This window comes from Podarcis raffonei, chromosome 18, assembly GCF_027172205.1.
Source record: "Podarcis raffonei isolate rPodRaf1 chromosome 18, rPodRaf1.pri, whole genome shotgun sequence".
Classification (NCBI taxonomy): Eukaryota; Metazoa; Chordata; class Lepidosauria; order Squamata; family Lacertidae; genus Podarcis; species Podarcis raffonei.
Window position 1 is genome coordinate 1,377,406 of NC_070619.1, and position 140,910 is coordinate 1,518,315.

The window sequence follows — 140,910 nt, forward strand, 5'->3', positions numbered from 1 at the left end:
TACCTATAATCTTTAATGTTTTGTAAGGTATCCTGGGAACCCACGGAAAGGTGGAGAGAGGCAGTGTGGTGTAGTGGTTAGAGTGCCAGGCTGGGGCCTGGGAGAGACCAGGGTTGGAATCCCCCACTCCGCCATGAAGCTCACTGGGTGACCCGGTCCTACCTCCCAGGGTTGTGTGGGGAATGTGGGGAGGGGAGAGACCCCTGTGTGTCACCTTGAGCTCTTGGAGCAAAAAAACTGGAATATAAGTGCAATAAATTAATAGTGACAAATCAAATTGTTATCAACCTATTATCTTGCAACCTTGGTTCTCCTTTCCATTTAAGATGCAGCTCTCTCCCCATAGCTGTCAACTTTCAGACTTGAAAATAAGGGATCAGCAGCCTCACCTGTCCCAGGGACAGGCTACAGGATATCTAACAATCCGGGAAACGGCGCTGGAATAACGGAATTTCCCACAAAAAAAGGGAAGGTGGACAGCTATGTCTCTCCCCCATCTTGTCCCCTTTTAAACATGTCAAGCAGCAGCAGAAATCCCAACTCAGGAATACAGAACTCTACACTCAACTTTAAGCGGCTAGAAAGGTAATAAACAGCTCTTACGACAAATGCGATTTCTCCTTCTTTTAATGAGGATTCCGCCACAAGAGAGTTGGCATTTAAATTAACACAGAAACAAACACAGGGCCTCAGATCCCTCTCTCACAGACAAACACCTTTCTGAAGCAAAGCCACAAGTCATAAAAGAGCAGGGGAGGAAGTGTGAACATGGGTGCAAGGGATGGATCCGGACCAGGCCTAGAAGTCTGGAATGAGCTTTGTCATAAGACTCTCCTTGCACCAAACAGGAACCTTGTGTGTGTGAAGACATAATCCACCTGGATGGGATTTGACCCCCCCAACTAACTTACTCAAGAGTAGACACATAGAAGGGAAAAGGCACAACTAATTTGGGCCCATTAACATCAATGGGCTGCATCCACTATCCAGCATTGAAGCTTATGAACACAACCACTAACACTAGGACCGCTAACTTCAATGAGTCTACTCTGAATAGGACTACCGCCAGGAGCAACCCATTGAAGTTAATGGGGTCCATTAGTCACATCCATTCATTTCAATGGGTCTACTCTGAGAATGATTCAGTTGGCTGCAACCTTGTTTTGCCCGGAAGCATCTCAGATCCGAAAGCATGCTAGTCCCTTTTACGGAAAGCCCAGTGGATTTGAAGCCTTGTTGGGTTCTCTGGTGATCCCTGTTTCACATCACGCTCGGTTGCGACCTTTCCCCACTTACTCAGAAGTCAGCTGCAATGTGTTGAACCAGCCTTTAGGATTGCAGCCTTAGAAGGGGAGATTTCTGCCCACTCACTGGAGATGGGGGCAAATTTAACTTGACAACACATCCTCACATTTTTTAAGCTAATTACACTCTTCCAGGATACCCATTGCAGATGAAGAATCTGGTGTGGTTCCTGAAGTCCTGAACATTTATTTTTTGAGAAAATACAGGCTTTGGGTTTTTTTAAGGGAAATATCTGGCAGGGTGCCACCTTCTTTCGTCCCAACATCTGGAGTTCCCCATCCCTGTTGCACCTGGGTGGCCACATGAGAACAGGGTGTTGAGCTCAATGGGCCCTTAGGAACCACATTTAGAGGTCCACAAATCCATCCCCGCCTTATTTTCCTTCCAAGGGAAGACTCACCAGAAGTCAACAGGCTGCTGTGGACAGGCATGCGCAACACTCAAGTGGCAAGGGATCCCCTCTCTCTCTTGGCCTTCTGTAGGACAGATTTGGTCAAGGAACAAGCCATGTCACCAGCGCGGTCCCACTACGGGACACAATTTATTTAAGGTATTCCTAAACTTTTGCTTAATGTTTAATATCTCTAAACAGTGTGCAAAACAAATTACAGTGCAGGAACACCAGGTGTGTGGGAGTGCAGCATATTGTTTGTGGCATCTGGCTTGCAGAGAACATCGGCTTTCACTAGAGAAACCAAGGTGCTAGCCCTCATGGATGCAGTGGTAGGCCTGAATCCTCAGAAACAGGAGCTGTGCACCAAATATGATTCCCAGGGATAGGGAGGAGTTCGATGCTCCACGCTTCTTCCCTAGGAACGAACCTCCAAACCAGGGTTTCCCAAACTTGGGTCTCTGGGTCTTTTGGGACTACAACTCCCATCATCCCGAGCTAGCAGGACCAGTGGTCAGGGATGATGGGAATTGTAGTCCCAAAACAGCCGGAGGCCCAAGTTTGGGAAACACTGCCAGGTGTGCGCAAAAAAATCAGAGAACTTGTTCAACTTTTCATCATTTATGCAAGTCAGGAAATCTAACTCTCCCCCCTCCCTGCAGCGGGGAATTCTACAGTTCTTGGTGCTTTCAATTTTTCCATGGAGGGGAAAGGGAGAGGCAGATTTTTTAAACCTGGCACACATATGCAGGCTGCTGTGACTGTGGCGTCATCCTGCAGCACCAAGCAGAAGGGGGCTGAGGGGGCAAATGGATGCAATGGCTTCCCAGATGTTTTAATTATCAAAAGAAGGGCTCGTTCACACAGACTCCAGCGTCCCGACTTGTGTTGAAAGTGTGTATGCTTGTTGGTTTGTTTAAATTGGCCAGACTGCATTTCTGTTGAACAGTACATGCGGATAAATGTCCACGTGTCCACAGACCGAAGTTCAAAGATTGTACACTTCTGGGATGTAGTGTGTGAACACCCTGAAAACGCGACTTCTGGATCCAGGGGTGCTTTTGGGTACAAATGTCCCCATCTGCATTTCAAATTCCTCTCCCTCCTGTGTCTTCTTCCACCTTAGCAAGCAATTATTTGCGTCCACATCTACTGTTGCTAACTCAGGGTGAGCAGAATACGAGGAGCACCAGGAGCTGCCCTATACAGCGTCAGGCCGTTGGGTAACACGAGATCAAGACTGTGTGCAGCTCTCCCAGGTTTCAGGCCTGGGGGTCTCTCCCAACCCAAACTGGCGACGCCGGGGACTGAACCCCCAGCCCTACTGAATGCAAAGCAAACGATCTACCGCTGAGCTGTGGTCATTCAGTTTACGGTCATTCTGGTCCTCAAGGAATATAGAGCTGGCTGAAATAGGAAGCCAATAAGCTGCCTTCTGTTGCATCAATGGGTCGGCGGAGTTCAGTAATGCCTGCACAAATTGGCAGCAGCTCTCCAGGCTTCCAGACCTGGGGTGCCCTTTCACGGAGATGCTGAACCGGGGACCCTCCACATGTGAGGCAGCTGCTCTAAGCTCAACCCTTTCCTGGGAGATCTCTTGGAGATGGGAAACTGTTTCCAGCTCTGGGGCAGCTGTTGGCAGAGCATAAGACTCTTAATCTGCGGTTCCTGCATTGCAGGGGGCTGGACTAGATGGCCATTGTGGTCCCAGCTCTGTGATTCCGTCCCCTGCCAGCCCTGCATTTGCCACTTGGGCTTTCTGCCCCCAAAGGATTCTTACCACCGTCCTCTGCTTTTCCCTGGGGTTAAGGGTTGGAGGGGGGTGTTAACAGCATGACATGGATGGGCGCTGCCCCAAAGCCAGCTCTGGGGCGCCCAACTGAGCCACAAACACCAATTGGTGCTGTATTGGGGCGCTGGGACTGGCAGAACCACATTCAAACCTCTGCTCACCTGCAACCCTTGTGGTGCCATGGGATCTTTGGAGGCCTGATAGGGTAAAGATAATAAATCTGCCACCAGAGCTTGCATTCTATATACCCAAACTTCATTGGAGGTCCATGCTGGTGCTGCTTCAAGGTATTCCCTCGCAGGAGGGAGAATGCAAAACGGGAGTCACCTCCATCCATCTGGATAGAAAGACAGACGCCAATAGTTTTGGGCTGTCTGAATGGCACCCAGGTGCCCTGGCAGGAAAAGAAGCTGCCCAGCTGCCTCTGCTCATTGGGTGCAGCACCTAGCTCACAGAGACTCCTTTTTCCTTGTGGGGCGCTGTGGTACAGTCCTTGCAGACAGACAGACAGACTCTGAAGGCAGAGGCTCCACGCAGCCCCTTCAGGCAGACACCGCCCCAGCCCCTCTGTCTCCCCACATTCCTGGCGCCCTGTTTTTTCATCACAAACATTTTAGATATAAAAACAGGCAGCCGATTTCACCATCATCTCCCCCACCCATCCTCTGCCATTACAAACAGAATGTTTTAAAAGTCTGTTTTCAGAAACTAATTTGGAAAATTACAGTAGTTTTGGATACTTCCTTTGCACACAACAGGAAAAAAGTACACACCCCCTGAGACAGGTCCAAAACCCTTTCCCCCTTCTGCTAACGATATCCCGTAAAATATATATTTTAAAAAGGCGGGGTGTGCGTGCTTGCAAGGCGAGGAATAAAGTGCCGCAGAGCATTGTGGGATAGCTGTCCCCAGGTGAACACCACCACCCCTCCTGTCTATCAATTCACATGTGCGATTCCCCGCCCCCTCAATCTGATTGGCCACTCGCTTCTCTTCACCAGTCAGGGCTCTGGAGAACGAGGAGGGTGGGGGAAGCTGTTGCATCCTCTCGGGGGCCACCCCAAAGAAGGCTGCACAGGGCAGAGCTGGTCTTTACAAGGGGGTGGTGGCGGAGGGGGGACTTTTGCCGCTCCCTTGGTGGGTCTCTCCGCTGGGCATGCCGCATCCACCCCAGGTCTGTGAAAAAGGCCCCCTTTCAATCCACTCCATGGGAGTCCTCACCGCCAGCGCCAACTCTGGCCAAATGCAAGAATTTTTTAAAAAAACAATGCAACCGCCAGTGAGTTTCCTGCAGACGCTTCCACCTCCCCACCCCACAGCTCTAGGCATCAAGACGGAAGGGTGGGGGGCGGGCTCTTCTCTGGGCTGCCAAACAAGCTGGGGGTCCTTGCCAGCAGAGGTCCAGCGGGTGCCGCCTACAACCGCTTGTCTTTCACGAGTCCGTTCTTCAAATGTTTCCTGTGGAAGAGAGAGCAAGAGAGCTGAACCCCCTGGAATTAATGGGCCCAAGTCAGCCCTGTCAAAAGAAGGGAAGACTAGCCTGCCGGATCAGGCCCCAGGGGGCCCCTCTGGTCCAGCATCCTCTTCTCACTGCAGCCAACCAGGCGCCTGTTGTGGGAAATGGGCAAGCAGGACTGGAACCCCAGAGCCTGGGATGCAGAAAGATTTCTCCCTCTGAGCATCACCCTATTGGCTAGTAGCCATTCCTCTGTGAGTTCATCCAATCCGCTTTTGAAGCCAGCCAGGTTGGTGGTCATGCTGCCTCCAGTGGCAGGGAGTTCCATAGTTTAACTAGGTGCTGAATCTCCCAGCTTTCAGCTTCATTAGATACTCCCAAGCTGTAGCGTTAGGAAAAAAGGTCTTTCTCCCTCTTGCCTATAAACTTTCTATGCCATGCATCATTTTTTAATATCAAGTTGCCTCTTATTCACCTTTTCTCAAATCAAAAAAGCCCTAAACGCCTCATAGGGGAGCCAGTCAACCCTCTTGAGGGAAAGGGCCCTTTTCTGCCCGTTCATTTCAATAGGACTACTCTGAGTAAGACTAATGTAAGGGCACACACCTATGCTTCCATATAGCAACCTTCCAGAGGCTTTATTACAGCTTTTGTGTGTTTTAAATTCATGTCACAACAATGAGCTTTATAATCCTGTGGCTGCAATTTACTCAGTGTGCTAAAATTACAAACCACTTTGCGAAGCTTACGCTCCAAAAACCCGACTGGGAATAGCTGAAACTATAAAAAACTATAAAAAATATGCATTTGTCAAACCCTTAATAGTGGGTTTCCATGCTCCCCTGGCTTGGCCCTGCCTCCCCCTGGGGAAAACACCCCACTCCTTTCAATGCCAAAGAGCTGAATGGAACATCCACATTTAGACACAGTCTACCTCAGAGTGGTTTACATGCTCCGTTTCTGGGCTTCAAACTAGCAGAATGATGCCCACGGCGAAGGGTTTCATCCAACAAGACGATTCTTGTGGAGGATAGTTGTATCAAAAGAACTCCACATTCAGGTGCAAACTATCCCTGAATGCTAGGGGGGGCAGCTAAACATCTGGGAGAGGGTGGGTGCTTTTGCACTCCACTTGCAGGGTTTCCAGAAGAGCATGGCTGTCCACTGATGGAAGCAGGGAAGCCAGGCGAAATGAATGTTGGTGAGAATTTGATTTTCTTCCTCCCTCCCTCCCTCCCTGGCACACTAACCCTTCCTTCCAGCAGCTGGGGACGTGAAACTCCCGGTCTCTCTTCTTGCAGGCTGCGTCAACATCATATTCCCGGACGTCGTTCACTTCCCGAACTTGCCCCAGCAAGACCTTCACTACGAAGATGATGATGTACTGCAAAGAGGAAGGGAGAGGGGGCAATCATAGAAATGTAGAGTTGGAAGGGAACCCCAAGGGTCATCTAGCCCATCCCCTTGCAATTCAGGAATCTTTTGCCCAACATGGGGCTCGAACTCATGACCCTGAAATTAAGAACCCTATTTTGCACTCCATTACTCAGCCCCCCACTTTCCTGAGAACCTGGTTCATCCCAGCCAGGGTGACGTGGGCTAAGATGGCCCGCACTCCCATGATAAAAACATAATAAAATAGCCATTATGATAGCAGTCCTCTTCCCCCCCACTTTCACAGGCAATAGATTATTGAATAGCCATAGGCCTGGGTAAAGAGGAATGTTTTTGCCTGGCGCCTAAAGACATGTAATGATGGCTCCAGGCGAACCTCTGGGGAGAGCACCCAACATTTACTATGTAAGTAAAGCCAACTTTTACTTTTTCACAAAGCAATGTGTGTGGGTGTTATTTCTAAGGGGGAGAAAAATGGCAATACCAGGCAAAATCCAGTCTGCCTTAAAGCATCCTGGATATTTTTTTTAAAAAATATTATTTATTAATTTTTCACATAAAATAAATCTTTACATATTTTAATATAATCCATAAATTACTTTATCTGTTGACTTCCTGTCCTCCATTTCCATGGTTTTCATATTTACCCTTAAATGCTGCATATTTTGCCTATACTATTCAATACACACAATTTTACGTATTTATCTTAATAATTTGTGCTGTCACTCATATTTAAAGTCCTGGTCATCTCATTATAGTAGTTCTTTAAATCCCTCCCAAAAAATTCAGTTCTCAAAGCATTTTTCATCATTTTGATCTCTAATCTTTGCTTTGCTGTTAATTTTGCCAGTTGCACGTATTCCATCATTTTCAAAAGCCAATCTTCATATGTTGAAGGATTGAGAAGACGAACAAAGCGTCCTGGATTATTGTTTCTAGAAGGTTAAATGAACCTTGCCTTAGCTTCCAAGTTTATCCTGCAAAGGACAGTCCTCTGTTGACTTCATTCACGTGAGCAAGGAAAGGTAATAAGTAAACAATATATCCTCTCCTAGTATCTAAATCCTTTCCTGCAGCACTGGGGCTCATGAGGTTCCCAACTCCTGCATTCCTGCAGGGCAAGGCGATGGTGAGGCTCGCTACTCACCAGGAACCAGTAGATGTTCATCAGAGTCAGGATGAAGAGCAAAGCATTGAAAAAGAAGTAGAAGGGGATGTCCGGGACAGTCTGGAGGCTGGTGTGGCAGGTGGTGTAGAGCACTTTGAGAGGGAACCAGTACAAGCGGAACCAGAACCTGCGGGGACAAGGGACCTGGTCTAGGAGGACTAGAATCTTCTTGTTCGTTCACTTAATAAAATCTCTGTATGGTTTGATTGTAAAAAACAAACAAAACCTCAAAGCAATTTACAATTTTGGAAAACATTTTGCACAAGAGCAGTCTATCTGAACAGCAAAATACTGGGATTGCAGCACCACAGCGATTTATTTTAGCCACAAGCAAACAACAATTTGTAACATGCCTTCCTCCTGGGTTTTCTTTTTGAGGGGGGTGGAGTTTGCAGAACCGCCCTCCCTCGAAATGGGCTGCTCATGTGCAGAGTTTGAGGGCAGCCAAACTTACCAGGTTACGCTGAAGGAGACGCAACCGGCGTTTGAGATCAAATCGTTCAGACGATGGTAGACCCCGCCCCGATATTTGAAGTAGACGTTGAGCTTTGTGAACTCCAGCTGAACGTCGCTGATGTCGTGAAGGAAGAGGACGAGGATTCCCACGTTGTGGTACCTGAAGGCAACATTGCCAGGAGGAGAGGATACAAGCACAGGTGAGCCCAGCACAACCCTTGACACACACCTGGGTTCGATTAACGGCATGTAGAGTTTAAGTGCATATACTGGACGGAGAATTTCTGCCCGAGACGCCTGCAAAAGCCACAGTGCTGCCCCAAACAAGAATCATAGAATCGTAGAGTTGAAATGTAACCAAGAATCATCTAGTCCAAAGATGGACTGTTTCAAGAGGTGGCAAAGAGATATCTCTAGATTTGTCTGGCAGGGCAAAAAGCCCAGAATAAAATTTAAGATACTTACGGATGCTAAAGACAGAGGGGGGTTTGCCCTGCCGGACCTTAGACTTTACTATGAATCAGCAGCTTTTTGCTGGTTGAAGGAATGGCTACTTCTTGAGAACACTAACATTCTAGATATTGAAGGCTACGATAATGTATTCGGGTGGCAAGCATATCTGTGGTATGACAAGGTTAAAGCGCATAAAGCATTTAAAAACCATATTGTCAGGAAAGCATTGTTTAATGTCCGGATAAGATATAAAGATTTTTTTGGAGAATAAAACTCCAAGGTGGTTATCACCTATGGAAGCGAAAGCTATGAAAAAACTTAATATGGAGGCTAAATGGCCAAAGTATTGTGAAATTTTGGAACAGGAAGGTGATAAGCTGAAATTGCAGAGTTATGAGAAGCTTAAAGGGAAGGTGCGAGACTGGTTACATTATTTTCAAATAAGAGAGGTTTATAATCAAGACAGAAAAATTGGTTTCCAGGTGGAAAAATCAAAGTTGGAAACAGAATTGCTAGAACCCAATGCTAAGATATTATCAAGAATGTATAATTTGCTGTTGAAATGGAGTACTGAGGAAGAAACGGTAAAATCTGCCATGATTAAATGGGCACAAGATATAGGACACAATATTATGTTTGCTGACTGGGAGCAGTTGTGGACCACTGGGATTAAATTTACAGCATGTAATGCCTTAAGAGAGAATATTATGAAAATGACGTACAGGTGGTACATGACCCCAGTCAAGCTTGCAAAAATTTACCATTTGCCCGATAATAAATGTTGGAAATGTAAAGAAATTGAAGGCACATTCTTTCACCTTTGGTGGTCGTGCCCGAGGATCAAGGCTTTCTGGGAGATGGTTTATAATGAATTGAAAAAGATATTCAAATACACTTTTGTGAAGAAACCAGAGGCCTTTCTCCTGGGCATAGTTGGCCAATTGGTGCCAAAGAAGGATAGAACTTTTTTTATGTACGCTACAGCAGCAGCAAGAATACTCATTGCAAAGCATTGGAAGACACAAGAATTACCCACCTTGGAAGAATGGCAGATGCAAGTAATCGACTATATGGAAATGGCTGAGATGACTGGCAGAATCCGAGACCAGGGAGAAGAGTTGGTGGAAGAAGATTGGAGGAAATTTAAAATTTATTTACAGAAGCAGTGTAAAATGTATGAATGCTGATGACATTGAAATGAAATGAAGGGGTTTTAGTGACGAGAGTGAAAGTTTGAAATTATAAATTTGGGAGGTAGGATACTTAAGGACAAAGTGGTAGGATATTGTCAGGGCTGCCCTAGGTCCCAGCTCACAAAGGACCAACGCTGCTTCGTTGTTAAGTATAAAAGTCTTTATTGAAGTTCAGTTTCACTTCCAGAGCCGCAGCGCGCAGCCCCACGTCTAAAGTGTCAGACCACTGATGCTCCGTCTGAGTCTCCTCCCCCCTGACACCAATTTAAGACCCTCGCCTTGCTCCACCTTCTCCGCTGCTCCTTCCTCCTCTGGGTCCGCCTGCCCGCCGGGGTTCCGCCCTTTCTAGCCTCTTCTCCCGCTGATTCCCCTGAGCCTTCTCCCTCCCTCCGGCGGGCTTTAGGAGCTGGTTCCCCATCCGGGTCTCCTGCTGTTCCGCGCGCCTGCACATTTGAACTTGGCGCGCGCGCCCAGCCAGCAGCTTTCCTCCTGACTGTTTCACTGCTGCTGCCACTGCTTCCCCCTTCGGGGGGGCTAGCTGCAACTGACCTCCCTTCCGTTCCCCCACTCTCCGATGGAGGCGTGGTCAGCCCTGACTCCCTCTCTGGAGGAGACGCTGGCCCTGACACATGTGACTCCTCCCCCCCACTATGCTCTGGTGGGGAAACTGGTCCCGATCCTCCACTGCTGCTTTGGGGTTCCCCTCTGGCTCCTTGTTTCTGGTGCGTCCCCCCTGGGACCCCCCTTGCCCTGACCATCGGCGCCCCCTTCTGGGAATCTTCTGATTCGCTGGAGAAGCTCATGGAATCTCTCGGGCCACTGTCATACTCCCCTACGCTGCCCTCAGATTCTTCCCCTTCGCTCTCCCAATCCTCTCTCCCCAGTGCTCCTGCTCCTGATTCCCTGACAGATATGAATTTGCTGAACCAACTGTCAAAAAGGGATACAAAAAAGGGAGACGTGAGGAAGTCAGGAAAATAAGTTAATTAATGTTGAATAATTAGAAAAGAGTGACTTGTGTTTTTTCTTATTTTACTTCTGTGTGTTGACTGGTTTTTCTTTTTCTTTTTTTCTTTCTTTTCTCTTTTTTCTTTTTTAGGTTAAATGTTTGTATTTTAGGTATTTTATGTATTGTGAAATCTTGGTTTTGTGCTTTTATTGTCCTTTGTTTGGTGATGTCTTTCCTTATTGTTAAATTTAATAAAATATTATTATTAAAAACAAAACAAAACAAGAATCATCTAGTCCAACTTCTGCAACCAGGGCACTGAACATCCTGCCATAAATTATGTGGTATGGCAGCATCTTCAGTCACTTGTTCATGGCCTCCTTAAATCTCCACAGTGCTTTGCTGCTGAAATATTACATCTCCAGTCAACACTGAAGCTGGCACCAGCTGATTTCCAAATAATCACCTGGAGACTCTCCAAGTAGCCGGCGGTGTCTAGAATGAACCCCACCTTTTTCTGGTGAGTAATCTGTGGAGGGAATCAGAACTTACAGGGTTAAGAAGTTCTGAGTGACGTCTCACATTCTGAGGCGTGGTTTAGAATACTGAGGGGAGTGTTTTCCTGTGTCTCTCTCAGTGTGTGTTTTGCTCCGTTGCGAGAAAGGAGCAAGATGTGTGCTTTGTCACCAGGAGAGTTATGATGTTTGTTTTGCTACGAGAATAAAGACTTAAAGTAAGATAAAGGAGACACCGTGCGTTAAGCCTGATTTATTACACACACACGGCAACTGTGGCTACTGTTTCTGTTTCCCGCTGTGTTTACACTCTGCTGAACCGTGAGAGGAGCCCCGGGAGCAGAATCGCACAGAGGAAGCGTGTGGACCCCCGGCGGGCTGGTAAAGCTACAAATAAATCATTCCATAGGTTATGGGGTTAGCAAACGCTTTGAAGCAGTTGCAAAGTTTGTGCCTGTGTGTGTGGCCAGCTGAAGAGACGCTGGGGAAACGCAGAAGACGCTAGTCTGCAGCTAAAGACAGCTGGAGCTGTGCCTACGTTTGAGGCAGGGAGCTCGCTGGGAAGATCTGGTCTGCCGAACCGGGTGCGAGACGAAGCTACTACTGTTCGTATGTAAGCTGGGCCCCGGGGGAGAAGATGGCAGACAGCCATGAATCGTACGCAGTCCCTTTTGAAAAGGTGGACGGAAGCAAGCCCTGGGTCGCGTGGCAGGCAGTGGGAGCCAGACCAGAGGGGGCTGGGAGCTGCTCAGAGGAAGCACCAAGCCCAGGAGGGGCTGAGGGATGCCCAGAAAGCCCAGAGGGGGCTGGGACTGTGTTGGGAGGCTGTTGCAATGCTACAACACGTCTGTCTGATGGGCTGTGTGCTGGAGAGCGGCTGAGAGAGGAAAAGAGAGAAGCAGTGGCAAGCTGTTCCTCTGAAAACTGTGCACCTAGGAGTGGGGGTGCAGGCCAGGCAGGCCATTCCCAGGGTCTTGAGAGTGCCCAGGCTGTTTGGCAGAAGCTGGAGAGGGTTTGCAGAGAAACCACAGCGGGAGCCAGAAGCCACGTCCCCAGAAGCAGTATGGCCTCAAGGAGCACTGCTGGCAAGGTTGGGGGGGCAGAGAAGACCAAAGACAAGTTTGCAAAGTTTTCCACTCGGCGTTGCTTTGTTTGCAATTCCCCTGAACATCTGCGTCGCTGCTGCCCACAGAGAGCAAGGGAGACAGGGCAGGATGTGTCCAAGGTCGCTTCCCATGGGAACCAGCCGGGTTTCCATGGCAACCAGGCCTGCAGAGGAGGCAAGCGTGGGAAGCCGCAGATAGTACGTGCTTCAGAGAGGGAAGAAGGCGCTTATCAGCTAACTGCTTCGATGGCAGTTTTGGAGAACACCTGCAAAAGCCCCAAGGACGGGGGCAGCGGGAAGTCTGTTGTTAAGGCAACAAAGAAGGACAGCTCCAGTGAGGAGAGAGTGCTGCGTTGGATTGTGGACTCTGCTGCTAATGCGCATCTAGTCACTGAGACACCTGGTGTCAAGATGAGGAACTGCAGAGCTGTTTCAGCTGGGAAAACAGTGTGTTTTGCTGATGGGTCACAGAGACGTGTTACTAATGTGGGAAACGTGTTTGTTTCTTTCTTGCAGGCGCAGCTGGAAGTCTACGTGTCGCCAGGGATAAAACATTGTCGTTTATCTGTACCATGTCTCTTACAGGAGGGGTATATGGTTTGTTTTGAGAAGAATGTCTGTACAATTTCCAGAGGGGGGAAGCAGCTAGTACGTGTTGAGAGAAATCAGAACAACCTCTTTGTTCTGGAAACACCTCTGGAGGGTGAGGGGAATGCTGGGAAGGCCACCAGTCACACTCATGTTTCATGTGCTTGCGTGTGGCACAAGAGAATGTCACATGGTTCCTGTGAAGACATTCAGATGTTATCAGAGTGCACCAAAGGGTGCAAGGTAAGAGAATGTGGTGAACTTCTGAATTGCAGGGCTTGCAGGAAAGCCAAGAACAAGGGATATAGTTATCCCAGGGTGGAGAGAGTAACCACAAAGCCTTTCGAGCTTGTACATGCAGACCTTTTTGGTCCCATGCCACAGCCAAGTCTGGGCAAGGCCAAGTTTCTGCTGACGCTGACAGATGATTTCACGCAGAACTCATGGGCGTTCACGCTGAGAACGAAGGAGGAGGCAACGCAACTGATCAAAGATTGGGTTGCAGAGGTGGAACTAAGGTTCTCCACCACGGTGCAGGGGTTCAAGTGTGACCGAGGGTCAGAGGCCACTGGGTCTGCTCTAAAGAGTTTCTTTCGCCAGAGAGGGATACGTCACAAGGTGACTTCTCCTCAGGAGAGTGGCGTGGCAGAGCTTAGGAGTAAAGCTCTGGTTCAAGTATCAGAGATTCTACTGTGTGACTCTGGTTTGCCTCAAAGTTTTTGGGGGGAGGCGGTAAAGACGGCCAATTTCACGATGAACAGGTGCTACAATTCAGTGGTAGGTGACACCCCGTATTTCTTGCTCAACGGAGAGAGGCCGCGGGTGCATTTCTTTCGTGCGTTCGGTAGCAGAGCCATGGTGCCTGTACCAAAGTTTCAGCAGCAAGAGGGTGGCCCAAGGTACCAGGAAATGATCTTCTGTGGGTATGAACCTGCGACAAAGGGGTGGAGATTTGCATATCCAGAAGGTGATCAGACCAAGCTTCTGGTCAGTAAACATGCTGAGTTCTGTGAGCAGGATGGTTGGGCAAGGCGCAAAGCGAGCCCTGACGTTCACTCAGATTATCTGTCTGAATCTGAGGAGGAGGGAGAGCCAGAGGCTGAACCTGCTGGTGGGGACCAGGTCCCTGAACAGAGTAGGGCGTCTCCACAGGTTGTTAAAAGAGTGTCCAAGAGTGAGCCCTCATCTCCTGTTAGCATAATGGAGAAAGCTCACAGACGTGTCAAGTCAGAGGGGGAGTCGTCTGATGAAGGAGACTCACATGCTGGCCCCAGTGGGTCAGAAGAGTCACCCCAGTTTGTGCCCAGGCGATCATCTCGGGCAACAAAGGGAATTCCACCTGAGAGGTTTCAGGTCACAAATGCGTGGGTTGGTTTTGCACAGTGCGAACCTGAGATTTGTGAGGAGGTTCAACAGGTGCCTGACAATGATGCCAGAAAGGAGCGAAAGGCAGTGGGGAAAGTGCTGAACACTCAGAGGTCTGTGCTTTGCTGCTGAAATATTACATCTCCAGTCAACACTGAAGCTGGCACCAGCTGATTTCCAAATAATCACCTGGAGACTCTCCAAGTAGCCGGCGGTGTCTAGAATGAACCCCACCTTTTTCTGGTGAGTAATCTACTTTTGAATTTGGAACATGGAAGAAGCTGGTGCCAAGCCCCTTGCTCTGCTTCCCTCGGGACCTCAACAATGTCGAAGCAACACGATGACCAGACAATCTTTATAGAATTCCTTCAAACCATAGCAAGTTCAAAATGAAATCTTTAGACTCAAAGTCTCTGAAAATCTTTAAAGACCCCCCCCCCCCGTCAGCGAGGCCAAGAGGGGGGTCTTGTTGTCTGGGCAGACCAGGACCTCCAGACACGCTGCCCAGTCACTTTGGAGCAGCAACTCAGACTGGTATCTGCAGCCACTGTGCGCGCTGTGATTCTCCTGCGGTTTCACTTCACCACCAGAGGTGCACTCCGTTGTCTCTCGAGATGGACGGGTGCCAACAATAATTTTTAAAAAAGCAAGCTGGTGGGAAAGGCCCTTCTCTGCCCAAGACCCCACAGAGCCTCTCCTAGGCTTTGTATAAGTAGTCTGTGCTAGTGCAATGCGGCACCCTATGCTCCTATTTCAGACGATGAGGACCAGTGTGGGAAACTCAGGTGTATAAGCCAGGGACCAAATGGCTCCTTCAACCAAGGTTACAGTCGCCAAAATGGAATGTCTAGTTGACATTGGGGAAAGTCTTATCTTACAAATGATGCGAATGATTCTCAGTTAAACATCCGCCTAGTTCAGAGGACAACCTTGAGCTAAGATAAGAGCCTTGAGAACTTAAAGAAGAAAAGTCCCTTGATCCAGGGACAGTTTGCATAACTTTTGGTCCATTCCAACCTCTTTTTGACTCCTCCTGCTCAGGCTGCACAAAGAATGCATTTTGGTTCCTGAGATTCTTTCTGATAAAGGTAAAGGTAAAGGGACCCCTGACCATTAGGTCCAGTCGTGGCCTCATCTCGCTTTATTGGCCAAGGGAGCTGGCATACAGCTTCCGGGTCATGTGGCCAGCATGACTAAGCTGCTTCTGGCGAACCAGAGCAGCACATGGAAACGCAGTTTACCTTCCCACTGGAGTGGTACCTATTTATCTACTTGCACTTTGACATGCTTTCGAACTGCTAGGTGGGCAGGAGCAGGGACCAACGGGAGCTCACCCAATGGCGGGGATTCGAACTGCCGACCTTCTGATCGGCAAGTCCTAGGCTCTGTGGTTTAACCCACAGCGCCACCTGCGTCCCCTCTTTCTGATAGCGCAGATAAAATATAGTGGATAGAATTATACCGAATGGGGTATTAGTGTGTGAAAACAGCCCAGATCCGAGCATCTCCAGGCATGCACCTCCCCATCCTTGCACCCAGGCATCTTCACTTGGTCGCAAAGGGTCAAAAGCCAGGTTCAAAATGTGCTTGGAGCATGGCTAATTTCAAACACTGAGGACTAGAATCTTACTTTATCCTGCGGGGAAGGACCAGAGTTTGGTGGCCTTAAACGTGCTCTAAGCACAGAGGACCCAAGGTTCAATCTCCAATAGCATCTCCAGGAAGGGCTGGGTGCCACCCCCAAGTCTGAAACACTGGAGAGCTGCTGCCACTCAGTGCCGGCAATGCTGAACTAGAGGGACCTTAGTCTGCTTTGGAACCCAGGACTTTGTGCATGCAGAGAGTGCGCTCTGCCACCAAGCAGAGGTGTAGCCAGGCAGGAAACAAGGGAGGGAGGGAGCATGTGCGGATGGGGACGCACCTGAACATGTAAGAGAAGGTGATGAGCATGAGGGCCACCACGTGGTGGACGAGCATGACGATCGAGTCCCTGCGCCAAGCGTCCATGTAGAACGTGGCGTAGATGGAGTGGCCGTAGAAGCTGCCTTGCATCAGGTAGGCGATGGCAATGCCTGGCGGGACCTCCATGCCCCTCTTCCAGCCTGGAAAGCCACAAAGGAGAAGGGAGAAAGCAAGGTCAGTGAATCATAGAAGGGACCCCCAAGGGTCATCTAGCCCAACCCCCCCCGCAGTGCAGGAATCAATTATTATTCTAGCTGCCATGGAGAATTTGATCTCACACTCTGGCTTTCCATCTACAGCCCCCTACCAACTGAGCCAAGGGCTGTGAGAAGCTTGCAAGCAGGGCCAGGGGGCAAGAATAATACAATCAAAGAATTGCAGAGTTGGGAGGGACCCCGAGGGTCATCCAGTCCACCCCCTGCAATGCAGGAAACTCAGCTAAAGCATCCTTGACAGATGGCCATCCAACCTCTGCTTAAAAACCTCCAAGGAAGTAGAGGCCACAGTCTCCTGAGGGAGATCGTTCCACTGTTGAACAGCTCTTACTGTCAGAAAGTTTTTCCTGTTTTTGCTGTCAGAATCTCCTTTCTTGTAACTTGAAGCCCTGGGTTCAAGTCCTACCCTCCAGAGCAGGAGAAAACAAGCTTGTTCCCTCTTCCACGGGACAGCCCTTCAGATATTAGAAGATGTCTCTCCTCTCTCCTCTCAGTCTCTTCTCAGTCTCCCAGGCTAAACATACCCAGTTGCTTCAACCATTCCTCATCAGGCTTGGTTTCCAGACCCCTGAACATCTCCTTCACCCTCCTCTGCACATACTCCGTCTTGTCAACATCCTTCTTAAATTGTGGCGCCCAGAGCTGGACACAGGACTCCAGGTGGGGTCTGACCAAGGCAGAAGAGAGCCTTTCCCTTGGCCAGCCTGCTGGGAGCCAAAGCAATTCAAGGGACAGAGTTGCCACACACCCCAGATCCACTCTCACCCCCCATCAGGAACCCCGGATGCCCCAGAATCCTGCAAAGTCATACCAACAAGGAAAGAACAAAGCCTGCTAGCTAGTGGGTGTCCTGAATGGACATTCTGGGCTGTCACCACAAGGGGGCATTGCTGCAAAAAAATGAATTAAAATTAATTCACTTTTGGGTCCCATCCTATCCCCAGAGGCACCTGTGATTTTGCAGCTGCAGAAATGCAGGCACCGCATTATCTATTTTGCAAAAAAGGGAAAACATCTAGTGAAAGTGAACTATTAGGTTTTCATACACGCAGAAGGAAGGAAGGGAAGTTTATTTTAGAAATAATAATTGTTGAACTATTGTGGATTGACAATTGGATGAACAGCCTCACTTGTAGATATTGGAAGTGTTAAAATATTGTACATGCAGGAATTGGCAAGTGGAGAGCTGATGGTTCAGGGGGAAAAGTTAAAAGCAACAAAAAAAATTTGTAATATAAGATTAATTATAGGGAATGGAAGGTGACTCAGAAATAACTAGGAAAATAATGCAGCAACAAGAAGAAATTATGGGCACATTAAAGACGGAATGTGGGAGGCCAGTTTTTGGGGAAATTGTATTAAATTTGCTTTTATTTGTTAAAATTTGGAAAATCAATAAAAATGATTTAGCAAAAAAAAAAAAAAAAAAAAAGAGGCCCTCTTTTATTTTCTTTCAAGGACCAGAGCTTTGTGTGCAGAAGGTTCCTGGTTTAAGCCTCAATGGTATCTCTGTGTGGGGGAAGGAAACCCAGAGAAGCTGCTGCTGCTGCTGCTGCCAGTGTAGACAGTCTTGGGCCGAAGGAAGGACGAGCAGCAGCTGTGAGGCAGCTTCCTTGTTCCCATGGCACCAGCTCTTCATTCATAACCTTGAGGACTAGCACCCTGTCTTGATTTTAGGGGAGGGGTGATAGCTTAGCGGCACAGTTCCTGCTGCCAAAAGCAGGCGGGGCAACAAATAAAACTTTTGTCAAGTTTCTTCCCACACGGAGCGAGAGACTCAGCAAGGTCCATCCTGCATCCAGGGAAGCAGAGAGGCATCATTGGAGTTGAAGGAGACATGCAGGTTCAACTGGCAGCTGCCCTATATAATACAGGATTGTCACGTATTTCAATATAAAATGCTATGTCCTGTATTGATACAGTTTTGCCCTGTATTCCAGGCCTTCTCTCTCTCTCTCTGCCAAATTAGGGATACTCTCCAAATGCGTCTTTGAAAGGCGAGTGAAAGGTCACGTTTTGAAGCTCTGGGTAGCCAAGCACAGACAGATTCACAAATGTCCGTGTCAAATTCTGGAGGGGCCATCCTGTTAGGCTGCAGTAGCAGACCCTCCCCATGTCCCTATTTTCCAGGGTCAGTCCCAGATTCACAGAAGCCACCCCAGTTTCTGATTTGATCCCGAAATGTCCCACTTTTCCTCAGGACGTCCCCATTTTCATCGGGAAAATGTTGGAGGGTCTGGATAATAGGATGTTCCTATTTTCATTGGAGAAAATTAATGTTGGCGGGTATGCAATAGATTGTAATGGATTGCTTTGAAGTCACTTCAGCACCAGATAAAAATAATATCGCCCCGCCAACCACCCCGCCCTGTGCTGTATTTTGCCAGGACAAAGGTGGCAACCCCAATCTCCGTAGAGGATAGCTGCATATTCCTGCACTGCAGGGGGTTGGACTAGATGATCCTCAGGGTCCCTTCCAACTCTCCAATACTATGATTCTACGTCCACCCAAGGGGGGGTGAGGTGAGGGGGTGGCCTGGCAAGAGTCTCAAGGGTTGGACAGAGAGGTTCGCAGGGCCCGAGCTACCCTGGGAAAAGGTTTTGCAAGAGGGAAGCCGCTGCCCAAGTCTTGACTTGACCTGCGCTGCTTACCGTACCATAAAAGACGGAAGGAGGGTCGTGGAAAAAGGGGTATCCAGCGAAGAAGAGCAGGTAGGCGCCGTATGACCAGGCGAGGGTGTAGAAGGCCAGCTTCCAGGCACTCTCGGGCATCTTGGCAGCATCCTTGGGGGGCAGCTGGCACCACTCAGCGAAGGGCTGGCAGAGAGAAGAAAGGATAGGCTGTTAATGGAGGGAGGTGGAATCCTGACAAGACAAAAGTGCTGCTTCTAGGGGACAGGGGGGGACGACTCCCTGGTCCTGAATGGGGTAACTGTGCCCCCGAAGGAGCAGGTGCACAGCCTGGGGGTCATTTTGGACTCACAGCTGTCCATGGAGGCACAGGTCAATCCTGCGTCCAGGGCTGCAGCCGACCCTTCTGCAGTGCAAGAATCTCAACCAAAACATCCACAAAAGATGGCCACTTCCCATTCCCTACTGAAACTAAAAGGTGGAGGAATGCTTCTGTTTAGAAAAGGCCTTCCCTCCTGAGAGATGGAAATGCCTCTTTTTTGCATCAGGGATGAGGCACTCTTATCGCTCCAGGTATCGGTAAAGGTAAAGAACCCCGGGCAGTTAAGTTCAGTCAAATTCAACTATGGGGTGCAGCGCTCATCTCCACGTTTAGACCGAGGGAGTCGGTGTTCATCCTCAGCTTTCCAGGGCATGTGACCAGCAGGACTAAACCGCTTCTGGCACAACGGGACACCGTGACGGAAACCAGAGTGCACAGAAATGCTGTTTACCTTCCCACTGCAGCGGTACCTATTTATCTACTTGCACTGGTGTGCTTTCAAACTGCTAGGTTGGCAGGAGCAGGGACAAAGCAATGGGAGCTCACCCCATTGCACGGATTTGAACTGCCAACCGCCACCTGCGTCCCTCTAGCTGCTAGCAAGATATCATTAGAGAGATGATCGGGAACCCGCAGTGCCGGATTTATGTATAAGCTAAAGGAAGCTACTGTATAGCTTAGGGCCCCACTATCTTGGGAGCCCCCAAAAAAATTAAAGGAAAAAAACCTGGGTGTACATTTCCACAATACAGTATAAGATAAAAACAAATAAAACCTACATACAGCAACAGTGCTTTGTGTTGTGTAGGCTCCTATGATGTAAGTCATGGGCCAGCCGGCTAGCCTGCTCCCTAAAATATTACTGGTTAGACACCTATTAGGTCCATAAATTACCATATAGCATATATTCAACACAAAAAATAGCGACAATTTGTTGTTGACAAAGGACAGCTGGACATATAAAGGGCCCCATTACCTTCAGGAGCTGAGGGCCTCATCAAACCTAAATCTGGCCCTGGGAACCCGCAATTTACAGAAGGCGTCCCAGTCTCTGATTTGATCCCAGAATGTTCTGCTTTTCCCCAGGACGTCCCTATTTTCATTGGAGAAAATTAATGTTGGAGGCTATGGAAGGAGGAAGGCCTCTCTTTCAAAGAGATAAGACCTTCCCTCCAGAGATAAGGGGAAGGCCTCTTCTCAGATCAGAGACGGGGGAACCTAAATCCTGCCAAATGTTGCTGAGGCTCCAAACGCAGCCAGCATGCCCAATGGACAGGGCAAATTGTAGTCCAGCAACATTTGGAGAGCCACAGGTCAGTTTGATTTATTTTTCGGGCGGCGGGGGGGGGGAAGCACATAAGCTTTTCCTCCGATCCCTGATTTTGCCACAGCAGGGCTTGTTCTGGCTCCGGCTGTGACCTGATCACCCGAGCAGCTGAGGTCTTAATATAGCATTCCCAAGCAGGGAGCCCGTCTCAAAAGCTGCTGAGGTTGTGGCCTCTGTTTCACGGTCAGGTTTTTTTTTCTTTCCAGTTTCCACCTCCTCGAATTTCCCTCTGCTTTTCCGGCTCCCTTGTGTTGCACCAGCCCCTGGCGGGGTTCCTGCTCTGCAAAGATGTCCAGGAAGGGCGGAAGAAGCAGGAGATGCGCTCGCAGGCACCCAATGGAGCCAAAGGCCAGAAGAGTGAGGACTAAAGCTGGGCGATATCTGGTTTTCAATATCACAATATATCACCAGTGAAACATCACAATATATTAATATATGACACTGTCTGAAATAAGTATGGAGCTATGTACAGGCCTGCATTGTGATTTTTGCATAGCACACACACACACATATCTTGATTCATGATATATTGCCAGGTCAAAAATTATGTACGGACTTCAAATCACTAATCCACAAAGACAACCCACCCCTCCCGCTATTTTTCATGCACAAAAGTCTGACTAGTAATAATAAACAAAGAACCCTCTCCCTTTTTTTTTATACTATTTTGTTGTAAATGATTAGCTTCCTTCTCCAGACTGTGGAGCCTTCCAGAAAGAAGAATAGAATTGCAGAGTTGGAAGGGATCCCAAGAAAAATCTAGCCGAAGCCCCAATGTTGATGGACTACTCATCATGAATCTGGCAAGTCTTTCAAGGGGCCACAAGACTCTCCATTATATCCATCCAGCTAGAAGTGGCAAGTTTTGCACAGGCTCCTCAGATGCAAAGGCCCCAAAGGAATCAATGGGGCTTCCTGCCAGGTTAGGGTCTCCTCAGAAGGTGGTGGCCTCTCCTTCCTTGGAGGTTTTCCAGCAGAGGTTGGGTGTCCATCTGTCAGGGATGCTTTAGCTGGGATTCCTGCTTTGCAGGGGGTTGGACTAGATGACCCTGGGGGGGTCCCTTCCAACTCTACAATTCTATGATTCTATGAAATTCCACTTAGAGAACAACCCACTGAAATGACTGGATCCAAGTTCAACACACCCGTTAATTTCATTTTTTTATATATATACATTTTTATTAGTTTTTTAACATATCATTTCTGATAACCATCTAATATAACTTCTTATCTTATACAATATTTTAGACTTCTGTCAACACCTCTAATGATTTTCCGTTCTTTATCACTTATTCTGCATTTCTTAATTTTTCTATTATTCTATTACTCTTAATTATCATTAACGAATAGCTCTCCTCCTTACAGAACTTCTTGCAGTCCTACTAGCGTCATCTTCTCATTACTATTACTTTTCAAATAGTTTGTATATTTACTAACTCTCTGGTCCCGCAGGTTTTGAATCCTTCCTGTTAATTTATCCAGTTCTGCATGGTCCATCAATTTCATCCGCCATTCTTCTTTCGTCGGTAATTCTTCTTGCTTCCATTTTTGTGCCATTAATATTCTTGCTGCCGACACACCCTTTAATTTCAATGGGCCTGCTCTGAGTAGGACTATCACTGGATGCAACCCAGTTAAACACATTTTGCCCTAAGGTTAAGCAAGTTTTGCTTTGGGGGAAGGCAGGACTTATTCCATCAAATTGTGCGAGAGAGAAATTAATTGACGTTATTCTCTCTCCCCACCCCTTATCTTTCTCTCCAAAAGCTAGATGTCCAGCCAGGCCCTTTAAAAAAAGAAAAACCACATGCTTTGGCTCATTTTGGATGTAGGTGAGCCGGAAGGCAGTCCAATGTCAGTAAGTGGGGCTGTGGTGGTGAACCCTCCCAGAGCAAGTTCTCTGCCTGACCTCCGTCTGCAAAGCCTGCCTTCTTACGCAAGAGACAGACACCACCATCAAAGGCATCCTCTTCCAAGTGCGGTCCCCGGTTGCCCCTAGCAACAGAGGTCTTCCTGTGCTGGTTGCTCTGGCAACAGCAGCTGGCTGGCAGCCAAGGGACCAGACTGCTGTCATTCATGTATCCTACCCTATACTTATTTAAAAAAATGAGAGCGAGGAGCAGGAGGAGGAGAAATTATTGATGCCCGAGGCTACAGCACAGCTCTCTCCCCGGGGGCAGGAGAAAGCCCAGTCTTGGGAGGTTATTTTTTGCAATTAAGGATGGGAATATATGAAACAAGTCTGAGGAAACAGCCATCTGCCTGTGTCAAATTCTGTTTTTCTCTCTCTCCTCCACCCTCAGTTTTCAGAGGTCTCCCACCCGTCTCTTTGAGCTTCTGTTTGGTGCCACCTAAGTTCTTGAGGTCTAGAAACGTCACCCTTTTATAATCAGTAGCAGCTTTGAGTGCATTTCTATATCTTACCTTTCCTCCCCAAGGGGCTCAAGGATGACACCCCCCAACATGCTCCTGTTTTAGTTTCACAACAACCCTGCGAGGGACGGGGGCCCCAGCCCAACCCAAGGTTTTTTCTTATAAAAGGCTTCATATGAACCCACCTGCCCAGATTTCTTGACACCCCCCCTTCATTTCACTTCACCCCTAAACATCTCCCGACCTCAACACAAACTCCCATAGACCTTGCCTCCTTAAATGACACCTTGTTCCCCCTTAATTACCTGAATAGCAGGGGGTTGGACTGGATGATCCTTGGGATCTCTTCCAACACAGCTGGGTGGCCAGCTGCATTTCACTCCCCTGTTCTCCTCACTCTCTAGACTGTTTTTTCCTTGGGGCAAAGACCAGGATTATGGAAATCTGTAAAAAGCACCTGGGTGCACCAACGGAGCCCTATAAAATAGGAAGGGGTGGGTTCCCGTCTCTGCAGGTGAGCTTGCTAGGCAGCCCTAGATCTGGAGGCAAGCCCACTTTGGGCCTCAGTCTTCCCCATCTGAAGTATGGGCATAAATCATACTCGTCCGTCTCACAGGGTTGCAGCAAAGATTACCTGAAGATGCTGATTTAATTTTAAAATGTATAGGGGAAAAGTGTGATTTATTTTTCAGTGTTCAATGCATTAAAATAATGAGGAATACATATACACACACACATGCACAGTGACTAACATAACAATAATGGAAATATATAGCGATGCCTGGCTAGCTCAGTTTGGTTACAGCTGATAATGCCAAGGTCGCCGATTCGATCCCCGTAAGGGACAGCTGCCTACTTCTGCATCGCAGGGAGTTGGACTAGATGACCCCCAGGGTCCCTTCCAACTCTACAGTTCTATGATTCTATATATAACACAATAAATTTTTGATTCAGTTTAAGAGGCAGCTGGAGAAGGCGGAAGCTAAAAATACATAACCTGCTGCAAGACAGCAATCTCCCTTGCTACCGTATGTTAGTCATGATAAGCAAATCTAGAATAGGTAATTAACCACATCTTTCTGCAAATCCACCACAATCTTGGCCAAAGTGCTGCTTTTATGCTTTAAAAATGGTTTCCCCCCCACAGATGCAGGAACACACACATTTACGTCTTTTTTGGTGTCAGGGAAAAGAAAAGCAGACAGACACTTGATTCTCACAAGCTATTGAAACCTGATTACTTTTAAACCTAATTTCTTTGTACTTTGCTGAATTAAACAGAACTGTTTTAAATATTGTTACCCTCCTCCTCCACAGACAAGGACTGTCACACTGGAAGAGTCAAGTGAAATACACGAATGCACGAAGGCATTTTCTGCTGTCTGGCTGGAGCAGAAGACATTTTAACCGGACTGGCTGTCTAAGCAGGGCAGATCGTAACACACAACACTGTGGTGTAAAATGCAACCCAGATTAACTTTACACTCCCTGGTCCTTATCACACCTTTGCCCGCCACAATGACACACCGATCAGGTTCTTTTTCCATTGCCTGCGACAGATCAGATCGCTGCAAGAACATAAGATAGCTGCATCGGTAGAGCATGAGACTCTTAATCTCGGGGTCGCGGGTTCGAGTTCTGTGTTGGGCAAAAATATTCCTGCACTGCGGGGGGTTGGACTAGATGACCCTCGTGGTCTCTTTCAACCAGTGTTTCAACCACTTGAGACCAAGTGAAGATGCTTGGGCTCCAGCATGGCGCCTGACATCTCCACCATCTGGGGGTGCTTGCCTGGAGATGCATGGATCTGGAATAATTTCACCCACTGATACCCCACCCTGTAGACTCTATTTTATCTGCACAATCAGAATGAATTTCAGGAACCAAAATGCATTTTCTGTGCAGCCTGAGCAGGAGCAGCAAAGAGCGTTATGGTTCATTGTTGTCTCTTGTCTTCACCCCCCCCCCCCGCTCAAAGTTGGGAAGGATATTCCTTTCTTGTCTAGAGTCCCACAGGAGCTCACCCGCCTGGGAAGGGAGCCCACCTAGGAGAAGGAAAACTGTGGTCCTCAACCTCCACTGACGTTTATATTTGGGAGAAGAAAAGGATCAGGATTCCACCTCCCTCCACAAATCTGGAGTGGAATCCCTAAGGCAGTCCTTCCGGAAACTCCTCCAGCCGCACAGGTGCCAATCATCTTGCTCTGCTTTCCTTTGGAGCCCGTCAGTGAAGCCGAAAAGGGCGTCTTGTCATCTGGGCAGCCCAGGACCTCCAGACACACGGCCCAGGCTTGCACCCAGGGCAGATCGCTTTGCTGCTGCTCACACGAGGTTCAGCTTCACCCCTGGAGGCACACTCCATTGTCTCTTGAGACAGACAGGTGCCAACAGTATGGGCCTTCCTGTAAAGTCATGCTAAGGTTCTAGTCCTCATGGACCTTTCAAATAGCTAATTTAAGCATAGGAAGCTGCCTCAGACTGCATCAGGGCATTGCTCCATCTCACTCAGTATTACCTACATGGACTGGCAGCGAATCTCCAGACATTCAGGGAAGGGGACATTCCTGGCCTGGCCTTCTTAAGACAACCTCAGCTTCTAAACCAGGGGCCAGCAAACTTTTTCAATAGGGGGCCGGTCCACTGTCCCTCAAACCTTGGGGGGGGGGCTGGACTGTATTTTGGAGGGGGGGAATTAACGAATTCCGATGCCCCACAAATAACCCAGAGATGCATTTTAAATAAAAGGACACATTCTACTCATGTAAAAACAAGCTGATTCCCAGACCATCCACCTGCTAGATTTAGAAGGCGATTGGGCCGCATCTGGCCCCCAGACCTTAGTTTGCCTACCCGTGTTTTAAACCCCACTGATCCACGAACCCTCCCAGGGGAAGCCACAGCAGATCAAAGACCCATTTGCTGAGACAGAGATCGGTCATGCCTGGGAGAAGCCACGACTTTTGCTGACAGTTTCTCTCCCCTTGCGGTTTCCTCTGCAGCCTACGCAGAGAGGCTGAAACTACCACGGTCTGATCTGATCCTGGCAACAACTAAAGCAGATGTGCAGTCGGGGAGGGTGGGGTGAGAGAGAGAGCAGCTTTCAGAAAGAGGCTGAGAGATGGGGAGAGAGTCCATTTCGCTTTGCTCTGTTCCCATCCTGCCTCCCTGGAGGAGAGGAGGAGCTGAAGCCAAGTTGCAGTGTCTGGAAGCGCTGTGTGGTCATCTCAGCGCAACTGCATGTACCATGCAGAGGTGACCTTCCCCAAAACTGATGAGTCCGGTGACACAAAACCCAGATGCAGCCTTGAAGATGGAAGGTTTCTCCCTCTCTTTCTCCGCAGGCCGCATAGAAAAGCAAAGAATCACAACTCTCTTTTTTATTGTGAAATTAGGAGGCAGTTTTTTTAAAAAATGGGAGGCAACTTTCTAGTCCTCAAGCACAGTGGGATTTGGGGAAGGTGATTAGAAACCGGAGGCAACAGAAGCCAGAGCTGCTGTATCTTTAGTAGATGCATCAAGGGAGTTTTTAAAGGTTGTGATTGTTACTCAGTTTAGACATCTCTATTCTGCAGTCCTCCCCAATTTATTTTATTCTTCTGAACTGCTTGATTGTAGCGAAACCACTAAGAAGAGGGAATTTTGGCAAGAAGAGATGAGGAAACTCATCAACCCAAAGCCCTCACTTGGTGTTCTTCAAATTCAGCCCTGCAATGACAGCTAGAAACTTGATTCCATTTTTAAAAGTGAGAAAGAGGGGCACATCTGGAAACCAGGGATGGGATTAAAACTGGCTTTTACTCAGAGTAGGGCTATTGAAATTAACAGACCTAACAGGCATATTCCTTAATTTCACTGTGTCTACTCTGAGAAGGCTGAGTGTTGAATTCCACCATGGAGATTAAAATCACCACTGGTAGAAATTGAATATTATGTCCCATCTCAACCACAGGCAGGTGAAAACCAAGACTTAAAACTACCTCTGTGCTAGGCAGAAATGGGCATTCAGAAAATGGCCAAATCATTTCACCTAATGCAGATTTGTCCCACGTAATGCTGTTTTCCTGACTTCCTCAAAGATGGTGAGGCAAGAAAGCCCGCCCCCTCCTCCCGCCCCCAGCAGGCAAGTTTCTATTCACAGCTTGGTGAATAAACTTAAAAGTGACAAGTCCACATCCCCACCTATACCTCTTTGCAGGTGCATTTGTAAAGCCAAAGGTGCAGGTGACACAATAGTATATGCTTCACAATCAGTGTGAAAACTTGTGCACACTTTGGTTTCCTGCACGCACGCACACGCGCCAGATTGTCTCCATCTCCTGCTCTTGCACCAGACTCTTCCGCAACCCATAGACAACCTTCACTCCTCTGCAGGCACAATGGCAGCCAGGGACTCATCCCACGCTTTCTGTGACATCACGGAAGTCTTAGCCAATGGCTGCCAGATGCTTCCTCCTCACCCCATACTGCCTTGGGCGTTCCTAACTTCTTCTTTTTTTAAGCATTTGCACCCAGCCTTTTCTCTCCCCGCCCTTTTCCTTCCACTGTTTTTAACAATAAAAAGAACAAAATGTTTCAACCCCGATCCTTGAAGCATGCAGGAGAACATTCCAGAGCCCCAAACAAAGGGTTGTTTCAAAATGTTTCCCCTTGACTGCAAGCTTGTCAGTTGTTGCTTCCCTCTTCCTTCTCCAAGGATCTCAGGGGGGTGTACATGGTTCCCCCCCCCCCATTTTATCCTCACAACACCCTTGGGATGCAGGCTAGGCCAAGAGGCAAGGACTGCTCTCCACAAAGGCACCCAATGAGCTTCACGGCTGATTGTGGGGTTGAACCCTGGTCTCCCAGGTCCTGGTCTGACACCCTAACCCAGCGTTTCCCAAACTTAGGTCTCCAGCTGTTTTTGGACTACAGTTCCCATCATCCCTGACCACAGGTCCTGCTAGCTAGGGGTGATGGGAGTTGTAGTCCAAAAATAGTTGGAGAGCCAGGTTTGGGAAACCCTGCTCTAACCACTACACACGGTCTCTGCTGGGAAGGGCCTGTTGCCACCATCCCTGACCACTGGGCATGCTGGCTGGTGGGGGCTGGCAGGAGCTGGGGTCCAGGAACATCCAGAGGGAGCAGCATTAGCCAACCCTAATCCAGCCAGCGACAGTTTTCCTCTTCCCCAACATCTGGCTCGCTCCATAGGTGGCTGAATTACAACTCCCAAAGACAGCCAAAGAGCTGTGCAGGATGAGACCCAGGGGCCCCATCAAAGTCCAGCCTCCTGTCCTCAGAGCGGCAGACCAGTGAGAGCAGCAGCCTCTTCCCATTCTAAGTTAGACTGCCTCTCTCCATGGAGTGTCCACTGAGGAATCATAAGGAACTAAAAAGAACCCTTTGTGTTTCATAGCAACTGGTATTAAGAGTCATCCTCCGTTGTCTGATCATTGTAACATTTTCTCCCTCTCTCAAAATGCCGGAACTCGTGGCCGTCCAATGAAGGTTCTGAAGAGGAAAGAAAGCCCTTTGCATGGTTTAAACTATGGAACTCCCTGCCACTGGAGGCACCGATGGCCACCAGATTGGATGGCTTTAAAAGAGAATTGAGCTAATTGATGAATAACAACAACAATAATCATTTTATTATTTGTACCCCGTCCAACTGACTGGGTTGCTCCAGCCACCCTCAGCAGCTTCCAGCATATAAAAAAGATTCCCTATACAGGGCTGGCTTCAGGCGTCTTCTATACGTCAGATAGTTATTTCCTTGACATCTGCTGGGAGGGCGTTCCATAGGGCGGGTGCCACCACTGAGAAGGCCCTCTGCCTGGTTCCCTGTAACCTCGCAGGGAGGGAACTGCCAGAAGGCCCTCGGAGCCTCAGTGGATGGACGATGGGGGTGGAGACACTCCTTCAGGTCTACTGGGCTGAGGCCGTTTAGGCCTTTAAAGGTCAGCACCAACACTTTGAATTGTGCTCGGAAACATACTGGGAGCCAGGGAAGATCCTTTAGGACCAGTTATATGGTCCCAGTCCCCAGTCTAGCTGCCTCATTCTGAGTTAGTTGCAGTTTCTGAGTCACCTTCCAAGGTAGCCCCACGGAGAGCGCATTGCAGTAGTCCAAGCAGGAGATAACCAGAGCATGCACAGGCTACAGCTGTGAAAAGTGAGGATACCAGTCTGGCAGCCGCGTTCTGGAATGGCTTTTGATGGCAGATCCCCATGAAGGATCTTCTCAACCTTTGTAGTTGGGAATAATAATGCCTTCTGAATTTTTACTGCACAGGATGGCTGAGCGCTGTGGAGCTCAGATTCTGCTTGCAGGTTTCCCACAGGTGTCTGATCGGCAGGATGCTGGACCGGATGGGTCACTGGCCTGATCCAGGAGGCTCTTCTGAACTTCTTATGAACCTAAGAATGGGTCCTGCAGCCGTTGGATCAGGTCAGGGATGGGGAATCTAGTCCAGTATTCTGTTCTCACAACTGTTAACTGGTAAGAGTAAGGAAGCTCTCTACATTCCTGTTTAAACTGGCCCTTTACGCTGAACCATGAGGACTAGATCCTTACCTCTCTTGGCATCTAAAGACAGTAACTCACAGGGAATGCTGCAGCTCAGAACTAGGACACCTGCTTTGCATGCAGAAGGTTCCAGGTTCCATCCCCATCATCTCCTCAACCCCAGAGTCAAAGATACTGAGCTAGAAGGCCTGACTCAGCATGAGGGATCGTAGAATCATAGGGAGTATCTTATCAATATATCCAGTACTTTTGAAAGCTTTCAACACGCAATCAAAGCCTTTTCAGATTACCTAAAGAAATACTATAGTATGATGAACTCATGAGCAGGATTTGAACTACGAGGAATGGAAGGAATTAGAAATTATTTTATTGTTGTTATAGTATAAGAGATAGAAGATAGGGCACAGCAGAGAAGGAGAAATAAAAACACAATTGAAATGGGGTGGGAAGTTGACAAAACTAAATAAAATATTATTACATATTGGAGTGTATATGTTAAACTTTTGAACATTTAATAAAATATCATTTGGATAAAAGAAGTATTTCAACAGGAGTCTTAGTGGAGCACCAGCTTAACATGAGTCCACAGTGAGATGCAGCAGCAAAAAAGGCTAATGCTATTCTAGGCTGCATCAACAGAAGTCTAGTGTCCAGGTCAAGGGAAGGAATAGTCCCACTCTATTCTGCCTTGGTCAGAATAATGTGTCCAATTCTGGGCACTACAATTTAAGAAGGATATTGAGATGCCTGAATATGTGCAGAGGAGGGCAGCCAAGATGGTCAAGGGTCTGGAAACCAAGCCTGATGAGGAGTGCTTGAAGGAGCTGGGTATGTTTAGCCTGGAAAAGAGGAGCTGGGAGAGCCATTTTCCTATATCTCAAGGGCTGTCACGTGGAAGAGGGAGCCGGCTTGTTTTCTCCTGCTCTGGAGGGTAGGACTCGAACCAGTGGCTTCAAGTTACAGGAAAGGAGATTCCAACTAAACATTCGGGAAAACTTTATGACAGTAAGAGCTGTTCAGCAGTGGAACAGACTCTCACGAGAGGGGGTGGACTCTCCTTCCTGGGAGGGTTTTAAGCAGAGGTGAGATGGCCATCTGTCCTGGATGCTTGAGCTGAGATTCCTGCATTGCAGGGGGTTGGACTAGATGGCCCCTGGGGTCCCTTCCAACTCGACCATTCTATGATTCTATTATTCTAACATGCAAAGCTTTAAAGAGAATAATAATAATAATAAGAAGAAGAAGAAGAAGAAGAAGAAGAAAATTCCTCTATGCCCCAGTTGTTGCCCCCCCCAAGAGATGCACACATTTATGAGGTATATATTTCGGAGCCCCCCCGCCAGTCCCACTGAGTTAGTCACATCCATCCACTTTGGTCAGTCTACTCTGAGGATGGATCTAACATCAGATACCATCTTCAAATCTGAACACACACTTCTAAAACTGGGTTTTTTAAGAAGCTAGCCAACCCACAACAAATAAGACTTCTCGTTCCCTGAAAATTTTGCATCCCTGCCTCCCCCCACCCAAATGGGTACCCAACAACAGGCTTCAGGCCCCATTCCAGCTCCACCTCACAGACAATGCCACGTTTTGCTGCAAAAAATGCCATGTCAAGGATGCAGATTTCGCACCCGGCAGGAAGATGTGACGACATGTTTTGACACAGAGAGAGAGAGAGAGAGCGCACAATTTTCAAGGCCACCCTGTTCCAAATGGAGTCACCCCAAGAATACAACACAATGACTGATTTTACTTCCTCCCCCCACCCTTGGCAATGCAAAAGACCAAACACTTTCACCTGCCCCTCATTGCACACCCCCCCCCATTACAATGGCACATTTCACTTGCCTCTCTGGATATAACGCAAAGGCCGTTTTATTCCACCACAGCAAAATAGATTTCTTGGTTGTGCCCCCCATCTCTCTGTCATACACGTACAAACCTAGTTCCGCTCCATGCAATGATCTGACCAATTTTACGCACTCCATCAATGCACAAACGAGATGCTGCCTTTTCTGGAGGCAATGCACTGACACATTTCCAGCATGGATTTCATTTCTCCCACCACCCGCACCAGATTCTTCCTCAAAGGTGATGGTTATTAACCCTCCCTGCAGTGCAAACCCATCTCACTCCCCACCGCTGCTCAAAAAGAGGGGGTTTTTAATGACCAATTTTGCGGCCCTGAAATGCAAAATCAGATTCTTCCGCCCTCACCAAAAGAAGACAGTGTGCACTAGCCAGTTTGACCCTTGCGGTACAAAGCCATATCACCCCCGCGCCAAAAAATGCAAGGAAAGGACCAGTGTAGCCCTGGCAATGCAAAACCAGCCCCCCCCCACGCCCCAATAAGCCAAGAGCCAATGTAACATTTGCAATGCAAAGTGAATTCCCCCACCCACACGGGAGAAACGAGGCAGGCACCGATTTCACTGCTGGAATGCACTGGAAAGCCGCCCCCAGCCCAAAATATGAGGCCAATTTAACCCCTTCAAAGCAAAGCTATATTCTCCCTCCCCCCCAAATCAAAGTCAAGGGTGGGTTTGACCCCTGCAGTGCCAAACCATGTTCTCCCCCTCCCCACATAAAAAGGCGAGTCAAGGATGGTGCCAAGCCGGCTTCTCCCCCCCCCCCCAAATCAAAGCCACGAACCCGAAAGAGGCGTCGGGTGGCGGCTCGGCGGGCGAGGGTCCAGCCCAGGGCGGCCAGCAGGCAGAGCAGCGCCTCGCTCCAGGCCAGCCGCGCGCTCTCGGCCCACGTCCGGCGGGCCAGCTCCCAGCCGCAGCCCGAGCAGCTCCGCAGCGCCCCGGCCAGGCTCGCGTAGCCGCGCCGCACCAGCGCCTCGTAGCCCGCCGCCGCCGCCGCCGCCATCCTCCTCCTCGAAGCGCTGCCGCAGCGCCCGCGCCCCCGCCAGATGTGCGCAGCTGGAGGGCCGGCCCGGCGCGCACACGCCCGCCCGCCCCCGCGCGCGCGCCCGCCTGCCTCGGGGAGGGAAAGAGGAGCGGCCGGCGGGCGGGGGGGGCGGGCTCCGCAGGTACCTGGGGAAAGGTTAATGATTTAAAAAAAAACTATAAAAAAGACCAAATTATCATCCAAACTATTTCTATTGGATTATGATTTGATATGTTAATTGGATGATTTAATAAAAACGATTTAACAAAAAAATATGTTAATGATAGCAAATCCCAGATATCGGTTTTGAAAATTATAGCCCCTCCCAGATACCTATTTTCTGCCTAATACAGGTAACTGACTTAATTTTTTTTTAAAAAAGATATTTATTAAAGTTTTCAATTTTTTATGCAAACAAAAAACAAACAAAAAACTAAAAAAACAACATATAGTTCATAATACCAACTTTTCAATAACATATTTCTCTGACCTCCTCATACCTCCCCTTCTTGTATTCCATTTCAAATTGTTTGTTCAGCAAATCCTTAACTTAAAGCATTACAGCTTATAATAACACCTTGTTTTCTATCCAATCCTTTTTTTTCCATATTCCTTTATATCATTACAGCTAGAAACCACTCAATTTCAATCCAGCATCATTCAACATTCCTTAATTTTACAATATTTCTGTAAGTAGTCCTTAAATTTTTTCCAATCTTCTTCTGCCGACTCTTCTCCCTGGTCACAGATTCTGCCAGTCATTTCTGCCAATCCCATACAGTTGATCATCTTCATCTGCCATTCTTCCAGGGTGGGTAAATCTTGCGTCTTCCAATACTTTGCGATGAGTATTCTTGCTGCTGTTGTAGCATACATGAAAAAAGTTCTGTCCTTCTTTGGCACCACTTGGCCGGCCATGCCCAAGAGAAAGGCCTCTGGTTTCTTCAAGAAGGTATATTTAAATACCTTTTTCAATTCATTATATATCATTTCCCAGAAAGCCTTAATCCTAGGGCACGTCCACCAAAGGTGAAAGATTGTACCTTCAGTTTCCTTACATTTCCAACATTTATTATTGGGCAAATGATAGATTTTTGCAAGCTTGACTGGGGTCATGTACCACCTGTATATCATTTTCATAATATTCTCTCTTAAGGCATTACATGCCGTAAATTTAATCCCGGTGGTCCACAACTGTTCCCAGTCAGCAAACATAATATTATGTCCAACGTCTTGTGCCCATTTAATCATTACAGATTTAACCGTCTCATCCTGAGTATTCCATTTCAGCAGCAAGTTATACATTTTTGACAAAGTCTTAGTTTTGGGTTCTAACAATTCTGTTTCCAATTTAGATTTTTCCACCTGGAAACCAACTTTCTTATCCGAATTGTAAACCTCCATTATCTGATAATAATGAAGCCAATCTCGCACTTTATCTTTTAATTTCTCAAAACTCTGCAATTTCAGTCTGCCCCCTTCTTGCTCCAAAATTGCCCAATATTTTGGCCATTTGGCCTCCATGTTTTCTCTGAGCCTTAGCCTCCATTGGTGACAACCACCTTGGAGTTTTATTTTCCAATAGATCCTTATATCTAATCCAAACATTAAACAGTGCTCTCCTGACAATATGGTTTTTGAAGGCTTTGTGTGCTTTAACCTTGTCGTACCACAAATATGCATGCCACCCAAATACATTGTTAAAACCTTCAAGATCCAAAATGTCTGTATTCTCAAGAAGCAGCCACTCTTTCAACCAGCAGAATGCTGCTGATTCATAATAAAGTTTGAAGTCTGGCAGGGCAAATCCACCTCTTTCCTTTACATCAGTTAATATCTTAAATTTTATTCTACGCTTCTTGCCCTGCCAGACAAATTTAGAAATGTCTTTCTGCCACTTCTTGAAACAGTCCATTTTGTCCAAAATTTGCAGTGTTTGAAACAAAAACAACATTCTAGGCAATACATTCATCTTTATAGCTGCAATTCGACCCAACAAGGAAAGCTTCAAGTTTGACCAAATTTCTAAATCTTTTTTCACTTCAGCCCAACATTTTTCATAATTATCTTTAAACTAATTCCCATTTTTAGCTGTCATATTAATCCCCAGGTAACTGAATTAACAAATGCCTGATATTAAAAATATTTTTCCTAGCAAATCCCAGGTATCTCTCTCTCTATAATTTGACCAGTTATAAAACAGCAAATCCCAGATGCCTATCTTCTGTCTGCCAGACAGAAGATAGGCATCTGGGATTTGCTGTCTTATAATTGGTCAAATATTTTGTAACTAAGGGCAGCTCCCAGGTATCAGTTTTGCAAACTATAGCCCCTCCCAGATACTACCTTCCATCTAATATTGTTGTCAGCCAATCCCAGATCTCTATCTCAACAATGTTTATTAAAAAATCATTTAAAAGACAGATGATAGGCATCTGGGAGTCGCTATGATTTATAAACTAGATGTCTGGGATTTATCAATAACAACATATTTTATAAAATATACTGTTGATATAGGTATCTGGGATTTGTTATGGTGGAAAATCCCAGATACTGCTTATAATTTGTAAGCTGTATTGTTAGATATTATTGTATTTAATGATATAAATAATATGGTTGCATTTTTCGATCCAAAAGTGGTACCACATTTATGCTCCAGATTTACTCCCAGGAGCTCAAGATGGCTTCTCCCCACCCCAATTTGTAGATCCACAATGACCATGTGAGGGGGGTCAAGCTGAGAAAACAGCCACTGCTCCAGAGGCAACCTGCACTGAACTGCATGGCTTAAGCTGGGGGTTTAGTTTGCCTTGTATTGAATCAGAGGTGTTGACTGAGGTCAGTGTTGTCCACACTGACTGGCAGCAGCTGTCCAGGGTTTCAAGCGGGGGTCTGGAGATGCAGTCAGGGAACGAACCTAGAACCTTCTGCATGCCACGCAGGTGCTTGGCCACTGAGCCATGCGCCTCTTGTTGAAAATAAACTAAGTTTGCAGTCCTCATGGTTCTAAATAAATGAAGAACACAGGAACTTGCCTTCTACTGAGTTTCACCTACTTCAGCGTTGTCCACACTGGGTGGCAGTCTCTCCCAGCCAACCTAGCGATGCTGCAGACCAGACATGGCACCTTCTGCATGCCAAGCAGGTGCGCTAACCCCTCTGTTATGGCCCTTCTGCATTCAAACCCTGGTCATCCAGATCCAAGTTTCACAGTCATAGGACCCACATTGCATTTGTCCATTATTTTATTATTATGTATAACTTTTTTATCATGCGGCTCTTCGGCACCCACCCCCAAAAGGGGCACCCAGAACAGTTTACAGATCACAGGAGCAACACTCTAAAAAGACACAGCACTAGAGGAAAAGTGATGGGGAGGGAGGAGGAGTTGGAAGCAGTGGTGCCAACTTGAATAAAATATGGGGGGGCCAGGTAAGCCCCACCCCACATAACCCATCACAAGACACAGTACAAACACACCATTTGAATGGCAATGCCCATCAACTGGCCCATTTTGGACGTGCCTTGGACTAGATGACCACTGGGGGTCCCTTCCAACTCTCTGATTCTACAACTGTTGTGTGAAGAGGCCTGCCAACCTCTTCCAGGCTTCAAAGCACGTCCAGAGAACCAGCTGGGGAGGAAAATAGCCCCCACTTCTTGCTGCCAAACCCCAAGAGTGATGCAGGGTGTGGGGAGAGGGAGAACTAGAAGAATGGAATGGGGTCGGTGGCCCTATCGCCTTTGTTCAGGCCGTCCAGAGTCCGGCCATTGTTTCCAACCACCATGCAGGGGTCCAGAGGCGCTGAGACACACAAACTCACACACACACAAGCCTGCCTTTCTTTAAAGAAAGCTCTCTCCCCTCCTACACAACCGCTAGACAAAGGAGACCTTCATTCGGCCCCCCTCCCCATCCACAGGGCTTCTGCCAGGGAACAGCTTTCCCCGGGAAGGACAAAGGGCCCCATTCAGAAATGTTGCATGTGCCGCACAGGACACCGCGGCCGGACAGCGGGGGGAGCTGAAAAAGCTCCCCACCACCTTACACAATGTAGCTCCCCCCCCCCCCCCCGCTGCAGTGGGGGCCACAGCATTAAGGCAAGCTCTAACCCCTGCACCTCAAACACAGCTTTGAAAGAGCACAAGGAAGGAGGGAGGAAGAGAGAAAGTCCCTTGCAACCTCAGCTAGTTTTGCAAAGATTCTCCAGGTGCCTATTTTCCAGGGACAGTCCTGGATTGACAGAAGCTGTTCCAGTTTCTGATTTGATCCTGGATTGTCCCGCTTTTCCTTAGGACTTCCCTATTTTCATCAGAGAAATGTGGGAGGGCCTGGAGTTATGCGACCCCCGAGCCGAGGAGTAACTATACAACCCTTAGAAGACATCTGAAGGCAGCCCTGTAAAGGGAAGTTTTTTTAATGTTTAAAATTTTATTATGTTTACATATATGCTGGAAGCTACCCAGACTGACCGCGGCAACTAGTAAAATTATTATTATTTTGCAATAGGACGCCCATATTTTCATCGGAGAAATGTTGGAGGGTATGGAAGGGCCTGGGCATATTCTTTCCACAAAGAGCAAGTCTACCTTGCGTGGGACAAGCAAGAGGTTTCAATTTCATGAAAGGCAGTGGAAGATTCTGGGTTCAAATCCTGAACCACCTCCAGTTCTGGTCTCTGTGTGGGAGGGCCCCCAAAGGGCTCACCCCACCAGGGCAAAGGGCCTGTTTTTATTTATTTTCATGGTATTGTACAGAAAATAAATTTTGAGAAAACAACTGTCACAACAGTAAACAACAAGTAACGTCCTTCTAAAACCTCGCTGCATTATGGGCTCCCTAACACTCACAAAATCAAACAAAATCTTGGAACATGCAGAGCTGGGAAGATTGATAGCACTGATAAGAGATACAAATTTTGAATATTTCAAAGGAGACTTTTCTGGTCTATATAAAAAGTTGTTTCTCGTAAGTGAAAGCCACAGCGGTGTTTGGAGAGTAGGAAAACAGCAGAACATATTAACATGTTAGGGTGAAATTAGATAAGACAGGACCGTAAAATGCCATTGTATGTAAACATCGATGTTGGGCGAGTGGGAAGTCACTAGTTCTGTTGAAATGGAATATAATTGTTGAGTAATAAATGCAACTTTCTATTTGGAAAAGGGATAAAATATTATTATTTTAAAAACCAAACAAAATCTCTAGGCAAAATCCCCAATCTTGAAAGGAGTGCCCCATTTTTGCCAGAGCTTCAAGATGGACCCCCCCCCCAACACACTTCATTTGGTATCTAGTAATAAATAAAAAGTAAAGGAAAACCCAAGGGTCAGGAAATGGTTCTTTTATTCCAGGGTGTGAGGAAACCTTTTCAGGGCGACATGATCTGAATTTCCACCTTGGGGGGGGGGGGTTGCATGCCAGTGTGTGTAAGGCGCCAGGCAAAAGCAGCAAAGGGCCCCATTGTATAGAGAGAGAGATTTGGGCTACACCAAAAGCCAGAGGTTTTGTTGGTTGTACATCCTCCCAAAGCAGGCTTCTCTCTGCCTGGGCAGGAAACAGGCCTCCCCTCTGCAATGGCCAGGTGGAAGTGCTCATGCAGGGGCTTGGAGTTGAGCCGAGGAGGGGAGCAGACCTGGGGGGAGTGGGCACCGTCCAGATGAAGTCCTTCTGGTCTGGGGGGGCCGCAAAACAAACCTCCTGTCAATATCACTGGGCTCCCACGAAGGTGAACTCCGGAGCAGGGAAATGATTTCAGCTTAGCGCAGCAGCTGTAAAGCCCCAAGTTCATCTCCACTTTGACGATCCTGGGCTGCCCTAGTCCAAAGTAGGAAAAACCACTGGGCCGGTAAGATACAATCTAAGTCAAATCCCTTATGAATACACAGTGGAAGTGACGAACAGGTTTAAGGATTTAGATTTGGTGGACAGAGTGCCTGAAGAACTATGGATGGAGGCTCGTAACATTGTACAGGAGGCAGCAACGAAAACCATCCCAATGAAAAGGAATGCAAGAAAGCAAAGTGGCTGTCCAACGAGGCCTTACAAATAGCGGAGGAGAGAAGGCAAACAAAATGCGAGGGAGATAGTGAAAGATACAGGAAATTGAATGCAGATTTCCAAAGAATAGCAAGGAGAGAAGGCCTTCTTAAACGAGCAATGCAAAGAAATAGAGGAAAACAACAGAATGGGAAGAACCAGAGATCTGTTCAAGAAAATTGGAGATATGAAAGGAACATTTCGTACAAAGATTACCATAATAAAGGACAAAAGTGGTAAGGACCTAACAGAAGCAGAAGACATCAAGAAGAGGTGGCAAGAATACACAGAGGAATTATACCAGAAAGATATGGATGTCTCGTACACCCCAGGTAGTGTAGTTTCTGACCTTGAGCCAGACATCCTGGAAAGTGAAGTCAAATGGGCCTTAGAAAGCACTGCCAATAACAAGGCCAGTGGAAGTGATGGTATTCCAGCTGAACTATTTAAAATTTTAAAAGATGATGCTGTTAAGGTGCTACACTCAATATGCCAGCAAATTTGGAAAACTCAGCAGTGGCCAGAAGATTGGAGAAGATCAGTCTACATCCCAATCCCAAAGAAGGGCAGTGCCAAAGAATGCTCCAACTACCGCACAATTGCACTCATTTCACACGCTAGCAAGGTTATGCTTAAATTCTACAAGGAAGGCTCAAACAGTATGTGGATCGAGAACTCCCAGAAGTGCAAGCTGGATTTAGAAGAGGCAGAGGAACCAGAGACCAAATTGCAAACATGCGCTGGATTATGGAGAAAGCTAGAGAGTTCCAGAAAAACAAGTACTTCTGCTTCATTGACTATGCAAAAGCCTTTGACTGTGTCGACCACAGCAAACTATGGCAAGTTCATAAAGAAATGGGAGTGCCTGATCACCTCATCTGTCTCTTGAGAAATCTCTATGTGGGACAAGAAGCTACAGTTAGAACTGGATATGGAACAACTGATTGGTTCAAAATTGGGAAAGGCGTATGACAAGGCTGTATTTTATCTCCCTGCTTATTTAATTTATATGCAGAATACATCATGCGAAAGGCTGGGCTGGATGAATCCCAAGCTGGAATTAAGATTGCCGGAAGAAATATCAACAACCTCAGATATGCAGATGACACAACCTTGATGGCAGAAAGTGAGGAGGAATTAAAGAACCTTTTAATGAGGGTGAAAGAGGAGAGCGCAAAATATGGTCTGAGGCTCAACATCAAAAAAACGAAGATCATGGCCACTGGTCCCATCACCTCCTGGCAAATAGAAGGGGAAGAAATGGAGGCAGTGAGAGATTTTACTTTCTTGGGCTCCATGATCACTGCAGATGGTGACAGCAGCCACGAAATTAAAAGACGCCTGCTCCTTGGGAGAAGGGCAATGACAGGCCTAGACAGCATCTTGAGAAGTAGAGACGTCACCTTGACAACAAAGGTCCGTATAGTTAAAGCCATGGTTTTCCCAGTAGTGATGTATGGAAGTGAGAGCTGCACCATCAAGAAGGCTGATTGCCGAAGAATTGATGCTTTTGAATTATGGTGCTGGAGAAGACTCTTGAGAGTCCCATGGACTGCAAGAAGATCAAACCTATCCATTCTTAAGGAAATCAGTCCTGAGTGCTCACTGGAAGGACAGATCCTGAAGCTCAGGCTCCAATACTTTGGCCACCTCATGAGAAGAGAAGACTCCCTGGAAAAGACCCTGTCGTTGGGTGGGAAAGATGGAGGGCACAAGGAGAAGGGGGCGACAGAGGATGAGATGGTTGGATAGTGTTTTCGAGGTTACCAGCATGAGTCTGACCAAACTGCGGGAGGTAGTGGAGGACAGAGGTGCCTGGCGTGCTCTGGTCCATGGGGTCACGAAGAGTCGGACACGACTAAACGACTAAACAACAACAAGGTTTTCACAATCAGAAAGAGCCAGGTAGTTAAATCTAGCAGAGGTTTTATTGGGAATGTTTTGAACTACAGTCTGCAGAAATCTCTTTTCTGCATAGCACAGGGCAAAAAATGTTTTGGGGTTTCGATGCTGTCCCATGGCGGACCTGCGTGGGGAGGACCGGTTTCAGGTGTCACCTGTACGGGAGAAGCGGTGATCCCAGCACACAGAATCCTGCTCTGCAAGACATTGCCATCTGGAGCTTCCTTGCACCTGGCCAGTCTAGGCGCTGGGTGCATACTGCAAAGCCAGGCGGTCAAAGTCATTCTCCTTCAAGGCAAAGAGACAGACGAAGCAGAAGGAAGAATTACAAGGGGATGAAACCTTGATTGAAACAGACCCAGAATCATAGAAATGTAGAGCTGGAAGGGACCCCGAGGTTCACCTAGTCCAACCTCCTGCTAGGCAGGAATCTTAGCTAAAGCATCCCTGACAGATGGCCGTGGACCTGACAAGAGTGTGCCATTTGCACAGTGATCACGCACGGTGCGTTGGGAGAAGTAAGTTGTTCAAGGCTCCAGAGAACACCCCTCCCCCCAAAAAAAAGTATCCATCCACAGAACAACGTGCCTGTTGTGTCTCTGCATGATCTACCCTTCCGGCATTCTCAATCAGTCTCTGCTTAGGGCCAGAATTTTCACCTCCACGTGACTGGAGGTAGCAGAACTGCCTGACACGAAAGAGGAGGCTGTCATTCGCCTCTCTGCATGAACCACACCCAAACCAGAAATCTGCCAGTAGGACGAGAGCACAAGAGCAACTCTCCACTCCCGCAGCTTCCAGCTACGGGGATCCAGGAGCACGGCTGCCTCCCACCGTTGAGACAGAGCCAGGCCATTGTGGATCGTGGCCATCAATGAATTTGTCTAATCCTCTTTGAAAGCTATCCAGGTTGGTGGCTGTCGCTGCCTCCTGCCGGAGCAAGTTCCACAGTTTATGCCCTGCATGGAATCAAGTCTCCCGAGGCACATTCTTGTGGATGTGGGGGGGGGGGGCCCTGCCCACCCACTGCTCTCTCACGGGGGGCAAGTCAACTTATGGGAACTCTTAACTCAACTTATGGGTGTTTTTTTAAATGAACAAGCATTGCATGTTTTGAGTTTGATGTATCCCTTTTTGTAAATTGAGCACTTTTTTATTGCCAATGAAGAAAATGTAAACTCTCCATCCATGTGAAAGTATTTATGAAGAAATCAGATTCCATCCTATCTATATTTTGTTCAAAGTGAAATTGATCAATGAATACAGCTGCAAGTATTTCAAAACTAGGTGTCTTAAATGCTTGTAATCTTATAGTTTCAATCTCTGGGATTGTCATTGTACTGCTTTAAAAAGGACTGTACTGTTCCAGTAACTTGCCTTCTCTTCTGTTTTAAAAGCATTGTGAAAATATTTTGCTCTTGAAGAGATGTTCAGAACATGGGAAAATAGATGAACAATCAAGTTATTGCATCCCTAAAGATTATGTACACCCCCTTTACTTCCTATTAAAAATAACATCTAAAAAAAATATTATGGGAACTCCAAGACAGTGTTTTCCCAACTTGGGTCCCCAGCTGTTTCTGAACTACAGTTCCCATCATCCCTGGCCACTAGGCCTGCTAAAGAGGGATGGTGGGAGTCGTAGTCCAACAATAGCTGGAGAACCAAGTTGAGGAAACCCTGGGCTGAAAAGCTCTGTCTTTGTTCTCACATCCTTGGATGGCCATCTGTCATGGAGGCTTTAGCTGAGGTTCCTGCACTGCAAGGGATTGGACTGGATGACCCTTGGGGTCCCTTCCAACTCTATGATCCTATGATCCCCAACCCACCCCGGGCTGGGTGAACAGAAGAGAAGAGACGGTCCTCTTACCTTGGTCTGGTGTTCCTTGATAAAGGGGTGATGTCGGTGGGCATCTTTCAGCTGCGACAGGTAACGGTTGGTGACCTCAAAGGGAGGAAGAAGACAGAGAGTCAGACAAAGAGAGAGTAAAGGGGTCGTCAGGAGGGGAGAAAATGGCACAGGTGAGGAGCTTTCCATGGGCTGGGATTGTGACATTTTGCTCTTTGGGGGCTGGCAGAAATTCCTGCTGCTGTTACAGTTACGGAGCAAGTTGTCCCTATGGACCCAAAGGCACAGCTACATATCTTTCCAGAGTTTCACAGCTTAACAAAGCAAGATTTAATCATGCACCTGAGAACAACTGCAAAGCTAGTCATCGCCAGACAGTGGAGATCCCTCAGCAGAGACCTTTTTTGAAGCTCAGGTCTCACATGCCTGGGGCTTGACGCTCATGGATAAATTAACCGCCTTGAAGCATGAACATCGTAGGGGGATGAGGAGCGCCACGGTTGTATTTTATTCAACATGCAGAATCCACGGAGCATGGCTTTCGCGCACCATGAACACCATGGAACGACACTTTCCATAAATTACTTTATTGATGCTTGTGAAAATTTAAGAGCTGGACAGAAGCTGCATCCTACTCAGAAGCAAATCCACCCTCTGGGAGGAAAGAGTTTTATTTACTATGTAACTCTGTTTTAAGTTTTTTAATATAAAAAATGTGTTCTTTAAAATCTAATGCATGTTTCTGTATGGTAACATTAAAAAATCTGCTGCAGGTCGCTTGGAGAGCTTTGAGTAACAAGCAACTAGGAAGTTTTCCTTTTTATAAATCACTTTGAGGTTTTTCCACAATCATTTCATGAAATTAAAAAAATTAAAGAATAAGAATAAGAATAAAACAGTAATAAGCACCAAAATGAAACCAAAAAATACCCTCTGGTCTTTTCCACTAAGTGTAGGAAATCCAGATTAACACAAGCAAATATTTAGGGGAGGGGAATATCCTTAAAAAGGCATGGAGGAGGAGCGATGGGCACTGATTTTCCTAGATGAAGGGCAGTGGAGAGGGAAGAAGGCAAGGAGCTGGGGACAGAAGCTTCTCACTTTGTATGCTTTTTAATGCAAGGTCTTAAAAAAATGAAACCCCACTAAGGTCTCAGCTGGGAAGCTTCACTGGTGCAAATGTCTCCCCCACCCCAGATTGTAGCTGGAAAGAAAAGGAAGCACAGATTTTGGAGCAGGTGGGAAACACATAAGGTGCCATGAAGCCAGAAACAGGCAGAGGGAAGGCTAGTTTCCAGGTATGGAAGGGGAGTATCTGCATCCCTCCTGGTGCGGCTGGACTCCTGACCGCTGCCGGGATGCTGGGAGTTGGAGGCTGGTGGGTTGCAGAGACCCCCCCTAAAAAAAGAGGGGGCGGCCCTCACCTCTGGAGGCTTCCCCAAGTGCTGCGAGAGGACGACAAAGTTGATCAGGGTTTCAGGATGGCTGCTGTCCTGTAGAAAAAGAGAAGAGTCAACGCTAAAGGGGAGGGAGCCGCTTGTCTTCTGCTGCTTCAGAGGGCAGGACCTGAACTGAGAGATTCAAATCGCAAGAAAGGAGTTTCTGACTCAACTTTCTGAGGGTAAGAGCTGCTCGACTCCCTCAGAGGGTGGCAGACTCTCCTACCTTGGAGGTTTTTAAGCAGAGATTGGCAGGCCACCTGTGGGGGGACGGGACCTTTAGCCGAGATTCCTGCATTGCAGGGGGATGACCCTTGCGGGGGGGTTATTCCCATTCTGCGATTCTAAGAAGGGAGGACAACTCATCACCAGGCCAGCTGATAGTTCCTCTAGCTTGCGATTATCTGCCCCTGAGCTGGTGGCACAAAACCTGCTTGGGCCGCAAAAGATGCCAGGTGCAATCCACACGGGGCTGAGTCTCCCTGCCTGAATTCAATTGGTAGGGAGTTCCAAAGTTTAGGAGCGGCCACCCTGAATGTGGAGCAGGTGTTATGTAGCACCTGTAACAGGAGCAGCTCTGCTGATGGGGTGAGACAACCTTGTAAGTCCCAATGTTCTAGTCCTCACTGAGCAGAGGACAGGACCAAAACTGGAATGAGCCTCTGGTTGGCCACATCGGCCATTGGGGCTCCCTGGCTTCTGCCCTGCCAGTTCCAATGGGGAACAGCCGCTGCTGCACTGACTGCCTCCCAGGTTGGCACGCAGGGGGGTCCCTCACCTTGTCCAGAGCCTCCTGGAGCACCCCCTCGGCATCATCCCACTTGCCCTGGCCCATGTAGCAAGCGGCCTGGCCGTTGAGGAGCAAGAGGGTGGGCGACCACTTCTCAGACATCTCCTGGAAGATGTAATAGGCATCCTGCAACTTCTCGCCGCCCTGCAGAGAGAATCACAAGTGGAGGCCACCTCAAGCCTTTCTCCAGCCAGGGGGCTGCACGTTCCTACACATGCCCCTCACTCTACTACTCTGTCCAGCAAGGCTTCTGACGACACATTTCCTGCCAGGCAATTTTTTTCACTATTTCTATTTATTATACTTACACACCGCCCTTCATCAAAAGATTGCAGGGCAGTTCACAGAATAAAACACAAGTAAATAATTTAACCGAAACAACAAAACAATAACCCTTCATAAATAAAATAAACAAAACCTTCCAAGGATGGTGCAAAGCAGGGCCAGGGGAGAGGTCTGGAGGGCTACATGTGGCCTCTAAGATACGATAATCTTTATTGTCATTGTCCCATACAGAACAATGAAATTGAAAAAATCTACACCAGACATTCAAAAACCAACAAGCCTGCTATCCCAGCCTGGTTAACCCCCTAAAAACTCTGATACCCTCTGATGTGGGCCAATCTTTTCTAAATGGTATTAAGGCAATATATTCCGAGCAAAGAGCAAAATTAATTGTTAATAACGTAATAACGGAAAATATTGCTATAACTAAAGGTACAAGACAAGGGTGTCCTTTGTCACCATTGCTATTCATATCGGTTCCCCTCCATGAATTTGTCCAATCCTCTTTCAATGCCATCTAGGTTGGTGGTGATCACTGCCTCCTGTGGCAGGGAGTACCACAGGTTAACAATGGTACTTCCTCTTGTCTGTCCTGGATCTTCCAACGTTCAGCTTTGCTGGATGGAGAAAAGTTCTGGCGTTATGACAGAGGGAGGAAAACCTTCCACTCTCCACGGTTTTCATGCCATGTGTAATTTTGTGCCCTTCTGCCAGGCCATCTCTTTCTCACCTTTTCTCTGAACTAAAAAGTCCAAAACACTGCAAACTTTCTTCCTAGAGGAGTCTCTCCATTCCATATCTTGAAGTCTTTTTCGGGGAGGGGGCTGCTAGGCCATGTCCATCTCCCAGTGTTTTAATAAAAAAATGACAGAATGACTTGGCTTCACCCTTGGCACAGGAATGCACAATATGGTACCCACCAGGGCGAGATTCACCCACGCCGTCGCCAGCTGGGTCAGAGTCGCGTCTTCGTCTTGCTCCTGCATCTTCTTCAGCTCCTTCCTGGAGAATGAAGGGGGAGCGAGAATGTTCCTGGAGATGGAACCTGGGACCTTCTGCAGGCAACACAGGTTCTGTAACACTCAGCCATGTTCTTTCCCATAAAGACATACAAAGATTCTAGTCTGATTTAAACATAGGAAGCTGCCTTATCCTGAACCAGATGATTTAATCCATGTAGCTCAGTACTGTCTACAGCAGGGGTCGGCAAACTAAGGCCTGCGGGCCGAATCAGGCCCAATTGCCTTCAGGATCCAGCCTGCAGACTGTCCGTGGATCAATGTGGGGATTCTGTTCGTTTGGACTGCACCATTTCCCCCCCTGAGCCATTCCATTCCCCCCCCACACACACACCGTGGCGGCGCCTCCTCCCTCCCTCCTCCTGGCTTCTCCCCGCCCTGCCTAGAGGAGGAAGGGGGCTGGGCTGAGCACCATTTTAAGCAGCCCCTCTCTGGAGCCAGCCCTTTTGCGCTGCTCATCTTCCCTCCACTGCCGCCGCCCTGGTGCTCCTGTGGGCCAGAGAACGGAGCAGACCAGCTCGCTCTGCCTACCCATGAGAAGCAGCGGCAGCAGCAGCAGCGGTGGCAGCCCCAGGGAAGGTAAACGCCGCAGCTGGGGCTGGGGAGGACTACTTGCCCCCCTCGGCTCTTCTTCCAGCTCCCCCCTCAGTGCCGCTTCTCTGGCCCGTCACAAGGTCTGAGGGACAGTGGACCGGCCCGTGGCTAAAGATTTTTGCTGACCCCTGGTCTACACTGCCCGGCAGAGACTCTCTCCCAGTCCTGCCTGGAGATGCCGGTGGGGGCCTGAAGCTGGGACCTTTGGACCAAGGCTCTGCTGCTGAGTTATAGTCCTTCCCCAATGGTTAGGGATGGCCCAGGGCAGATGTCTACCAGCTCCAGCTGGTACGCCGGCTGGGACTCTGCCTGTCTAACCAGAGGGGTTATCTCCTGCTTGGACTCCTGCCATGAGCTCTAGGTGGGGCTTCCTTTGAGGTGACTTGGAAACAACAACGAATCCAGAATGCGGCTGCCAGACTGGTGACTGGGACCATATAACCCCGGTCCTAAAGGATCTTCATTGGCTCCCAGTACATTTCTGAGCACAATTCAAAGTGTTGGTGCTGACCTTTTAAGCCCTAAATGGCCTCAGCCCTGTGTACCTGAAGGAGCATCTCCACCCCCATTGTTCAGCCCAGACACGGAGGTCCAGCTCCGAGGGCCTTCTGGCGGTTCCCTCCCCGAGAGAAGTGAGGTTAGATGGAACCACCCAGGGGGCTTTCTCAATAGTCACGCCTGCCCTATGGAACACCCTCCCATCAGGGGGGAGAGAAACAGCTATATGATTTTTAAAAGACATCTGAAGGCATCCCTGTTCAGGAAAGCTTTTAGTGTTTGATGCTACATTGTGTTTTGGCTATTTTTTGTCGGCAGCTGCCTAGAGTGGCGGAATATAAACAAATATTAATAATAACAATAAGTGACTGGCAACATCAAGAAGACCCATCCAAAATCACGCCTAAAAGCTTCTGAGGTGCTACTGCTCAGAGTAGACCTGCTGAGGGCAGAGGCCTCCAATCATGTGGCTCCAAACTGGACCTCACTTATGTGTGACAGAGCCAAGCTTTCTGTGGCTGCTTTTGCACTGCACCGCACATGCAGGAGGAGGTGGACAAGGGGATGGACGGATGGACAGACAGAAGCCGGCTGGTGCTGAAAGCAACTCCGGTTCTGGGGAAACTTACCGGGCCAGATCCAGGCGATCTAGTTTCAGAAGGATCTGAATAGTCATGGCCATGCTAGAGGGAACGAGAGAAAGGAGAGTTTTAGGAACTTGCACCTGTGAGTTTGCTGCCTGTGGACCTTTGGTCAGACAAGAGCCAAGTTCTTAACGTCTGAAAGACTTGTGGGCTTATTGCCCAAAGAATCCTGGGAACTGTAGTTTGATTAGGATGCCAAGAGCTGTTCGGAGACACCCCCAAATCCTCTCCCAGAGCTACACTTCCCAGGGAAGAAGGATTGGTTGTTAAAACATTCCAATAATTACAACTCTCTGAACTCTCAGCAGCCTTAGAAAACTACAGTTCCTGGTATTATTTGCAGTTTAAAAGATACTGCTTTAAATGCTCAGTGCAAATAGAACCTAACTTAGTTAAATTAATTTCAATGGGCTGTATGTTAGTCCGATTTTGCTATTAGTATCAGTATTATTAATTAAATTTGTGTACCGCCCTACACCGGCAAGTCTCAGGGTGGTTCTCAATATAAAACACAATATAAAAACACAGAATACATAGCAAAAATAAGAATAACAATAAACCAATAATCCCCCCTCCCACGACACATTTTAAAAGGGCAATGGATGGCAATGAGCCAAAGGCCTGGTTGAAGAAGAAGGTTTTTGCCTGGCGCCTAAAGGTGTATAGTGAAGGTGTCAGCTAGGGAGATATTTCCACAGAAGAGGAGCCACTGCAGAGAAGGCCCCGTTCTCGTGTTACCACCCTCCAGACCTCTTGTGGTGGAGGCACATGAAGAAAGGCCTCAGAAGATGATCTCAGGGTCCAGGTAGGTTCATATGGAAAGAGGTGGTCCTTGAGGAATTGCAGTCCTGAGCAATACCTACTCAAGAGTAGCCCCACTGAAATTAGCAGACCTAACTTAGCCATGTGCACTCAGTTCAGTGCATCAACTCCAAGCAGAGCAAGCATTAGTCAACTCAGTGCAACTCTTTGAACGTGGTTGGCTATCAGTTCCTCAAAAAATGGAAGGAGCCACTCTCCTGGAGAAGCCCCAGCCGCAGTTGTGTTTCGACCGTTAGTACTGGGCTCTTCGACCAAAAAGGCTCCCATAGAGCGGCTGACATGCATTCATTTGAAACAAGGTGCTCTGGGCCCAGAGGCTTACAATATATAAAGACACACACAAGGAAAAAGGCACAGGGAAGGAAGAGGGGGAAATCAAACTCAGGCACCAATTCGTCAACACTTGTTCTCATAAAGGTCAGCTTGCACAGTTCAGGGGTGAGGAGGAACCCCCCGTTTGTGCTATAAGCCAAGATAAAAAGCCACCACCACAACAACTCAATTCCACTCACCCCTCTAAGCTGTCCCCCTGGTGCAAGGTCCGCAATGCTGCATCCAGGTTCTGGTCGTGGAAGTAGACTGAGGCCGCCATAAGAAGGAAAGTGTTGTGAGTGACGTCAATGCTCTTAGCCATCTTCTTGTCCAGTTCAGCCACGATCGCATCTCTTTTGACGCAGGGCCCAGGGTGGGGACAGGGAGAGAGGAATGCCACTAAAGTAAGCCTCAGGAAATGGAAGCATCTCAGACCCCTCCGCTCCCAGCTCTCACCTGGGAGTTGCCCCAGGGTGTCTTTGAAAACCACTGTTAATGGCAAAAACCACCATTTGCAAGCACACCTGCGACTGCCTCTCCCCACATGATCCCTGGATCCTGCGGTCTTTTTCACAGGACCCTCTCTGAACGCCTAGTGTTAGAAATTCCCCAGACACGTTTTGCGACTGGCGCAAGGCCAGCTGTGACCACGTAGAGTTCTCTGGATGCCAGACTGGTGACTAACATCTGCATCTGGCTGCCCCCCCCCAGCTTTCTTAAGAAAGGAAGCAGAAGAGCTTATTCATTGCATTTATCTCCCACCTTTCTATCCAAGGAGTCTACTGTTCACCAACAGCTCTCCTCAGTTAATCCCCACAACAACACAGAGGTTGTGACTGACTCACAAGGTCATCCAGAAAGCTCCATGACTGAGTGGGGATTTGAACCCTGATCTCCCAGGTCCTAGTCCAGGGGTCGGCAAGGTTTACCTCACCTGGGCTGGTTCACTCCTGCAGAGATCGTCCGTGGGCGTATGCGCAGGCGTGATTTCCGGCACTGTAGGAGTGTGTCCCCGCTCCGCGCTGCACAGGTTTAGTGCGTTGCACGGGGACTCACCGAGCGGGCGGCTTGGTTTGGGGGCAGCTTGTGGGCTGTTTAAACAACCCCCGTGGGCCACTTGTTGCCCATGGACCGCAGGTTGCCAACCCCTGTCCTAGTCTGACACTCTCACCACTGCACTCCACTGGCTTCCCAGAATCCTTCTGCTATGGGGCAGCTCTATAAATTAAGTAGGCAAATAAATATGGGGGAAGCAGAATGTCACCTAGAGAAGGATCTGAAATCTTTTCCTTGAAGCTTGAATTTGTTTTATTCGGTATTGTTTTATTTGATGTTTTAATGCGCTATAAACCACTTTGAGGTGTGTTTTTCCCCAAAATATAAAGAGGTAGAAAAATGAAATGATTAATAATAAAAAATTTCACTGGGGGGAAAATGACACCTAGACATTTTGTTGTGGCGACCGTAGCCCAGGTTTAAGGTGCCATTTTGCAGTTAGCTTATACATCTGAATTCTACCACTGCATGCACCTCATCTGAGGGGACCACACAAGGCAGGGACTTTTCAGTGGTTGCGCCCCTTTTGCAGTAAGCTCTCCCCAGGCTTTTTTAAAAATTGTTTTTATTACTTATCAAAATGCTTATAGAACCACAGAGACAAATAAACCAACAACAAAAATCCAATAATATATCCAACAAGAGGCAGGGCCTACAAAAGCTAAGCACATGAATTAACATCAAATCTAAAATCATGGCAACCATAATTCTCTAAATGGAAGAGGGAGAGACATTTGAAACTAAACTACATGAAATAAAATTCCACCACACTGAGTGGAAACGATCAGGATCTTCCTGCCCCTTAGAGACCCATAACTTATATATTTATTTTCTGCATTAACTAAATTCAAAGGATTTTTATGGTGTATCAGTGGGATAGAGCTAGGTTTTTTAAAAAGATTTCCACTGCTGCGCGATGGAAAGTTAATCAAAAGTTCCATTTGGTGAAATATCTTTATAGTATCTATCTACATATGTAACAGGGATAACTGGGGACAGCTTTTACATGCTAAGGGTCAACCTGCCAGCCAGAGTGCACTGCAATTTTAAAATCTGGATATTATGTTAGAATCCAATCACCATTCCTAGGAATTTGATTTTCCAGGAGAAAGGCTGCTGTGTTTGGGCACCCAGACCCACCTTTGGCTCTCATTAGAAAGGTATTCCGCAAACATCCGCACAGCTTGGAGTTCCGGAGGTGAGCTGGGCTTGATTTCATCCAACACCACACCATATTTTCGCTGTACAAAAGGAGAAATGGGAAGTCTCAAAAGTGAATTGGGAAAGATAGAAGGCATGGCTGTTTCTGAGACAGTTGCTTTCAAGGTGTTATAAACAGTGGTGTTATAAACTTCAAAACTCAACCCACACATTGGGCAAGCCTGGAAGCAGGCAAACTGTCCTTTTTTCAGAAGCCTCACCTGGGCAATGTAGGCACGATACAGGAAGATATCCCTTTCCATCTCTTTGTCGGGACTGGAGGGCTGAAGAAACAAGAGGGGGGGAGTAGAATCATTTGCAGTTGAAGGGCAGGAGTGGGAGGAAACATAGAAGAAGAAGCTGTAAAAAAAGTCTCACAGAAATATAAGAAATGTAAAAACCAGCTGGTTCAGGCCGGGGGTGGTTGGGCATCTAGTCCACCATGCTTGGGCCAAGCAGATGTCCCAAAGCAAAAGCTTCAAGCAGGATTTGAGCAGAAATGTCACATTTTGATCACCACTTGGACTACTGCAATGCGCTCTACATGGGGCTACCTTTGAAGGTGACCTGGAAACTACAACTAATCCAGAATGCGGCAGCTAGACTGGTGACTGGGAGCGGCCACCGAGACCACATAACATGTTTCCAAGCACAATTCAAAGTGTTGGTGCTAACCTTTAAAGCCCTAAACAGCCTTGGTCCAGTATACCTGAAGGAGCATCTCCATCCCTATCATTCAGCCCGGACACTGAGGTCCAGCACCGAGGGCCTTCTGGCGGTTCCCTCACTGTGAGAAGCCAAGTTACAGGGAACAGGCAGAGGGCCTTCTCAGTGGTGGCACCCGCCCTGTGGAACGCCCTCCCACCAGATGTCAAAGAGAAAAATAACTAGCAGACTTTTAGAAGACATCTGAAGGCAGCCCTGTTTAGGGAAGCTTTTAATGTTTGATGTACTACAGTATTTTAATATTTTTTTGGGAAGCCGTCCAGAGTCGCTGGGGAAGCCCAGCCAGATGGGTGGGGTATAAATAAATTATTATTATTGTTGTTGTTGTTATTATTATTATTATTATTATTACCGTTCCCCTGACAAACAGGCTTTGGCAGACTGTTGACATTCCATTCTCTCACTCCCTTCGCCTGTCCTCTCTCCCAGGAAGCTTCAAGGATATGTTTGGAGGGACAGAAGCCATCCTGGTTTCTGATTGATCCTGGACTGTCCCACTTTCCCTCAGGATGTCCCTATTGTCATTGGAGGGTCTGGAGTTCTGCGACCCCCGAGCCAAGGAGATAAGGAGATAAAGAGCACAACTCTTTGAAGAGACACCTGAAGGGAAGTCTTTTTATGTGTGATGCTTCATTCTGTTCCTATACATGTTGGACTCGGGCGCCTCTCCTTCCTCCGCGGAGGCGCCACCAAGCCCCCCCGACCCCCCCCTCTTCTGTCACCTTGACTCGCTGCGCTTCGTTAATGGCCGCCTGCGAAGCGCCGATGTAGAAGTTGTTCCTGACGTCGAAGAGCTCGTCGGCCTCGCCCTGGGTCGCCGCCGCCATCGCTCCGCTTCCCTCGCCTTCGCCTCCGGGACCCGGAGCGGACACGTCTTCGCCTCGGACTCTCCTCACGGCTCCCTCGCAAGGCACGCCGGGAAGCGCCGATTGGCCGGCACTCGCCCTTTCGCCGCGCCCACTCGCCCGCCTGACCAATCGGGAAGCCCCGGGGCGAAATGCTTGCCGGGAGCTGGAGTTTTGGGGCGGAAGAGGTGCTACGTCGCCGGATCTGCTTAGAGATACGAAAAGGGAAGAGGGACCCGCTCACTGCATACGGGCTCCGCCTGCTGGAAAACAAGCAACTAGCTAATATTTCAAACAAAACAACCGCCCTCTTCCTGTCAGAGCCATTGAAACCCATGAGCCCCGCAGAGGAGTTGTATGTGCTGGGAAGAGGGCTCGGTTTATTGGGCGCACTGCATGCTGGGCGTCGTAGTCCAAACGGCGGGCCATTGGAGGGGAGCGCGGCGTGACGCGCAGCACATGCGCCGGCGCCCGTCGCGGTGCCTTGTGGGATCGCTTCCCTTCCTTTCGCTCTTTCCTCCTGAGCGGCGAGGGGCTCCGGCCATGTCCGGCTTCCGCGCGCTGGGCCTGTCGCCCTGGCTGGTGTCGCAGGCGGAGCAGCTGGGCCTGTCGAGGCCCGCGCCGGTGCAGGAGGCCTGCATCCCGCCCGCCCTGCAAGGTAAGCCCGGCTCCCTCGCGCCTCAGGAAACGGACACGCAGGCCCCGCCCACTCCTGCCATGGGGAGCTAGGCCCCGCCCGCGCCCGGACCACCCTATGGCTAAGCCACGCCCCTTGGCTTCTCAGCCCCGCCCCTTCACGCAGGTCCCGCCCATCCCTGCCTCAGCGACTAGGCCCCGCCCACCCTACTGCTATTTAAGCCACTCCCACTCTGCCCCCGTTCTGGAAGCCACGCCTCTTCCATGAGGCCCAGCCTCCTGTTCTTCTGGCCACGCCCCTCCTCAGACACCCCGCCCCTTCATGCAGGCCATGCCCATTGATGGCAATGCCTGTTGAGCCCCCTCTCCCCATTGCTCCAAAGCAGCTGCCTTAGCCTTTCTAGGAACGACTGCCCTGGCTGTGGAAAGAGTGCCTCTGAGCACGTGCAGAGTGCCTCTCCGCTTCCTGCCCTTCCCATCTGCTTTCCTCCCGCAGGCCGTGACTGCATGGGCTGTGCCCAGACTGGCAGCGGCAAGACGGCCGCCTTTGTGCTGCCCATCCTGCAGAAGCTCTCTGAAGATCCATATGGCATCTTCTGCCTGGTGCTGACGCCCACGAGGTAAGAGCCAGCCTGCTGCTTTTTCGGGTCTTGCTGGAGAAAAGTCCTTGGTCCTCATCAAGGGCGGCCCCTGCGTTGGGCCAACGCTCAGATATCATTGTGGTTACTTGAATTATTATTCTTATGTATTAAGTTCGTATAGGGACGCGGGTGGTGCTGTGGTCTAAACCACTGAGCCTCTTGGGCTTGCCGATCAGAAGGTCGGTGGTTCGAATCCCTGCGACGGGGTGAGCTCCCGTTGCTCGGTCCCTGCTCCTGCCCACCTAGCAGTTCTAAAGCACGTCAGAGTGCAAGTAGAAAACTAGGTACTGCTCCGGTGGGAAGGTAAATGGCGTTTCCGTGTGCTGCTCTGGTTCACCAGAAGCGGCTTAGTCCTTCTGGCCACATGACCCGGAAGCTGTATGCTGGCTCCCTCGGCCAATAAAGCGAGATGAGCGGCGCAACCCCAGAGTCGGCCACGACTGGACCTCATGGTCAGGGGTCCCTTTACATTTACCTCTACTGCGAGTGCAGTAGTTTGCTGCCAGCTCTTTGTAAGTCCATGGAAGCATTTTTGGGTTTTGCCACAATGCCTCTGCTGGCTTTTCGGAGTGACCACGAGGCTCCCTGTTTTGCCTGCAATGGACTTTGATGTGGCAAAATATGCTATAGGGCATATTTCTCTCTTGGTGGCAACTTAAACATCTCTGAGGCAGTGTGGTGCAGTGGTTAGGGCCATGGTTCTCCCAACTTTTTCCTCTGGGCCACACTTTCAGAAGAAAAATTTGTTCGCGCCGGTCTAGATTTTTTTTATCGATAAGAAATACATTGGAAAAGAAACAACTCCTAGCAGTGCTTGATTTAGAGCTGGGTATCATCCGCATATAGGGACGCAGGTGGCGCTGTGGTCTAAACCACTGAACCTCTTGGGCTTGCTGATCAGAAGGCCGGAGGTTTGAATCCCCGTGATGGGGTGAGCTCCCGTTGCTCGGTCCCTGCTCCTGCCAGCCTAGCAGTTCAAAAGCATGTCAAAGTGCAAGTAGATAAATAGGTACCACTCTGGCAGGGAGGTAAACTGTATTTCCGTGCACTGCTCTGGTTTCACCAGAAGCGGCTTAGTCATGCTGACCACATGACCCGGAAAAACTCTGCAGACAAATGTCGGCTCCCTCGGTCAGTAAACCAAGATGAGCGCCACAACCCTAGAGTCGTTCACAACGGGACTTAACTTTCAGGGGTCCTTTAAGTTCAGATAGCTCTTTTTGTCTCAGAGCAGTTCACGACAATATAAAAAACAAGAAATACATCATCATCATCATACCCCACTCTTTCTTCCTGAGGAGTGGCACAGTGCGAAACAGCGGCATGTTTTTTTAATCTCCTGCCATTTCTTCTCCGGCAGGGAACTGGCCCACCAGATTGCCGAGCAGTTCCGGGTCTTGGGGAAGCCGCTGGGCCTAAAGGACTGCATCATCGTTGGTGGGATGGGTACGTAAGTCCTGTTCAGAAAACGGAGGGGATCTTCCTCCACCCTTCTCCCAAACAAAATTAAGGACATCTTGCTTGAAGAGCCACCGAGCAGCTGAAGATAATTTATTGGCAAATCTGCACACAGCAGGGTGTGGGGGGTGTCACTCTGCGCCCTTTGAGAGGGGCTAAGGTATCCCCTTCTTCTCCCACTTTGCAGATATGGTTGCTCAAGCCCTAGAGCTGTCCCGTAAGCCCCACGTCGTCATCGCCACCCCGGGTCGGCTGGCCGACCACCTGCGAAGTTCCAACACCTTCAGCCTTCAAAAGATCAAGTTCTTGGTAAGTCCCAGAGAGTGCACCCTAATTTCCAAGGAGGCCCCTCGTTCGGCAGCCGGGCCTGCATCCGGCCACTTTCAAGCCTCCGCAGGGCTGTGCGATGCCTCTCTCCCCACAGCGGCTTAGAAAGCTTTCTTTTCTTGCATTTCTGTTTCTCAGCAAGAAAAAGTGCAAATGCAGCAAAGAAAAGAAACAAAGGACATGTCATGTATAATTTAGTTGCGAGTCCTGCATTGCCAGGGGTGGGACTAGCTGGCCCTCGGGGTCCCTTCCAACGCCGCAATTCTATGATTATCTGAATAAAAAATATGAAGCGTAAGCCTTCACAGCCTGGAAGGGCAAAAGGACAAAAACACAGCACAGCTCCAAAGGGATAGCCAACTGTTAGCAAAGATTCCCTTTGCAAATAATAAAGATTCATAAAAATAAAAGTATTATCTGCCTCCCAAGTTCCATTATTATTGTGAATACCAGTTCTATAGAGTCTTAAGCGAGCCAGACATTCACATATACTGATGGTTTTGCAGGCACCCATGTGCAATGCCCACTTTATGCAGAACCAAGGAATCGATTTATAAAACCTTTGTGCAGGAAAGCAGCTTAACCATGGCGGAGAGGGTGACTTTACAACTTACAAAGTTGCTCTCTATGCTCTGACAGCCGGGAAGATTAGGGCAAATAAATTAGTTAAATTAACCGTTAATTGTAAAGGGGACACTGAGATCTAACTTACGCAATCTGCATGCAACTTCCCTTTATTTTATCTTGTGTATGGATAATGTCATGGCATTCAGCTAGCACAGTAAAAGTTTGATTGATATATTGGTGCACTGAGAGCTTCCTCTGCTGGTCTGAACGCTTCATTCAATATACGGCCTTGGCCCAGTATACCTGAAGGAGCGTCTCCACCCCCATCATTCAGCCCAGACACTGAGGTCCAGCTCCGAGGGCCTTCTGGCGGTTCCCTCATTGCGAGAAGTGAAGTCACAGGAAACCAGGCAGAGAGCCTCCTCAGTAGTAGCGCCTGCCCTGTGGAATCCCCTCCCATCAGATGTCAAACAAATAAACAATTATCTGACTTTTAGAAGACAGCTGAAGGTAGCCCTGTATTGGGAAGTTTTTAATGTTTGATGTTGTCTATGTATGTGCTGGAAGAGTGGCTGGGGAAACCCAGCCAGATGGTCGGGGTATAAATAAATAAATAATAGTAGTAGTAGTAGTAGTAGTATCTCCGCCTTCCATCAGCCATGAACGTTGGCTGGGGCTGCTGGGGAAGGAGTAGAACGGCCTGCCTGGAGGTCTGACATTCCCATGTGGTTTTATGCTGTATGTAAAGCAGAGACGGCGGTTAGAACAAAGAGGAAAATTTAAAGGTGGAAAACTGTAGAACAGGCATGTACAGTTGCACATGGGTTAGCATAGCAAGGTCCAAGTAAAGAATATTAGCCTTACCCGATTATCAAGTGTCGTTCCAGGTTTCCCAGGCTTGTGACAAAGGTTGTCTTGAAAAAAATGGTTCTGCTGGGTATGTCTTAAAAGACTGCCAGATCATAAAGAAACTGTCTGGAGGTTCTAACCCTTGCCCAGATCTCACATTAGACGTCATTTCCTCCATTATGGCTAAGGGGCAGTGCAAGGGGTGGCAACCTCCCAGTGTCAGATTTGGGGCTGTTTTTCATTGAATTACATTTACTATTCAGGCTGTCAATATCAGACATAAGACCAATTCTTTTAACAATACATTGGTATAATCAAAAGCATTCAGTGGCGTTTATTTTGGAAAACAAACAATATTTTCTTTAGTAATGTTCATCCTTTCTGTCAAAAGCAAATGCCAAAAATCTTGCACCAACTTAAAATTCCCATATGCTTTCCAATCCCTGTCTTTGCCTGCGAGGATTTCCCTTTCTACTCCGTCCTCTTCCATCTCTGGCAGTTCACTGGTGACACACCTGTCCCTGCCCCCTCCATTTTGGCTCAGGTCCTGGATGAAGCTGACCGGCTGCTGGAGCAGGGCTGCACTGACTTCACCAAAGACCTGGAAGTCATCTTGGCAGCAGTCCCAGCCAGCAGGCAGACAATGCTCTTCAGTGCCACTCTGACCGACACCCTGAACGAACTCAAGCAGATCGCCATGAACAAGCCCTTCTTCTGGGAGTCCAAATCCGAGTGAGTTTGACAATGTACATCAAGGTTTCCCAAACTTGGCCCTCCAGCTGTTTTTGGACTACAACTCCCATCATCCCTAGCCAGCAGGACCAGGGGTCAGGGATGATGGGAACTGTAGTCCAAAAACAGCTGGAGACCCAAGTTTGGGAAACCCTGGCTTAAGAGATGCCTGAATGGATAGATGAGAGGCAGCCAAATGTCCTAAACATACATTATGTTGTTGTTATGTTGTTGTTGTTATATATTGTTTTATTATATGGATGATGACGATGATGATTCGGAGGCCTCACAACAACCCTCATGTGGCCGGTCTCAGTCCCAACTTGCCCTGTTGCAAATGGAGGGGAAGAGTCTCTCTCTCACACTTTGTATGCTGAGAGGTCCCAGGTTCAGTCCCCTCCTTTTGGAGAGTCAGGAAAACCACCACTGGAGACTCAGGGCCGCTAAGAGAGAAGACAGCCTTTTGCTGGGGAGGCACAGAGCCTGGTCTGGCGCAAGGAAGTTCTTAAACTCTCTGTCACCCCTAACTGGGCCTCCTCTTCCCCATCCTCCCAGAGTCCGGACAGTGGAGCAGCTGGACCAGCGTTACCTGCTGGTGCCTGAGAAGGTGAAGGACGCCTACCTGGTCCACCTGGTCCAGACATTCCAGGACGAGCATGAAGACTGGTCCATCATCATCTTCACCAACACGTGCAAGTGAGTCTGGGGTCGGCCTCCCTCTGTTTCTCTGCCACTCTTCCCTGCTGGCTCCAAAGCTCCCCTTCCTTTTTTAATTCCCAAGAGGGGAGAGTTCCCCAGGCTCACAGCTGGCTTGGAGGCAACCCTGAACTTCTGCAGGTGCCAGGTTCAGCCCAGACTCCTCACTCCTGTCTCCAGAGGATTAACTGAGGCTGTCATTGGCTCCTAGCTATGATGGCAACGCTCTGTCTGGAGGGAGTAAGCACCTCGGGGTAACAGCAGTTGCTGAGCAATCACAAGCAGAGAGAGTTGCTTTGCTCTGATCTTGCTTGTGGGCTTCCTGCTTGGGGCAGGTGGTTGACCACAGTGAGGACAGGATGCTGGACTAGATGGTGGGGAAATTCTTATGCCCTCAGGACTTTAATGATAGCAGGCTAGAACCCCATGGAGTTCTGTCTTTGAATTCCCATTGCTGGGGAAGAACAGGAGAGGGCCCTGGTGCCCTGCTGGTGGGCTTCCCTTCGGGGCTTCCAGTTGGCCACAAGATGCTGGACCTCCTTGGGCCTCTTTGGAGGGCCCCTTGCAGGAGGATGGCTTTGAGGTGGCCGAAGGGCACTTTGCTTGTGCTCAGAAGCACTCTTCCCTGCCAGCTGGCTTGTGGAAGCTTTTGACCTGTAGAAGAGAAACAGCTTTGCAGATACAAGAATATGCTTGGGCAGGAGAGAAAAAGGTGCCAGGGTAAAACAGAAACCTTTTTGGCTCTTTCCAATATATTGCATTCCCCTCTAGGCAACTCAGGGTAATATTTGCAAGGTTGGGAAGTCAGTCCTCTGAACAGCCCTGCCAGGTAAAGTACAGGTAGCTAGAGATGATGGGTGTTGTAGTCCAGCTGGAGACCCAAGTTTGGAAAACACTGGCCTAGGTCCTGCATTAGTAATTTGTGGTCACAGAGAACGGAAGCAACAACCATAGTGGAACACCCTTGGCCCCCTGGACGTGGCAGAGGGTTTCCAAGAGTTCCCCTGAAGTGCCAAGGTTGACCCTCTTCCCCTCCAGAGAGCAGGGGCTGGGGCAGGCAAGAGGAAGGACTTAAATCTCTTGTTCTTGCAGGAACTGCCAAATCCTGAATATGATGCTCAGGAGGTTCAACTTCCCTTCGGTGGCTCTGCACTCCATGATGAAGCAGGTGAGCCAGAGGCTGGCAGAGGCCTTGCAGTAACAGCTGGAGGGGCAACACACAGGGGGGAGGGAGGGGGAGCAAGCAGAGCCACATGCTGATGTTTCTTAAAGCAAGACACAGTTGCCGTGTGGATTCTTTGGTGTGAGAGAATCTGTGGTCCCTCTTTGTTTCGCCAGGAGCCCCCCACCCTGGGGGGAGTTCTTGCTGGGGTTAGTTCTTCCTCTGCTTTCCCCCAGTGGGTGGACCATACCTTAGTGGGGAGGGCACCTGCTTTGCCTGCAGGTTTCTCCCCTGGCACCTCCGGTTTAAAAAGGGTCCGCCAGCAGGCAGGGCTCTCTGCCTCCTCATCCACCTGGACACTTAGCCCAGCCACTTCCTACATTTTCCTGCTCTGACTGCCTTCCCCCCTTCTCTCTCTCCACTCTTTCTAACAGAAGCAGCGCTTTGCAGCCCTGGCCAAGTTCAAATCCAGCGTCTTTAAGATTCTCATCGCTACAGATGTGGCCGCCAGGTGGGTACTGCCTATCATTCTTAACCACCTGCTTCCATCTATAATATCCTAATTATTTTTCGCTGCTGCTCGCAGCTCAAGTCCTACTTGTAGGTTTATCTGACTGCTTAACTTCTTCAAATACTCTGCAAAGGGTTCCACTCCTCCCTTAACAATGATTCCTCCTGATCCCTAATTTTTGTTGTCATTCTCACCAACTCCACATAATTTATCAGTTTATTTTGACATTCCTCTTTGGTTGGTATTTCTTGGTCTTTCCACCTTTGTGCATAGATCATTCTTGCTGCTGTTGTCACTTAAAAAGAAAGATTAAGTACTTTCTTGGGAACATCTGAGTTTGTTATCCTTCTCTGGTGCTTTTAAATGTACATATTTCCCCTTTTTAATTTTTGGTGGGGACAGTGTTGGGTGGACGGTTCTTCCCAACTTCTAACGCTGCCCCTCTCTTCTTCATCTCTCTCAATTCAGGGGCCTCGACATCCCCACAGTCCAAGTGGTCATCAACCACAACACGCCGGGGCTCCCCAAAATCTACATCCACCGGGTAGGCCGAACTGCCCGGGCAGGTAAGGACGGCTGCTACAACCTGCTGATTAGCCACCATCTCAGAGTAGGAACTGGCTCCCACATGGATGGAACATGCGGCACTTTCTTTAGCATTGGGGGGTCCCTGATGGGGAGGAGAATTGTCCTGTGTGCATGAACCCCCTTCTTCTCTCCACCTTCCCCAGGCCGAAGCGGCATCGCCATCACGCTGGTGACGCAGTATGACATCCACCTGGTCCACGCCATCGAGGAGCAGATCAGTGAGTCGAGAAGGATAGCTTGGGAGCGACAGCCCATCGCGCAGGAACTGCCAAGTTTGGCGGCTCCTCCGGCACCTGGGAAAGAGGGCGATGCAAATGGCTGGGAGGGGCTGATGTGGCAGCACAACCTCCCTCCAACCTGGCACCCTCCGGGCGGGAACAGCTCCCATCAGCACCCACCCAGCACAGAGTTGTAATCCGAACAGTCCTCAGGGCACCGTGTTGGGGAAGGCTGCAGTCAAGCCCTAGTCAGCTTTACTAGCGTTTATCAGCCTCCCATCCCACTGACAGACCCCACTCGTTTTGCAGTTGCTTCCTCTGACCTGGTTCTTCACACCATTCCTGGTTGCCACCGCTGACCCTCTGTTTGCATGTACAGTGGTACCTCGGTTTAAGAACAGTCCTGTTTAAGAATGATTTGGTTTACGAACTCCGCAAGACCGGAAGTAGTGTCCTGGTTTGTGAACTTTACCTCAGTCTAGGAAGTAGACTATGGATTAAGTTCATAAACCAAGGTACCACTGTACTTCATTTGTGTTTAAAACTTTTAAGCTCCTTAGAAACCTGCTCTGATCTTAAGCAACATATACATGTTCAGTAACAATAAAACCGGCCAATAACAGCAGCCAGATAGAAAGCCAAAAAGGCTGAGGAGGTTCGATGGAGGTGCTAAGAAATGTCTCAAAACCTTGCCCAAGATGCAGCCTCATCACCCTTTTGCCACCAGTTCAGTTCAGGAAGCACTGTGTTAGCAGAGGCAGGGGCCCCATTGGCACTCACCTAAAAATAATAATTTTATTATTTATACCGCACCCATCTGGCTGGGTTGCCCCAGCCACTCTGGGTGGATTTGAACACATATAAAAACATAATATAACATCATACATTAAAAACTTCCCTGAGCAGGGCTGCCTTAAAATGTCTTCTAAAAGTCTGGTAGTTGTTCTTCTCTTTGACATCTGATGGGAGGGCATTCCACAGGGTGGGCGCCACCACCGAGAAGGCCCTCTGCCTGGTTCCCTGTAACCTCACTTCTCGCAGGGAGGGAACTGCTAGAAGGCCCTTGGAGCTGGACCCTGGCTGGACGAAGGGGGTGGAGACACTTCTTCAGGTATATGGGGCCATTTAGGGCTTTAAAGATCAGCACCAGCACTTTGAATAGGGCTCAGAAATGTGCTGGGAACCAGTGTAGATCCTTTAGGAACACCCCCATGCCTTTCTGCCTTGCAGAGCTGAAGCTTCAGGAGTTCTCTGTGGAGGAGCACAGCGTACTGAACATCCTTACCCAAGTGAACGTTGTGCGGCGGGAATGTGAGATTGTGAGTGAGGGCTTTGGGGTGGGCCGGTTGTAGATCTGCAGTCTGGGAATACCAGTGAACTTTGTGGGGAAGCACAGATTTGAACTCACATCTCCCCACTCCAAGATCAATGTTTTAGCCTCCTCCCGTTTCCCTGCCTCCCCAGGAAAAGCAGAACGGAAGCCTGAGGTTACATAGATGCTTTGAAAACAGTGGTTCCATGAACTCATCCCCAGCGCCCCCTGCCCTTTAAAAAAGCATTATTCAGAATAGCGGTTTGCATGACCCACTAAGCAAGATAACAACACAATGAAATTCAAAACACTCGCAATTAATTTCATGTTTGTTCAAAATCTGATTAAAACCCTTTTAGCTTAATTAATTCAGCAAAACTGACGGAATCACTTGCTCCAGCGATATCAGCTTTTCAAATCCCAGTAGTCCTTTACAGCACCAGCCCCTCTGTAGGTAATCCCTCCCCCCCCCCGACAGTACTGCCCGCTCTGGGAAGCACTGCTTTACAACAACCTTTTATGTTTATTTTCTTCCTAGAGATTGGAGGCGACCGATTTTGATGAGAAGAAGGAAATAAACAAACGGAAACAGATGATCCTAGAAGGAAAGGTACGATCATTTCGGGTCAGGGAATGGCCCTGTGTGTTTCCCTCCCTCCTCTGGAGCAATTCCCCCTCTCGCCACATCTGTTTCCCTTAGGTGATCTTTAGGAGTGCCACATCTGCAGCAACTAGTTGCAGCACCCTTCAAGGCACAAAGAGTCTCTTGGCAGCACAGCTCACAGCTCACACCCCCTGCCCCCGCCTCTCCACTCCCTGCTCTCAGCAGCAAGCAGCCTTGGCTTGGCTAGATTTCAACATCGCAATGTATCACCAGATTGCGACGTTTGGCTGGTGATTCATCGCGATGTTGAAAAGCTGACATCACCCACCCCCTAGTCCAAGGGTTCCCAAACTAAGGCCTGCGGGCTGGATAAGGCCAAGGTGCTCGTTTATCCAGCTCGCAGCGACACCCACTGCCACCGTCCACTCTTACCAGCGCTGCGCTGCGCGGCTGCCCACTTCCAGGTCAGAAGAGCACCGGATATACCTTGTGCGCATGTGCAAGCATTATTTCCAGTGCACATCCGGGTCGGAGGAGGCCCGTACACATGCGCACAAGCTATTTCCGGTGCTCCGACCCAGAAGTGTGCCGGAAATAGCATGTGCGCACGCGTATGGGCATACGCTCCCCCACCCTCTGGCCCACTGCTCGATCGGTGCTGGAGTCACCAGCCCGAGGTGCGGTAAGTTTGCTGACCCCTGCCCTAGTCCTTGAGCAAACCCTGCTCCGTGCCCTCCCTCAGGAAGCGGCAGGTCCAGCGCGCCCTCCAGCAGGTGCCCAGCCAGAACAGCCCTGGTCAGGTGTCAAAACCTGTGGGCAGTGGGAGACTGGTAAAGTCAGGGTGCTCTGCGCCCCTCTGGCCAAGAGGGTCTGCTTCTCAGTCTCCTTGCCTTCTCTCCTCCTCGCTCACCAGGACCCAGACCTGGAAGCACAGCGAAAGGCTGAGCTGGCAAAGATCAAGAAGAAGAATGTTGAGTTTCGGAGCAAAGTCCAGCAGGTCCTGGAAGACAAGAAGCAGGTTGTCCTCCATCGGAAGCTACGGAAGAAGCGGCAGCGGCGGAAGCAGACGGCGGCAGAGAAGTGAGGCTGCCGACCCCCCACCCTGCAGGGCTCTTGTGCCTCCCGTCTGGTGTGGGGAAGAAGTGGCGCGGTCCCACCTCTGCCCACCAGGGCTGGCCCCAGGCTGAGAAGGGCACCCCAGAGCCAAGATGGTCTCCATCAAAAGTCATTTCTGGGGGCAGAAGGGGGGGGCTGCAGACAGGACAGGAGGATGCTGGGAATCCAGTTTTATTGAAATTTTCCATGATACAATAAAAAGAACGGACTAATCTACAAAGTCTAATAACAAGAGAGAAATTGGAAGAAAAGAAAGGAGACAGGAAACTACAAAGCCCTCTCTCGCTGCTGTATCTTAACTTTTATCCCATACAGAGAAAGGTGAGCCTTCCCAACTCTCACCTGGGAGTCTCCCTCTCTCTCCAAGCCTCTCACCCTGGGAGATCGCTGGGAATCCAGTTTCCCAGGAAATCTGAATACGGAACAGGGCACCTTATCTTCATCAGTTTACCATGGTTACTCTCGTGCCTGTACAGGAGTATCTCTTGTTCCACACAGTTGCTTTTGACCCCTCAAGATAGTCTGATTTCAAACTGGTCCCTTCATTACAGGATCACCTACAAACGAATTCCTTAGTTACAGGACCACCTTCATTGTCTCCTCGATGTTTCTACTCTCTTCTCGTACCCACACTCTGCTGACAGATGCCGAAAACAGTTGCCCCACCCAGCTTTTCCTGGGTCCTTTGTGGTTTGGATCCTTAGGACTGCAGCGATGGAAGGTCTCTCAGCCCCAGAAATCCAGCTGTTGGGAAAACAGGGTGCCTCCTCTAAATTATAAGCCACGGGGAGGAGGAAATATCAGCGTTTCTGTCTCATTTGGGGTGGCTGCACCTCCGCTTGGGAGTTGGGCTGTTAAGATCTTCAGGAAGAGAAGCTGAAACCTGCCAACAGTGTGTTCATTTGCAAACTCTCGGCACATTCTCAGGGTTCTCGTCCCATGACGAAGAAGTCGGGAACAGAAGAGACTGGCCAAAATGAAAATTTGTGAGATACCGACTCTCCTCCTGCTGCAGAGTCTTTGCCCTGCGTGGCTGGAGGGCGGCAGGTTGGAAAGGCTGCTCTCTAACCCTGACAACTAAGACCAGTAACCCCCAAACTCTCTGTCAATAAATACAAATTCCGGCGAGTCCAGCCTACCCAAAGTGCCTCTCTGTATGTCCTCTTTCTTGGGTAGTGAGCAGGTAGTTCTTTGTCTTACACGTATTTCTTTTCATGAGGGGAAAGGCTGAAGTAAATCAGGGTACAGTTGAAACATGCCTTCAGTTTTAATCGGGGAGGGGGAGCCCAGTGGGGGGGCAGACATGCAGATCATTTAATAAAAGTGAATTTTTAGAACTATGATTTGGCCTTGGATAGTTTGGCATTCACAACAACAAACCAAAGATCCAAGGCCCTAGCCCTCATGCCCGCAACGCAGCCCTGTCTCAAAAGTCGGAAGGGGGCAGGGCAAGATGAATTCCAGGGAATTCCCGAAGGCACCTTTCTCCATCCTCCAGGTGGCCATACATCATCGTTGGGCACTGGAGCTGATGGGAGTTGTAGTCAAACAACACCCAAAGGATGCCAGACGGAGGAAGGCACGGAGATCCAGCTCTGAGGGCCTTCTGGCAGTTCCCTCACTGCAAGATGTGAGGTTACAGGGAACCAGACAGAGGGCCTTCTTGGTGGTAGTCCCTGTGGAACACACTCCCACCAGATGTCAAGGAGATAAAGAACTATATGACTTTCAGAAAACATCTGAAGGCAGCCCTGTATAGGGAAATTTTTTAATGCTTGGTGTTTAATTGTGTTTTTATATATGTTGGAAGCCACTCAGAGTGGCTGGAGAAACTCAGTCAGATGGGCGGGGTACTAATAATAATATGGCTGTCCTAAATCATGCAGAATCTGCCTTCTTGCTTCAAACTGCAGAGTAGGGCTGGGTGATCTAGCGATATATCACCCAAAACCAGTTTGAAGTCCATGTTATGATACCAGTTTCATAGTTTATGACCTGGCAATATATTGTGGATCTTCATGTGTGCGTGTGCACTATGCAAAAATCACAATGTGGGGAAAACCATCCCTATTTCAGACATTGTGGTATATCAGTACATTGCGATGTTTAGCCAGTGATATGTCTCGATGTTGAAAACCGGATATTGTCCAGCCCTACTGCAGACCATGTTTTTTACTGCAGACTCTTGCTTTTCCTTAGCTCTGACAGAGGACAAGAATTTCCTTCCCCTCCAAAGGATCTGTGGTCTCTGCCTGAGCGTCTTTTTTCACACAGCAGCTTTAGTATTGAGCACAGTTCTGAACTTTTCAGATCGGGTTGCTCAGTGTCTCGCTCAACCACACCCTTGCCTAGCAGACTGGCCCACCCATGCCCAGCCCCTCCAGAGTAGCTGCGCAGCGCCGACAATGAGGGGGGTACCCCATTTGCTGAAGAAGCAGGCAGAGCGGCAGAGGAATTTTGCTCTTCTGGTCTTGCTGTCAGCTGCTCCTCATCTGCCAAAACACCCCTCTGATCTCACATTGCGCTTCTGCCTTGGCAAAAATTAAAGAAATAGGTCTTGGCAGGCAGCCTTCATTTTCCTTATCACCTGCCGCTACCTTTCAAGGTGTTGCTTTTTCTGAAGCAGAGAGCTGCCGCCCCCCTACCCCCCCCCCCCGTTCCACTCCCAAACCTCCCCTCAGCTATTCAAGAAGAGAGCAGAGGCGCAAAGACTTGTGGGGATTCCAGCATCTCCGATCTGACTTGACGGCTCTCAGTGCATCATGCTGTTTGATCCTGGTTTTTGAAAAAACCTGCAGCTCCCTGTGTTCTCTGCACATCGCGCTCAAGTTTGAAGAGAGGGGGGCATATGAATTTTTTTACTCTTCCTAAGGGAGTTGAAACACCACCACCCCCCAGGCCAGAATAACTGCCTCCAGTTATTCCTGAACACTGCAGATTTTGAGATACAGGAAACTTCCTTCTGTCTAATCAGACCACTTGTCTATCTTCCTCAATACGGGCTCCAGCTTTCCAGGGTTTCTTTCAGACAGCCTGACCTGGATACACCATTGAGAACTGAACCTGGGCCTCCTTGCAAAGCACTGAGCCACGGCCCTTTCTTGAAATTTAAGGTGCTAGTCCTCATGGTTGTGATAAGGAGCTGGTTTCAAGCAGGAAGCCTTGGGGAGCTGGTTTCTATCAAATCAGACCACTGGCCCACCTAAATATTATCTACACTGACTGGCAGTGGATCTCGAGGGTTTTGGAACAGGGTTTGTTTCCCCAGCCCTAGATGGAGAAACAGGTGTATTGGGGGAGGGGCAGTACCTCTCTTGGGGGACACATCGTGCTCCTTGGGGGGCGGTTTGCCCACCTTTGGTCCCCACCCTGCACTCAGCTCTCACCTGCACCTCCTAGAAGCTGTCAGCAGGTGACAGCAGCCACAATCCCGAGAAATGGCTTCGACTGGCTGACTGAACCAGGTGAGTTAGGGATGTGCTTTGCATGTGAAGAGAGGCTCTGGTGGCTGAAGTAGATGAGACGGGGGGGGGGGGGGGTCCAAGGGTCAAGAAGGCAAGTTCTGCCTGTGCTGTAGAGGGAAGTGAGGGGCAGGTGGGGCCCGTCCACCTGGGAAGGGAGTCCATCTAAGAGAAGGAAAACTCTGATTCTGAAGCTCTGCTGCCTTGCAGGATATCTTTGGGAGAAGAAAAGGCTCAGAAGCAAACGCTCCACAAATCCAGAGTTCCTAAGGCGCCTGGAAGGTGCCTTGCACGCCTCCTGCAGCCAAGCGGGTTCCAAATGTCTTGCTCTTCAGAAACAAGATTCAGGCTCCATTTTTGGGTGTGGAGGTCTGGCTGGAAGAAACGGGGACCATAATGGACTAGAGCTCCCCCGAGATTTGGTGTTTAATATCAAGGACTGTCAGAAAAACCAGCAGAGAGGAATGGAGAGAGAGTTGAGAGCCTCGGACGTGAGGTCTCCAGGCTGACGGTAGATGGACTGATGGACGTTTCAAGGGGATTGAAACCGGGAAAGGGGGGGTGGAGTTTGGGAATCCAAAGGGTGTATAATCTAACTTGTTCTGTTTTTATTTTGTTTGGATATCTATATGAAAATTGGGGAAATCGTGGAAGGGAATTTAGGCCGATTTTAGAAAAAGGTTTAAAGAATAAGCAATGATGCATAAATATGAAGTCTATAAGGTAAAATTGGTTTTTTTTAGAAAAAGGAACTAAATATAAAAAGGTTTAAAAATAGGGATAAGAGCTTGTTGAACCAACAATTGGACCTGCAATACAAGAGGGAGAGGTGTGGGGAAGTCAGGGAAATATGTTATAGAAAATAAGTCTTGTGAATTGTATGTGTTTTTAATTTTTTTTTCTTGTTGTTCTTGTCTTTGCTTTCTTTTTTCTGTCTTTTGTGGTTTTGTTATTGTATTATGGTGGAAAATTTTAATAAATATCATTTAAAAAAAAACAAATGTCTTGCTCTTCTTCGGACCCCCTCAATGAGGCCGTGACACACAGCCCAGGCTTGCACCCCGGAGAGGTCACTTGGGTGCTGCAGCCGTTTGACTTCACCCCTGGCAGCAAACACTGTGGTCTCTTAAGACAGCCTGGAGGCTTGAACCCGGGACCTTCTGGGTGCGAAGTAGGTGCTCTGACTACAGTATCCCTTTCCTTAAATCCAGGCTGCGCCTTTGTGCCTCAGCTGCTGCTCACATGTTCTCGCTCTCGCTCTCCATCAGCTGAGGTTCTTGGAGGGGTTCCCTGATTCGGTTGCCATGGACACCGTTCCCAAGGTAGCAACTCCACTCCATCCACGCCTCTTTCAACTCTTCCCCTTCCGCTGTCGGGGTGCGCCAGCCACAACCAGAAGAAGAAAAGAAACACACCCCTTGCAACAAAGAGATTTGAGCAGCAAATGCTTTTCAAGGACTGACTTCGCGGTGGGCAAGCGATCGAGGTGCAACCGCTCTGCCTTTCTTGTCAAGGAAGTGGCAAGTGCTACCCACCAACCCATCAAACCACCGGCCATTGGAGGCCTTGTTTATTACCTTGTTTGCTTATTTATGGCATTTCCCCCCAACATTTTTCTCCAAGGGGCTCAAGGTGGCTGGCTTGGCTCTCTTCCTCCCCATTTATTCTCACAGCAACCCTGTGAGGGAGGACTAAGACTCATAGGCAGTGAAGGGACTGCAGTAATCTTCAGTAATACAGTGGTACCTCGGGTTAAGAACTTAATTCGTTCCGGAGGTCCGTTCTTAACCTGAAACCGTTCTTAACCTGAGGTACCACTTTAGCTAAGGGGGCCTCCTGCTGCCGCCGCACGATTTCTGTTCTCATCCTGAGGTAAAGTTCTTAACCTGAGGTACTACTTCTGGGTCAGCGGAGTCTGTAACCTGAAGTCTTTGTAACCCAAGGTACCACTGTACCCTGAGTGAGGCCAAAATTGTTTGTCAGATGCAGGTCACCAATAAAGGAAGTAAATTATTATTATTTGAATTTATATACTGCCCTATACCTGGAGGTCTCAGGGTGGTTCACAGAACAAAATCAAAATCAAAATAGAAAACCACAAAATATATAATCAAAATAAAAACAACAACCCAATAACACCCCGCTGGTCATCTCTGCTCATGGTGAAGTTAACGTATTATTCAAGGAAACGGCATACAACTCAGCAGCCCTTCCCAGCAGTCCTTGCCCCATGGAGCCATTGCCAGGCTCCTCCTCTCCCAGGTGTTTCCCAAACAGTCTCAAACTGTGTCTGCCCACCTCTGGCCTGTTTTGCCTTCCTCATTATTCTGCGTGTTCTTGGAGAGAGCTTGTTGCAGCCAGAGACTCCCTGGTTCTTCTGCAGCCTCTTGACTCCCCTCCTCTGCTTCAGCCGGGAGTCTGAACTGCTTCCTGTCACAGACTCCTCCTGCTCACCAAACCCTGTTGCCCCTTCAGGATCCAACCCCTCCTCCCATTCTTCTCCCTCTGACCTCTCCTTGGTTTTCCACCTCCAATCCCCAGGCTCTGAGCCTTCCTCCTTTGGGGGTTGGACTCCTCTTTGCCCAGCCAGCCCACGGCAGGCTCACCAAATGGACCTTCTCAATCATGGAGCATATTGGTTTGGCATCCCCTCAGCTCCTCACCCCGTGGGGGGAACTGCCTGCACTGCCCGAAATCTGGCGCTGCCTGTTCTCATGGGGAAACTGAGGGGCTGGACTGGGGGTGGTGTTTGCCAGCAGTCACACCAAGGTGGGCAGCAACCAAAGTGGGTGGGGGGTCCAGAGCCGCCCCAAACAAAGAGTGTCTGAACAAGGGAGGGCCAGGTGAGAGGCAAAGCCAGAGCAGTCTGTCTGTCCCCCTCCAAGGCAACCTGGCCACCCCGCCCCAAAGGTTTGGTGTAAGACCAGGGCACCCCCTGGTGAGGAATCCCCCACCCGTGAGGCCCTGGTGCAGCTGGCAAATCCAAGCCCTTTCAAGATCTTGGCTCCGACTCCTCTTGGCTTCCGCTGCTGATCCTGGGCCAGGCAGTAAATCTCTTCTCTACCCCCCACCTTCCGACCTCATTTTGCCCGCTTAGCATCGGCCTTCGTTGTCTTGCTCTACAAGCCTGCCAGAAATTTGCTGCAGAGGCCTTCCCCACCCCCTCGCTGCCTCCTCACCTTCCACCAAACCTCAGGGCTTGGTGATGCTTATTTCTCAGCTTAGAAGCATTTTTCAGGTCGAAAAAGCCTCATAGGCAAGCTTGCAAATATCAGTGGAAAAGCTGGCGCGCTCTCTCTAAAAAAAGAAGACACATCACTAAAGGAAAAAGGTACTGGGAGGGAGGAGGAATGGAAAGAGCAAAAGCGCTGGCGCCAGTTCTGCATGGCACAATTCTTACTGCATGGGTGACAATATTGAGAGGAGGAGTTGGAAGTGGCTGATCATTTGGCTGAAGCCTGCATCGCAGGGGGTCCCTTCCAACTTCACAATTCTGTGCTTCTGTGATCCTTGGTGAGAATCCCAGCTATGCCTCTCCTAGGGAATTTGATGGCTGTCTTGGGGGCCCGCCTGATGCCTGTTCCTTGCCTGTTCACCCACCTTCTCCAAAGCAATCAGTAGTTTTTGCCTGCCTCCTATGTGCTGAGTTATGATGTGTTGAGCCCAGAGGGCAAGGGAGCCCCAGAAATGAGCTGAGATGGGCTAAGAGTCTTAGTCCCCAAAGCTGGAAACTTTGTGCCCCCCAAGTCATCTTTATGGCTTCTGTAGGAACAGAGGAAAGGCTTTCTAGAGACGGTGTGAGCAACGTCAGGCGCAGACCTAGAAGGAGAACAAAAAGGAGCGCAGAAACGAGCCAAGCCTTTTTAAAAAGTATCAGATAAATAAAATACATCTGTTGCTCCTTCCACTTTTGTGGCCTCCGGAAGCGAATGCGGCCCCCGAGTTCCTCCACCCTTTGCTCTCTACAGCATCAAATGTTTGGGGGTGTTTTTTTCCCGGGAAGCCAGGGCTGCTCTCCTAGTGGAATCGACCAGTGCATGTTCTAAATTGCAGATTTCTTTATTATTTCTAAGGTTCTCCCTGTGCTGTTAATGTGTGGGGCTGACAAGGCAGGAAGAAAGAACAGAAACCTGCCAGGCGCTGCCAATCCTCTCCACAGAGGTGTGTGGGCTCCATCCTCTCAACCTTGGAGGGAGGAGAAAACGCTACTAGGCTGTTCCAAGGGGGAAGCAGCCTTCCCTCCGCCAGGCTTTGCAAAGAGTGTGACAAACTGGGGGGAAGCCAGACATTTAATCAATTAACTGATTTAAAAACAAAAAAAGTTGAGCCGTTTTCTGCTCCTCATTTTCTGCCCTGGGCTGGATTCTTGCATGCATCTGTGGTTTCCACTGAGGAAATTAACCCCACAGATTAAGATTGTGCCCCTTGCTCAGGGTAGGATTCTGGAATAAAAGAGGTATGTGTGATTGAGGCCTGGAACTAGTACGCATTAGCATCTAAAGACAGTGTTGTGCAGTGGTTAGAGTCTAGGACGAAGACCTGGGAGAGACCAGGGTTCAAATCCCGCCCCACTCGGCTGTGAAGCTGCCACTAGGTAACCTGGGGGCCGGTCACTGTCTCTCTCAGCCTGACCTACGCCACAAGGCTGCTGTTGTGGGGGCTGAATGAGGAGGAGGAAGATCCTTTTATCTGACTCGTGCCCTGGCTTGCCTGGCTGGAAAGCGGAGAGGGGTGGGAGGGGGGAATGAATTAACATTTGCTGCCCCTCCCACTCTTGCATCTGCCCTCCACTGCCCTCTCCCCCCACCCCAAGGCTGCCTTTAGTTTGGAAAAGGGCCCCGATACACACCCCACCCCTGGACCCACATCTAACCTGCCTGCCCTGCTGTCTCCCTGGGAGGGAATTGGCTGACCAGCCACGAGGCGGCAGCACTTGTGGGTCTTCTCATCCCTTCGGCCTCCTTTTTGAAAATTCCCTGGGAGGCGACAGGAAAGGGGTGACACGGGTCTGATCCTGCAGGTCTTGGCTCCTCTCTGCTTCGGCGCCAGCCTATTTAGCCAAGATTCCTTGAGAACTAACAGCTGCTTTGCATTTTGAAACGTGGGTGCCGAGAAATCCAGCGTGGAGCCCTGCGGAGGAGGAAGCCACTGCCAGCTGCCTCCCAGAGCAGGACTCTGGATAGAAGGGCCAGGTTCCTCATCGTCCTGCTCTCTTCTGCTTTGGTCAGGCCACATCTGGAGTCCAGTTCTGGGCGCCACAATTTAAAGAGGATAACAGCTGGAAGGTGTGCAGAGGAGGGTGAACAAGATCATCAAGGGCCTGGAAACCAAGCCTCATGAGGAACGGTTGAAGGAGCTGGGTTTGCAGCCAGCCTCTTGCAAAGTTTATCTTCATGGCCAGCTCAGCTCTTGCAACACACATCCAAAGCAATAGCTTGGCCCAAGGGGTTCATCTTTCATGTCCGGTACAAGGGAAGTCATAGTCCCACTCGATCCTGCCTTGGTCAGACCCCGCCTGGAATACTGTGTCCAGTTCTGGGTTCCACAATTTAAGAAGGATGTTAAGAAGCTGAAAGGTGTGCAGAGGAGGGAGGCCAAGATGATGAAGGGTCTGGAAACCAGACCATATGAGGAACGGTTGAAGGAGCTGGAGATGTTTAGCCTGGGAAAGAGGAGACTGAGAGCAGACAGGAGAGCCATATTCAGACATCTAAAAGGTTGTCACATGGAAGAGGGAGCCAGCTTGTTTTCTGCTGCCCCAGAAGGGGGAATCCAAACCGATGGATTCAAATTGCAAGAAAGGAGATTCCAACTCAACATCAGGAAGAATTTTCTGGCAGTAAGAACCAGCGGAATGGACTCCTTCGGGAGATGGGGGACTCTCCTTCCTCACAGGTGTTTACGCTGTTGGATGGCCACCTGCCATGGATGCTTTAGCGGAGATTCCTGCAATGGAGGGGGTTGGACTAGATGCCCCTTGAGTGTCTCTTCCAACTCTACCATTCTCCTCTCCTACCGAGAGCCTACCCTTCTCTTCCCTGCTGCGTGCAAGAGATGGAGGAAGGCCTCTCCTTGGAACAGGGACAGAGAGCACCTGCATCCTTCCAGATGTTATCAGTCCTGCGCTCCCCCAAGAGCCCACAGGAGTCAGGGAGGACTGGAGTCGGCAAGGCCACAGGCAATCCCACCTCGCCCCACAACCCTTCTGCCGGGATGCCCCCTTTTGAAAGCTGCCCCCGAGTATCCACAATGACAGTACAGATTATCGTATGGTAGGGAGTTCCACAGGTGAAGGACCCATTGTGAGAAGCAGGAGGTTTTTCCATGCGGTCTCTTTCTCAGTCCCCTCCCCAAGCTGAGCTGAAACTGGAGCCAGCGAGAGAGCAGGAGGCGAAGGCCTGCGAGGGAAGATCCATCTGGGCTCCTCTCCTCTTTTTGCCCTGGGAAAAGGATGACCCCGCCGAGCTGGGAGACGCTCGCCTTCGGGCTGTGCGAGGAAGCCGGCAGCGCGCTCTCCCCTTCTCTGCCCTTCCTGCAAGATGTGCCCCCCGGAGAACGTTTAAGCCGCCCGGAGGATGAGCGAGGGGCGGCATCTCCGAGGCCGAGGCAGGTCACCCTCCTGATTTCCTGGCAGGGGGGCCCAGATGTCCTCTGTCCGCCCGCTGGAGCGAGGTTCCCTGGAGAAGATGCGCAAGTGACCTTGCGGGGGGAATGCGGCTGCTGCGAGAGAGGCAGGACAAGGTGTTGCTCTCCTTTTGCGCCAGGGTCCTTCCTCTGAAAAGAAAGTCACGACTCCAGTCCTCGTGGAATTAGAGTTCGAGGGGGTTCCCGTGGTCATCTAGTCCAACCCCCTGCAATGCAGGAATCTCAGCTAAAGCATCCAGGACACGCCCATCCAGCCTCTGCTTAAAAATCTCCAAGGAAGGAGAGTCATCGAATCCTAGTCCCGGCCATGTTGCCCAGGGAGGCCTGGAGAGCTCCGTCGGCTGACAAGGCCAAGGTTGCAGGTTCGATCCTCATATGGGGCAGCTGCCTGTTCCTGCATTGCGGGGGTTGGACTAGATGATCCTCAGGGTCCCTTCCAATTCTACAATTCTATGAGGACTCATTTTCTGCCATCTCCCATTTGAGCTAGAGCTGTGTTGGCACCCCCGGGTGGGGTGGGGGGAGGTGGGGGCGCCCCCTTCCTTTCCCTTGCCAGCCCTGCTCTCTCAGCCTTCTCTCTGGCTCAGGGACACCTGGCAGGAGCCGCGAGGAAGGGACGCCAGCAGAGGGAACAGCTCCCAGATGGAGCGCCAGTTGGCTTGCAGACTCGGATTCTGGCATCGCCCCACCCGGACAGCTGCTAGATTGGATTAAATGCCCCGAGCGCCCACTAGGCGCAGCTCCCCCCCCGGACAGATTCTTCACACCAAGGCACCTTATTTAATTTGGGGTGCCTTCTACTGCTGAGACGCCCCCCCAATCCAGCCACCAAGCTTCCTTCCACCTTGTCTTCGCAGGATCAGGACCCCACAGACTTAGGCTGGGTGTGGCGGCGAGGCAATCCACGGGGGGGGGGCTACCAGGTTTTTTGCCCCGGGTGACTCCTCCAGAGGGGCTCCCAGCCTGTGTGTCTCTGAGCAGGGCGAAGTGCAGCCTAGTTTCGCCCCTTCCTCCTGAATCAGCCCAGGGCCGGTCTAGACAGGAATCCTGTCCTCAGTGGCGAGGCCCGAAGGCAAGATCCGAGCACAAGAGTAATCCAGCGGCTGTTACTCCAAAGCAATCGCAGAGGCATCCTGGCTAGGAGCCATCAGTAGACAGTGAATCTGAAGCCTCCCAAAGGGTGTGGGAGGGAATTCCGTAGTTTCACAAGGTGCTGGATTGGTGCCATGGGCTGGTGGGGGGAGCAGAGGAGTGGTGGGAGGAACCAGCTGGGGACCCCCCAAGGGAAGGGGGGTGGAGATGAGTGGTCAGAGGGAGAAGCCTGGGAAGAGGAGGGGCTGGAAGCTGAAAGGGCGACAGGGTGGAGTGAGCGGGGAGAGTCTGTGCCAGAGAGATGCCCAGATGGGAAACCCGCAAGCCTGACCCCGGCACAAGAGCAACTCTCTCCCCTCCTGCGGTTTCCAGATACTGGGTCTCCAACCGTAGAGGCTCCAGCTCTGAATCAAGGGGTCAGCCCAGCTGGCGTTTGCCCCCCCCCCCACCTCTATGGGTCTGGCATCTCTATGCAGCAAGCAGCCTTTCTGGGGGTTGGCTTGGGCCAAAGGCGCCCGCTTTGGAGACAGCGGATCTTTCTTCCTTCACTGCCCCCCCCCCCATCTCTAAACAGGAGTTTCAGATCTGACTGGCACCCATCCCCTTGGGGACACGTCAATCCCTCGCCTCTGCGGCTGTTGCCTGCCGGCTGCGCCTGTCAAACATTAAGCCACCCGCTTTCTCAGCAGATTCCTCCTCGTCCCTTCTTCCTCCGCTCGCTGCAGCTGGCAGGCTCGCTGCCCGACGGGGGTCCCTGAAGCCCCACACCTCACTCTTTGCACACACCCCCTTTGTCAGACATGAAGGAGGGAGGAGAGCAAAAAATGGAGAATTTTATGGGGAAGGGCTCCCATGGCAGTCCCAGAGGCCATCACTGTCATGAGGCTGCTCTCTCTCTCTCTGTATATATATCTATCTCCAGCACTTTTCCTCCGAGGAGGTGAATGAGATCCATAGTCCTCCTCTCCCCCATGTCAAGGTTGCAGGTTTGATTCCTGTATGGGACAGCTGCATATTTCTGAACTGCACAGGGTTGGAGTGATGATCCTCAGGGTCCTTTTCAACTCTACAATTCTGCTACACCCACCATAACCCTGCGAGGTAGGCCAGGCTGAGAGAGGCAGTGACTAGCTCCCACGATCACCCAGGGAGCTTGCTGGCCAAGAGGGGACTTGAACTCAGGTCTTAGTCCCACACTGCAGCCACCACACCTGCACTTGGGTCCTGGGCACAAATGGTGGCAAAATTGGGCTTCAAAGCATTTCTTCGCTTTCAAAAGCACAGCTGTGGGGGAGGGAGATGATTCATGGGGCGCAGGGGAAAAGGAAAGGCCAGGCCCCCCTTTGTAGTCTTTCTCCCTCCATTTTGCTAAAATGGAGCCACCTGACCAGGCTACACCGCTGAGCACAAGGGAGGTCCCTGTCCCACTCTGTTCTGCCTTGGTCAGACCACACCTGGAATAGCGTGTCCAATTCTGGGCAGCACAATTGAAGGATGTTGACAAGCTAGAACAGGGGTAGTCAACCTTTTTATACCTACTGCCCACTAATGCATCTTTCTTGACGGTAAAATTTCCTTACCGCCCACTAGTGCTCGATGGAAGGAGGATTCAGCTTGTGCCGCAGAACCCCCTGAGCTAGAACGTGTGCAGAGGGCGGCAAATGAGATGATCAAGAGTCTGGAAACTAAGGGGAACGGTTGAAGGAGCTGGGTATGTTTAGCCTGGAAAAGAGGAGACTGAGAGGAGATATGAGAGCCATCTTCAAACATTTAAAGGGCTGTCACATGGAAGAAGGAGCCAGCTTGTTTTCTTCTGCTCTGGAGGGTAGGACTTGAATCCATAGCTTCAAGTTACAAGAAAGGAAATTCTGACTAAACATCAGGAAGAACTTTCTGACAGTGAGAGCTGTTTGACAGTGGAACAGACTCCCACAAGAGGCGATGAGCTCGCCTTCCTTGGAGGTTTTTAAGCAGAGGTTGGGTGGCCATCTGTCAGGGATGCTTTAGTCGAGATTCCTGCATTGCAGGGGGTTGGACTAGATGATCCTCGGGGTCCCGATTCCATGACCTCAGAAGTTGGTGGACTCTCCTTCATTGGAGGTTTTCAAACAGAGGTTGGATGGACCTCCATCCATCGGGGTTTCTTTAGCTCCTCCGTTTCCCGGCAACTGGGACTCAGAAGCATGGATGTCTCCAGCCATGAAGGCACAGCCTGGGAGAGTTGCGGAAAAAGAAAGCATCCAGAAAGATCTTGCACTATTTCGCAATTGAGCTTTGAAATGGATGCCGGCTGGAACCTGGTCAAGATGTGCGTTGAGCAGCCCAGGAGTGGGTGGCCGCGAGATCAAGAGCAGCCTGGCTGATTTGGCTGACGCTGCCAAGCCCCACTCACAATTAAGTTCCCAATTAAAGAGGAGGGAAAGCGAAAGGCAAGGGAGAGAAACACCCAGGGTCGTAGTTCCACCATTGCTTTGTCTTATTGAACACCTCCAGTAAAACCCGACAATCATCAGGTCACTTATACACAGCCGACAATCCACAGGTTTGCTTGAATACATTCTTTCTGCGACACGGGGACATTCATTTTGTTTTGGGTGGGGGGGGGGAGGTTTAGAACTTCAAGAAAAGTGCAGGTTTGTGGGAAATAGCCCTGTCGCTGTACAACAGGTATGGCAAGACAAATGGAACTTCCAGTCTTAGAGGCAACGTACCTGCATGCTCAGAGAAAACAAGCAAGCCTCAAGGGCCTGTATCTGAGCCTCCCAGAAGCATGGTCCTTCTTGGGTTCTTCAAAGTCAGGAGGACTAGAACCTTAAATGCGAGTGGAGTTTTCAAATTCGCCAAATTTCACATGGGGTGTGTGTATCAGTCTGCCTGGTGAAGGCAGCTGCATGGCAAGTTCCCAGGCCATTGTTCCAACTTTTCCTCTCCTTTTTAACCACTAAAATAAAATAGGAGAAGCAAAACTGGCACTGAGCTTTGACTAACCCTGGGCACATTAATTTTGTACGTCTTGGATGCGCTAGACCAGTATTAGCCCCCTTCCCTCCAAATTCCATGTGTTCAACCTGACTGGACACACAGTTGACTCTTTGAGCGCAGGTAATGGGGCAGCCCCCTAGCTTAGCAGGTGCAAGGCAAGGGCAGCTGGGCACACACCCAGCTGTGCCCACTGCCTGCGGCTGCCACCTCACTCTGCCCCATGGCAAGAAAGGGCCCGGCAGAAAGAGAGGGCTTTGGCTCTAGAGCGCTGATTTGTTCCTTCCTTCCAGCCGCAGCTCAAATGCGAGGCAAACTGCTCAAACATTCTCCTCTTTTGCAGATCCATTTCCCAGTGGATCACACCAGGAACAACCCATCAGCTGACTGGTGCAGAGTTGCCCTAACTGCGGATTGGCAGGTACAGTAAGCGCCTCTGAAGTCTGGGTGCGGTTCAAACCTAATGGAGACAGGCAAATTGAAATTGCAATGGAGCAGGCTGGCACTGCCATCGTCAGGTGGGCAGCAGGTGGGCACAGGTTGGGGAACCACATTGTAGCACTGTGGACCATATGAACTTACCGGACCCTGCAATCATTCTCTGAGGCCTCTTTCCAAGTGCCTCCTCAAGAGGTCCGGAGGGTGGCAACACAAGAAGAGGGCCTTTTCTGCAGTGGCTCCGCAAGGAGGTTTGCCTGGCGCCTTCATTATACACCTTTAGGTGCCAGGTGAAAACATTCGTCTTCAACCAGGTCTTTGGCTGATTGACACCCAATGCCCTTTTAAAATGTGTTGGGGAGCGGGGACTACTGGGTTTCTAAAATGCATTTTGTGTTTTTATCTTGTGATTTTATCTTGTGAACCGCCCTGAAACCTGCGGGTATACAGGGCGGCATACAAATTTAACCAATAATCAGTGCTCTCCGCCCCCCACAGGGCACTCGTGGGTACGCAGTACCGGCACTTGTTTCTTAGAAGAAAAGCACTGGTTAAAAATGTGGCACTTAGTGTAAGAACTTCATAGTGAGTACCGGCACATTTTTTTCTAGAAGAAAAGCACTGCAAATAATAATAATAATAATATTTTCGGTTCATGGGCCAGAGGTCCCATCACCTTTGGGCTAGCAAAGCAGGCGAGGACCTACGTTCCTGCCAAAGGGTCACACCCCCGCCTGACTTCTTGGAATACTCCTTGAGCAAGCTGCACTTCCTTCTCAAACCAGGAGACGGTCAGGCTCTTGGTTTCACACAATATTTGCAGAACTGGGCAACCTGCCAGATTGGCAGCTGGCTTGGCTTTCTGCCCCTCCCCCACAGCCCCCCTGGAAATAGCCTTTTCCCCTCTGACATTAGCACCCCCACACCCCCACACACCCCAGTTTCCCCTGCCAGCTTTCCCAAGAAGAATATTCATTCCCACATTCGCATTACCCCACTAAGACAAAGTCACTGCTCGCTTTGAAAAGAAAACCAAACGTACAATGGAAGGAGGGTGTTGTTGGGAGGAGAGTGGGGGGCGGAGAGAAGAAAATAGCCCCATTTACTTCCAGGAAGAGAGTCAAGGTTCCCTCTGGGGGGTTTTTTGAGGGGGAAGTCTCTGATAATCTATAAAAAGCAAGCTTGTTAAAAAGACTCAGCTAGGAGGATTACAAGAAAGGTTTTTGAATCAGCCGCTGGTTCTGGTAAGGCTGGGGGGGGGGAGAAGAGTTCTCTATCAAAAACCTACTGGATCAGGGAAGGGGGGGAACCACCGTACTAACTTGGCTAGAAAAAGGATAACTGGGTCTGTAGAAATGGAAGCATCCGAAAGGGAACTAAGGCCAGGAAAAAGAAGCCTGAAGGTGTCAGCCAGGATAGCTCAGCTGGTTAGAGCCTGGTGCTGAGAACAGCAAGGTTGCAGGTTCGATCCCCTTATGGGGCAGATGCATATTCCTGCATTGCAGGGGGTTGGACTAGATGATCCTCAGGCTCCCTTCCAACTCTACAATTCTTTGATGTCCAGCATCCTCTTGGAGGAGCATTTCTGGAGGACCAAAAATGTGCCCCACCAGCTACCCACTTCAGAGCCACGTCGCCTGTCCGCTTCCGCCAGGAGGAGGAGCATCGGGGCAGCCTCCCCACCTCCCCACCTCTGGCCAGGCTCAGTTGCTCTCCACCAGCTTGGCCAAGTCCTGCCGCAGCTCGCTCAGCTCAAAGATCTTCATGTCCATGATTTCCGCCACCTTGGCCACTTCGTGGTGCATCTTCTCCTGCTCAGAAAGTGTCTCCGACAGAGACTGCTCAGCCAGGCGAAGGCGCCGCTCCAAGTCTGTGTTGCGCCTCTCCAAGTCCTGGCGAGAAAAAGGGGGAGAGGAGAATGACCTCAGGGTCCCCGTGGTCATGAGGGACCCTCCTGCTGGCCGCCCCAGGACCATCGCCCCCCAGGGAAGAGCACCTGGGTTGCACACAGACCATCTCTCAGTTAGTTCCCCAGAAATGTTCAATCCATGTGTCTTCTGTGAGTGCCTGAAGGTGGTTGGAGGAGGGACGGCTGAAATGGATTGAGGCTGAATCCTGACAAGACAGAAGTGCTATTTCAGGGTGACAGGGGGCGGGCGGGTGTGGTCCTGAATGGGGTCAGTGTGAAGGACCAGGTCCGCAGCCTGGGGGTGATTTTGCCTGCCGATCGGAAGATCGGCGGTTCAAATCCCTGCGATGGGGTGAGCTCCCTTTGCTGGGTCCCTGCTCCTGCCCACCTAGCAGTTCGAAAGCACCTCAAAGTACAAACAGATAAATAGGTACCACTCCAGCGGGAAGGTAAACGGCGTTTCCGTGCACTGCTCTGGTTCGCCAGAAGCAGCTTAGTCATGCTGGCCACATGACCTGGAAGCTGTCTGCGGACAAACGCTGGCTCCCTCGGCCAGTAAAGTGAGATGAGCACCGCAACCCCAGAGTCGTCCGTGACAATCAGGGGTCCCTTTACCTTTACCTTTACTTTCCCAAGCACAATTCAAAGTGTTGGTGCTGACCTTCAAAGCCCTAAATAGACTCGGCCCTGTATACCTGAAGGAGCGTCTCCACCCCCAACATTCAGCCCGGACACTGAGGTCCAGCTCCGAGGGCCTTCTGTTGGTTCCCTCCCTGCAAGAAATGAGGTTACAGGGAACCAGGCAGAGGGCCTTCTTGGTGCTGGCGCCTGCCCTGTGGAACGCCCTCCAGTCAGATGTCAAGGAAATAAAGAACTATACAAGCTTTAGAAGACACCTGAAGGCAGCCCTGTATAGGGGAGTTTTTATTGTTTTGATGTTTCATTATGTTTTGATGTGTCTTGGAAGTCACCCAGAGTGGCTGGGGCAACCCAGTCAGAAAGGTGGGTACAAATAATAAAACAATTGTTGCTACTGGAATTGGCAGGCAGGCCTAAGCCACTCAGGGGGTGGCAAACCAATGTTTTAAATCGGGAGCAAATGGTTTTGGGGGAAAGTTGGTGCTTCTGCTCAGGGGGATTTGGCCGAGTCACCATTGCACTATTGCACCCTAATCCCCCCCTCCTGTCCCCCATTACCTGCACCTTCTGGCGGGTGTCCTCACACTCTTCATCCGTCTCCCAGCTTCCTCCTTTCTGCCCCTTTAGCTGCCGTAGTTCCTGGTCATTTAAAAAAACACACAAACAGGAATGGAAGAACGTTCCTTTTGGCCCTTTCTAGTCTGCAGTGCTACGATTCTATGAAACAAAAAAGAGAACTATACCTTCAAAGAGCATGGCTCCCCCCACAATCCTGGGAACTGTAGTTTACTGCTAACAAAGCTACACCCCAAGCACCATTAGCAAACTACAGTTCCCAGGATTCTCTGGGCAAGGGGAGTCACAAGCTTTACATGTGATACGTTTGGAGGCCCTGCCAGTCTCCCTATTTTCCAGGGACAGTCCCAGATTTACAAAAGCTGTCCCAGTTTCTGATTTGATACTGGAACATCCCGCTTTTCCTTAGAATGTCCCTCTTTTCAGTGGAGAAATATTGGGCTGCTATGCAACCTCCAAGCCAAGGAGATAAGTAAGACATCCAAAGGCAGCCCTGGATAGGGAAGGTTTTTTTAACACTTCATGTTTTCTTGTGCTTTTATATATGTTGGAAGCTGCCGAGAGTGGCTGGTGCAACCTAGTCACATGGGCAGGGTGTTGTTGTTGTTGTTGTTGAATAGGACATCCTTCTTTTCATCGGGGAGATGTTGGAGGATATGTGTCCACAGCCTTGGTCAGACAGCCCTCCCACCAACCCCATTATTTGTTTTGCAAAATGTGGTTTGGTTGCAGCTTTCAAAACTACAGTGGACGCTCAGGTTGTGAATGTGATCCGTGCAGGATGCACGTTCGCAACCCGCAGCGGTGCGTCTGAGCACGGGCAGGTTGTGATTCGGCGCTTCTGTGCAAAGCGCAATTTAGTGCTTCTGCGCATGCGCAACTGCTGAAACCCGGAAGTAACCCACTCCAGTACTTCCGGGTTTCAACGGTCTGTAACCCGAAAAAACGCAACCTGAAGCCTCTGTAACCCGAGGTATGACTGTATTAGCATGAAAAGGGATGCATTCTGAGCAACCTTTCAATCCCTTGCAGAATGCAATGGCTGAGAGGCTAAACATGCCCAATCGCCAACCTGGTGCCCTCTGGGTGGCTTAGACTACAACTCCCAGCAGCCCCAGGCAGCAATGAGTCAACTCAGAGGGCCAATGCCAGGAGCACAGAGGCAATTAATGCACCTGCCCCTCTGGATAGTCACATTTCTGCATGCAATAACCTATTTTCCCTAATATAACCCCCATTGTGTGTTATTCTGACCATGCTATTTTAGGAATACTTGACGCCAGTGCTTTTTTTTCTAGAAAAAGAGGTGCAGGAACTCCCCCCTTTTTTTTGGCGGACAACCCCAATTTCTCCCCGATGCCTCCTCATGAGTTTGATGTATTGGCATAATAAGAATATACACATCTGTATATTAATGTATGGTAATATAACAGGGTTTTCTCTTTGTCATCCACTTTTTTCATTCTTTTTTTCTCACTCTCTCTTTTTCATAAATGAAATTCTTCTAATAAAATATTAATCTAGTCTCAAATCCCAGGGCTCAGCACATGCTCAGAGGAACTCTTACTCCTTCATTTATGTCCACAGGGCTGGACCACACCTCAAGCACCTAGCAAATTGCAACAAAGCCCCCCCCCCCCGATCCTAAGAGGCTGCAGCTTTACAGAAATGCTAATTCTTAGAGTTATGAGTCGTGGGGGGGGGCATGGAGTAGAGTGCACAGAGCCCCTTCTCACCAGCGCACGAGTTTCTGCCTTGCGCAGCATTCTCGGAAAGGCGGATCTGTGTCTAGAGCAGGCGCCTGCCCTGTAATTAAACCTCTGCTTTAAACTGTTAATTTAATTGGCGCCCCAGCAAGAGCAGAGGTGGAGTGTGGGCTCCTGGCAGCTGCTGGTGTGGAAAGGAGAGCGATGGAGGAGGGAGCGGGGCTGGCAGGGCCAGGAGGGATGGGGGAACTCCAGCTAATCTGACGTGGGGGTGTGTGAAAGAGAGGGGGGTGTTGGTCTGTTAGGGCAACGGGGCAGCCCTGTGCCCAGTCGAGAGGGAGTGTGCAAAAGGGATTTGAGAGACTGTCCTGATGTCTCAGCATCCAACCATAAGACCATGAGGCAACAGTGGCTCTCATAAGGCATGTTGCCACCCTGGTGTGGCAGGAAGATTCCAGGGCAGCTAAGAAGCATTTAAACATTTCTGTGTAATATAGCATAGCATCAAAATTTGTTTATTTTTATTTGCAGAATGTGGGAAGATATGTTTTCAAAATGGGAGTAAGGTACCAAGATCCGGTTTCAAAAGGACTGGAGCAAATTTATATTTTATATGAAAGAAAATTGTAAACATTTGAAAACGTTTGTAGGCTTGAGTTGAAATGTTTCGTAATGTGAAAATAAGGAGCTGATTTACATATAAGGAGGTGAATGTCAAAAGAAGATCTAAGGTAAAAAAGTGGCTATAGAAATGCGAGGAATTTGTAAAAGATGTTTGGAAGTCAGAAAGAGGGAGGGAAGGAGGTCGAAGCTTTGTTCGAGCAAGTTATGGATTTATGTAATGAAATATGGAAAACTCAATAAAAATTATGTTAAAAAAGAAAGAGAGAGAGTAAGGTACCAAGAACAAATATGCAAGATCTGAATACAGCAAGGCTTTTTTGTGTTGATGAAAATTTATGGGAAAAGCCACGGCAGAAAACCACTGTCTGATATCGTAAGCTTTGCCTCTGAGCCACCAGGAGGGCGACAGCGGCCCCTCACCTCGTCCCTGGCTTTCACCAACTGCTCCAGTTCTTCCAGGGCTGGGCTGGACTCCTCCTTGGCCTCCCCTGAGGATTCGTGGCCTCTCTGGGCTTCCAGCTCGGCCACCTGAGGAAGGTGATGGGAGAACGGACAGGTTGAGGGGCAGAAGAGACAAAGAGAGAGACAGCACCCCAGCTCCCCAAGCCGGGCGCCAGCAGGGCTGGGGAGCCGGATACTGCAAAGCCCTCCATCGCACCGGAGGGCAGGAGCCTGGCTTAGGGGGTGCGGGGCAGGGCTGGGTGCCCCCCCCACGGAGCTCCACCTCTCCTCCATACAGGATTCTGCCAGGTCCTCCCTGTTTGCAGAAGGCTCTCCCCCGTGAAGTCCACCTGGCACCTTCCCTGACATCTTTTTTAAAAATAATAATTTCAATTCACTCTTCAAAAGTTTAACATATATACTTCAATACATAATAAGTTGGTCTTTTCCAGACTTCCTGGCTCATTTTCCGCGGTGTTTTACTCCCCCCCCCCCCCCCCCCGTGCACAATGCCTTCAATGTCTTATACCAATAGCTCACCAATCCTGTTCTCTCAAATTCCTTCCGTTGCTCATATTTCTAATCCAGCTGGCGAGTTCACCAAACTACACTATTTCCCTAAATAGTCTGAAAAGGACGTCCATTCTTCCAAGAAAACTGTCATTGTCAGAGCCTCTTACTTTGGCTGTCAACTTTACCAATTCCACGTAGTTCGTCCCCTTACTTCTTCATTCTTCTTTGGTGGGAATTTCTGCCTCCTTCCATTTTTGTGCATAGAGAATCCTAGCTGCTGGTGTTACATACATAAAGAACCTAATCATCTTTTTTTGAACTTCTGTCCCTATAATTCCTAAGAAAAAGGCTTCCGGTGGGGTGGGGGAGGTGTTTGATCACTTTAAACATCTTTTTTATCTCATTATACATCATTTCCCGCAAAGCCCTCACTTCCTCACAAATGGTGGAGCAAAGATCCACCTGCAGTTCTGCCTCCCCCAACATCCTTTTTTGTGCTAGGCAAAAACTTCTTTGACGGACTAGTAGGGTGATGTCTGTAAGGCCTAAGCAGGGCAAGCACCTTTGGCCCTCGGGGTGGGATTGGACTACAACTCCCATCAGCCATGACCGCTGAGCTTGCTGGGAGATGTAGTTCAGCAACATCCAGCAGGTCAGAAGGTCACCAGCCCCACCGTAAATTGTAAAACTTGTCGCTGTTGGGGGTGTTTGGTGGGTTCCCCCCCCTTCTGTAATAATATTTTATTCTTTTTTCCATATAGAAAGTCACATTTGTTGCTCAACAATTATATTCCAATTCAACCAAACTAGTGACTTCCTGCTCACCCAACATCAATGTTTATAACTCAAATTACATCTATTGCATTTTAAGTTTCCATCTTATCTAATTTCATCCTCTCTAACATGTTTCTTAATACGTTCTGCTGTTTTTTTTATACTTCAAACCCCACAGGGGTCTTTGCATATGGGAAATAACTTTTAGATAGACTAGAAAAAGTTTCCCATCTTCTTTAAACGGTTCTAAATTTGCATCTTTTATCAGTGCTGTCAATTTTGCTGTCTCTGCATATTCCGATATTTCCACCCGCCATTCTTCCTTGGAGGGGTTTGTCTCCTCCTTCATTTCTGTGCACAGAGAATCATTGTCCCTGGAACTGAGGCTTCCTTGGGATTTTGCTGTCCAGGATCCCCAGTAGGAAGGATTCTGGCCTCTTGGAAAAATCACTTTAATTTGTTTATTGATTTCATTATATATCACATCCCAAAAGGTCGTTGCTGCAGGTGAATGGCACACAACTGAGAAGATCCATAATCAAGAAGATCCATTTATGGGTGCTAAATTCCAGCCTCGCTCAGAGCACCACCATATCCCCAAAGATTACCAGGCAGAGCACAGCCATCATGTCTAGCAGCCATCAATCGCCTTTGATCAATTATAGCCAATTTGTGGGGGGTCTTACTCAACCAAAGCCGTCTTCCGAAAGACAAGGCCTTTTGCCGATCAGGAGAGCGTATGCATTGGAGCAGCAATATTGAGCTAGATGGGGCCGTTGGCCTGGCTCCAGGACAGCTGCCCATGTTCCTGAGACGGAAGCCATGCTTCGATGCGCCCTTTCTCGCAGCACAAAGGAGGCGACCTCGCGTGTCCTCCCTCCTCCTCCTCCTCCTCCTCCTGCCCTTCCTCACAAAGCCAGGCCAGCTGATAGCTGATGCAAAAGCGTCCAGCAACAGGGCCGGATCCTCAAGCCTGTGTTGTGGGAAGCTGTGCCGGCAGCCCTGGGCACCGTTGCAAAAACCCCACAACAACAACAACCCATCAGAGAGGTAGCCTCTCTTCCGAATGCCGCTGCCTGCAGAACGGGGTCGGCTGGAGAGAGAGGGAATGTCAATTATTCATCAAGACGGAGGGTTACATTTTTAGAAGTGCATTCTTCAAGCCTGCAGCTGCTGCTTTGGAAAGGCGGGGGGGGGGGGCAAGTCTGGCGGGACGAGCCTTGGGAGAGGGTGTTGGGGGGGGGGGAGAGAGCGAGATCCCAGGGACAAATCTGGAACCTCAGACGTTTGAGGAAAGGAAGATTCTGGCCCTCCTGGCTATGGAGACAAGCTGAAGAAGGCAAGGGCGATCTTGCAGGGTCAGAAGAAAAGACCCATGAGGTTCTGTTTGGGGGTTCATGTCCTGTTTGGGGGCTTCCCTGTGGGGCAGTTGGCCGGCCACTGTGAGAACAGGATGCTGGGCTTAGCTGGGCCCCTTTGGCCGGATCCAGCCGCCAGACTCTTCTGACATTCCACATACCCAGGAGGTCGCTGTGTTCTGCACGAAGGTTTCTCTTTCAAGGCCCCAAAATGTTAGGCGTGCCCCCCCCCCCGCAGTAACTCAGAGCAGGGCTTTCAGTGTGGCCTGTTGTTTATCGAGGGGCGTTTGGGCTTTCCCGAATTTGTTTCTCACAAATCTATTTCCGTTCCATATTACGATTGTGTTTTTAGCCTTGCAAAGGGCTTCAGGGTTTCAAAACACGACTCCCAAAACCCCCAGCATGCAAAAAACAAATAATAAACACAATAAGATCCACTGGAAATGTTAGCTCTCCCCCCGCCAAATACTGAAGTGAAATTTAAAAAACACACATCAACACATCAGTCAAAGAGTGGCGTTACAACCGATGTGCTGGAATTGATGGGCTGGAGTCATTCAGGCGACTGAGTCTGCTCAGAGGATGACTAACGCAGGAGAGATCACCTTGATATTTCCTGAAAGCGAAGCCACCTTGCAGAGAATTGCCTTCAGAATCCACCCCTTCTCTCCCCACCAGCAAAGGAATTTCAGCTCCAGTGTCTCCATTTAAGTTGATTTATTTAAAACACTGACAGCTCACCTTTCCCTGTTCGAGGTGCTTGCGGGCGAAGCTGGGGTTGTCATATTTCAAAAAGTAAAAACCAGAACACCCCAAAAGTTGTTGAGTTGTCTTTTACGAAAACACACACACACACACACACACAAACCCCACATGATTTTTCGATTGACTTGCCTAAGATCCAGGACAAAGCGCAAACTTTAGGAAATTCCCCTCGGATGTCAATTCCACCTTTGAAATCCCAGCCCTAACAAAATTCAGTTTTTTATGGTTAACATTTCGAAAGAGGGAGAAGGAATGCATGTGTGTTTGTGTGTGTGTATCAGAGGCAAAAAGAGGGGTGGGGAACAAACTCCCTTCCTCCCCCCCAGAAATGAGGAGGGGCTGTAGCTCAGTGGCAGAGGCCATGCTTACCACAAATAAGGTCCTGAGTTCAGTTTCCATCATCTCCAGGGGGGTCAGGGAGGCCCCCTGTCTAAGACCGAGCAGAGATGCTGCCACGAATGCAGAGCGCAGTGAGCTGGGGGGGTCACTGGGTCTGACAGCACAAGGCTCCTAGTTCAATTAGCCCCTTAGCCAGAAGCTTGAGGACTAGATCCTTGGTTTATTTCAACGAACCGTGCCAAAGTTCTGTGGCAGGACATCTGCTTTGCCTGCAGAAGGTTCAATCCCCCCCTGGCATCTCCAAGTAGGGCTGGAAGAGGCTCCTGAGTCTGGAACCCTGGAGAACAGCTGCCAGTCAGTGCAGGTAAGGCTGAGCTAGATGGACAGGTGGCTGAGTTTTGTTGTTTTTTCCCTGAAAAGGGGGCAGTAGGCCAAACAAGTATGGGAACCTCTGATTCTTGTCCAACCCCCTGCAAGGCAGGAATGTGCTGCTGTCCCACACGGGAATCGAACCTGCAGCTCTGGCCTTATCAACACCATGCTCTAACCAACGGAGCTATGCATGCGCTGATAATGGCCAAAAAGCGAGGTGGGAGGGTGAGAGAAAGAGACAGAGGGCATGGTGCATTTCCTAGTCGTCCCCCCCTTCCACACACCCCCGCCAGCAAAAAACAGTTGTACCAGTCAGGGTGGGGCAGTGACCTCTCCTTTGTCTGCAGAGACTGAAGTGGCCGGGGGGGGGGGGCTTGACAAGAGGTGGCTGCGCTCTCTCTCTCTCTCTCCCTCTCCCGCTCCCCCCCCCCACCTGATGACCTTGGGCGGGAGCTAATATTAGCAAGCAAGGAGCATCTTTCGCCATGCAATGAAGCCAGGGACGTGCACAGCGGCGACCTCTGGGAGAGGAATTACACGCATGCCTCCCTCCCTCCCTCCTGCCACATGGAAATACTTCCCCAGAGATGAGCGGCGGATCTGGTGCCGATTCCCCCAAGCTAGGAGTGTCTGGGGCTTATCCTGATTAAACTATCCTCTGTGGGGACCTATCCCCAAAGAGTCAGCTTCTGCTGGGAAATGGGGGCGGATTCTGCCAGAGCTCTATGTGCAGAGCGATCGGGTGAGTTGCTCAAAGAGGGAGCTGCCCAAACTAAAGTCTCCTGCTGGCTGCTAAAAATGTTAAAAGTCCTATATGATATATATATGGGGGGAGAGAACCCAGGCGGCACCAACAACACATTCCGGCCGCCACAGCACAAGGTGAGGCCAGAGAGCACCCTTTGCACCCCAGGCGTGATCCAACAACACATATCTGCAACATTAAGATCACAGACCATGCACCAGTAGAATCATAGAATGGCAGAATTGGAAGGGACCACAAGGGTCATCTAGTCCTACCCCCTGCAATCCAGGAGTATTTTGCCCAACGTGGGGCTCGAACCCACAACCCTGAGATTAAGAGTCCCATGCTCTGAGAACTGAGTTATCTCACAGAAGTCAACCTCAAACTAGAAGAGGAAATACAAAGTGCCCCATCGTGATCTTTCAGCCCCATATTGACAACAAGAGAGAGTCTCTTGAAGACCCTCCAAAACTCCTTTGTGGAGACTGAGTTGCTGATCAGGGCTTGCCCACCTCCCTTCCCTCAGCCTCCGCTGGGGAGGGGGCAGTTCTGTCCTGTCCCTGTTCTAGGGGTCATTGTTAGCACCTAATCACCCTAAATGCAGAGATGCTGCAGAACCACCTGACCTCAGAGGAGGCTGTCTTTTTTGGGGGGGGGGCTGAGGGATTAGAGAGGTACTTATCCTACCACACCCATGCAGCAGCGTCTCCTGGGCCCACAGAGGCTGCATGGTCAAAGTCCAGAGGCTTCCGCCCTGAAGACCATATAGCACTGGTCCTAAAGGATCTTCACCGGCTCCCAGTTATGTTTCCAAGCACAATTCAAAGTGTTGGTGCTGACCTTTAAAGCCCTAAATGGCCTCGGCCCTGTAGATCTGAAGGAGCGTCTCCACCTCCATTGTTCTGCTCGGACACTGAGGTCCATCTCCGAGGGCCTTCTGGTGGTTCCCTCCCTGTGAGAAGTGAGGATACAGGGAACCGGGCAGAGGGCCTTCTCGGTGGTGGCGCCCACCCTGTGGAACACCCTCCCATCAGATGTCAAGGAGATAAAAAACTATACAACCTTTAGAAGACATCTGACAGCAGCCGTGTATCGGGAAGCTTTTTAATGTTTGATGTTATATGATATTTTTATATCTGTTGGAAGCCACCCAGAGTGGCTGGGGCAACCCAGCCATTTGGGTGGGGTATAAATAATAAAATTATTATTATTATTATTATTATTATTATTATTATTATTATTACTACTACTACTACTACTACTACTATTGACAGCAAAACCACAGCCTCTCTTACTCCCATTGAATCAATGCCTATTGGTGTCACAGAACTGTAGAGTTGGAAGGGAACCCAAGAGTCATATAGTCCAACCCCTTGCAATGCAGCCGTCGCTGGGTGGGCTCGAACCACGAACCTTCTGGTTAACAGCCAGGAATGGCTTATGAAATGGATGGACTCTGCTGAAAAGGCAAAACTGACTGCCAAATTAAGAGGACATAATGACGAAGTGTCTAAAGAAGAATGGAGACCACACGTGGATTACCTATCCAATTATCCCCCATATATGAAGTCGCTGCAGGCAGGATTTGAAATATAAGCAGTGGAATAATGGAAGATTAAGCAAAACTCCCGCCTTGAAACTTCCCTTGTACCACCAAGACCATCACCTGGTGCAGAATGTCATGGCGCCCTGAGATCAGGACAGCAGTGAAGTGCACTGCAAAGATGGTGGCCGTCTTGGTCAGCCCCCCAGCCAGGCTCCCACACCAAAGGCCCCCCCCAAAGGTCGCCCCCTCACCCGTTGCCGCAGGGTCTCCGTCTCCTCCTGGTAGGCCGCCAGCTGCTTCTTCCACTGCTCCACATTGGCATTGGCCTCATTCAATGCCGCCACCAGCTTGTTGTTGTTGTCTTGCAGGGTGAAGAACTCTGCCTCCCACTGGACTTCGCAGACAGAGCTGGGAAGGAGACAGAGAGGGTGAGTGGTGGATGCCAAGGGCCACAGAGTTGGAAGGGACCCCGAGGGCCATCTAGTCCAACCCCCTGCAAGGCAGGAATATTCTGCCCAAGATGCAGCTCAAACCCACGACCCTGAGAGTCTTGCGCTTTGCCAACTGAGCTATCCCAGCTGCTGGGGAGTAAGTGAGATTTGAACAGGAATAAAATAGCCACCGTTCGGGTGCCCCTTCCCCACCCCACCTCCGTCGCTCTCCTCACCCTTCGGAGAGCATCTTCTTGATCCTCTCCCTCTCCGTCGTCATCTCCATGTCGGCGCTCTGGCTGCGGAAGAGCTTGTCGTCTCCAGGTCCATTGGAACTGATGATGGGGCTGGGGAGGATCTGTGGGGCAGCAGAGCATGGGGAGGGGGCAGGTGAAGCAGAGCCCAATTTCAGGTGCCCTCAAGAGCCACCTGTCGCATTCCAGGAAGGTGGGCTCTCATGCACGGACAACACACCCTCCGAGGGGTCAACACTGGGAAATCCCAAACCTTCCAAAAATCCCAGGTGGTTCTCTTGCTATCCAAACCGAGAAGAACCTCTTCCTCTCTTCCTCACCATAAACTTTTTTATGCTCCTCCTCCTCTGGAACTCCATGCCACTGGATGCTCAGAATTCAACTAGAACTGTCGCTTAGCACTTCAGAAGCATTGCTAAGTATTAAAATGGTGGCTTTATTTTTAACAAACGCTCCCTGCTCAATGCGAAGCTTCCCTTCTCTCCTCCTCCTGCTTCTCCAGGCCAAGGGACTGTTCACACTCCCTCCTCCGCACGGGCTGCTGATCCATCTGTGCCCAGACCCGGGAACATGGCGTCCTCCACCCCCCAGATCCACCTGCCTGTCCCTTTTACCCAGGAGGAGCTGCCAAGGAGCAGCTGGGGGGGGTACTGCAATGCTCCTGCTTCTTCACCTGCCCCACACCTGGTGTCAGGTATGGGAGAGGTGGGCAGGCCCAAAACAATTTCATGGGCCAAATTAGGACCCAGCTGGGCCTCGTTTTCAGAGGTTCCCCCTGCCTGGTCCACATCCCAATGAGACGGTTCAGTTCCTAGTGAACTGGCCCATCCCCCGCTGCAGGGTTTTTGGAGGAACAGGACACCTGGCCTGCTTACCTGGTGGGACGTCAAACTGAGGGCCGGGCTGGTCAGCTCCGTCTTATCCTGCGACTTCTCCCTTGCCAGGCGAGCGGCTTCCTTCACCTCCTGAAACTTCTCTGCAAACTACGCAGGGAAAACAAAACGGAGTGGTTCGGCCGCCATCTTGGATATTTGTAAAATGGATCAAAAAGAGGCCCTGCCCTCTTCTACCTTGCTAGCTGAACAGCACCCTTTAACCTTTTTTATAATTTAAATTTTTTATTAGATTTCCCCAAAGTTTCCAAAGCTGCTAGTTAGGAGAACAAGAGCCAGAGAGTTGTGAGAGAGCTGGAAGCTGGAGACAGAGAGACCTGCATGCTCTGTGCTGGAGCCAAAGCTGTGACCAAGCAAGATCTCTTGGGGTGCGAATACTGTGAGCCCCCCTTACAATGCTCAGGTCGTATTCATGTGCAGGACACCCCAGTCTCCACCGCGCTTCCTTCTGACACTGAGCCCCGGTCGAGCAATTGGAACCCCCTGGAGTTTCTCGCTGCTCAGAGATTAGGGTAGTCTGTCGCTTTACACTGTGTGTTAAGTTTAATAAAAAAATAAACCCCATTCCTTCCTTTCCTTATCCTGCCCCTGAGTTCTTACCTGGGAGAGGTGCTGCTCAGAGGCAAATCCCAGGCCGTAGACGGTGTTTGCCCTGCTGTCGGCCCACTGGCCGAATTTCTGTGAGGTCTTCGTGAACGTCATGTTGGGGGTGATGGTGCTGTTGATGATGGCCTTTGGGGAGCAGAGAAAGGCGAGCGTTTTAAGGTCATGAGAAAGTGGCTAGAGCAAAGCTTTCCTCCCTTTCTCAGAACACTAGAATTAGAAGATACCCAAGGAAGCAGTTTGACCAAGTGTGGGAGGCAGTAGAAGACAGGAGTGCCTGGCGTGCTCTGGTCCAGGGGGTCACGAAGAGGCGGACACGACTAAACGACTAAACAACAACAAGGAAGCTAAGGGATGGGAGATTCAGGGCAGAGGAAAGAAAACACTTCTTTGTGCAACGCAGAGTTGAACAGAGGAACTCCCTGCCACAGTGACGGCCAACAACTTGGCTTCGAAAGAGGATTGCATGGAGGAGAGAGCTATCAAAGGTTACTGGCCATGATGGCTGTGCTCTGTTTCTACAGATTATCTCTTTTTTAAAAAAAGCTTTTCCAAAATGCATGCCTTGTTTGTTTTCTCCCGCTCTCGCCGCCTCTCTCACCTTGGTGCCTCCCACACTGATGATTCGGTAGACGTTGCGTGTGGCATCGTAGAAGTAGGAGACGGTCAGTGCGTGCTTGCTGGTGGGGATCCAGTTCCTCTTGGTGGCCGGGTCGATCTGGAAGATGTGAGCCCTGGTGCTGAAGATCGGCTGCTCCCTGCAAAGGAGGGCGGGAGCAGAAGGGGGTGCTGAGCAGCAGCTGAGATTGACAGCCAGCAATTGCTCCCCCACCCACCCAGCCCACCTCATGTGCTCTCCTGCTTGGTGCCAGGCTATATCTGAGAGACCTTATTCCCTGCAATGAACCTGCCTGGGCTGTGAGGTCTCGGGGCAGAGGGTCCTCTCTTGGTACCACCACCCTCTCTGCAGGACGGTGGCTTCTTGGTTGCTCCCAGACAGCTTGGGAACTCTCCGTTCCTAGAGAAATTAGACCGGCTCCCTTTTTGTCACTCACCTTTGGTCCCTTTCCCCAATAACGAAGCTAAGTTTCTAGTCCTCATTCTTCTGAATCAAAGGCTATAGGGAGATAGGAATCGGAGGGTTGATCTCCCAGCTCTAATGATTCAGCTATACCCACTCCCTGGAAACTGAAGCCCCTGCCCCCTCCCCACCAAGCAACGATCGATTTATGGCAGCTCAAAGCTCAAAATCAAAAGAGGGATTTCAAAGTCTTGGCCTTTGTTAGTTCAAATGTTAACACAGAGAGACTTGGGAGCAGAGCGCGGAGATTAAGGCAAGGCTGTTACCTAATTGTTGACATTGGTTAATTCTGACCGAAGCAGATGGTTAGGTGACAAGTGGGGGTTGGGAGAGGGGTCTGAGGACGGTCATCAACCCTCAGGGTAGTCCTTTCTGTCCCTGGGCGAAATTCCCAGTTTGGCTGGGGTCTGGCGGGCGATTCATTTCCTAGCGATGGAAAATGACGGCTGTTAATTGACACACAAAACACAGGAGAGAAAGAGACCGAGGCAGAAAGCAATATTGCTGAGCAAGAGCCGGCCAGAGGTTTTCTGAGCTGTTAATCTGTAATGATTTTGGGCCACTTAGGAAGAAGCGGGAAGGAGAGACAGACAGACACAGAGAGAATCAATCTTTGCAATCCCTGTATACTGGGCTCCCGTGTCTCAGGGAGATTTAGATTTCCTGACACCTAGAGAGGAGAATGCATCAAGAGTTAGCGACACAAACAAATGTTGCATCTCTGCTTCCTTTGCTGCATGTATTTTTTTATAAAATGGTAGGTGATGATGATGATGATGGTTCTTAATTGAATTTGCATGCAGCCCTTCATCCGCAGATCTCAGGGCTGTTCACAACATAAAAATACAATAGAAAACAACAGTAGTTGAAAGTCTGCTGAGAGGCTTGGTGCGGGCAGCAGACCTGGTCCCTTGCAGCCTGCCACAGCAAAGCACATTCGGGAATCAGAGGAGCAGAGAAGCACAGATTAAAAACAAACCAACTCAAGATGATACAGTGGTGCCTCGTGTTACGGACGGGATCCGTAGCGTGAAATGCCTGCAACTCGAAGCGCTGCGTCTGCGCAGGCGCACGGCGCGATTTGGCGCTTCTGCACATGCGTGAGCAGCAAAACCTGGAAGCAACCCGTTCTGGTACTTCCGCAGGATGTAAGGCGAAAAGACACAACATGAAGCGGATGCAACACAAGGTATGACTGTACAATGGAACCATCGTTTTCAAGACAACCCTGTCACAAGCCTGGCAAATCTGAAGTAAACTTGATAACGCTGGTATCTTTTAGTTGGACTTTGTGATTTTAGTTTACAGAAAAGGTGAGTATGAGTTAATGAAATTATGCATGACATGGAGAAAGTGGACAGAGGAAAGTTTTTCTCCCTCTGAACATGAGAACTTGTGAACATCCAAGGAAGATTCTGAACAGGTAAAAGTCCTTCTCCACACAGCACATAGTTAACTGCGGAACTCCCTCCCACAGGAGATGGCTTCAGAAGAGGATAACACACATCCATGGAGGAGGAGACAACTATTGATGGCCACTAGCCAAGATGGCTTTGCTCTGCCTCCACAGTCTTTTGAATACCAGTCGCTGGGAGTCACAGGAGGGGAGAGGGCTTGTGTTCAAATCCTGCTTGCTGGTTTCCCACAGGCAACAATTTGGCCACTGTAAGAAGAAGATGCTGTACTAGCTGGGCTGCTGGCCCGATCTAGCAGAGCTCCTCCTATGCTTTTATTTTAGCCCACTCATTCTCCGTGCCACTTTCAAAGTTTCGTTTGTCATCTTTTAATTTGCACCTGCCGTTCTAACTGCTCTCTCTGGCTTTAAATATATTATAAAACGGAATGAAGAAATATTTACCAAGGAGGAGACACACACATACCCAGCTGGGATGGTTCCCTTCGCTCTTCTTCACAATACCTCACTGAGCAGGAGCAGTCTATCTGAGGAGTGTGGGCTTTGAATTTCAGCAGCTATTCTTAAATCACCCTCATAACCCCCTAGCCCAGCTCTTGAGGCAGGTTCCTGGCAAGGAGATGCATCTGTCCAGAGAAATCACACGATTTATTGTCATAACCTGGTCTTTGCTTTGAGGCGGCTCCCAGGCTTGTGGTCCGAAATTGCACCTTTGGGTCATGAACTTACGCCAGTGGTTCTCAAACTTGTTTCTCTGGGCCACACTTTGAGAATAAAAATTTGCGTGCCCCACACTGATTTTTGTTGTTGACAAGAAGCATCTTGAAAAACAAAAAGAAACCATTCCTAGCAGTGCTTGGTTTATAATACAAACGCTACTGCTTTATAATATGATCACAGGACACCCAGAAGGTATTAAACAGTGCAGCTACAAAAGGGCACAAATCATTTCCTCATTTCCTCACAACCTCACAATGCATATGATAGCAGCGTCGCACAACAAATGTTAACTGACCTGTGGGCAGGGCTCTAGAACTGAAAACAGAGATGATAGATGCACCTTTGCGATCCATGAAAATCTTCCAATAAAAACAATTATATATATATAAATGGATGGTATTTCTTCTTCTTCTTTGTATATTATTTTACTCTGTGCGCTTGTAAAGGTAAAGGTAAAGGGACCCTGACCATTAGGTCCAGTCGTGGCCGACTCTGGGGTTGCGGCGCTCATCTCGCTTTATTGGCCGAGGGAGCCAATGTACAGCTTCCGGGTCATGTGGCCAGCATGACTAAGCCACTTCTGGCAAACCAGAGCAGCGCACGGAAACGCCGCTTACCTTCCCGCCGGAGCAGTACTTATTTATCTACTTGCACTTTGACGTGCTTTCGAACTGCTAGGTTGGCAGGAGCAGGGACCGAGCAATGGGAGCTCACCCCGTCATTGCGGGGATTCGAACCGCCGACCTTCTGATCGGCAAGTCCTAGGCTCTGTGGTTTAACCCACAGCGCCACCCGCGCTTGTAATTATGTACTTTTCATTTTTCAGTAAAGAAAATATACAAAAAGTAGGTATACAAACTCAGAGGCATGAGCTTGCTTCTGTTGGGTAATCTCTGGGTAGTGGCTCCCTGGTTGTGGAAAGCTCTCCCCAGAGAGGTCAACCTCTGGCACCTTCATTCTATATTTTTAGGCACCAGGCAAAACCGTTCCTCTTCAACCAGGCCTTTGGGTGATTAATATCCTTCTGTGGGAAGGGGGTTATTATGGTCTTGTTGTTTTGGTTCAATTATTTTCTTGTGTTTTATCTTGTATTTTCTTCTGTGAACCACTCTGAGATCTTTTGATGAAGGCTGGTAGTAGTAGAAGCAGTAATAATAAATAATAATAATAATAATAATAATAATAATAATAATAATAATAACAACAACAACAACAACAACATTATAGTGAGTCTAATTTGAGACAAACTCATTTCCTCATCAACACAAACAGCCTTGCTGTTTTCTGATCTTTCATATTTGTTCTCAGTATCGCTAGATGCTCTCTTATTTTGAAAAGATTCTGACCCACATTCTGCAAATAAATAAAAATATATTTTGATACTAAACTATACTACCCTGAAATGCTTAGATGTTTCTCTGATCATCCTGGGATCTTCCCGCCACACTTGCCACCCTCTCCTGGCGCACCACACCCCCGGAGGCAGGGTTTGGGGGTCCCAAGCGGCAGGGACTGATCTGCCGACTGTGTGACTCCCACACCGACTTCCATGACAGGCGCACATTCCAGCAAGCCATGTCCCCCGCCCACCCCCAGTCTGTAGGCTGCCTTTTCCTCTCTTTCATTCTTTGGCTTGCTTACAGATGCTTCCGGCTGCAGGCAATGGCTCTTGCTCCGCTGCCAGAGGCGACCTCCCTCGGCTGATTTCTTTATGCAAGGCTGATCTTTAAAAAAGGAGGGGAAGGCAAAGAGGAACAGCCCAGCCTGGTCAGTTGGCAACCCCATCTGGGAACCAAAACAAGGCCAAAGGAAGGAAGCCGGGGTGGTTGGGGGTTCCACATCTAATGCACAAAAGGCTTCCTCCATATCCTGCAACATTTCTCTGATGAAAATAGGGACATCCTATTTAGCGGTGGTAGTAGTAGTAGTAGTAGTGTTATATCCTGCCCATCTGACTGGGTTGCCCCAGCCACTCTGAGCGGCTTACAAGATACTGTATACAGAAACAGAATACAGTCATACCTCGGGTTAAATACACTTCAGGTTGAGCATTTTCAGGTTGTGTTCCGCAGCGACCCAGAAGTAATGGAACGGGTTACTTCCGGGTTTCGCCACTCGCGCATGTGCAGATGCTCAAAATGACGTCACACACAGAAGCCGTGAATCACGGCACGCGCAGACGTTCACATCTAGAGGTACCACTGTAATTATTATTATTATTATTATTATTATTATTATTATTATTATTATTAATTAATACCCTGCCCATCTGGGCAGCTTCCAGCAAAATATTAAAATACAATAATTCATCAAATATTAAAAGCTTCCCTGAACAGGGCTGCCTTCAGATATCTTCTAAAAGTCTGGTAGTTGTTTTTTCCTTTGACATCTGATGGAAGGGCATTCCACAGGGCAGGCGCCACCACCGAGAAGGCCCTCTGTCTGGTTCCCTGTAACCTCACTTCTCTCAGGGAGGGAACCGCCAGGAGGCCCTCAGCGCTGGACCTCAGTGACCGGGCTGAATGATGGGGATGGAGACACTCCTTCAGGTATACTGGGCCAAGGCCATTGAGGGCTTTAAAGGCCAGTATCAACACTTTGAACTGCACTCAGAAATGTACTGGGGGCCAACGTAGATCCTTTAGGATCGGTGTTATATGGTCATGGCAGCAGCTCCTAGCCACCAGTCTAGCTGCCACATTCTGGATTAGTTGTAGTTTCCAGGTCACCTTCAAAGGTAGCCCAACGTAGAGCACATAATAAGAGAACATAATAAAACATTACACATTAAAAAACTTCCCTATGCACGGCTGCCTTCAGATGTTTTCTAAATGTTGTATAGTTGCTTATCTCCTTGGCTTGAGGGTTGCATAACACTCCAACATTTCTCTGATGAGAACAGCGAAATCCTAAGGAAAAGTGGGACATTCCAGGCAGTGGTGTCGCGGGGGGTGGTGGTGGTGGTGGTGATGCGCCCCGTGTCCCGTGTCTGGAGAGGTGACAAGAAGGCACACCGCGGGGTGCTCGCCCCGCCACCCCTGGGCGCAGCGGCACGATGGGTGCCGCATGGGGAGGATTCTCCGTTCGTGGCTGCAGCCGCAAGCAGAGGATCCCACCACCGTCCCTACGGTGTTCGAGCGGCACCAGCAGCAAACCGCTACATACAACGCATGCGCAGTGTCGCATGCACGCACTGTATGTAGCGATGCCACACAATGTGCCCTATGTAACGACGCCATGCATGTGTCATACGTAGCGGCGCAACACATGTGTAGCCAGTGGTTTGCCCCGCCCCGGGTGTCGGTTAGCCTTCATTCACGCCGATTCCAGGATCAAATCAGAAACCAGGACGGCTTCTGTAAATCCGAGGCTGTCCCTGGAAAATAGGGACACCTGGGGGGGGGGGCTGCTTCTTTCCCACAAACGTTCAGACTGGAAATGCAAACACTGCTGTAGGACTGGCCTGCACCTCCCATGTTGTTAAGCACAGAATCTGTGCGAGATTGCAGACCTGGGAAAACTTTTTTTCAGGATCATATCCCAAAATCACATGAGAGCATGGAACCCCAATTGGCTGCCATGCTCTCACAATTAAAAATGGGACGTCCCATTTTCCCCCCATGACAGTTGCAATGTAAAATATAGGAATATAGGTAGATGCCTTATACTGTAGTACCTCAGGTTACAAACACTTCGGGTTACAGACTCCACTAACCCATAAATAGTACCTCGGGTTAAGAACTTTACCTCAGGATGAGAACAGAAATTGCGCAGCGGCAGCAGCAGGAGGCCCCATTAGTTAAAGTGGGACCTCAGGTTAAGAATGGTTTCAGGTTAAGAACGGACCTCTGGAACGAATTAAGTTTGTAACCAGAGGTACCACTGTACTTTATGCTTTATTATGTTTTCATAGATCTTGGAAGCCACCGAAAGTGGCTTGGATAATAATAACAACAGCAGCAGCAGCAGCAACAATAGCAATAGCAATAGCAATAACAATATTATTATCATCATCATCATCATTATTATACCATCTGAATTTGTCAATATTCAACATATTACCCTGCAAAAGAGCAACAATCTGAAAGTGACCAGGAACAGACTTTGGACTTTCAAATTTCGGCAAGTCCAAAATTCCCCAGGCCCCCACCTCCCGTTCTGCATGCCTACTATGTCACAGTTGCAGCACCCCACCCCCCACCCCCGACTCAGCGGTCAGACTCCCTCTGATCTGCCTCCAAAGCTTCATTAACTACGAACTCCAAAATCTGGGATCCTGTCAAATCTGGTGCCAAAGTTTTGCAGTCATTAGCCCCCATGTTTTGCAGGACCCCACAAATGTGGGGTTTTCGCCGCAAAACAACTGCAAAGCTTTGGCACCAGTTTCGAGGCGATCCCATATTTTGAGGTTTGTGGTTAAGGCTGTCTGCCTCCAAAGTGGCCCTTGACAGAGGACAGAGCGGGACCAGTTAAGCAGGTGGACGTCACGCGAAGCGGCCACTGGGACTGCAGCTTTGCAGTCTCGACATGCTCAGCCCAGGACGTTCTTCGGAGCATGCCAGCAGCCTCTGGTTGCCTGGAGGCCATGGGAGAGCGCTTCACGCACGGCTGCGGAGGGCTTTGAAGAGGCACTTAGAAACCAGCCGGCCACCAGCAGGGCCTGGCGGGGAGAAAGGAGCGTCTCCGCATGTGAGCGGGTGTGCGTGTCCTGGGGCAGAGGGGCGTGCACACGCGTGCGTGCATGCGAGAGAGCATTCTCCTCCGCATGCCGGCTCCTCGGGACTCTTGAAGCGTGCAAGATTGGTGCTTGATTGTTTGCAGAGAGAGAGAGAGAGAGAGAGAGAGAGCGCAAGGATGCTGGGAGCATAGCAAAGAGAAATGAATGGATCTCTTTTTAGATATAAAAGGAGCAGGACAAAGGACAGTGAGGAGATGGGAATGGCAGGGGGGACATGCTGATAAAAGCAGCCTCAGGGAGAGAGGAGGCATCACAGCGCAAAGGGGAACCGGTCGGAGCATGCAGGGCCACAGCGGTGAAGCTTTTGCTGCTGCGGGCCGCCTGGCCACAGTGGATGGAGCCAAGGGCCACAGGGTCCCCTTTCTCTGTTTGGCTGCCTACACACCACACATTCAAAGCATGCTTTCATCCCAAACCGAGAATTCTGGGAGCTGTAGCACACGCCCCCAGGGCACCTTAGCTCCCAGCACCTTTAGAAAACTACAGTTCCCATGATTCCTTTTTGGGGGGATAAATGTATGCTGTGCATGGGTTTCTGGCACACCCTCTTTCTGCTGCCCCTTGCGCGTCTCTTCCTTGTCACATACACAAAAGGGGTGGCATATGGTTTTGGGGGTGCAGGTTGCTCACCCCCCCAATAAAAAGTAAACCCAGAGTTGATGCTGTTGCACCCAGGTCCTCTTTGCAGGCTTCCCATAGGGGCAACTGGTTGGCCACTTTGAGAACAGGACATTGGGCTAGACGGGCCACTGGCCTGATCCTGCCACAGGGGTCTTCTCACAACCTTGCTCCTGGGGAAGCGCTCCAGTGCAAAGCTGGGACAGAATCATAGAATTGGAGAGTTGGAAGGGACACTGAGGATCATCTAGCCCACCCCCTGCAATGCAGCTGTTCCCTATGGGGATTGAACCTGCAACCTTCGCATTACCATCAGCAACATGCTCTAACCAGCGGAGACTCCTAATCTCACAGTTGTGCGTTTGAGCCCCACATTCAGCAAAAGATTTCTGCAATGCAGTGGGTTGGACTAGATGGCCCTCAGGACCCCTTCCAACGCTACAATTCTATGCTTCTATGGCAATGCACCCAGCCTTCCCTTTTCCACGGTAACTTTCAAGCCTGGTTAAAAATAGCCTCCGAACACTCTCAGGTCAGGCCAGCCGCCTCTCCTTCTCCCTGTTTTCTTCTCTGAGCTCAGAGGCTTCGCAGCAGTAGATGCTGACAATGCCTGACTTTGCTGCTCTCTCTCTCTCTCTCTCTCTCTCTCTCTCTCTCTCTCTCTGTGTGTGTGTGAGGGGGGGGGCTGAGAAATTTCCACCCTGCCACATGGAAATAAATGCCATTTGCAGAGAAATATCCACTGCACAGCTACTCCACAGGCAAATTTTCCCTTGTCCTGGTTCCCTCAGGTTTTTCAAAGCGACTATTTTAAAAACAGGAATGGATAAAAAAAGGAAGAGATGAAAGAGTGGAGGAGGTAGAGAAAGGACTACAGCAACCTCTGCCATCCAGCCATGTGTGTAACTGCATCTCTTCCTGTCCACACTCCCCCCCCCCTTCATTAACTCTGCCTCTCTCCTGGCTGCCTTCCCCCAGACATCAGCAGCTGCCAGGCCAAATCCCTTTCCTCACCCAAGGCCCATCTGCACGCCTTGGTTTCGTATCCTGGCCTTCCTCCGATGAACTGGATAGCTCAGCTGGCAGAGCAAGAGATTCTTAATCTCAGGGTTGGGGGTTTGAGTTCCACCTGTGGCAAAAAGGTTCCTGCATTGCAGGGGTTGGACTAGATGACCCTCAGGGTCCCTTCCAACTCTAAAGTTCCATGAATCAAACTCTGGGCGGGGCGAGAGAGTCCACTGGGAGTGGGCAGGCCTTTCTGGACCCTGGGGTCACAGCCTGCAATGGATAAATGCTTTAAATTCTGCTAGCTTCTCTGAAAAGGGATGCAAAGCAATCTCTAGGGGACTAAGAACAGCCTTGCAGGATCAGGCCAGAGGGGGCCCATCTGGTCCAGTGGTGGCGAACCTGCAGGCAGGATCCTGTGCACAAGAGTGATGCTTTCCCCCTCCCCTCCTGCGGTTTCCAGCCACCGATATTCAGAACAGAAGCATTACTTCTGAATAGGCAGGGCAGAGCCATTGTGATGGCTTCACCCAACATGAATTTGCCACCTTCCCCAGCAACTTGCATTCCACGTTCAGCAAAAGATTCCTGCATCACAGCGGCTAGGACTAGATGACCCTCATAGTCCTTTCCAGCTCTACAATTCTATGAGTGGCAGACTGACTTCTGCATACGGAGGACGCATCCAGCTGCCGTGGCTAATAGTCACCAACAGATCTATCCTACTCTACAAATTTACCAAATCCACTTTTAGAGCAATCAGACTGAGTGGCTGCTAGTTCCACAGACTAGCCTGGTCTCGTGGGAAGCGCTTTTTCTCATTCTATTCTTTTTCAAGACCCCAGTAAAGCCCCTTGGGGAAAGAAAGGAAGGCTTTTTGCACATCCAGTATGACCTGATGTACTCTTCCCTGCCAAAAAACTGAAAGAGGGTCGCTAGGCTCCTGTTGCCAAGACACCTCTCTCTCTCTCTCTCTCTCTCTCTCTCTCTCTCTCCCCCCTTCCAACTTTTAAGCAGGTGCCCAGCAGCATCCCTGACCACATGAGTTATTAAAATAGTACTCCTCCTCTCCCCCCCCCCCCCGCAATTTCCAAACTACCCCTCCCTGCTGTGTCTAAAGGGGGCGTGAGGGGAGGAAGGAGATTCTGATTGGTCTCTGCTGACCACCTCACCCATCCAATGGGAGGCTTTGCAATGGGGGGGGGGCTGCTAGGAAGAGGGAAAGCGAGAGAAGGTGGAAGCCACCAGTGGGCTGAAGAGATCTTGTGCATTCATTCCCTTCATTCCTCTCCTGCAACCTCCAATCTGCAAATCTCCCTCGGGGCCATCTTTCCTGCAACCTCAAAAATCTGCCTCTTCTTCCGGTTTGGTGAATTGCGCCTTTGCCTCACCAGATCCCTCCTCATGCCCTCCTGTGCGCCTCTGCCCCTTCTTCCCCTCTTCTCTGAATTCCATCCCTGCCCTTGGCCTGAGAGGGCCTCTCTTTGGGTGCCACGGCTGAGGAGGGGGGCAGACACATCCCGACATGGGTGAAATTCCAACATGGAGCACAAAATCATAGAATCATAGAATTGTAGAGTTGGAAGGGACCCTGAGGATCATCTAGTCCAACCCTCTGCAATGCAGGAATATGCAGCTGTCCCTTCAGGGATCGAACCTGCAACCTTGGCATTATCAGCACCACACTCTAACCAACTGAGCTATTGCACCATCTATATAAAGAAATACTTCTGTGGCCTGAGGACCAGGGTTTGGGGAAACCCACATGGTGCTGCCAGCAATGGGTGCTGCCAGAGGAATAATAATAATAATAATAATAATAATAATAATAATAATAATATGCCGTCCATCCAACTGGGTTGCCTCAGCCACTCTGGTGGCACCCAACCAAATATTAAAAACACAACAAAACATCAACCATTAAAAACTTCCTGATACAGGGCTGCCTTCATATGTCTTTGGAAAGTTAGACAGTTCTTTATCTCCTTGACATTTGATGGGAGGGTGTTCCCACAGGGCGGGAGCCACTACGGAGAAGGCCCTCTGCCTGGCTCCCTGTGGCTTCACTTAATCGCAGGGAGGGAACCACCAGGAGGCACTTGGAGATGGACCCCAGTCTCTGGGCTCCAGCTAAACAATGTTGAAATAATGCCCCTCAAAGAGGCCAAACTTAGATTCACAAAATGTACCCCTGTGAACAATGCTTTCCACGGTTGTAAAAACTGCGGAGAGAATAACTGGGTGCACTCTTCCCACCTTGGATCAAATCTATGCTGTCAGGTGCCATAAGAAAGCTGCAGAGATAGCGCAGGATAGTGCGCACCCCGGAAATGATCTTTTTCAGCTTCTGCTTTCTGGAAGAAGGTCCAGGATTATAAAGACTAGGACTAGCCGCCTGAGAAACAGTTTCTATCCAAATGTGATTTTGGTTTTAAACGCAGTGTAAGGTAGTCTATGTGGGAGTATATTGTATTTAATTATGGAGTATCAGAGTTTTTAGAGGGTTAACCAGGCTGGGATAGCAGGCTTGTTGGTTTTTGAATGTCTGATGTAGATTTTTTCAATTTCGTTGTTCTGTATGGGACAATGACGATAAAGATTATCGTATCGTAAGCCCTGGACCTCTACAGATTCTCCGAGGAGGAGGCCAGCCTTCTTTGCAAACTCCCTGCCTTCACTTCCCGCGGCTGCCTCACATCCGATGAGGCAGCGGAGGAGACGCAGCAGAGAGCTGGCAGCCGGCCCAGTGCCCTGCTGAGTCAGCTCAGCTGAACAGGCCAAGGTGAGAGTTTGCTCCGCTCTCTTTTTTTATAGCTCACATGGCTTCATGCACATTGCCCTGAGACGTAGAATGAGAAGGGTATCCCCCAAACCCCCCATGCAGGAAATATGGTTGGTCAGAGGTGGTGGCGGCACACATCCTGTCTCAAACAGAACGGCAGGAGCCCCACACTATGTCCACGGAGCTCACACCTTGCGGAGGAATCCCAGTCAACCCTTAGAGAAACATCAGGACAGTCTCATGTGAGCGGGTGGAGAACAGGGCTATTTCATTCTTGAAAATAAAAAGGTTTCTAGGGGAAAGGTTATATGGGAGAACATGTGAGCAGAATTCAGAAGAAGATAAAAGGCTCAGGCCTGGCATTCCCAGGTACAGCTAAGGAGGAGTCTGGAAACCTGAGAGAGATGCTTCTGGTCGATACAGACCAGGAGCAAGGAAGCTTTTTCAATAAATCAATGGACTGAAGTCAGTGAGGACTGTCAGGTGCCGCCCAATGCAGGGTCACAGGTATTAGAATCACAGGATCGTAGAATCATAGACTTGGAAAGGACCCAAGGGTCCTCTAGTCCAACCCCCTGCTGCAATGCAGGAATTTCAACTAAAGCATCCATGGCAGGTGGCCCCCAAAGCTCTGCTCAAAAACCTCCAAGGAAGGAGAGTCCTTCAGCTCTTACTGTCAGAAAGCTTTTTCCTAATGCTGAGCTGGAATCTGCTTTCTTGTTACTTGAAGCCACTGTTCCCACCCATGGCCTAACGCAGCCTTCCTCAACCTCGGCTCTCCAGATGTTTTTGGCCTACAACTCCCATGATCCCTAGCTAGGAGGACCAGTCGTCAGGGATGATGGGAATTGTAGTCTCAAAACATCTGGAGGGGCGAGGTGGAGGAAGTCTGGCCTAATGATTCAAAAAAGGAAGAATGAGAAGCCTTTCCGAGTAGTGCCATTAACTACAGTGCTCAAATGAGAGTGACTGGAAAGGGTTGGAGTTTTTAAATAAAATAAAGTCATTAAAAACACATCATCATCATCATCATGAGTTAGTTCTATTAGCGCCATTTCTGAGCTTGATGTCAAACCAGGTTGTAAAACAGCATCTGTTTAGGGGTTGTGGTGAACGCTCACTGATGGCTCTGAACAACATCATGCTCACCGGTGCATGTAGGGAACAAGGGCGGGGGGGTGGGGGTCATGCATGCAGGAAAAAGCACAGCGCTTCCAACGGTGTGGAGAGCCAGTGACAATTCCACTTGGAGCAGCTAGAAGTGGATGGTGCCAGCGGTGGTCTCAAACTTCAGCAGCATCCTGCACAATGCCAAACTTTTGCACACAGCCCACCTCTCGCCTTCCATTCTGCATCCTAGTTGTGGTGCCCCTAAGGCTCCACGCCCAGTGCAAGCGAAGCAGCTGCACTCCCTTAATTCAGCCTCTGGCGCCAGAAGTCAGCGCACCTGGAAGCAGTCTGCAGTCTGCCCTGAACCTATGGTCGCCCTCTTAAGAACATAAGAAGATTCACGTGGATCAGGCCAAAGGGGCCTATCTACTCCTCATAGTGGCAAAATACCCTATAGAACTTCAGATAGACTGCCTCTGGGCCTGGAAGTTCCATTCCAACCTAAGAGCCCTGCAGGATCAGGCCAAGGGCCCATCTAGATAAGCACGAGAGCCCCTCCCCTCATGGGTGTAGCCAGGATTTGTGTTGGGGAGGGCAGGACCAAGCTACCTGCAACACTGTTGGTCAGTTTGTAGAAGCCACGCCTATTGCTCAGTGGGCGGTTGCCAGTTGCTAGAATGCGCCACAACATCATCCAGGTGACCTCGGCAAGCATTTCAATTGCAAATATTCTGATTATTTCTACTTTTAGTAAAGTATTTTTATTCACCTGATTTGGGAGGTGCAGTTGCCCCCGCTGCTCCCTGGCTACACCCATGCCTCTTCTCCTATGGTTCCCAGAAACCAGTATTCAGAACATGGAGGCAGAGCACAGCCATTGTGGCTGGTAGCTGCCAATAGACTTCTCTTCCGGGAATTTGCCCAGTCTTTTTAAGCCCTCCAAGTTGGTGTCCATTGCTGATTCCTGCAGCAGCAAGTTCCATAGTTCTATGCACTTTCACAGGAAGGACCATGAACCCAGTTCTAACATCACTATAAACGTAGTATGCAGCCCCACGTTCCTTTGGGAGGGTGGGCGGGATATAAACTGAATGAATGAATGAATGAATGAATGAATGAATAGGATAAGAATAAGAGAGAAAATCCTTTCACTTCCTTAGTCTCTCGCAAAAGGGTGGCTGATCCTTTTTTCTTTCCACTTTTACATCCCCACGTGCCCATGAGGTCCACGCAGATCAGCTAGGGCAGAAGCATTATCCCCATTTGTCAAATGATCAGTCTCATAGAACCATAGAACTGCAGTTGGAAGGGACCCAAGGGTCATCTAGCCCAACCCCCTGCAATGAGGAATCTCAGCTAGTTCATTCATAACATACTGCCATCCAACCTCTGCTTAAAAAGCTCCAAGGAAGGAGAGGCCACCACCTTCCTAGCTAGTCCATTCTCCACTCTCGGACAGCTCTTTCTGCCAGAAAGTTCTTCCCGATGTTTGGTTGGAATCTCCTTTCTGGTAACTTGAAGTCATGGGTTCAAGTCCTGCCCTCCAGAGCAGGAGAAAACACACTTGTTCCTTCATGTGGCAGCCCTTGAACTATTTGAAGATGGCTCTCCTATCCCCTCTCAGTCTCCTCTTTTCCAGGCTACACATACCCAGATCCTTCAAGTGTTCCTCATCCGGCTTGCTTTCCAGTCTCCTCTTTTCATGACCAGGGAGAGAGTGTGTGCCCCTGTCTACTGCCCCCCCCAGCTTTGGACGTATTTTGTTTTTTATTTTTCCGCCATGCCAAAACTGATGGGGTTTACAAGGGCCTTGAAGAGCTGGGGTGTGGAGTTGATGGAGCCCCACTGAACAAGGATGATGAGTGGACAGTTCTGTATAAACCCATCACTAATGCACTATTCCTGCATTGATGAGCCTCTCTGCTGCTTAGCTTCAATTGTGTCATATTTCTGCAAGGGCCTCTCCAGACTGCAGTTTTTTTGTGGGTGTATTACGTATTAATTATTGTTGTTAATTACCCACCCTTCACCCAAAGGTCCCAGGCTGGGTTAAAACACAATACAGTGGTACCTCGGGTTAAGTACTTAATTTGTTCCGGAGGTCCGTTCTTAACCTGAAACTGTTCTTAACCTGAAGCACCACTTTAGCTAACGGAGCCTGCTGCTGCTGCCACGCCACTGGAGCACGATTTCTGTTCTCATCCTGAAGTAAAGTTCTGTAACCTGAAGCGCCTGTAACCTGAAGCATCTGTAACCCGAGGTACCAGTGTACAGGCAGCCCCCAGTATTTGTGCATTCAAGATGTGTATGACCCTCCAACATTTCTCTGATGAAAATAAGGACGTCCTATTCCACAATAATATTCTTATTAATAATTTTACTACTTATATCCCGCCCATCTGACTGGGTTTCCCCAGCCGCTCTGGGCAGCTTCTAGCATATATAAAACAATAATAAAACATTTTTAAAAAACTTCCCTCTACAGGGCTGCCTTCAGGAGTCTTCTAAAGGTTGTCTAGTTACTTATCTCCTTGGCTTGGGGGTCACATAGCTCCATACGCTCCAACATTTTCCCCATGAAAACAGGGACGTCCTAAAGAAAAGCAGGACACTCCAGGATCAAATCAGAAACTGGGACACTGAACCCAGGAGTGACCCAGAAACATCATAAGACGTCACTGAAATGTCACTGGAATGGGTGCTTGCCAGCTTTTCCAACGGGTTTCAATTATACACGAGGTGCAAGGTGCCTGGGAACGTAAGCACCACATAAACAGGGGGCTGCCTGTACCTTGGTTTACAAACTTAATCCGTTCCGGAAGTCCGTTCTTAAAAAACCGTTCTTAAACCAAGGCAAACTTTCCCTAATGAGGCCTCCCGCTGCCGCTGCCCTTCCACCGTTCGGATTCCGTTCTTAGACTGAGGTAAAGTTCACAAACCAGGACACTACTTCCAGTTTTGCGGAGTTCGGAAACCGAATAGTTCGTAACCAGGGCTGTTCTTAAACCAAGGTACCACTGTATTTAAAACAACATAAAACCAATTACAACCCTTTAAAACAAGGTTGCTCTTAGATACACATACACCTCGAGTGTTGAAAGAGGGCAAAGAGGAAAGTCTTTAACATTCTCCAAAAGCCAGACAATGAAGGTGCAGGATGTCCTTCTGCGGGGATTTCCACAGATTAGGGGCCACCACAGAGAAGGCCTGATCCCTCTGGGTCACCCCCCACATCTGAGAGCAGAGTAACTACCAAGAGGCCCCCTCTGACCTCAGGACCTGAGAGGGTCTGTAGGGAAGGAGGCAGTTTTTAAGGTATTTTGGGGCCTGAGTCATTTAGGGCTTCTACGATATTATTATTTCTTGACTAAAGGTGCCCAAAACGACCATGTCGTGCCTTTAGTGGTGGTTATCCTTGACTGTCTACACATGGTTCTGCATTATTACTTGCTCCCCTGAGTGTTGCAGTGATATTGCAACAAAGTCGGGAGAAAAATAAACAAGCAAGCAAATCCTGAACTTTGGGGATATGAAAATTTGCAGGATGTCCAACCCAAAACTCTTGCAGGTGCCAAGAGTGTTGAAAGCCAGGTCACACGTAACCGCCCCGATGCCATCACAGGCGCAAGTCATCGTGAACACACGCTAAAGGACACCTAGAATATACAGCTACCCTGGCGCACTTCCTGAAGAGCATCGCTGGGTCACCCTGTGGACGCCCTGCCTGCTCAGAACCCAAATTGATTATGAGAGTTCAACAGCTAGATGTCCCAGGTTCAAATCCTGCCCTGCTATGAGGACAGCCAGAGCTGGCTTCACATTTTGCACATGTTCCCATGCGCCCTTGGCAAGGAGCCATATTGGTGCCCCCTTTCCCCTTGCAGCTTTGCCAGAAGAGCCTGCGCACCTCACCCGGCCGCCAGAGGAACATCCAGGGGAGCGGGCAGGATCCTAGCCACTCCAAGCCACCATGGAGAGGCGGGGTTATGTGGGGGGCCCTGGGCCTAAACCCCTAAGGACACCCCTGCATCCAAGGAAAGAGAGGTTGGAGGAGCAACAGGCAGCTGCCCCAGTGGGGGCTGCAAGATGGGATTTGTGGAGGTAATGGTGGGGCGGGAGGGGGGCGTGGCAGCCAGCTGACCCCTCGTTCCCCACCCCACTTTCTCCAAAACTGGGGGTCAAGTGAAACTAGTCGCTGAGCAGAGTGAGGCACCCCAATGATCCATCCTGCCTTTCAGCAGAGAAGAGCTAGAGAGGATGGCCGGAAACAGGACCGCTTTTTTCTGTTGTTATCATCATTGCTATTGTTACTGCTATTGCTAGTATTTAAAATGAAACTTCTTGCACCCTGTGATGGCCAGAAGCAGGGGGGGGCGGGGAGGGGAAAGAGGAAGAGAGCCTGTGGCAGGATCAGTTTAAAAGGTCACTGGCAGAAAATAAATCCTCCCCTTTTGCAGCAGGGGCTGCCCTGACCAGAATCCGTGTGCTCCAAATGAGAACCTTGTGGCAGAGAATTTCAGAAAAAACGCCTCTCCCCGGGACCTCGAAACTTTCGAGCGTTTCAGCGGTTTGGCTTTGTTGCAAATCTGTTCATTGATGGGAAGCAAAATCTTTTTTTAAAAAAACAACAACCCGCACACACATAGTTTTTTTGTTTTAGAAAGTGGCAAAAAACCACCAGCCCAATTCTTTTTGTGCAAGCCGTGCAAAAGTCAAAGGCTGCGTCTCACCCCATCTTCGTCTCCCGGAGGTCTCTTTTCTTCCAGGTCTCCCTCTGATCCTTTCCACGTTGCTTTCCCCACCTCCTTCCTTCGGCTCTTTCTCTCCGGATCCGGATCCTCCTCAAATTTCCGGAATTTCACTTTGGGAATCCACTAGTTGGGAAGCGGGAGGGGGGGGCAGGGCGGATGCGGGCGGACAAAAGGAGAGATGTGAAATACTGGATGAGTCTGGAGCCACGCATTGCAAAGGCAGATCACCCAGACCGGGGCGACCCCCCCTCCCCGCAAGCCACAAAGGGGTCCCGCCGCCCACGAGGGAGCCCCGCCAGAAGAACTTTGCCTCTCCTGCTGAGCAGATGTGTGTCAGGAAGAGGGTGGAAGCAGAGGGAGGCTGTCAGCTGGCTTCCCCCCCCCGGGTGTGTTGCAAATATTTCTCCTTCTCTAAGCCCGACCCCAAAGATTTGCAAATAAATCAGAATCAAAGTCGGTCTCCTTACCCGTTTCTGTGGCCTTTTCTGGGCTAGCTTGGCAAGGTCTTTGTTCTCCTTTTTTCATTAAAAAAAAATTCTCTTCCTTCCTCCACCAACTCTGCTTCATCTCTCGGTCACATTTCTTCTTTGAGTTATTTCCAAGGGCTGGGGGGGGGGGGAGTGTCCTATTTGTCGGCTCCTGGGCGCCACCTGCTGGAAGACTCTGGCGCGCGTTTCGCTTGCGGACCCTCTGCGGGGGCGCAGGGTCACTTTCAGGACCCCCGGATCTCTTTGGGGGCGAAGCGGCTGCAAGGACAGGGAAGGAAAGGGCAGCCCAGCCCATCCGGGGGTTTTGTTTTAAGCACTGCTGTGTTTTTAATATATATAATGGGGAGGGGCGGAACCTTTTCATCCTGATCCCGAGGGCCGTATCACCTTCCCAGGGAGCCTTCCAGGGGCCACATGCTCTATGTTTCTATCATATTGTTATTTTTGGCATTACTATTATTACTATTGGGGTGTTAGGGGAGGTGTGGTCGTTTGGTCCCCACCCTGCCCTCAGCTGAGCTCTCACCTGTGGTTCCTGGAAGCTGTCAGCAAGCGGCCACAATCCCTGGAACGGCTTCTCCCCTGCATGTGAAGACCAGCTCCAGTAGATTGAGCAGATGAGACCAAGAGTTTCTGCACAGGTTGGAGAGGGGAGTGAGGGGCAGGTGGTGCTCATCCCCCTGGGAAAGGAAACTCTGATCCTAAACCTCTGTTGCCTTGTGGGATGTCTTCAGGAGAAGAAAAGGCTGAGGACTAAACCCTACACAAATCTGAAGACCCTAAGACGGCTGGATGGCGTCTTGTATGCAAGGGGTTTGACTAGATGACCCTTGGGGTACCTTTGCAACGCTTCAATTCTATGAGTGTCCCCAACATGAAACTCTCAAGCAGAACTGAAACACAAAAGCCCCCCTCTCCCTCCCACGATTTGCATGATCTGTATAGGGAAGTTTTTAATGTTTGATGTTTTATTGTGCTCTTATATCTGTTGAGGGATGTGGGTGGCGCTGTGGTCTAAACCACTGAGCCTTGGGCTTGCTGATCAGAAGGTCGGCGGTTCGAATCCCCGCAATGTCGGGGTGAGCTCCCGTTGCTCTGTCCCTGCTCCTGCCAACCTAGCAGTTCAAAAGCACGTCAAAGTGCAAGTAGATAAAGAGGTACCGCTCCGGCGGGAAGGTAAACGGCGTTTCCGTGTGCTGCTCTGGTTCACCATGATCCGGAAGCTGTACGCCGGCTCCCTCGGCCACTAAAGCGAGATGAGCGCCACAACCCCAGAGTTGTCCGCGACTGGACTTAACGGTCAGGGGTCCCTTTACCTTTACCTATATCTGTTGGAACCCACCCAGAGTGGCTGGGGCAACTCGGTCAGAAGGGTAGAGTACAAATAATAATAATAATAATAATAATAATAATAATAATAATAATAATGATGATGATGATGATGATGATGGCTGGTAGAAGCCCGTGGGGATGTGTGCAGGGGGAAGTTTCCTAAATTAGAACTAGATGGACTTGCTTTGGTATATTTCCAGCAGGACTTAGAAAACATCCATTCATTTACTTAAGTTTATAGATGGTGGTTTCTTTTTTTGCTATTTTCCCCTCTTCCTTTTAAAAAGACACCTGTCCTCATTTCAGAGGTTAGGGATCCGACAGCCTTTCAGAGGGACTCCTCTTGAGCTGGCTGCAGCACCCCTGCCCTGGGCGCAGCCTCCTCCTCCAAGCAGGAGCCGTCTCGGGGCTCTGAGTCAGATCCTCATGTGGAAACTTGTGAACGGCTGGGTGATTAATGCTCCAAATAAAATGCACCCCTTCCTTTCCTGTCGAACGTTTGGGAGAGGCACTTCTGATCCCAGCAAGATGGGACAAGGCACATAAACAGCGCTCCCAGAGCAAGGCCCGCAATATGCCCACATCCCGTTCCAGCCCCCGCCAACCCAATTAAGACAATCTGCCTCGTGCCCAATAATTAGTTTCTAAAATGAGCCGCAAGGCAGGTTGAGGGTGCCCCTACTTGCCCTACTTTCTAAGGTGTCTTTAGCACCATTTGAATTTTGTCTTATTTGGCCATGGTGGTGGTAAAAGGACAGGAAAGATGGAGCAGAAAAAGAAAACGGGTGATGATGTAGAGCATGGCCTTGTCCAAGCACTTGCCAAATCACACCTTCCTTAAAATAACTCACTTTATCCACCAGTCTCTATGCTTTGAGAAATGAAGTTCAACAAACCCTTCTTGCATGCAGGAGTGTGCCTGCTCTCTCTCTGCACAAGTCCCTGTTCCAGCTTTGCCTCTTCCCAATCAGCCTCTGCTGAGAAAGGCAGGTGATTTTGCCCCGCTTCTGAATTCTACCACTTTGAGGGGGTTTTTTCCTAGTCAAGTGGTATGTAACTTTTACAAAATAAAATGGGTGGTGCTGGCTCATTCAGTCATTCCCAATGTAGACACACAGAGGAAGTACCTATCCTCCGAGGAGGCTGCCAATTGCCTCCCTGCATGAACCGCCACCACTCTGGCTTTCTCTTCTTCCAATCAGCCTCCACCACGGAGGCATGCAGTTCTGACATGTCTCTGCATCTGGGGTGACTGGATCTGTCACTTCTGATGCAGAGATGCACCAGAATCGATGCCTGCCGGGAGGAGGTTCCCGGCTGCACCCCTGCATGAGTGTCTGCTCTGGGTTTCTTCTATGCAGGATGGACTTCTCTTCTTCCTACACACTCAGGCGCAAGGAGTGGTTTCTGATTTTCATTTGGTTTGTGAGAGAGGAATAAGCACACCTTGGAAACCATTTGAGAAGAAATGAATGTGTGATGGTGCAGAAATTTCCTAAAAGGAGGGTCACGTTTGGATGCAAACGGAGACAGCTCACCAAACAAACTACTTGAACAAACGACTGCACGGCATCTGCCCTCCAAAAACAAGTGTGCTCCTGCTTGGGCTTTCTGCCACTATCCCCACACTGAGCAAGGCATGCCACCCTTTCCCAACTCTGGGCTGCTGTGCATGCTTTTAAGAAATGTGTTTTGTTGTCTGCTGCGAACCTTGTAGTTCCCTCTCTCTGGCATGCCGACACTTGTCTCCCATTTCTCACTTACCCTGTTCTGGGGGTGATCCTGGCAGCACTCACCAGCTGCATTCGCTATTAGGATGAGCAACGAGTGCCCTGGGACTCACATGCCCCCCCCCATGCGCCACTAAGTTTCCAACAACTGCGCTGACCAGCAGCAACAAAGAAAGGAATCCTGGCAAAGGAAGGGACAAGCAGTCACAGTTTTGCCCAATGGACACAACGGCAGCCTAACGACATGGGAATCAAGCCGCCGAGTTAACATTAAAGAAAGGCAGCTTGGCATAAACTTTACTTTTTTATTTATTTTCCAGACCCTCTGAAAATGGGGGTCCTGGGCACACAATGGGACAGTTTGTGGGATTTCCATGGTGCGGACCCTCTGCCAAGGCCGTCATGCTGCAAGGCCTTCTTCGTCAGTGAGCTGGACTTTGCTGACCAGGCAGTTTGAAGAACAGCAGGCTGACCTGCCTGCGGCGAGGCTGGTGGTCTGCTTTGCCTTTGTGCTGCATGCCTCTTGGGCTGAGCTTGCCAGCAGGGCTGATTCGCTGGCCGAGCCTGAGATGGGACAGGAGGCCAAGCTTCCCTGAATCAAGACTGTTTGTTCTGGCTCGGGACTCGCTGCCCCAACGGCATCCACTGTTTCTGACCTCCTGCTCCACACACTTTTCCAGGGGAGAGAGAGGTGGCCCTGGTAAAGGTTCCAGGAGAGCAAGGAAAGGAAAAGCAGGGCAAAGGCTGCCCCCCAAAGCACCAATGTGAACGAGAGCCCTTGGACTCTCTGGGGTTGCTCCAGCCTTGCCGGGTCCTCCGTCTGGAGAGACGCCAAGGGCTGCAACTTTGGAGCTGCAGAGACGGCACACTTCCGATTTGAAGGCTCGCCCTCGGGAGCCACAGCGAAGCTGCTCTCTTGCTGGAGGTAAAGGAAATAGGTGGACATGGAGATGCGGAATTCTCTTCCGTTGGATGTCTCAACAGACTGGCACTCGTAAAGCCCGGTGTCAGAAGCCGTCATGTTAAACACGACCAGTCCCCTGGCGTGGAAGAGATACTTGGGCTCTTCGTCCTGCAGGCTGCTGCCATTGAATGTCCAGACAGACGTGGCCAGGCTGGACAGAGAGCTGCAGCTGAGATGTGGGCTGCTACCCAGGGGGACAGGGAGCCTCCTGACGTTCTTAGCTGAGAAAGGAAAGAAGCCAGGGGTGGTTACCCTTCTGCTACACTCACCTCCTTCCATCATTTCAAAGACCTTGCCAACCTCCTCCTACAGCCCTTGCACTCTTTTGCTTCTTATTATGATCATTTTTAGTAGGAGTAGTACCCCACTCCAACTAACTGGTTGCCCCAGCCACTCTGGGAGGCTTCCAGCATATATAAAACATTAAACATTAAAAAATTCCCTATACAGGGCTGCCTTCAGATATCTTCAAAAGGTTGTATAGTTACTTATCTCCTTGACATCTGATGGGAGGGCATTCCACAGGGCGGGTGCCAACGTCAAGAAGGCCCTCTGCCTGATTCCCTGTAACCTCACTTCTCGCAGTGGGGGAACTGCCAGAAGGCCCTCGGAGCTGGACCTCAGTGTCTGGGCCAAGGCTGTTTAGGGCTCTGAAGGTCAGCACCAACACTTTGAATTGTGCTCGGAAACATACTGGGAGCCAATGTAGGTCTTTCAGGACTGGTGTTATATGGTCCCAACAGCCACTCCCAGTCACCAGTCTAGCTGCCACCTTCCGGATTAGTTGTAGTTTTCCAGTCACCGTTAGGTAACTTTAAGCTTCTAGTCCTTCTGTTTTTTAAAAAGCCCTCTATGCCCTTGAGCACAAACCCTGTCAACAGTTGCAAGGGCCCCCACCACCACCTGAGGTGCAGAGGGCGGAAATGTGGGACAGTTTTTTTTGGTAGCAGTACCCAGAGCTGGCTAACCCCACCCCTTTTGAACATTTAGAATCATGGAATTGTAGAGCTGGAAAGGACCACAAGGGCCATCTAGTCCCACCTCCTGCAATGCAGGAATCTTTCGCCCAACGTGTGGATCGAACCCACAACCCTGAGATTAATAGTCTCATGTACTACCAACCGAGCTATCCCAGGTCAAAAATGAGTCAGCAAATCACCTGTTAAATAGGTGGATATTTCATAGAATCATAGAGTTGGAAGGTACCCTGTGGATCATCTAGTCCAAGACCTTGCAATGTTGGAATATGCAGCTGTCCCATGTGGGGACTGAACCTGCAACCTTGGCGTTGTCAGCACCGCACTCTAACCAACTGAGCTCTCTGGGCTGAGCTGGATATAAATAAATCTTATTTAGGGCAATAGTATTTCGAAGCACATTTAATCTATGCTCGCACCTGTTTCATCAGGGTGCTCTTAGACCTGATTTGACTTGGGTTGTGCTGCTGATGTTCTTTTCCTGCCATTTGTGGCTGCTTTGTTAGTTTACAAGCACTTGAGGGTTTTAGGGTGGTAGCTAGCAGCTCTGAGGTCCCGGTTTGTGATGGAAGGGTGGGAGATGGATGTTATAAAGCAATAAATGACATTCTGGCGATGGCATGCCATGGTGGCCTAGGTGTGTTTGTGATCCTGAGATTGATACAGCCAACGTGAGCGTTGTCCCTTTGACCCCTATAGGAAAGAGTTTTCCATTTGCGTAGTGGCTCTCAGAGAAAGAGAAGAGATTCTTGCTGTTTCCCCCTCCTCGCATCTTTGGAAGCGCTGCTTAACATGTGCTGCACGGAGGGTTGGGGCTCCTGAAATTTTAATGCGCTTTCTGCTCTTTAATATTTGCCGTCTTGTACGAGATGCGCTCAGCGGCAACGGCACCGACAATCTCTGCTGCAAGCCGCCGTTGCTGGTCCGGCTGACATTCACTCCCCAGCACCCGGGAATTCCCTGGGTTCAGCCCAGGGCTAAAAATTAAAGGCGGCAGCTTTCGAGAGAATGGCTACAAAAGGAAAAAGCGAACATGCCTTCAGTCCCATTCTCTAGAGCCAGGAGGGGGTTCATGCTAACAAAAGAAGGGGGGAATCTGTGCCTGTGGGAGCAAAGGCAAGCTTTTTTAAAACCAAACACAATTCTTTCATGCAGTGCCTCTGAGAAAAATCAGAAGTCGCCATGCAGCAGATTCAAAGGGAGAGGCACGCAATTAACCAAAGAGGCAGCAACTGTGATCCTAGGTTCAAATCAGACTCTGGGGGCACAGTAATGATTTGCCCTTAAGCAAATCATTGGTTAGAGTGAGATGCTGATAATGCCAAGGTTGCAGGTTCGATCCCCGTAAGGGACAACTGCATATTCCTGTACTGCAGAGGGTAGGATCAGGGTTCCTCCCAACTCTATGAATCTATGATTCAAGATCATGTAGTTGTTTGCAAAAGGGACACGGGTGGCGCTGTCAGTTAAACCACAGAGCCTAGGACTTGCCGATCAGAAGGTTGGCAGTTCGAATCCCCACGACGGGGTGAGCTCCCGTTGCTCGGTCCCTGCTCCTGCCAACTTAGCAGTTCGAAAGCACGTCAAAGTGCAAGTAGATCAATAGGTACCACTCCAGCGGGAAGGTAACGGCATTTCCGTGCGCTGCTCTGGTTTGCCAGAAGCGGCTTAGTCCTGCTGGCCACATGATCCGGAAGCTGTACGCCGGCTCCCTCGGCCAGCAAAGCGAGATGAGCGCCGCAACCCCAGAGTCGTCCGTGACTAGACCTAATGGTCAGGGGTCCCTTTACCTTTAGTTGTTTGCAATGTAGACAGAATGCCTCCAGGCTGCATGGAGGGCTGAGAGGCCTGAGAGGGTAGGGGGAACTGGATGGCACAGCGTCCACTAGTGGCAAATCAGGAAAATGCATTCATGGCCTCTGATGCCAAAAGTGCATTTCGTGTGCACGTGAGAAGTGTCTGCAGGCTTGCGAGGGCATGTGTGTCTGTCTGGGTGGAGGACAGCAGCATTACCGTTAACATGGAGAAAGCAACAGGCTCTTTGGAAAGGAGGTGCAGGGCTCCTGGCCACCCGCCTGCCTGCGACATCACTGTTGCCAGGCAAAGTCAAGTTCCGAAGGGCAGTTCCAGATTACCAAATAGGCAGAATAAGCACCGACCTGTGGGCCCCACACATATTAGGGGCCCCATGACAATGGATCAAAATAATATTGATTTGATCTTGAAAGAAAATTACAACCAAGCCTTCTTAGTTCACTGTTATCCCACTAGAGGGGGGGTGGAGACTGCCTAGGGGCCTCCACAGGGTTTAATCCAGCACTGCCAAAGGGGTTCTATGGTACTGACATGGCTGGAGCTCTGGACAGGAAACAGAGGCTGCAAAGGATCCCTTGCAATGAAGCCTGGCAGGCATTCTCAGCTGGGATCAGTAACTGCTGGGTCACATCAAGGTCAGAGGATTCCTGGGCTTACTTGGGGCCTTTTAAGCCACAGCCTGCTGCCCAACAGGTTGGCATTTTTCTCTCTTCGATACCCTGAGGATTTCTCTTTCTTTATTTCTTTCTTTCACAAAATAAAAAGATAAAAACACTAGCTGCAGCCTTGTCCTGAAGAGCGACCTTTTCACACTGGCTGCTCACATCTGACTTGTCTCTCAAGCTCTGTGACTGACAGGCACCTCTGTTTTGTGGCTCCCCTGCCCAACTCCCATGACCTTTAAAATCTCAACCCCTGGCAGCCTCCCCGCTGCCTGGATGGGTGCCTGGACTCCCTTCCCCATTGGGTGTGCAGCCTCCATCTCCCAGCCCTTTTCCTGCAGATCCTGCACAAGCACAGGAATGTTTTAATTGTATATTTGACATCTGCATCGCAGGGGGTTGGACTAGATGGCCCTCGGGGTCCCACCCAGCTCTACAATTCTATGATTTTATGAGTCATGGGTGGTGGGGGGGGAAGAGACAAATGTCATAATAAGACTGAATGTGAGAGGTGCTCCTCCAGATAACTTGCTTATCCAGAAGTTGCATGATGTCTGTTCTTCAGACAGCATTTGTCCTTATTTCTTTGCAGGGGAGGTTATATGTCTTTCCATCATTTGACAGCTTATCTCACACTTTTCAGCACATCTCCTGATCACAAAAAGTGGGCAACGTCTGAAAGTGGGTGGGTGGCCATGTGGCCAAACTGCTGCCCCAACGGGAAACCAGGAGGCAGGATTCGAGCACCACAGTCCTTTCTCCCCTCCTGCGGTTTACAGCAAAAACCAGGTTCCCGCAAAGGGAAGCCCACAAAGAGGAGGTGACAGCAGTGGCCTTCTCCCACTCTTGTTCGCCACTCTTCTAAGGTGGACTGGCTCTGTCCATGGAGGATCCATTTAGAAATCATAAGAGCCCTTCAGCAGCTGAGTCAGGCCAGCCTTGTCTAGTCCAGCCTCCTGTCTGCATAGTGGCCACGCGGCTGCCCCAAACAGAAGCCCACAGGCAAGAGCAGAGCTCCTCTACCCTCCTGTGGTTTCCATCAACTGAGATCTTTTGTTTTCTTTAATGATTCTTTAGCTGGACCACTGAGGTGGAGACGCTTCTTCAGCTATACAGGGTTGAGGCCATTTAGGGCTTTAATGATCAGCACCAATAATCTGAATCATGCTGGGAAACACATTGGGAGTCAGTGAAGGTCTTTTAGGACTGGAGTTATATGGTCCTGGCGGCCGCTCCCAGTCACCACTCTGGCAGCCACATTCTGGATTAGTTGCAGTTTCCAGGTCACCTTCAAAGGTAACCCTACATAGAGCACATTGTAGCAGTCCAAGCGGGAGATAACCAGAGCATGCACCACTCTGGCGAGACAGGGAGCAGGCAGGCAGGTCTCAGGCATGGGTAGGCAAACTAAGGCCCGGGGGCCGGATCTGGCCCAATTGCCTTCTAAATCCGGCACATGGACTGTCTGGGAATCAGTGTGTTTTTACATGAGTAGAATGTGTCCTTTTATTTAAAACCCATCTCTGGGTTATTTGTGGGGCATCGGAATTCGTTCATTCCCCCCCCAAAAAAAATACAGTCCAGCCCCCCCACAAGGTCTGAGGGACAGTGGACCAGCCCCCTGCTGAAAAAGTTTGCTGACCTCAGACTCTCAGCCGGCGCACCAGATGGAGCAGTTGCTCTGGACACAGTATACCTTCTGTAACTTGGCATCCTATGGATCATTATGGCGCCAGCTTTAGAAAGGTAAAATTTACATGTGTTTCTCTACCCAGTTTAACCTCTGGCCCTGAGCCCCACTTGTGAACTGGCTAACCACACCCAGGCAGAGCACTTGCTTACAGACCCTATGATCTCCAGAAAATAATAATAACAATAATAAATATATACATATGAAAAAAACATTCCCCTACCCACTTCAGGGCACCTGGAGGCATCACCATTCCTGACACTCTGAATCAGATCCCTGCAGGGAGGAAGAGGCAAATTAACATGAATACTTCATGCAGGCATGAAAAAGCATTTGGCGTTGCGCAACCACTTCTCTCAGAAAACATCCTCGCCTGGCCTTGAAATTCACAGAATCATGGCTGAGGGGCTTGGAGCCAACAGGGACTCTCCTGTGAAGAGAGAGCAGAGAACAATGTGCTTCGGTGGCGCACGCTGAAGTATGGCTGAGAGTGCGTGGGTTTCAAAGCCTCACCTTGAGCGTTTATTCTCCGCACAGGCAGGGCTGGAGCCTGGTAGGTGGGAAGCACACTGTGCCAGACCAGTTCAGTCTCTGGTAACAGACACGAGAAGCTTTTCCCCAGCCCCAGATGGAGATGCCGGTGATGGAACGTGAGATCTTCTGGACATGAAGGGCTCTGTCACTGAACTATGGTCCTCCCCCTCAAAATAAACTAAAATCCTAATCCTCATGGTTCTGAGGAAAGGTTCTGATTCACAGGGGTACAGAGGGGAGCTTCTACTGAGTCAGACCACTCTTCCTTCCTTTACAGATAAATTTAAGATTCTAGTCCTCATGGTCTTGAACAAAGAGCTAAGTTTTCCACGGAAAACCACAAAGCTGCCTCGTGTCAAGTCATATCGCTGGTTCATCTAGCTCACGATTGTCTCCAGAGTTTCCCAAACTTGGGTCTCCAGCTGTTGTTGGACTACAACTCCCACCATCCCTAACTATCAGGTCAAGTGGTCAGTGATGATTGGCATTGTAGTCCAAAAACAGCTGGGAGTTTGGGCAATACTGGTCTTGCCTGGAGATGCAGAGGACCTTCTGCATGCTCCAGCCCTTAAAGTTAAAGTCCTCCTGGCTTTGGCTTAAGAGCTTATTGAAACAGAAGCACAGAAAGGTGCCTTACACCAAGAGAGTCCATCTGCCCCAGAAGTAGCTCTCCAGGGTGTCAGATGGGGTTTTCCCCCAGCCCTGTGTAGAGACGCTGGGGTGGATCCTGGCCCTTCTGCATGCCACACTAAACAAAGGGAGGTGGGAGCAGTAGTGAGCAGAAGAATAATGTGTGTTCGTTTCAGTTACAGGCACGGAGGTCGCCTAGAGGGCTCAGAGTGAAATGAGAGGCAGTGATGTTAAGTGAATGGTAAATAATGCACGGCGTAGCTTTCAACCCCTCTCAAATGCTGCATAAATGCTAATAGCTATTGTTATTATGTATCCCACAGGGCAGGGGTTGTGCTACTCACCGCAAACCCCCAGACCGGTTCGCCATGGGGATGCAGGCGCCAAGAGGCCGTGACCAGGCACAGTAAGGATCCCTGGCTAAGACGCAGTCGAGGCAGAACTTGTACCGGCTGCAGGTGGCCACGGGGAGCTGCACCAGCCGGGAGGCAGACCCAGCATACAGCAGGCCCTGGAAAGGGAGCACCAAGCAGACAAGACTGCGGTGTAGCTCAGCTGGCATGGAGCATGAGAGCCTTAATCTCAGGGCCATGTTGGGCATGTTGCAGGGGGCTGGGCAAATGACCCTTGTGGTCCCTTCCAACTCTGATTCTAAGACATCTTTCCTGCACTGGACTAAACTGTACATGAAAGAGATACACGCAAAAGGGCAGGCAGAAGAAGACACATCAGGCTAGGACCTGGGGTGCCATGGTTCAAATCCCCACTTGGGCGGCAGTGGGCCACTCCTTGCCTCTCCGCCTGACCTACCTCACATGGCTGTAGTGGGGATTAGAGGAGAAGCAGGTGCACCTTGGAGGGAAATGTGGGGTGCAAATGCAATAACCAAATGAATAAAATGATGTGAAAGGAAAAGGGTAAACGGTGAGGAAGGTGTGGTGTCATGCTGCACAGCCCATGTAGGCATTTAAAGGCCAAGCCAAAAGGCAGCCACTCTTTCAAATTTTAATTTCTCCGGTTTTGGCACTGCAGTTCTCCAGCCAGGCAACAAGTACGAAACTGACACATGACAGGTTAAACATAAAAATGCCTAACATACAAAAATGCATTGTGCTGGGGGAAACTGCTCTGCAAAAGGGGAAACTGCAATGAAAAAGGTCACCGTGGGGAGAAATTCAGACCCAAACGTCACTGGATTTTCAAAACTTGAAAATAAATAAACTGCAAATTGCTGCAGAATTGTAGAAAGCTGAACTGAAATTTCGGAAAGATGAGTAACTGAGAGAAACCAGAATGGATGGATCAGGACAGATGTCCTACCTTTTGTGCAGCCAGCTTGAGTGTCTGCACAGGCTCTGGAGATGGAAACAGCTGTAACTCTTCCACAATGAAAATCTCCCCCTGGAGGTTGACAGCTTTATGCAAATAGCCCTTATCTGCACAAAATCAAGCACACTTTTAAACCCCAATTAAAGTAAATGGAGTGGGGAGAAGAAGAGAAGGGACCACTGTTTTGAAGGAACCAAGGTCTAAATTACTCAAAAGCAGGAAAAATGTGAGGTTGACTCCCGCCCTCCTAAAAAGGTACTTTATTCATCTGATAAAGAAGCCAAAAAGACCTTGGTAAAGTCGCTGCTTGCCCCAGCCACTCTGGGTGGCTTCCAACATATATAAAAAAACCATAATAAAACATTAAACATTAATAATTTGCCTACACAGGGCTGCCTTCAGATGTCTTCTAAAGGTATGTGTAGTTACTTATCTCCTCGGCTCAGGGGTCGCATAACCTCCATATCCTCCCACATTTGTCTGATGAAAATAGGGACATCCCCTGCTTCCCGGTAGCCGCCCCGTCAACCTTGCGGGGGGGGGGATGCCTACATCAGCCCCCACCACTCTCACTCCAAGAAAGAAGTTCTTTGCCCCTCTCCTTTGTTTGGAACAGATGGGAGGATGACCGCCCCATCTTGGCACCCAGCAAAAGGAAGGTGAGTCAGCACAAGAAGGAACTGAGCAGGAAAAGCAGAGTCTCTCAAGCATGGCAGATTTTGGAGGTGTTTCCTGAGACCTTCAGCGGACTCCATGGGAGGTAGCAGAGGGCACACGGGCACCTGCTTGTGCCATGCTGGCGATTCCCAATCTAGGAAGTTGGCCTACCTGTCCCTAGGAAAAGGATGTCGTACGTTGCATTATCCATGCCACTAGTTTGGTCTACCACAAGATGTGTGTATCGCACGCCTCTTTTGACCAACACCGGCTGGTGGCCGATGGGGTTCACGGTGCCATCCATCAGGGGATGGTCCCTGGCAAACTGGAGGACTCTGTCCGGCAAGTCAAGGGAAGAGCTGTATCCCTCCTGGTGCCTGGCAGAAATGTTGAGGCACTAGAAAAAGGAAGATGGTTACAGTATTCCTTTTATTCAGACGTTCACCTGTTTGGTACACACCAGTGATATCCACTTGAACACTTACCACATGGGGGCATAGATGGTCAACCAGGGAAGGGAGGGGGACAACTTACAGCGCCCGGCCGAGGCGTGGGGACCTCTCCCCTGTGCACCACCCATTTTGCATGTGAATTCTCAACGGCAAGGGGGCCTTTGAAGTTTCCTTTCTGGAAGAGGTCTTGAACAGCTTCCATCCTGAATGCACAAATGGCCGAGATGTCCAATCTCCCCCTGAAACAAGATGGAAAGGAAATAAGTTCTGCGACAGAGCACGTCTTTCCAGAATGCCTCCCTGCTTCTGGAACAACCAAAGGATTTGTCTGATGAAGAAATATGCCCACAAATAAGATAAAAACTCCCTCCCACTCTTCAGAAGTGGAAGAAGCAAATCATGCAGAGATGCAAGAAGCAGCCATCTCTGAAGGTGGGGGGATTTGGGCTCAGCCTATGAAGCTGCCTTATCCTTGGCTGTCCAGCAACCCAAAGATTGTACAGCTAGCATGGTCCAAGTTCTCAGGCAGAGAAAGATCTTTCCCTTTCCAACCTTTTTTCCCCCAAACAGGAGATGCCAGAGATTGAACTTTCTGTATGCAAAGCAGGTGGCTCACCACAGTGAACCACAGTGCCTCCCGAATAAACAAAGAATTGGTTATTTTACCAATTTACTGCTTACAGAAACAGGCACTTCTCTCCCATTTGCTCCAGCAGAGGTTTGGCAACACTAATTCTACAGGGTGGGGGGGAAAGAACAACAGCACAGCTCGGCCACACAGTCTGCACGATGCATTCACTGTTTCTCAGGTGCTAATTGCAATCTTGAGATGCCTGCTTTTCCCAATCACCCTTTGGTGACAAAGCTTCTTTGTATGAAAAAGTCAGAAACAGAAAGGGTGGGGCAGTGGGGAGAAAATTATTCACAAAGGAGACTTCTGCCTTGAGTCAAACCAGGGTACTGAAATGTGGGCCGCCCTTAAGTTGTATCTGTCAATTATTCACAAGACCTCAATAAAAGCTTGTGTTGCTGCCATGTTAGGGGGCCTTTAGTGAGGCTTTTTCTGCCATTCCTGTGGGATGGCTGATGTAGTTCTGTCGTCATTGCCATGTGCTCTTATCTGAGCTGTTGGGAGTTGCAGGGAAAACACGCAAAGAAGGCTGGGGTAGCTGCACCGCTATGGTGGCCGCGGTTTCTGCTTTATGCTCACAACAGCACATGTTCCCCACCATTTTTTGAAGGAAAAGCTGGAGGTTGGCTTTTGCTGCCCAATTCCCCAATGGGCTCTGAGTCCCCTAAGTCCATGAGAAGAATGGATGGAGGTAGGATCCAGAGAAAGCAAGGCAGATCTTTATTTTTCTGTTGCAACAGAGTACCCCGCCCTCCTTGCAAGGATGTGAGAGACCGAGAACAAAGTGTGCAGACACTTTTAAATACTTTAGACATTGCCCAACCCCTTAGCCAAAGACTTAACTAAAAGCATCATACATACATCACAGAAAGAGGGGTTCCAGCACAAAAATTTGAGTGTGCAGTCATCTCTCCTGTCTGCCAGGATACCTGATAATGTTTTACTGACTGCATTACCTGGGCAGCCTGGCCATTCTTTTGAGATGTTAAATACTTTAGTTCTTCAAGCAGAGGCCCACCCTATTCATACACAAATATGCCCTTAAAACAGATTTTGTAGGGTTTGTAAGTGAAAAGAACTACTGGGAAAGGTTTCTCCAATATATTTCCTTCTGTAGAGGAAATATTTTGGGTTATTAAGAATCAAGATGACATCAGGATTGCCCCCCAGAACTATTTCAGACATGTGATTTATTTACTGGTGTATGTGTGCTTACCTTGTGCATTTATGAACATTTATTCTATATTTGAGACCTTAGAATTCTTATAACACAGTCCTTCTTCACACAGCACACATTTAAACTATGAAACTCCCTGCCACAGGAGACAGTGACAGCTGCCAACTTTGATGGCTTTAAAAGAAACTCATGGAGGAGAAGGCTCTTGATTGGTTCTGGCCCTGATGGCCAGGCTCTGCCTCCAAATCCCAGGTGCGGGAAAGGACAGGAGAGGAGGGGGCTCTTGTGCTCAGGCCCTGCTTGAGGGCTTCCCTTTGGGGCAACTGTTTGGCCACGGTGAGGACAGCAGGCTGGCCTAGCAGTGTTCTTCTTATGTTCTTACGGCTGTGAGAAAACCTTACCACTGCTGGGTGAAAATCCCATAAAAGATGCTTTCCCGCCAGTTGGTTGTTTTGATCATGAAGATGGCGTGGAGGACATTGAACTGAAAATCTGATTCAGGAGCTGAGCAGACAAGGGTGGCCTTTAGAAAGGAGGTCCACTTTTTCTTCAGGGTGCGCCTCCCACCGAGATCAGCCTGTGGAAAATAACCCAGCAAGATAGCAGCGAGCAGCTCTTCCCCCTCCCCTGAATCAGGGCCATTCCCTGGGCAGGGCTGGGGGAGCTTGATGCCAATAGTGGGCAGGGCCAGAGCTAAGTGGATGGGGCCAGTCCTTTTCTTCCTAGCACCCCCTTTTCTCTTTCTCCCACCCCTTCCACACAGAGCTGAAGGTGCCATGTTGTAGCCTAGGGATGGAGGACCTTTCCCGCACTGGTAAGACAATCAAGGGGTCCAGGTACGCACTGTGCAGATCTGGGCTACTCGCGAGACCAGAAGTTTGTCGTAGAAGTCAAACTCAACCGCCGCTTCTGTGAAGAAGACATAAACTCTGTCCGAGTCGGAGCCTGCCCCATTCTCCTGCACGAGATCCATGTGAACGAAGGTGGGCTCTGAAGAAGACAATGACACAGGGTTATTGTTCAATGTCAGGGGCAGAGATCCTAACCAGCTGAAGCACCGTACTCTCGCCACTCAGACTTCCAAACTTCATGATTCTTTTAGGAGGGAATCCACGCCCCCTGATACCAAAAGGGGAGAGTTCTGCAGCACCCAACAAAAAATATGTTATAGCATCGATATATCGTTCAAAACCACTTTGAAGCCCATATTGTGATATCGGTTTCATAATTTTTGACCTGGCAATATATAGAGTGTGTGTGTGTGTGTGCACGAAAAATCACAATGTGGGAAAAACCATGAAGCCAGCCAATGCCTCTACATAACTCCATTCTTATTTCAGACATTGTGATATATCAGCATATTGTGATGTTTAGCTGCTGATATATCACAAAGCTGAAAACCAGCTCCATCCCTATTTCAGACATTCTGATGTATCAGTATATTGCGATGTTTAGCTGGTGATACACTGCGATGTTGAAAACCAGGTATCACCCAGCTCTAATCAGTAGTGATAGCCACCAACCTAGATGGTTTCAAAAGAGGATGAGGAAGTGAAGTCTATCCATGGCTACTAGTCATGATGGCTCTGCCCTTCCGCCACTGTCAAGAGGCAGGCAAGGGAAACCTCAGGAGGGGAGAGTTGCTCTTGTGTGTCCGTCTTGCTTGTGGGCTTCCCGTTGGGGCACCTGGCGCCCATGGGGATGGGTAGGGTGGAAGGCAGGGAGCCCAACAGTAGACTGGTAAGACTCCCTGGAAAAGACCCTGATGTTGGGAAAGATGGAGGGCACAAGGAGAAGGGACGACAGAGGACGAGATAGTTGGACAGTGTTCTTGAAGCTACTAGCATAAGTTTGACCAAACTGCGGGAGGCAGTGGAAGACAGGAGTGCCTGGCATGCTCTGGTCCAGGGGGTAATGAAGAGTCGGACATGACTAAATGACTGAACAACAACAAAAAAACCCCCAAGAAACAAGGCAGGCAGGTGGGGGACAAGTGAGGGCAGACTGAGGTTGGTGGGGCCCTTTTCCTAAATGGATCATGTGAACATAAGAAGAGTCTGTTGGATCAGGTCAGGCTCTTCTTACATTCCCAAACTCTTATGGAATGGAACACACTTCATCAGACACTTGAAAGATCCCTCCTCTAGATGTTCCGACACTCAGTGCAAGACTCCCAGGGCAGTGTACAGAAATGCAATAAAGCGCACTAAAATAACAATAAAATAGCACGCAGCAGTCATCAAGAAGAAAAGGGGGAAACATAATCGTCCAATGATTTCCAAGAGGCCCTGAAACTGAATAAAAGCAGAGAGATGAATTCCCTTATTTTAAAATTTTAAGTGTTTTGTGCATCCTTGCTAGGGTCTCTCTCCCCAAGCCCCTTCTGTGTTGAAACTTGCAAAACAGCAAAAATCAGCATAGATTAACATCAGGCATCCAGTGGTACAAAGAAACCTAGATTACTCCTTCATAGAAAGGACAGTTTGTTATCACTCAGGCTAAATGAGAACATTCTTGCCCTCATTTAAATAAAGGGGCCGTTTATAGAAATTAATTAAATTGCCTTGCATCTCCTTTCTGTTGCGACAAGGCAGAGCGAATAAAGCCTTTCTGATGGCAAGGAAAATGGGTGAAAATAGGCCTGTCAACAGATTAAAGAACTTTATTTATGGATTAATTATCTGATTTGGAAGCGCTTAATCACGGGGAGCACGTTTACAAATTGCAAAAACATCGGTGACGGAGCCCCCTTGGGAGGAACTTGATTGCAAGTTAAAAATTTAATAACAAAATTTAATAAGCTGAAAGATGGCGCTTATTGTTGAGACATGAAAGGTCATCCATATTGTAGCTTGCTTATTTGCAGCAGGGAAGCCTGCAAAGCTAATCGGCTGAGAGGCTGTGATAGCATCCATAGGTGGTTCCATGGAAGGCAAAGCCATTTGCGGTATTTATTTATTTAGTTATTAAATTTGTATATTTCAACCTTTTTAAAAGTTCACAGGGTGCTTCACAACATAAAATGCAAAATGAGAACACAAAATACACAATAAAACTAAAAGAAACTCATAATTCCCCCTCCCACAAACACATTGAAAAGACCATAGAACGTTAATCAGCCAAAGACCTGGTTATAGAGAAATGTTAAAGATATGCAATGAAGGCACAAAGTGAGTCTCCATTGGGAAGAGCACTCCACAGGTGGGGAGCCACTGCCGAAAAGACCCATTCTCATGTGGCTGCCCTCTGGATCTCTCATGGAGGAGGAAGACGAAGAAGGGCCTGAGACGGAACACAGGATCAGGGTCAGTTCATATGGGAAGAGGTGGTCCTTAAGCATTGCAGGGGGTTGGACTAGATGGCCCTCAGGGCCCCAACTCCATGATTCCATGATTCTACGAAGAGAAGACGGAGAATGAGGCCGAAGGGAAAGGAAATTAGGAAGGAACCAGGGTCAAGATAATACGGAGAGCCTTAGCTTTTATAGAAATGCTCGGTGCATTTACAAGTGCCTGTCCTTGCCCAACTGCTTTGTGAGAGGTGCAGCTTGGAAGAAGCTGGCTAGGTGGGTGGGGAGGTGATGGCTGTGGCTTAGGCCACACGCAAAGGAGCCAGCCCAAATTGACTTCCATTTGCTCTAGTGTGCCTTTGTGACCTCATTAGCCATTGCACCAATTGCTGCTGCCACCTCAGCCCTATCTGCAGGGTTAACAGCGTATGCACCACATGCACAGTAATGGGGCATAAGCAAAGGTCAGCCGACTGTGGAGGACACAGTGACAACACATTTTTACTCACCCCCAACCCAAATCTTTCCTGAACCAAACCTGTGCACCAGTTCCCTGGATCTCTTTCAATCTAAGGACTGGGATACTGCATTTTAAAACATGGACTTGTGCAACTTTTAACATCCCCTCCAGCACTAGCCTGGTTTGATGGTTTGTTTTGTTTTTTAAAGATCTCCCTTTAACAAAATCTGTTTGGTGTTTTAATGAAAACCTGCTTTTTAAGCTACCATGTAAAGAAAAGCTGTGCACGTAGCGTTTGGCTGCTGCGCCGCTTTCTCGCCAGATGACGCCGAGGCAGGGTGTGTGTTTTCCAACAATGGCAGATTTAATTGCATGTGCAAAGGGCCCAGTACATGACAAGAGGCAGAGGCGGGCAGATCACGAGATCGAAATAAGCACTGCACCTCCAAGCTCCATTAATTGGCGATATCTGCCTGGCGGACATACCTTTTTTTAAAAAGAGACTTACCGTTAAGCCATGATGCTTTAAATTCTGTCCTTAAAGGATTCCTCAGACTCCGTAGTATAATTGGCTCCGAACCCAAGAAGTTGTTTGAAGTGGCGGAATAAAGTGCACCGTCTGGGCAGGAGAATAAAGAGACAGGCTTTTTAAAAATCTCTGGCACTAATTACAGAGAAGAGGCAAGTATTTTGTGTGTGCATGACAGGCTGATGGCTATATTCAGAAGCAGGTCAAGCGAGTACATGGGCGTAGCCTGGGGGCAGCTGCCCCCCCAATCAAGTAAATAAATAAAAATACTTAACTAAAAGTATAAATAACCAGAATATTTGAAATAATGATTTAATAATAATTTTATTATTTATACCCCACCCATCTGGCTGGGTTTCCAGCCAAATGTTTTGACAGATTTTTCTGAGTGCTTGGGGTCAAAAGAAGACATTTCATTCCAAATCTGCTAGACGGAGCCAGACAGAGGATGATGACAGGTGGGTGTCCAGGCCCCTGCCTAACATAAATCCTGGCCACAATCATGACCCAGAATCATTCAAAATCTTAAGCACCCAAGAAGGAAGGATTAAAGGTGGGTGGAGCTGGAAGAATGCTGTTAGCATCTCAGAACTGTATCCAGTGTTAGCCCTACTCAGGGCAGATCCATTGAAATGGATGGACATGACTAAGTTTGGGGAAAGTCCACGGGGGGCGGGGCGGGCGAGGAGGCTTTATGCAAGCAGACAGACTGGGCTGTGTGTAACAAAATAAAAATAAATCGGCTTTCTGATTGCCCTTTCCAACTTCCGGGTTGGCGCCATCGTCTAATGGCGGATTCCCTCCGAGCTCTGGAGGGAATCGGCTCAACAGGGGTCGGGTTCTGCCGCGGCGGCGACGCGGGGACCCTTAGAAACCACAGGCGCTGAAGCCTGTGGACCTGGTGATTCGGCGGGCACCATTTGCGCCCCCCCCGACCCGCAAAGGAGCCTTTTTAAAGGCTCTGGAACGGGGGACGGAGAGCGGCGTGGTGCTGAGAGTTCGACTGCTTCCCCTGCTGAGTGAAGCCGCATGCCATGGACGGAGAGCGCTAACTTCTTCCTTTGAACATTTGGATCAAAAGTAACGACCCGTGAGTAACACGGTAATTGGACTTAAAAGGGAAATTTTATTATTGGGAATTCGGCACGATCGGGCAAGGTGTTAAAAGGAAGTCTGCCTACCCGCCTTATAAACATCGTAAAGCAAGGATTTTATTACTAAGGTTGTGAGAATACCTTTCTTTTTGTGGAAAAAAGCAATTAACTTTATATTGGGCCAATTTAAGTGACTGTGCTGGAGGATAAGAGCTAACATTGAGAACGGAATTCACTCCTCCCCCAAGACCCGGGAGCGATCGGTGAGAGGGCCTGCGGAAGAGGTATAAAGATTTTGACAGCTGTCAAATTAGCTGTCAAAGTTGGGGGGGGAAAGGAGAACTTTGTTTCTGCTGTCTTTGCTGGTTTCATTTGATACAATTTGGTAACAAATTGTTAAAAATAAAGAAGAAAAGGTTAACTTGTCTTTTGGGTGGAAATTGGAAGACATTAAGTAACTAGAATCCCTCTAGAGGGGGTTCAGGACATTACAAAAATGGCGGTAAGTGGAAAAATACTGGCTGAACTGGAAAAGACCTTCACGCTTCTGGGAAAACTGCAGGAGCAGACAAATGTTTTGACTGTGAATGTCACAATAATGAAGGGAACAGTAAATAAAGTTGCTGAGCCTGGAAAGGATATGATTCAAGTTCCTGCAGATGAACAGGGAAGTGTTGTTGTTGATCCAAAAATCCTTACAGCCAAACAGGAGAAGGAATTTGAGTCAATTGAGGAGGTGTTTAAAGAGGAATATGAGGATCTGAAGGAAAAAGAAGGAGGTGCTGTGATGCTGCAGACGATTAAGGAGAGCCAGAGGCCTGTTAAGTTGGACATAAAGGAAAATAAGAACAGGATGATGAAAATTTGGTTGGAAGGGAAGAATGGAAATTGGAGAGATCTCCTTATATGGGGATCTGAAGACATATGGAATACAAATTTGGCTAATGTGGAATTTGGAGCCTTTGGGACATTTGGACTTATGAGAAGTAAGAAACCAGATCTTGGCTCCATTGTTAAATATGGAGGTCTGGCTGGAAGAAATATGGACCTTATTGGAACAGAGCTTCTTCGAGATTCAGAATTTAAAATAAAGGACTATAAAAAAAACCGGCAGAGAGAAATTGAGAGACAGTTAAGTGCCTCGGATATGAGGTCGCCAGGCTGATTTCAGATGGACTGATGGACTTTGGTTGGGGATCGAAACCGGGAAAGGGGGTGGTAGGGCTTTGGGAATCCAAAGGGTGTACAAATATATTTTGGTTTAATTAAGTTGGTTTTGCCACTAACATAAAAATGGGGATTTTGGGGAAGGGATTTGGGGCCGACCTTAGCAAAAGATTGTTAAGAATAAGTGTTGATGTATAGAGATTGAGGTTTTTAAGTTAAAATGGGTTAATTAAATTGATGGGGTGAATTTAGGAAAAGTATTTTAAGAATAAGTTTTGAAATATAAAGATTGAGGTTTATAAGTTAAAATTGATTAAGTAAAATGAATTAGAGGAAACAAGGTAAAGTGTGGGGACAAAAATTTGCTGAGCTAAAAATTGGAATTGGAATACAAGAAGGGCAGGTGTGGGGAAGTCAAGGAAATTGGGTATGGAAAGTAAGTAATGTAAACTTTTTCAACTGTTGCTTTTTCTTTTTCTTTTCTTCTCTCTTTTTTCTTTTCTGTTTTTCTTTTATATTTTTTTGGAAATTTCAATAAATATATTTTTTAAAAAAATGATTGCCCTTTCCAAGCCAGTCTTTTGTTCAAGGCCTGAAAGGACACACCTGATCCAAAATATCCCAAACACCTAATTGGAACAATTAGCACTCGGCAGGCATGACTAAGTGGGAAAGATCTCAGCTCCCTCCTGATGGTGTTGTGACAGTGAGAAAACTCACCAACCACCAGAGACGTGTATCGTGTCCTCGGCTCAAAGGGGCATCTTCCCCTGCTTTCTACCACCTTGGACAGCAGCTTTAGCTTCCTATTGTCCATGACCTATTTGCAAACCAAGCAAAACCAAATGAGCAGAGCTTTTCTGTTTAGAGACAGCAGCCAAGGTGAGGCCACATTCCCTCAGGGGGCCACATGGCAGGGATGGAAGGGGCAAGAGGTGAGAAGGGGATGGGCCAATAGATGCAGGCCTCTCTGTTCAACCATCAGGACTCTCCTAGGTTGCCCCAGCCACTCAGGGCAGCTACCAGCAAAATATAAAAACACAATAAAGCATCAAGCACTTCTGCTACTGAAAGCTTTGCTCAAAGAACAGGGTTTTAGCTGCCAGAGCTCCTTGCGCACTTTAAGAGTTAAAACCTAAGAGAAGTTACTCTGAAGTAGACATATATGCTTTAAAGCAACATAAACAAATAAATAATGCTTTTAAGGGGAACAGAACTCACAGATCATAGAACATAGAATCATAGAATTGTAGAGTTGGAAGGGACCCCAAGGATCATCTAGTCCAGGGGTCTGCAACCTTTAAGACAAAAAGAGCTACTGGACCCGTTTCCAAAGAAAAAAAACCTGGGAGCTGCAAAACCATTGCGACATTTAAAACAAACATATCTCCGGAGCCGCGATCTGACAGCGGGCGGGAAGGTGACGTCGGGACGGTGCGTGACTAACGCACGCACCGTCCCCATGCGACATCACAGCCAGTACAGCGCCCGCCACAGTGGGGAGTGTCGGGGCGCACAATGCACCTCCTCCCCTCGCTAGTATCCGCCCCGGAGCCGCGGCAAAGGTGTAAAAGAGCCACATGCGGCTCCGGAGCCGTGGGTTGCAGACCCCTGATCTAGTCCAAACCCCTGCAAAGCAGGAACCGAAGACCTCTTGGACCATTAGGGGATTGAGCCCATGACCTTGGCATCATTAGCACCATGAGCTAACCAACGGAGCTAACACAGGACGCTGCTTTTTACTGAGGCAAGTGGTCCAACTGGCCTAGTATCGCCCGCACAGACTGGTAGCAGCTATTCAGGGTTTTAGACAGGAAACTCTCCCAGCCCCAGCTGCAGGTGCCACTGGCGACTTGAACCTGGGGACCTTCTACATTCAAGGCAGTTGCTCCCCCTCTGCGCTATGGCCCTCCCCCAACTACACTATATGAGAAAGGGGAGGTGTCAGGGTGCTGTTGACAGCTCCTGGCTGATTGCCCAGGAAAGCAGAAAGGCAGAGAAAACACAGGCTTTTTAGTTCTTTTTACTATTATTCCAGATGTCAAGGCAAGGCAACCAAGCACCTTTCAGTATCTAATGTGGCTCTGAATGAAGCTCCACACACAGGACACACCCCTTCTTCGTACTTCCCTGTTCATCAGACTCCTCCCCTCTCATACAGTTGCTGTTCAGGGCCACCTGCCTTCAGTCCCTCTGCTCTGCTATTCTCAGTGAACGCCTGGTTTGTGGGGAGGGAATGGGTTCTGGAAGTCTCCCCAGTGACAGCGCGTCAGTCAGCTGCTGCTTGGGCTCTGCCTGCTCAATGCTACCTAGATTCTCATCTCCCATTATTTCCCAACTTCTTCCCTCTTGTTCTTCCTCTGGGGTGTGCCCTGTGTCGAACCAGTCCTGTAGAGCTATACTATCTGCCCCTTCCTCCCCTCTGGAAAGCTCCTGGGGAGGTGGTCTCCATCCCTCCTCTGCGTCTGCCCAGTCCCTGACAGTGGGCACGATACCTATAGGTGTTCCACGAAGCGTATTTTGCAAACTTACCATGTAACGACAAGCAGGATTAAACGCATTGGTTCCGCAAACATATAAGCTGGTGGCATTTATCTTATGCAGAATGAGGATGTAATTCTGGCAATCTGCCTTTTTTATATAAAAAAAAGCACACAAAATGAAACAGTGGGGGGAAGGGGGAAACAGATCAAAAGCACACGTAGCTCTGAAAGCTATTCTGCTACTGGAGTTAAGCAGCCAAGTCTAGACTCAAAAGTCACCTGACATACAATACTGGAGATAGCAGGGATTTGTTCATTCATTCAAAGACTCAGCAACTCGCTGAGAGAGATGCCTTGGACAGCCGCTGCCCGTCAGGGTAGATGATGGTGGTGATGATGATGATAATAATAATAATAATTCAATACGTACCCTGGACATCTGACTGGACAGCTTCCAACAGAATCAAAACACAGCAAAATATCAAACATTAAAAACTTACTGATATCCCTTCAGATATCTTGGGAAAGTCTTATGGTTGTTTATTTCCTTGACATCTGATGGGAGGGTGTCCCATCTTGCCACCCTCTACCCAGCTCCCTGTAACCTCACTTTTTGAAGTGAGGGAACTACCAGAAGGCCCTTGCTCCTTCAGGTCTATGGACCGAGGCCATTTAGGGCTTTATAGGTCAGCACCAACATTTTGGATTTTGCTAGGAAATGTACCGGGAGCCAGTACATTAGAACTGGTGTTAGGGGCCGCTCCCAGTCACCAGTCTGGGTTAGATGGACCAATGGTTTGACTTAGTGTGTAAGGCAGCTTCCTAAAACTGGTGAGGGTAAGATTTGCAGCCAGAGGTCCCAAATCTGCCTCCGGAGAGTTACCGTCTCCAGGGAGGGCAGTTGGAGTCCATTGATTGCACCCTGTTCCTGGACAGAGACCCACATTGCTAAAGTGACCCAGAAGCACCACGGCCAAGACCTACTTTACTCTTTCCTCGTCGAAGGCACTCAAGCTTCCTGTTCTCTGGGGCAAACCAGGCCTCCTGGGAACCCAAAAGCAAATGAAACATTAAGATGAGTGAACGGAGACTGCAGACCAATTCCATTTTCTACTTTATAGTCACCACTGCTTTTAGCTGAACACTTCCTGGGCTGGAAGTGGAAGTACTAGGCTTACTTTTGGGGGCAAAGTTGTTGAGCTTTTTTCTCAGTTTTTCCCAGAGCTGTTAAGCTTTTTCTGTTATGTTTTTGGGGCATATTCGCCCACCCATAGATGCTCTTCCAGCGGCTTGCCTTGCAAGGGGGCTCACTCGCATGCCACCAAGGCAGAAGGCTCCCCATCATCGCCAGGTAGAAGGATATCAGGTTAAGAGGAAAGACCTTCTCTCAGTCTGGAGAGCCACTGCCAGTCAGAGTAGACAATACTGCACTAAATGGACAAGTCATCTCACCCGGGGCAAGGCAGGTTCCTATTTTCCACCTCCCAGCCCTGACATAAAAAGCTTTTAAGTCAGGCTTTTTAAAAAAAAGTGAAAGAAAACAAGGGACTAGAAATAATCTGACAATTTGGTTTCTTTGCAAAAAGTCTCCTAAAAGACACACAAGTGTGAATATTTTAAACAATGAAATAATAAAAAAATTAATATTACATACCCTGGTTATTTCTTTAGAGATATCACTCAAGTCCAAAGCAAGGATATAGCCTTTGGCTCCCACATACAAAATGTTGGTTTCTTCGCTCAGGAAGAGGGTGGAAAAATGGGACAGTCCTTGTTTCCAAAAAACGTTAAAATTCTCAGCTATAATAATAAGAATAACACTGCCTTTATTGCCAATGTACAACCTGTGTACAATGAAATATAAATGGAATATAAATGGAAGAGAGAAGACAAGACCTAAACATGACTTGAAAATGACTATGTGGGTATTTGCAGTCCACTTTCCCAAAAATGGCTTACAGTAATAGCATTAAAAATTAGCGAACATTACTGTCACTATAATCATAATGATCTGATGTAGAATTATATAATTATATATCATATAATAATTCTTTCTGCTGCAAAACAGAGAGATTTACTTATATAGTTTCTCTTGCATTGCTTTCTTTTGGTGGGTCTACTCCGTGTGGATCAAAGATCCAACCCTTTCCCTTTCCGTTTTGTTCCCTGCCAGGGGCATTTTAAAGTGGTAAATTGGACTACAGGTGATGGGGTTGAATCCAGACTAAGTGAGCTGCCCCAAGTTTCTCATGGAAATGCATGGGACTCAGGTTCTGCTGTGCCTAAATGTTCACATTGATTTTGGTGGGGCCCAAGTTCAACAAATGCAAGTCTCCAGATTCAACCTGATGTAAGTAAGTTAATTTTAGAATACAGAAGGGGCAATACCCTATGTGGCCTCCAGCCTTTTATGGACCCAATCTCATGTGCCCTTACAGCGTTCTCACCTCAGGAGGAGCTTGTCCCTCCTACACTCCACCTCCAGCAAACATTTAGATTTCAAAAAGTACAAATTTTCCTGTTACATCACACCCACCACCACCTTGGCAACCTGCCAGTTCTGACCACTCCTGGGCGAGCAGACAATTCTTAATAGCTCAGTACTTGGTTCCCCATTGTTCCTTAACAGCTAGCCTTAGCTAGCCTGGCCAGGTTGGTTTGCATAAACTAACCCATTAATTCCTTGCCTGGCACAATTCTGAAGCTTGTATTTTCCCTTCATATACAAATATAATCTGAATACTACATTTTATTACTTTCTAATATGCACTGTTACCCCAGCTATAACAATAATGAAAATGATCTCTTCTAAGAAAATAAGAAGTTGCCCTGTTGTATCAGATCTCCCTAGCCCTGACTTTGTCAGCTGGTGCCCTCCAATTGATGGGAGTTTTAGTCCAAAACCTCTGGAGGGCACCAGGTTGACAAAGGCTGACAGAGACCGACAGACTGCCTCAGCACCCTTTTCATTAACAATTGTTGTGGGACACCCACAGTGGTACACCACCGTTTTTCTTGGTACGCAGTCCAGAAGACCCTGTGTGTTGTTGAGTGACCGGATCGTTCCCCAGAGGGCAAGAAGGTGAAAGAAGGCTGTGATGACGCCCGACATTTTGTTGCAGAGCCCTGCAATCTTTCCCGCGTTGGCTCAGTGGCCTTTAACAACCTGAGGTGCAAAAGACACGTTTCATACGGCAATGTTTGCAGTCTCTGCGGTGGACTTTACAATAAACCCTAGACAATTTCTTTCTTTCTTATAATAATAATAACACATTTTTATTTATACCCCGCCCTCCCCGACCAGAGCCGGGCTCAGGGTGGCTAACACCAATAAAATTTCAATAAAACATAATGGGGGGGGGGGACAAACAAACAAACAACCAGTTTATTAAAATACGGGTTAAAATACAATTTAAAATGCAGCCTCATTTTAAAATTAGCCCATAGATCAAAACCCTAAGGGAAGGGAAACATAAGGGTCAGACTGAGTCCAAACCAAAGGCCAGGCGGAACAGCTCTGTCTTGCAGGCCCTGCAGAAAGATGTCAAGTCCCGCAGGGCCCTAGTCTCTTGTGACAGAGAGTTCCACCAAGTCGGGGCCAGTACTGAAAAAGCCCTAGTTGAGACCAATCTAACCACCTTGCGGCTTGGGACCTCCAAAGTGTTGTCATTTGTGGACCTTAAGGTCCTCCGCGGGGTATAACAGGAGAGGCGGTCCCGTAGGTACGAGGGTCCTAAGCCGCATAGGGCTTTAAAGGTCAAAACCAGCACCTTAAACGTGACCCTGTACTCCACCAGGAGCCAGTGCAGCCAGTGCATTTGTATGTAAGCTGTGCATGGTTCTGTCCTGCCCCCCATTTTATCCTCACAAGAACCCAGTGAGGCAGATTCAGCTGAGAAACAGTGACTGGCTCAAGGGCAGCTAGGGAGCTTCAGGGCTGCGTGTGGATCCAAAGCCAGGTCTCCTGGGTCCTAGCCAACCTATTATTACCTTTAGAACAGAGCCCTTACACACACACAAATACCAATCACCATTTTTGCTTCTTAAATTGTGGCGTCCAGAACTGGACACAGGACTCCAGGTGTGATCTGACCTGCAGAACAGAGCAGGATTATGACTTCCCTTCATCAGGACACAAGACTTCTGGTGATGCAGCCTAGAATAGAATTCACTTTTCTTCCTGCTGCATCACACTGTTGATTCATGTTCAGCTTGTGGTCTACTAAGACGCCTAAATCCTTTTCACATCTACTACTGGCAAGCCAGGTGTCCCAGGGCTTATATTTGTGCAGCTGGTTGGATACCATTTCCCAGAGGTATCCAACAAATTCCAATAATAATAGTAGTAGTTGTAGTAGTAGTAGTAGTAATAATAATAATATACCCCGCCCACTCTGGGCGGCTTATACTCAGAACAGACCCATAACATGGTTACAAGTGCCACATAAAACTCCTGCCACAGCTGAAGGAAGGCAACAATTTTAGCATGGTGACACCTGCACTTTGGAACTCCCTGCCTGTTGACTTCAAGCAGGCAACTCCACTGCACTCTTTTTGTTTACAATAACCCTGTAAGATAAGCTGACAAGCTAATGTAAAATACCGTATGTAATGTCAGGTAATGTAAGATAATACTGACAAAGTGTGTTTTAATCTCTTGCTGCTAGTGTTAATTACCTTTTGAAAGGTTTTAGTTGTTTGGAACCGTGCTTTATTGATCATAGCAATATTTTTTTGCAAACCACTTAGAGCTTATTCTTATTATTCTTTGTAAGTTTTGCAATACAAAATAAAGAACTGGGCCTAAGTTGTTGAATTTCATCTGAAGAGGTCTGACATGAGAGACAATCCTTGAATCCTACTGTTGCCACAATAGGCGCTGTGGGTTAAACCACAGAGTCTAGGACTTGCCGATCAGAAGGTCGGCGGTTCGAATCCCCACGGCGGGGTGAGCTCCCGTTGCTCAGTCCCTGCTCCTGCCAACCTAGCAGTTTGAAAGCACGTCAGAGTGCAAGGAACCCTAGCCCCCCCATCACTTTGCAGTTTGTTTCTTTGTCCTGTAATGACCCATATATATATATATATATATGTACGTGTGTGTACACACACCCACACACACACCCCCTCAGGACATCTCCCCTCCCCCCCCAAATATCCCCATATTAACTCTCCAAGGGCGTCTCCCCACAAAAAACAACGCCCTTCCTAGGAGAAAAGACACCCCAACCCCAAAATATTCCTCTCAGGAAACCCCCGCCCCCCACAATTCTCCTCAGGGCAGCCCCTCCCCTCCAATTTTACCAGCTCCCCCCCACGCCTCCGCCCCAAATTCTTCTCAGGATACCCTTATTTCATGCCTTGCCGGGGGGGGGGGCTGGACTAGAGGGCCTTTGGGGTCCCTTCCAGCTCCCCCCAATACAGCCCCCTCCCCAATTTCGCCCTTATCAACCCCACCTTTTTATTCACCTTCCACAAGCCCCCATTTTCTAGGTGCCCTCAGGCGCCCCCACTTTATTTTCAGCCCTCACCCCCACCCAATTATTAAACCTGCCAATATTATTATCATCAGGAATCCCCCCCCTCTTTTCCCTTCAGGTTCTCTGCCGGCTTCCCCCGCTCCCCCCTCCTCAAATTACCTGGCGGGGGAGGGGGAAACGGCCGGGGGGAGGCGCTTTTATACGCCCACGTGACCTGCGCCC

General features: G+C 49.1%; 5 protein-coding genes across 9 annotated transcripts in view; 1 reads left to right on the forward strand and 4 right to left on the reverse strand.

The window, feature by feature from the left end:
* Window positions 1-1,813: 1,813 nt before the first annotated feature.
* On the reverse strand, window positions 1,814-32,340 carry CERS1 (ceramide synthase 1). Its single transcript, XM_053372397.1, has 7 exons — window positions 32,122-32,340; window positions 18,966-19,125; window positions 16,053-16,233; window positions 7,962-8,123; window positions 7,487-7,634; window positions 6,195-6,328; window positions 1,814-4,946 (listed from the first exon to the last, which is right to left on the reverse strand). The coding sequence occupies exons 1-7, from the start codon at window positions 32,338-32,340 to the stop codon at window positions 4,904-4,906; spliced, it is 1,047 nt and encodes a 348-aa protein (XP_053228372.1). The 3' UTR covers window positions 1,814-4,903.
* A 7,970-nt stretch (window positions 32,341-40,310) lies between these two features.
* COPE (COPI coat complex subunit epsilon) lies at window positions 40,311-52,622 on the reverse strand (the record flags this gene model as incomplete). Its single annotated transcript, XM_053372361.1, is given in 12 exon segments — window positions 40,311-40,591; window positions 42,174-42,248; window positions 43,577-43,645; window positions 44,370-44,525; window positions 45,587-45,668; window positions 47,407-47,460; window positions 48,756-48,908; window positions 50,752-50,852; window positions 51,033-51,095; window positions 52,260-52,389; window positions 52,391-52,532; window positions 52,535-52,622. Coding segments are annotated over 12 exon segments (1,161 nt in total), but the record flags the coding sequence as incomplete, so codon positions are not given.
* A 249-nt stretch (window positions 52,623-52,871) lies between these two features.
* On the forward strand, window positions 52,872-64,943 carry DDX49 (DEAD-box helicase 49). The gene is made up of 13 exons (XM_053372360.1): window positions 52,872-53,040; window positions 53,515-53,638; window positions 55,020-55,105; window positions 55,305-55,426; window positions 57,405-57,592; window positions 58,148-58,288; window positions 59,381-59,456; window positions 59,885-59,961; window positions 60,430-60,527; window positions 60,693-60,767; window positions 61,998-62,086; window positions 62,618-62,689; window positions 63,597-64,943. The coding sequence occupies exons 1-13, from the start codon at window positions 52,926-52,928 to the stop codon at window positions 63,765-63,767; spliced, it is 1,434 nt and encodes a 477-aa protein (XP_053228335.1). The 5' UTR covers window positions 52,872-52,925; the 3' UTR covers window positions 63,768-64,943.
* Window positions 64,944-79,433: 14,490 nt separating this feature from the next.
* Window positions 79,434-111,720, reverse strand: HOMER3 (homer scaffold protein 3). 3 transcript variants are annotated; one of them, XM_053372392.1, is made up of 11 exons: window positions 111,589-111,720; window positions 111,101-111,244; window positions 94,250-94,409; window positions 93,504-93,660; window positions 92,900-93,031; window positions 92,282-92,389; window positions 91,389-91,510; window positions 90,973-91,129; window positions 84,289-84,396; window positions 81,527-81,601; window positions 79,434-80,306 (listed from the first exon to the last, which is right to left on the reverse strand). In XM_053372392.1, the coding sequence occupies exons 3-11, from the start codon at window positions 94,261-94,263 to the stop codon at window positions 80,118-80,120; spliced, it is 1,062 nt and encodes a 353-aa protein (XP_053228367.1). In that variant the 5' UTR covers window positions 94,264-94,409; window positions 111,101-111,244; window positions 111,589-111,720; the 3' UTR covers window positions 79,434-80,117. The 3 variants fall into 3 exon arrangements, with proteins under 3 accessions (XP_053228367.1, XP_053228366.1, XP_053228368.1); XM_053372391.1 differs by having other exon boundaries at window positions 81,521-81,601; XM_053372393.1 differs by lacking the exon at window positions 94,250-94,409 and having other exon boundaries at window positions 81,521-81,601.
* A 3,242-nt stretch (window positions 111,721-114,962) lies between these two features.
* Window positions 114,963-140,910, reverse strand: part of LOC128405671 (semaphorin-4E-like) — a 25,966-nt gene continuing 18 nt past the window's right edge. The window contains exons 1-15 of one of the 3 annotated variants that reach the window (XM_053372535.1): window positions 140,848-140,910; window positions 138,206-138,377; window positions 136,866-137,011; window positions 136,196-136,255; window positions 135,261-135,359; window positions 133,449-133,548; window positions 130,447-130,557; window positions 127,034-127,179; window positions 126,591-126,766; window positions 124,464-124,620; window positions 124,101-124,326; window positions 123,264-123,379; window positions 122,288-122,454; window positions 121,003-121,055; window positions 114,963-115,856 (exon numbers count right to left, since the gene is read on the reverse strand). The exon at window positions 140,848-140,910 is cut by the window's right edge and continues 18 nt beyond it. In XM_053372535.1, the coding sequence (XP_053228510.1) occupies window positions 115,072-115,856; window positions 121,003-121,055; window positions 122,288-122,454; window positions 123,264-123,379; window positions 124,101-124,326; window positions 124,464-124,620; window positions 126,591-126,766; window positions 127,034-127,179; window positions 130,447-130,557; window positions 133,449-133,548; window positions 135,261-135,359; window positions 136,196-136,255; window positions 136,866-137,011; window positions 138,206-138,323 (2,460 nt within the window). In that variant the 5' untranslated portion in view covers window positions 138,324-138,377; window positions 140,848-140,910 and the 3' untranslated portion in view covers window positions 114,963-115,071. Of the gene's footprint in view, window positions 115,857-121,002; window positions 121,056-122,287; window positions 122,455-123,263; window positions 123,380-124,100; window positions 124,327-124,463; window positions 124,621-126,590; window positions 126,767-127,033; window positions 127,180-130,446; window positions 130,558-133,448; window positions 133,549-135,260; window positions 135,360-136,195; window positions 136,256-136,865; window positions 137,012-138,205; window positions 138,378-139,242; window positions 139,554-140,847 lie in introns of those variants that run through there. The other 2 variants (XM_053372534.1, XM_053372536.1) reach the window with 2 other exon arrangements.

Coding starts and splice junctions, on each gene's coding strand:
- CERS1 (XM_053372397.1), bottom strand. CDS start 32,340: ATGGCGGCGGCGGCGGCGGCGGGCTACGAGGCGCTGGTGCGGCGCGGC. Junction 8,124..16,052: donor ACCTTCTCTTACATGTTCAG/GTGCGTCCCCAT, acceptor TGTTGCCTTCAG/GTACCACAACGTGGGAATCC. Junction 6,329..7,486: donor TGAACATCTACTGGTTCCTG/GTGAGTAGCGAG, acceptor TCCTCTTTGCAG/TACATCATCATCTTCGTAGT.
- DDX49 (XM_053372360.1), top strand. CDS start 52,926: ATGTCCGGCTTCCGCGCGCTGGGCCTGTCGCCCTGGCTGGTGTCGCAG. Junction 53,041..53,514: donor CATCCCGCCCGCCCTGCAAG/GTAAGCCCGGCT, acceptor TTCCTCCCGCAG/GCCGTGACTGCATGGGCTGT. Junction 62,087..62,617: donor TGCGGCGGGAATGTGAGATT/GTGAGTGAGGGC, acceptor TTTTCTTCCTAG/AGATTGGAGGCGACCGATTT.
- HOMER3 (XM_053372391.1), bottom strand. Junction 93,032..93,503: donor TCAGTGTGGGAGGCACCAAG/GTGAGAGAGGCG, acceptor TGCTCCCCAAAG/GCCATCATCAACAGCACCAT. Junction 81,602..84,288: donor TGGTGAAAGCCAGGGACGAG/GTGAGGGGCCGC, acceptor TTAAATGACCAG/GAACTACGGCAGCTAAAGGG.